Raw genomic sequence first — 144,179 nt, forward strand, 5'->3', positions numbered from 1 at the left:
ATAGCAGGGCTCGCTCTTCATCAAAGCATACAAAATGCTGAATTTGTGCAGCAATGGCATGAACAATCTCACTGGTTATGGCTTCAACAATGAAACATTGATTCTCAACTTGCTGAAAGATTGGACAACATGGAGCAAGCATTGACATGGCTTGGAGATCAGCTCACTGTCCTCAGTACTCGGATAACATTACAATGTGATTGGAACTCCACTCAATTTTGTGTAACGCTTGTGCCTTTTAATATCTCTCAGAATTGGACTGAAATCCGGAAAATATTAGTAGGCCATAAAAATATTAGCTTGGACATCCAAGAGCTCACTCAGAACATTTCCGAAGCATTTCGACAACAATTACATGTGTTGTCCGGAACCGCAACCCTGCAGGAGCTGGGTCAATGCCTTGCTGCCTTTAACCCACGGACCCAGATGAAAACATGGATTTCTACAATCTCTTGAAGTATATTGCTTTGGGCACTCAGATTAGGTCTACTTCTCTTGGTGATTCGATGCTCCCTCCGTCGCCTCCAAAAACAAAAGAAAACACAGGAACAAATATGGGCTACCTTTTTAGGATTGAGGCAAAACAAAAAGGGAGAAATGCAGGGGCCTTTGAAAACAGTATGCTGAGAATAGGTAGGGCTCAAGGACAGTATCTCCAATTGAACTTTTAATGAACTCCCGTAGGCGCCAAGAAGGCGGGCAGATAAGGAAGAGCATAGAGACAAGGAACTGAGTAGAAGGTTACATCTGGGTAAAGAAAGTTTGTTTTGCATTGTGTTCTTTCTGCTGACGTGGGGTTTACGGAGTATAAATGAAGTGAGGCGGAGGCTTTGAGTGCAGCCGCCATGTTCTCTGTTTGTCTTTGTCTTTTGTGTCTGTTCATTCTCCACCACCCCCGGCACGGACCCCAATAAATGATTATGAAATATTTGATGCAATTTTGCCATTTTTATATGTATCTCTGTACATAAGTGTTTATACCCTATGTACATTCACATATATATGTTCACATGACTGAGCTTATTAATGGGTTTATACATGTTTAATGGATAGGGTTTGATTATCTAATTGAGATTATATAGTAATAAGATTTTGTACCTTTTTAAATTTCAAAAAGTATAAAATTTCCTATTGTATTAAGATATTTGAAAACCTCATTATTATCATCTATATAATAGTCTACAGTTAACCACGAGGCATTTCATTCCAGTTTCATAATTATTAAATCAATTTCTTAGTTTTCGACACCTTTTCACACTTTCTCTACAATAAATGTTTCTGCAATAAATATTTATTACATAACATTAAACATGTTTTTATTTCTTTTCATTTTTAAAATTTGTAAAAAGCAATTGCTCAATAAAAAGGCATAAACATTTTTAAGCCTTTTTTAATGATATTCTTGATATCAGAAATCAAGCTGCTTTTAAGAGTTCAATGTTCAAGCTGCTTTTAAGAGTTGATACATTATTTACTCTAGAGTGCTTAAAATCTCAGGCTTTTTCCTCCAGAGAGATAAAGAAGAAATGTTTGTTCCACACATCATTGTGAACCAGAATGTCACTTATAAAAGTTTCCGCTGTGTCACTTCAAGTTTTTCAGTTATTCAATATCCATTAGATTTATTTCTTTATAGAATCTCATACAATTGGATGACTGACAGTCACATGAAATCAATAGAGAATTTTAATATTAAACATTCACATTAGTTATCATAAATGATTTTTGTTACTGCTATAACTAAATCCTTCTTCATAGGTTTTTTTATTTTTCTAGTTTCCCTTTTTGACTTACATACTTTTTTCTTAACTTTTGAGACAGGGTCTGGCTCTGTCTCTGTGGCTGGAGTGCAGTGGTGCAATTTCAGCAACGTACATAGTTTTTTAAAAATAACTTCACATTCTTTAAATGCAGAGATTTGAAAAACACATTTTGTATTTAAATACACGATTGATTTTTTTATTTTCACAAATGCAAGTTATTCATTAAATTACCCCACCATATTTGAAATAAAACAATTGCACATACTTGTGTATCTTATTATCCCCATAATGCATGGATTTTGTTGATATGTTCTGATATTTATACTTAATTTATTAATAATAAAGTATGATTTCGTTTTACATATATATGTGTATATTATATATATATATACACACACACATGTATATATGTAGAGAGAGAGAGAGAGAGAGGGAGATTTTTTGAGGCAGAGTCTCGCTCTGTCACCCAGGCTGGAGTGCAGTGGCATGATCTCCACTCACTGCCGGGTTCAATGGATTCTCATGCCTCAGCCTCCCAAATAGCGGGCATTACAGGCAGGTGCCACAATGCCTGGCTTTTTTTTATTTTTTATTTTTTATTTTTAGTAGAGACAGGGTTTCACTACCAGGCTGGTCTTGAACTTCCAACCTCAAGTGATCCGCCCACCTTGGCCTCCCAAATTGCTGTGATTGCAGGCATGAGCCACCGTGCCCAGCCAAGAAATATATTTTTAATAATTATTTTTATATTTACCATATTTTATAACTATGATTAGTGATCTGAAATATACATTATATTTATGATTTCATTTCTTATACACTTTTAAAAATCTCTGCCCACCCCACAGGTGTTTAGACCAGATGTTTTTGTGCAGATAAGGGAACCTGCATAGGGTCTTGCCTGGGCATGCCTGCAACAGACTGGAGGCCCTCCTGCACTGGAGGAATGGGATGGAGGCACCAGGAATCTGGAACTTAGGCAGGGAAGGAACCTGGTCTCTTCAGCTCATGTATGGTGGCCTGTTATTCCATTTGTGAGGGGGAAGCCTGCTGGCAAGACCCCTCTCTTTTCTAAAAGATCCCCTTTAGTTTAATAAATTCCACCCTCCTCACCCTTCAATGTTTCTTCATGCCTAATTCTTTCTAGTCATCAGACAAAAACCCAGATTTAGCTGAGCTAAGGAGCAAAAAGTCGTCCATCAATTTTATCTTTGAATTTTCAACCTACAGAAAAGTTGTAAGAATAGTACAACTATAAGTGAATTGCAGAACTCACTAATCGTTAACATTTTTTCACATGTGCATTCTCTCTCTGTGTGGGAGTGTCTTGAACTATTTGAAGGTAATATATTTCTTCTCCTTTAAATGCTTTGGCATATATTTCCTAAAAAGATTATCTGATGTAACCATAATTGAATCATCATACTCAGTTAATTTAACTATGTTAAATACTAATATATAATAGTCAATATTTAAATTTCTCTGATTGCTCCAATAATGTTACTTACAGCTGTTTGATGTTTTTCTTGTTTGTTGTTTAATCCAGGAATCAATCAAGAATTATGTATGCACTGGATTTAGTGATTAGAAGAGTTTACAAATTCTCATTTATTTTAATTTAATTATTTATTCTATCTTTTATGCCATTAATATTTTCATATATCCAGGCCAACTGTTTTAGAGAATATTCTTCAATTTGTCTTTGTCCATTGTATCTTCATAATTAGATACAGTTGAAGAGTTTTGGAGGAACTGTTGCATAGGTGATCTATCTGTTCATTATATCTCATCATGGTTTATACTGATGTCAATTATGAAAATACTGAGTTTGACCACTTTGGTTAAGGCCAAATCACAAAATTTATCTATTATTGGACACTTTTTCCACTTTATTATAAATAAGTAATTTATAGTTTATTCATTTGAATTCCTAAGAATATCCCATTCCCCAGTAAACTTTCATATAATATTTTAGTCTCCATTTATATGTCTTCCCTTAATCATTTATTACCAGGGTGAATACATATAATTATTTTCTAATTATTGTATTTATTTTATGTTTCTTAGTTGCTATTTTCTGTAAATAAAAGCTTTTACCACAAGCTGATCAACACATTTTATTTTCATGATTTTTATTGCCAATTTTGACTCACAGACATTTTTATGCTTCTATAAATTATTGATTGTGTTATTTAAATTATCCCTGTATGAGCCACTGAGATACCCTTTAGCTGGATACTGGCATCTTTTGACAAGTTCACATAAGTGCATATTTACTTCTTCCATCCTTAGAATAAAAGATAGTTCAGGTTCTTCTCACACTTTTCTGCACCAGACATAAAATCAGACATTTCTCTAAGGAACCCAGAACTTTTTTGAGTCATTAATGCCACCTATATTTTTAATTTTTACTCTTTTCTTAGGGCACAGCTATAGTTATATATATGTATATGCATATTTTTATAATAATTTAATTTTGATAACTCAAATCCCAACCCAATGGAATTTTTTCTCTTTTTATACAAATCCATATTTTTATCTTCTCTATCATGGTGAAATATGTGGTTCCCCCAAAATATTAATATACTTAATATTTCACTTAGGCTTACAATATGCATAAAATAGATTCACAGTTACAGTGCTAATGCCTATGCCAAAAAATCAATTTACTAGATAAAGTTCAAGATCACTTTGTAGTTTGTTTCTTCTTCCCCTTCGTGTGTCTTAACTGTTTACAATCAGTGTTCAAATTTTTCTTGGAATATTTTTTTCCTCCTATGAGACTATACTCTCAACTTGATATGTTTCATTTGTTTCCTTTTATTTTCAGCTTTAAGCATTTTTCTCTATGTTTTTTGAGTTAGTTTTAAAAATCAAATGTGTTGCAGTAAAACTTACTTCTGATATTATAACCATTTAAGGATACAGTTGGACAAGTTTTGTTTTTATGTGTGACTATTTTTTGGATCTCTGGTTATGCATTACTTTTTTAAAAACTTAAAAAATAAAAATTATATATATTTACTGTGTACAACATAATGTATTGAAATATATATACATTGTGGAAAGGCTCAATTATGCTAATTAACAGGAATGGTACTTATCTTCTTTGATGGTGAAACACTTAAAATCTATACCCTTAGTCATGTTCAAAACACAATATATTGTTATTAACTATAATTACAGACATTTTTATGCCAAGTAGCTGGGATTACAGGCACGTGCCACCATGCCCAACTTTTTTTTTTTTTTTTTTTTTGTATTTTTAGTAGAGATGGGGTTTCACTATGTTAGCCAGGCTGGTCTTAAACTCCTGACCTCAAATGATCCACCTGCCTTGGCCTCCCAAATTGCTTAAAACACTTGAAATCTACAACCCTAGCAGTGTTCAAAATAAAATATATTGTTGTTAACTATAATCACCATGTCATATAATAGATATCTTGAGGAAAATTTCTATTTAAATGAAATTTTATATCCTTTGACCAACATCTCCCCAACCCAAACCGCCACTCACTTAATCTCCTAGTAACCACTATCCTACTGTCTTCTATGAGTTCAAAATTTTTAGATTCCACATGTAAGTGAGATCATGTGGTATTTACCTTTCTGGGCCTGGATTGCTTCATTTACCACAATGTCCATCAAGTCCATCTATGTTTTCACAAATCACAGGAATTCCTTCTTTATTAGGAATGAATAGTGTTCCACATGCATGCCTACAACATTTTATTTATTTATTTATTTATTTATTTATTTATTTATTTATTTTTGAGATAAGAGTCTCGCTCTGTTGCCCAGGGTGGAGTGCAGTGAAGTGATCTCGGCTCACTGCAAGCTCCGCCTCCCGGGTTCATGCCATTCTCTTGTCTCAGCCTCCTGCCATCACGCCCGGCTAATTTTTGGTATTTTTCGTAGGGACGGGGTTTCACCGTGTTAGCCAGGACGGTCTCGAACCCCTGACATTGTGATCTGCTCGCCTCGACCTCCCAAAGTGCTGAGATTACAGGTGTGAGCCACCACGCTAGGCCTGCCTACATTTTCTTTATCCATTCATCCACTGATGGACACTCAGGTTGATTCCATATCTTAGCTATTGTGAATAGTGCTGTAATTAACATGGAAGAGCAGATATCTCTTCGACAGACTGATTTCATTACCTTTGGATATATGCTAAATAGTGGGATTGCTCCATAAGTTTGATGAGATTTGACAAATACATATACCCGTGGAACCATCAATACAATAAATACAGGATATTGATGTCCACCCAGAAGTTTCCTTCTCTTTTCTTGTTAATTTGCCCACCTCTAAATTCCTGGCCCAGGGCTATACCTGATCATCTTTCTGTCTCTATAAATTAGTTTTACTTTTAGAATTTTAGAATTTAGATTAATAAATTGATGTAGTATGTACACACTTGTGACTAGCTTTTCTTCTCTCATATTTTAGTTTTAGTATCTTAGTTTTTGTTTTTGTTTTCATGTTACACGGATCAGTAATTTGTTTTTATTTTTACATAGTTTCATTATAGGGCCATGACAAAATTTTCTTATTTGAGTTTTAAGCCATGATGTATATGACTAGTATGTATAAATATATCTATGAGAATTTATAAACAAGTAATTTCTGGACATACATTTTTATTTCCATTTGGTAATGAACTAGAAGCAGAAAAGTTATATCATACGGTGAGTGTATGCTTACATTTATAGGAAACTCACAGTTGTTTACTAAAATGGTTTTCAGAACTATGTAATTTGTGGGGACCAGAACACAATGATATTTGGAATTACTTGTCAAAAAGTTATCAAAAATTTCAAGATGGTGACAACAGAGTTTTAAGCCAAACACAAGACTCTTCTAATCCCTATGTAACTGCATAGGTTGCATGCACATGAACCAGCCCCGGTGTTCATACCATGTTTCATTACAACCAGCAATGTATGTGAGGCCCGGTTGCTCCACATGCTTGCCAGGATTTGGTAATGTTGTTCTCTAATTTTGATTATTTCGGGGTTAATTAGTAATACCTAGTTGTGATAATTATTTATATTTCTCTGAAGAAAAAGGACACTATTAATAATCCTTTTAATAGCCATTTGCATAAGTACTCTGAAGTAACTATTCTCATCTGTTCCATATTTTTACTGAGTTTTGTCTTTTTATTCATTTGTAATAGTTATTTTATTATCTGAATACACGTGTGAAATGTCTATTGAAGATATTTTTTCATAATGTGTGGATTTTCTAATTGTAATTAGTATTTTATTTTTTAACTTTTATTTTAGAATCAGGGGTATAGGTACAGATTTGTTGCAGAGGTATATTGTGTGATGCTAAGGCTTAAAGTATGAATGAACCTGTCACCTAGGTAGTGAGCATACTACCCAACAGTCAGGTTTCTTCAACCCTTATTCCTTTCACTTCCTCCCCTTTCTTGTAGTCCCCAGTGTCTATTGTTCCCATTTTTATGACCATGTGTACCCAATGTTTAGCTCCCACTTATAAGTGAGAACATGCAGTATTTGATTTTCTGCCCCTATGTTAGTTCGTTTAAGATAATGGTTTCCAGCTTCATCCATGTTGCTGCAAAGAATATGATTTCATTCCTTTTTATGACTGCGTAGTATGCCACAGTATATGTGTATCACATTTTCTTCATCCAATCCACCATTGATGGGTACCTGCGTTGACTCTAGTCTTTGCTGTTGTGAATTGCACTCCAATGAACATGCAATTGAGTGTGTCTTTTTGGTAGAAAAATTTATTTTCCTTTGGCTATATACACAGTAATGACATTACTGGGTCAAAAGGTAGGTCAACTCTCAGATCTTTGAGAAATCTCCAAACTGCTCTTTACAGTGGCTGCACTAATTTGCATTCCCACCAACAGCGTATAAGTGTTCCCTTTTCTCTTTAGCCTTGCCAACATCTAATTGTTTACTTTTTAACAAAAGCCATTCTGACTGGTATGAGATGACATCTCATTGTGGTTTTGATTTACATTTTTTAATGATGAGTAATGATGACCATTTTTTACACATTTGTTGGCTACATGCATGTCTTCTTTTGAGAAGTGTCTATTCATGTCCTTTGCCCACTTTTTAATGGAGTTATTTAATTTTTCTTGTTGACTTGTTTAAGTTTCTTACAGATTCTTATTTTCTTTATGGTTTCTTTAGAAAAACAAAAGTTTATTTTGTTTTTGTTTTAATAATGAAATTCAACATTTTTCAATTTTTTTTTTTTTTGGTTGGGGGGGTAACATTGTGCTAAGACTGCTAAGACATTTTTACTTGCCTCAAAATCATGGACAAGTTCTTTTATGTATTCTTCTAAATTTGTTTTTTTGCTTCAACATTAGTGTCTATAATTTGTTTTGCATTCATTTTTGTACATTGTGAAGTAAAGGATAAGATTTATTTTTTTATGTTCTATATGGATATCAGATTTTTGTAGAAATATGTTGAAGAGCTTATTTTTTCCATGAATTATCTTGACACCATTTTCAAAACAACTGGCTATGTGGAGGGTCTATATCTGCAATATGTACTACTTTTTTTTTTTTCGTTTTCTATTTTATTTTATTTTATTTATTTATTTATTTTTTTATATATATATTTTTTTGAGACGGAGTCTCGCTCTGTCGCCCAGGCTGGAGTGCAGTGGCCGGATCTCAGCTCACTGCAAGCTCCGCCTCCTGGGTTTACGCCATTCTCCTGCCTCAGCCTCCCGAGTAGCTGGGACTACAGGCGCCCGCCACCTCACCCGGCTAGTTTTTTGTATTTTTTAGTAGAGACGGGGTTTCACCATGTTAGCCAGGATGGTCTCGATCTCCTGACCTCACGATCCGCCCGTCTCGGCCTCCCAAAGTGCTGGGATTACAGGCTTGAGCCACCGTCCCTGGCCTTTTTTTCGTTTTCTAATTTATCCCTATGAAATACCACACTGTTTAGACTATATTTTTTTAAATTTCAGAATTATCAACTCATACTTTACTAAGTCCTCAAACTTCCTTCATTTTCAAAATTGTATTGTCAGTTGTAGGCAATTTGGTTTTGCAAATAGTTTTACAATAAGCTCACCAATTTTTATTTATTTATTTATTTATTATTATTATACTTTAAGTTGTAGGGTACATGTGCATAACGTGCAGGTTTGTTACATATGTATACTTGTGCCTTGTTGGTGTGCTGCACCCATCAACTCGTCATTTACATCAGGTATAACTCCCAATGCAATCCCTCCCCCCTACCCCCTCCCCCCTCCCCATGATAGGCCCCGGTGTGTGATGTTCCCCTTCCTGAGTCCAAGTGATCTCATTGTTCAGTTCCCACCTATGAGTGAGAACATGCGGTGTTTGGTTTTCTGTTCTTGTGATAGTTTGCTAAGAATGATGGTTTCCAGCTGCATCCATGTCCCTACAAAGGACACAAACTCATCCTTTTTTATGGCTGCATAGTATTCCATGGTGTATATGTGCCACATTTTCTTAATCCAATCTGTCACTGATGGACATTTGGGTTGATTCCAAGTCTTTGCTATCGTGAATAGTGCCTCAATAAACATACGTGTGCATGTGTCTTTATAGCAGCATAATTTATAATCCTTTGGGTATATACCCAGTAATGGGATGGCTGGGTCATATGGTACATCTAGTTCTAGATCCTTGAGGAATCGCCATACTGTTTTCCATAATGGTTGAACTAGTTTACAATCCCACCAACAGTGTAAAAGTGTTCCTATTTCTCCACATCCTCTCCAGCACCTGTTGTTTCCTGACTTTTTAATGATCGCCATTCTAACTGGTGTGAGATGGTATCTCATTGTGGTTTTGATTTGCATTTCTCTGATGGCCAGTGATGATGAGCATTTTTTCATGTGTCTGTTGGCTGTATGAATGTCTTCTTTTGAGAAATGTCTGTTCATATCCTTTGCCCACTTTTTGATGGGGTTGTTTGTTTTTTTCTTGTAAATTTGTTTGAGTTCTTTGTAGGTTCTGGATATTAGCCCTTTGTCAGATGAGTAGATTGCAAAAATTTTCTCCCATTCTGTAGGTTGCCTGTTCACTCTTTAATAAACGGTGCTGGGAAAATTGGCTAGCCGTAAGTAGAAAGCTGAAACTGGATCCTTTCCTTACTCCTTATATGAAAATTAATTCAAGATGGATTAGAGACTTAAATGTTAGACCTAATACCATAAAAATCCTAGAGGAAAACCTAGGTAGTACCATTCAGGACATAGGCATGGGCAAGGACTTCATGTATAAAACACCAAAAGCAACAGCAGCAAAAGCCAAGATTGACAAATGGGATCTAATTAAACTAAAGAGCTTCTGCACAGCAAAAGAAACTACCATCAGAGTGAGCTCACCAATTTTTATCAAAAGCTTAATGAAATTTTGAATGTGACTTATTGTTAAATCTGTAGACCAATTAACCCTGTAAATCATTGAATTTTCCAATTAAACATTGTATATTGTTTTATTTGAGTTTATTTTAAAAATTTCTCTCATCAGGCCGGGCTAGGTGGCTCACGCCTATAATCCCAGCACCTTGGGAGGCCGAAGCGGGCAAATCACGAAGTCAGGAGATAGAGACCATCCTGGCTAACAGTGAAATTCCGTCTCTACTGAAAATCATACAAAAAATTTAGCCAGGCGTGGTGGCAGGAGCCTGTAGTTCCAGCTACTCGGGAGGCTGAGGTAGGAGAATGGAGTGAACCTGGAAGGAAGAGCTTGCAGTGAGCCGAGATCGCGCCACTGCTCTCTAGCCTGGGTGATAGAGTGAGATTCCATCTCAAAAAACAAAAATAAAAAAATTATCTCAGCAATGTTTTAGAGTTTTCAGTGTGCAAGTATTGCAGATATTTTGTTGCATTTATCCTTAATTGTTCATGTTTATAAAACTTGTATAAATCAATTTTTATTTTTATTTTTTTATTTTTTATTTTATTTTATTTTTTTTTTTTTTTTGAGACGGAGTCTCGGTCTGTAGCCCAGGCTGGAGTGCAGTGGCCGGATCTCAGCTCACTGCAAGCTCCGCCTCCCGGGTTCACGCCATTCTCCAGCCTCAGCCTCCCGAGTAGCTGGGACTACAGGCGCTGCCACCTCGCCCGGCTATTTTTTGTATTTCTTAGTAGAGACAGGGTTTCACCGTGTTAGCCAGGATGGTCTCGATCTCCTGACCTCGTGATCCGCCCATCTCGGCCTCCCAAAGTGCTGGGATTACAGGCTTGAGCCACCACGCCCGGCCATAAATCAATTTTTAAAATTCAATGTTATAATTTTTTAATTGTAATTTAGAAATGTAATTATTTAGGGAAATTGATTTTGTATTATGCGATCACATTAAATGTATTTATTAGGTTTAATAGTTCTTTTTAATTATTCAGAATTTTCTATGATCACACAGTGTATCTGCAAATATTCAAAATTAACTTCTTTTAATCTACATGTTTTTAAATCACTTTCTTGTCTTATTGCACTTTCTAGTACTTAAAATTAATTGAAATAGTAAGACTGATTGACTAGCCATATCTTGTTCCCTCTTTCACATTAAAGTATAATGCTATTGTTATATTTTTTTCCTTTTGGTAAAATGCCCTTTATTAGGTTGAAGATATTCCTGCCTATTCCTAGTTTGCTTATAGGTTGCAATTGAAAGTTGTCACTGGTGGTGAACTGCAATGTAAAACTGGAAGAGATAAATTTAAAAGCTGGTGTATATACTAACTAAGAAAGTAACATGGGAAATTTTAATTATATTGACAATGAAACTAGATGGCCATTGCTTGAGTAAGTGATGCTGCAGAGCAGAGGTCAATAAACATTTTCTGTAAAGGGCCATATAGTATATATATGTAGGCTTTGAGGGTTACCTAAAATCTCTGAACATATTTTTCTTTTTTTTCATTGCTTTATTATTTTTGTTTGGTCATAATTTTTTGTTTCTTTCTCAATCCTTTAAAAATATAAAACTATTCTTGACTCTCAGACCTTCTAACATGAAAGCCAGGACAAATGTGCCCCTGGGGCTTTAGTTTGGTATACTCTGTCCTGGAGATAGATAATGAAAAATTCCTCAAAACTATAAATCATCAACTAAATGTTAAGTGTGAAAGCCAGAGGGTTTCCGTGGCAGCATATGTTCCAGTTACTTTTGTAGCATAAAAAATTTTCCAAAAACTTAAGAGTATAAAACAATCATTTTATTATGCTCCCAACTTCTATGGTCTGAAATTCAGAAAGGGCACATTAGGGAGTTGTTTTTCTCCTCCACAATATTTGGGAACACTGAACAGCTGGGAGTAATGCTAGGATTGAATTCTGGAATTATCTATGGGTGTCTTCACTAATATGTCTGGCACTTGATCCTGGTTGGCATAAATATTTGGATCAGCTCAAAATATTGACTATCCATGTGGACATGGTCTATCGATGTTGACTGGCTTTCCTCACAGCATAATGGTCTCAGAGTAAACAGACTTGTAAAATTGTTGCTTAGGATGCCAAAAGTTACTATCTCAGTATCTGAGGAAGCAGATGCATTGTTCATCTTAGCCTCAGAAGTAGCCGAGTCACTTCTGTTGTACTATATTGGTTGATGCAGGCACAAACCCTGTCAGATTCAAAGGAATTTGATGTCGATCTCACCTTTCCATGTCAGTGTCCAATAATTTTGCAGTCTTTTTAAAAAATTGCCACAATTGACCCTCGTGCGACAAATTGTTTATATTCCTTACATTAGCGAAGTATACTCACTGCCTTCTAAAATCTCCCATAATTCATTTCATTTTGAATTCAGGTTCAGGCTGAAGTTCCAGGATAGTATAAACTAAATAGGCCTATATGCAGAGGATACTCCTTTGGTGTAATGTTTAGGGTGTCCATCATGCATATCTGAAAACCTGTGCATTGAAGAGACAAGATATCCACCCCGTATACTCGAACATACTATGGTAAGACAGACAAGGATGATTGCAATCAGGTTACCTATTCAAATGATGGAGAGATGGGAAGCAGACAGCAATGACTAATTCACACCAATTCTGAAATTAAACAGGGCACATGTTGACATCTCCTTTGTTAGGAATCATTTATGTTCTCTGGAAGTGATTCTTCGGAGCTCTTGGTTCTATCTTTTGAGCTCTTGGTTACACTATTATAGACATCTTTAGATTTTCTTTACAGTTACCTGTAATTGAGGCAAAATGCCATGTAATTTGGGGATCTAAACGTCTATTTTTTATTTTATTTTATGTGATCTCTATGTCTTTTTGTCCAAACAGTTATAATTCCTTTAAAATCTTTTTTGGTTTCTAGTAATCAATTTATAATCCACTCCATTAGACAAAAACCACATGAATTAATCTCCTTAACTTGAACTTGTGTGTATTTTTGGCTCAATGTAATGACACTGAGTGACAATGTCCCTAATATTCTCAGAAGCTCTATTTTCTAATGGGGGTTAAGTAGGCATGCCATTTAAGTTATTCGAAGTCCCTTCTTTTATTTTTCTATCTAACAAAAAGCTTCTATGAGACACCACCTTATAATTTTCTAAGGATCTTGCAGTTGCATTCTATGTTTTATCTTTTCCACAAAACCATTTCTTAATTGGATATTCTTTTGCTAACTAGAGGAAATAGCAATTAATATCTTCTATGAAATTTGTTTCAAAATGGAACAGCTCTTTTTTAGCTTGGGTTGTTCTATCTGTATCTTATCATATAAAGGTAAAATAACCAGTTGGCTTTCCTAACATTTTGTTTGGAAATCTCCTTAACTGAATCCATGTGTTTACTATCGCATTTTTTTTTCTACATTAATGCAGATAAGAGTTGGGCTAATCTTCTCCCCATAACATAGCAAGAGTTTCCTTTCCTCCAGCTTTTAATCACACTCTTCACTCTAAGCCCTCAACAACAGTTTCTTCCAGGCTATCAGTCACCTCATAACTTCCAGCATCCCACCAGCATTTGGTCCCAAATATAAAGTCATATATTTCAGTTGCCAAATTATGTTGTAGTAACTACTCCAGTGTAACTAATTACACCAAAATTTAGTTGCATAAAACAATCATTTTATTAAACACTAGCTCATGGATTTTGTTGGCCAGGAACCGTCAAATAGAGGAGCGCTGTCTTATCAATGCTACGATTCTTGGAAGATTTGGCTGGGAGTGACTCAAGAAGTGGAGGAGGCTGTAATCATCAAGAGTTATTTCACCCATATTTCTAGTGCCTGTGTTGAGATGAATAAAAAATGTTTCCAACTGCGACTGGTATTCAGAGTTCCTTTACATAGTTCATCCATGTAACCTTACAGTATGGTGGCTTCAGGGCAATCAGACATCTTAAATGATGACTCAATTCTCCAAAATGAGTGTCCCAGCAGAGAAAACAGTAGTCATGTAGCATCACTTCTGTTGAGTCTATTGGACAAAATAATCACAAGCCCAGTCAGAATAAAAGAGAAGTGCATAATTGTGACATCCAATAAGAATGGTGTCAAACTATTGTGGTCTTTTTTTGAGATAAGGTCTTGCTCTGCTGCATAGGCTACAGTGCAGTTGCACAATCATAGCTCACTGCAGGATGACCTCCCAGAGTCAAGTGATCGTCCCACCTCAGTGTCCCAAGTAGCTGGGACTACAGGCATGTGCCACTATGCCAAGCTAATTTTTTTGTTTTTTTGTAGACATTAGCTTTTGCTATGTTGCCCTGACTGGTCTCAAACTCCTGAGCTCAAGTGACCCTCTGCCTTTGCCTCCCAGCATGCTGGGATTACAGGCATGAGCTAACTTGCCCAAGTAACATCAATTTTTTATAACTGCCAGACCATATAAATCCTTTAGATGGAAAACAGAGAAAACTGAAAAAAAAAAAATCCAAGATTTTGTCGTAATGGTACAGTGGTTTGGGTCACTTAAAAACCTTGAGTACTCCAAATTTCCCAAATCCTCTGAGCCTAGAGAAATGGTTCAGCTCACCCTGTTATAGAATAGTGCTCACTGCTTCTCGCCTGCAAAACAACCCATGCCTATCATCCCAGGATCTACCCATCTTCCTAATAACTGGGGTTAAACCAAACATAAATTAAGCAGAGACATGCTAAGCTTTTTAAGGAAATAAAGATCCTATACATGAAAGGGACAAGGGAAACTGACCAACATTTATTAGCAAGAGATGGAAAATTACATATGGGACTAGATTCTGAGAGTGCTGAATAAACAGAGGTAGACTATAAAGAAAAGTGTATTGCTATGGGAGCACTCACCCCAGATATAGCACTTAACAACCTGACAAGGATGTTGGGAGACAGAGAAAACATGCTTCAAGGATAGTTCTTTGGAAGAAAACAAAAGCTAGGGCATATTCTATGTGAATTCAGAAGTTTTAGAATTGCTGGAGCAGAGAATAGAAGAGATCAAAAGGCATAGAGAAGTGGTTTTGCAGAGCAGATATATTATATAAGTTCAAATATCAGAGGACTGTGGTCAGTAGGTAGTCCCAGAAGATGCACTATTGATTACAGTAAAAATCAATACACTGAAGAGAAGGGCACCAGCATGATGAAGAAGTTCAACAATGCTTTCATTCTATAGGTTAAAACTGACACAAGGCAGTTTAAGACATAAGACAGGGTAAGGTGAGAAGGGAAAGAGACTATTTGATCATTGGAATCAAGGTGGACACAATCATTGTGCTTCATGCAAAGTAAAAGTGGCAGCCTGTGAGGCCTGACATGCAGAAAGGTATTGAGATGGTCAATAGAATATGGCATCCCTAGAGGCAAATAGATAGACATCCAGGAATGATATGACTCATTCTATTCAACAAAAACTAAATCAAGGATGACGATCAGGAGGTTACAGCCATCAGTTCCAATCAAAGACACTATTCATTTCCCTATTTCTGAACCTAAGCCAGCTTTTGATCCAGAACCCATTGCTCATGGTGAGATCATGACTCCGGTATTGAAGTCTTTCAGCATTATGAGAATTGTGTGTATTAATAAGTCTCTATTTCTTCCCGATAGAGATCTGTAACAATTTACTTGTGTAACTACATGTTGGGGAAAGAAACACACAAAAATATTTCTAGGTGTTTTTTGGTCAAAGGGTCTGAGTTAATGTTGGTATCCAAAGACTCAAGCACCATTAGCCTCCAATTTAGAGTGGGGGAGCACGTGAGTCAGGTATCTAATGAACTACTGACCAGTGTAGTTTATAGCATCCCAGCATGCCCAGGAACTAGCATTTCCTCCATCTCTGATTGTATGGATGGAAAATACATATATTTGGTAGGCGAGACCATGCTTTCATTGGTTTTGTGATCTATAGTTAAGAAACTATAGTAGTGGAGAAGGCCCAGTAGAGCTGATTCTGCTCCCACCTCTGGCCAAGAACGAAAAGTAGTGTTTACATCATATTCTGAAAGGATGGTAGAGATAAATGCTGCCCTTAAGGACCTGAAGGATGCAGAGGTAGAGTCTCCACTAATTATCTGTTTCATTCACAGTTTTGTTCCTACACAAACCAGGAACATCCTGAATGAAAAAGTACAATATTTCATACTCAACTACATAATTGAAACTATCAGCCAGAAGTAGCATCTTTGCTAGTACAGATTAACACATTCTGAAGTACTAAGTATGCATTCATTAATCTAATGAGTGCATCTCTACCTACTCCAAACAAACAGGACAATCAGAAGCAGTTTGCATTCACCTGAATTGGCCCACAGTCTATATTTTTAGTTTTTCCCCAAACCTATAACTTTGCCATCTAATCATATAGTTTAAATATGGACCAACTGTACTTCTTGTGAAGCATCACATGGTCTGCAAGATTGATGAAGTCATTCTATTAGGGCTAGTTGGTCAAGAAGGGACTATTACATTGAATGTCTTGGTAAGACACATGGACTTCAGAGGATAGGAGTTAAACCTTATGAGCTTTACAAAGATTCACTAACGTTATCAGATGTCCATTGGTCTGGGATATGCTATACCTCTCCCTCCTCCCTTCCCCAAGTAAATGATGACATTTGACTCATCTCATCAGAAAACATAATGCCTGCTAGACCTCTTTGGTTTTTGTAGACAATATATTCTGTGCTAAGACATTGTTCTAGTTTTATGTGAGCTGGCATAAACGGCTGTCAGCTTTGATTAGAGCCCAGAGCAGAAGAAGACTCTTCTGTAGGTCCAGGGTATAGTATCCTATCACTTGGGCCATGCAACCTAGCAAACCTTAGGGCATTAAATCCATATGTGGTAGAAAATGATGCTACATAGAGTTGATGTAGGTGTCAGTAGTAAAACTATGACAGACACATAGTTTTCTAGAGCCATACAATGCCATACACAGGATACAAATCATATTTTCTGAAAAAATAGATAATTCTGACTTGTTTTTATTTTATTGCTTGCTGGACCTTAGCCAGCATCACTATCCAAGGATTTCAGTGTAATTTTCAGTAACATGAGATCCCACATAAAATCATACCACAAACTTCAGAAAGGGAGGTGAGGGAGTAAGCATTTGACCATATAATATACTAGCTCTATCTTCATATAAGCCTACCTAGAAACTGTTGGCCTGACAGAGTAGTAAAACAGATTTTCAAGGGCACAAGTTGGAGACTATACCCTGTGAAAATGGGGGCATCATCCTCTTAGAGACAGTGTAACCTCAAAATGAGCAAACGCTGTATGGTACAATGTCCCTTGTAGTAGAATACTTGAGTTCAGGATCAAGGAGTACAAGTACAGTTGTTTGCATTTAATATCACTCCAAAGGGACCCATTTGTGGAATTGTACTTGCTTTCTGGGCTTTGCAGGTTTAGAGTCTTCATTCTTTAAGGGATAATTCTTCAGCTGGGGGACATAGAATGAAAGACAACTGGGGACTTCAAGCTGATGATTATATTGTGTTATCTTTCTTAAATTATCACAGTCTTGATCAGTTGATATGCAGGCACTGATCTCCCAAAGGCATTTAACGGAAAATGAGTTGGCATTCACTTTAAGTGGACAAGAATAAATGTTGAAAGTATTGCATCAGGAATATGTTATCTTTCTTACCCTCTGTCGTATTATACTTATACAGGCCTCAATCAGTTGGACCCACTATAGAACATAACTCTAGTGAATGCTAGCAATAAATTAATATTTAATGGATTGATTGAAGAAGAATTCATGCAGGAAGACTTGGTAGTATACGTATGCTCTAGAAAGTGGGAAATAATCCTTAAAAATGTACAGAAGCTTATTACATCAGTAAGTATTTTTCTAGTCATCTGGGACATGCTAGAACATCCCCTCCATTTTAAAAGACAATTTTCATCTTGCACCTCCAAGCAGAAAGAAGAAATCACAACCCTGGATGGATGGGATTCTTCAGACAGGATATTCCACACCTATGAATTTTGCTGTGATTTATATATGAGTTGCCAATGTTGATTGGGCACAGACATAGAAAATGAACTGGTAGCAGATTCAGACTGCACTACAAGTAGCACATGTGACTGGGCAGACGCACTGCCATTAGAAGTATAGATGGCACTAAAGCTTACCTGATAGAGGTTATGGCAAGTCTCAGTGGAATACTAACAATGAAGAAACCGAGAATTCCTGAGAAAGACTCTGCTATCTACAGTGGACAATTTTTAAACACACTGCTGGCAAATATGTATGATATACCCATGAGTTCATTTCATTATGATACAACAAAAAACCCATCAGTCTTATTAGAATTTGTCAGTGATAGGCTCATTACTCTGAAAATTAATGAAGGAAAAAATTATTTATCCTGCATTCCCTAATAAAATTTGATTGCAAGAAATAGTTAATAAGACAGCTTTAATGTACTTTTAATAGAAGAACTCCAGCTAATAAATAAAAAAGAAGTAATCAAAATAGAAATATACTAATAAGCACTACATTATAGAATAATAGAAACAATGACTGTAGGCAAAAATCATCAATGGATGCTAAAACTATTACATAAAATATTAAAGAAATGTATAAAGATAATATCTGATTAAAAATATATTAAGATCATTGGATGTAGGAAATTAGGGTTTACATGCATCATGGTGTGATCTAATGGGGTAAAAAGCAGTACCTATGAAAGTTCTTGCTCAAATAAAATGAAACAAAAATATCCTGAATCAAATCAAGCATCTAGGCCGGGCGAGGTGGCTCACACCTGTAATCCCAGCACTTTGGTAGGCCAAGGCAAGAGGATCACTTGAGGTCAGGAGTTCGAGACTAGCCTGACCAACATGGAGAAATCCCATCTCTACTAAAAATACAAAATTAGCCAGGGATGGTGGCGCATGCCTGTAATCCCAACTACTTGGAAGGCTGAGGCAGGAGAATCCCTTGAGTCCAGGAGGCAGAGTTTGCAGTGACCCGAGATTGCACCATTGCACTCCAGCCTGCATAACAAGATTGACACTGAAACTAGTCTCAATAATAATAATAATAATAATAATAATAATAATAATAATAATTTTAAAAATCAAGTGTCTAGTTTAAAGGGAACATGGAGTTAGAGAAATAGGTTAACACCATGCTAAAGGAACCAATAAAATCCAGAATGAAGGATATCCTACAGTATGGATGACTTGGCTTCTCAATTAAATTGTATATGTACATATACACACACATGCAAGTACACACACACACACATGCACAGAACTTATTCTAGAGCACAAAAGAGACTGGTGGAATAACCAAATGTGGGGTGGTCATGCATTGACTTTATATAATTTGTGTGGTTTGAGAAAACCAACTGTAAAAATTATCTTTGAGACATTTGGACAATTTTTATGATAGATTGCATATTAGATAATATGAATTACTTGTTATTCCTTTATTTTGTATGGTAATGATAAATTTTTATTTTAAAATAGCTATCGTTCAGATATAAATATGAAGAATTATTGATGACATGACTTATTTTAACATATTTCCAAGAAAACAGGTGTATCTAACAGATAAGAGGAAGTTTGCAGAAGGTAAGGAATTGTTGAAGCTCTGAGAATGGCATATTGGCATTCAGCATATCTTTTTTGCTTTTCATGCATGTTTAACAGTTTCTTAAAAAAAGCAAAGAAGAAAAAAACACTTGTCAATTTGGCAGACCAACATGTAAAGACAAGTATTAAGTTTTCAATAAAAATTTAACAATATAAAAATAGGTTATGTGCTCTCTAACATTTATTAGTAGAGTGAAAATTTACTGTTCGTTAACAAGAAGCAGTGGTGTTTCAAACTCACCAAAGAGTATAGGAACACACCAATATATTTGCTTTAAAAATATGAATGCATTTTCTTATAGCGTGCCTTCTACAGACAAGGAATTTACTAATGTTACTATGTGGTTAAATGGAAGATCCTCTTCTGTACACCACTCAGAGACTTACGGTTTTGAAATTACATGAGTCTTCACATCTCCTATCTTATACATCCATTAATTCAATCTTTCATTTAACTTTAAAGTTTGGGTTTTTACTGAAATTAACTAGATAGTGTATCAGCCTTGTTATCCACTCTTCTCACTCCCACCCATGGGTTTTCACATCCTCACATCTCCTTATCTAGAATCAGCAAATCCTATAAATAAGTGTCAGCAGGAACTGTAGGAGTGATTTCTCAACATCCCTGCTGATTAGGCAGAAATCAGCCTGATTCTTAAATTGTTCTTATCAAAATGAGAAAGGTCATGCAAAACCCATGCTGCTTAAAAGTCTTGAGTCAGAAACTGGAAATGTAGGCCACACTTTCAGAAATGTGTGGTTTCCAAATAGCTCTGTAGATTTAAACTATGTTGAATCTAATTCTGACACACTACTTAATGATATTAAAAAAAAAAATTGTTCTCCTCCTGAATGGCCCTAAGGCTTCCCACCACACATTCTGCGGCAGTCTTTTATTTGTGCATACAGAAGATGCCCCTCTGTTTCTACTTAGCCAATGAATTTAAGGGTATTTGAGCTCAATGCCCCTTTTTAAAGATTTTTTTTTTTCTGTTTTATGCTTGTGAGTCCTTTGCCTGCTTCTACTACATTCACTTTTGCCAAGAAACAATATTTTAATATATAAGCTAGAGTTCTGTTTGAGCTTGGGACCTGCTTCATTATCATTTCAATGTCTTTGTCACTTCAATATCCCAGCACAGGCATAGAAAAATGCACAGATCTAGACTAATGCAAAGATAGGATGGTGTTGGCCATGTTTGCTTAGGATGTGGCAATTATTTTAATACATGACTGGTTTTTGTCTTCTTTGGATTAACATGACTACTTTAAATTCTGGTAGAAAGTGTTGTTTGATTGAAGAAGACTTTTCTTTTCATGGCTATAGAATACTTGATAAAAAGCAAAATACATGTAGGGACTTTAGTTAATGAAAAGAGTTCTGAAAAATAATCAGTACATGAATTTGTGAGAAGCAACAGCTCTTTATATCTTATTCTAGTCTTTAAATATCAATAACCTAGGACAAGAAAGTAGCAGGGAGAAGAAAGGCAACACATTGCCAGAAAGACAAAGCATATTTTAGACCTTTGTGAATGCTACTGTGTGTGTCTCTCATATGTTCAAGTATTACTATTTCTTGTTTGTACTGTCAGGCTAATTCTCCTTAAGCGAATCTCAAGTTGAAAACATATAATTGAATCAGAAAAGAACAATTGCCAAGTAACACTGAGTATTATGTGATAATACACACAGCAAAATGCTTAGGTTAAATTTGTAATCCCTCAAAATGCCTATGGATTAAACAGTGAATAGGCTGTCATGGGTGGTATGTGGAATTATATAAATATGAATATAATTGTGATGATACAAGAACAATACCTGGAGAAAAGAGCAGAGAAAAGAGAAGTGCCAAAATGCAATAGTAATTTATTCACATGCAAGAGAGAATTTGTCTGAGCTATTAAGTACCAATAGCAGTAAATTCCAAGAACAGTGAATCTTCAATTAATTTCCCTTATAAAGCCTTTGAAGGGCCTCCGGGCTTATTCAGATCATTAAAATTGCTTTACAGGTCCTAAACAAGAAACCCCATTTGTTGTTAATCTAAGAGAAAGTTTGCAGCTGGAAAACTGGAAATATAATTGGATATATTCCTGAAAAGATTCAGAAGAATTGATTATTTTGGTCTAAATTAGTAAATATCTTAAAATCTTAAACATTAAAGAAAATAGTTTCCCATACACAAATACTTTTGACAATTTTTCCACAAACAAGTCAACAGAATCCAACCAACTTAATTTAAAAATGTCATGCTTTTTGTTTCTGTTTATTTTTTATTCAGCAAGGTGGCCTGGAAAATGCCATATATGATTGAAGCAGATATATTATTTTGTAAAAGACAAGTGTTTACAATTTTTCAAAAAGCTAGCATCGAAAATCCTCAAAATTGATAGTGGATAGAATTGCCCTCACATCCATTCTTTTGCCCACAGTGATTCCACAACACACACTTCCTTTCTCTTTCTTTTCTTTTTGTTTCTGAGTACAGTTTCTTTTTCAAGCCTCGACAACCCCTCTGAACTTTTGACTTATTCTTGCTATACTTCCCTTTGTTCCTTTGAGACTTTATCAATTTTTTTCTTAGTTTAAAAACATTTCTCTGTGCCAGATGTCTCCATTCTTCTTAAGAATATGCTTAAGTCTCACTTCCAGAAAGTGCCCTTCCTGTATTTCTACAAAGACCTTGATTTATTCATCTTGCCTCCATCCTTCCATTTCACTGACCAAGAGAAAGCTCTAGGTCTGACTCCTCTAATTCAACATTTTATTTCACTTATTCCTCAACTTTTTGAAATCTGGTTTGATTCCCCTTCATATAATCTGCAGCTTTTCTCATCCTATTGAAGCATGCATACCGATTTCTATTGGAGTTATGTTAAGCCACTGATAAATAAGACACAAGTGACAAATTTTCTCAGAGCACTGATTTTGTGTGAAGATGTTTTTCTCAGTGAAATTTATTTTAACTGGATAGTGGTACTGGGTTAAAAAGTAATTCTCAAAAAGCCATGTCCTTCTACATTTTGATTTTTCTTGTTATGGCTTTTTTTCTAATTTTGTCTTGAGGTCCCGTCAAGAGTAGCCATAAACCAAGAGAGCCGCTCCTTAGGGGAGCCCTGTCTTCTGAGAAAAGACCTTATGTAGTGAGAAAGAAATCAATTATCCAAGAAGATTTAACAACTCTAAACATGTCTGTACCCAAAAGCAGATCATCAAAATGAGGAAAAAGTTGTTAGATAAAATCTCCAATGCAGGAGAAGCTTAAAAATTTTCTTAGAGTCTCTTGTCTCAAGAGGTAGTGCAAAACTCTCCAGAACTTAACTATGGCTACTAATTGCAACTTCCTTTCAAAGAGTACAGTGTGAGAAAAAGAAAAAAAGAAAAAGGTTTTTTTTTTTTTTTTTTTTTTTTTTGGTGTGTGTAGAAACTTACAGTTCTACCTCAGCCAGGTTGTCAGAGTTGGCATAAACAGTGATAAGCATGCCGGTAGCAGCATGTACTATGATGTTGATAATATTACATGATAAAAATGGACCTTACCTCTGTAGTCTTCCTTCCAAAACACCTAACCCAATATAATAAGGAGCAAAATAGCAGACTAATTTCAACTGAGGTAAATACGACAGAATACCTGAACAGGAATTTTCAAAACTGTCAAGGTTATCAAAAACAAAGAGTCTGAGAAACTTACAGCTAAGAAGAGAGTAAAAATATGTGATGACTAAATACATTGTGGTATTCTGAATGGTACTCTGGCACAGTAAAAACATTAGGCAAAAAAAAGAAATTTAAAAATTATTTTTATTCGCTATTCTTTAATAATATACTAATATTACTTCATTAATTTTAATAAGTATAATACATTCATGTAATATTTTAATAATGGGGCATCAGTGGGAGATTAGATTGGAATTCTCTGTAGAATCTTTATAATTTATTTAAATCTAAAATTTATATAAATTATTGGGTATATGAAAATGTTTTCCAGTAAAATATATACAGACTGCTTCATCTTTGTTTATAGAAATACAATACCACACAATTTTTTATAGAAATATATAAAGTTTTCAGTCCTACATTTTGGAAACTCTAAAATAACAGTCCTCAACCCTCTAAACCTAACATATTTTTTCCGTAAGTGAAAACATTTCACAACATTTATTACATTTTAAAATTATGATTGATGCCTCATAATCCCATTGAAATTTGAAGATCTATAATGACTTTCCAAACTATCTTTCTACCATTCTTTACCATTGCCCATTTACTTTCAACTACATTCTTTAGTAATTGAGTACATTCCTGAGGAATTCTATTCTGTTTCACCAATCCATGTTTTAAATTCCAATGAGCCCCCATGGCTCAATGTGTATTTTTTTTGAGTTATTAAGAAGTAAGCTCTGCTTTCTCTGAAATGCCATGACCTATTGTTTATATTTTTTCATTCACATGTATTCATGCTTTAATTTTCAATAATAGTTTTAGTTTATTTCTTTGCACTTGGTTACTTGATTCTTTGCTTCCATTTCAAATGTCACCATGAAATGAACTTTAGAAACCTCTCTAGGAGTTCACCATCTTTGTACCTCCTGGAGGACATATAATAGTATCTTAGAAATGATTGTCATTAAGTATGGTTCAATTTAAGTAATTCAATTAATGATGAATGCAAACTTGGAGATATATTACCTATAATTTCCTTTAATATGTGAAAATATACAACATAAGTGCACTATTAATATACCTATATACATGCAGACACACAGGTTAACTTTATCACAGTGATAAAATAATTATATATAATTATAAAAGTTAATATATGTAATTTATATATTTTGTCCTGAATAATAATAAGAAAAATCTGAATCTTGGTTTCAAGCAGGGGTAATGTTGAATTGCTACTATCCCAGGTAAATATGCTGCTCATGGTTTTCCAGGTTAAACTAATTTTCAGCTTGAACTCGTAAGTAGGTATCTCTTCTAGAAAAAAAGCAAATATAACTTCTTTTCATTTGATTCAGAGTCATAATAAATAGAACTTCACTCTTTCTAATGAAGATGGAAGAGTTACAGCATATATGTTTTCTTAGGTAGTAGCCAAAGCAGACCATTTTACATAGGGTTCTATGTACTTAAGTTTTCCTTAAGAAACAGCTGAAAACATTCTATATGAAATTGCATCAAACCTAAAACTAGATGTTGAATATTGAAAGGTATTACGCCTTTCTACTTTTTAAATGTTACTATCTATATAGTCTTGAAAAAGAAGTGCATGGGACAAAATGCAAAAAGGTAAAAAACAAGCCAGGTGTTATGGCGCGTGCCTGTAGTCCCGGCTACTTTGGAGGCTGAGGCAGGAGACTCCCTTGAACGCTGAAAGAGTAAGTTGCAATAAGCCAACATCGCACTATTGCACTCCAGCCTGGGCAACAGAGCGAGACTGTGACTTGGGGCGGGGATGGGGGGAAGATGATGGGAAACATATACATAGATAATCTGTCTTTTTGAAAAACTGCTCTCTACTTCACCATTTTGCTTAGTCTTACTTCACTCAGTATGTTTATTTTCACAAATACATAAAAAAAGTAAAAAACACAAGTTAAAGGGTTTAATGGCTCATTGTTTCTGCAATAAAATTTAGTAGCTGAAGTCAGGAGGCACCATGGATTTACAAGGGCAGGAGGCTGACTAAGGGATGAATTCAATCACTATTTATCTTTTGAATTAAGAACTTTTATTTCTCTGTTCATCATGTCCGTGAAATAGATCAGAAGGCAATATTGCAAACAGTATTTGTGAGGATTTGGAGTGAGATTGTTAAGGAGAGATGAAGTACAAAAATAGACTTGTAGAGATACTATTCATTACAATGTTGCCATTCTACCAAATAGCTAATTATATCAAATTTCATTTCAGATAAATGTTTTCTGGCTTAAGATTTAACCAGCTTTTATAACTGTGAAGATACGTTGTGAATATAAGCCACTTTAAAGTATTTGAACTTGTATATTATGATTGACTAGTTACTATTTTCTTGTAGAAACAAATCCATAACTTTAAGAAAACTTTTTTGTTTTAATGGCCATTTAAAGTAAGTTGTTCAATTAGTTTAGTATTAGACAATAAGTGCATTTGGAACATCACCCATACATTATGGAATTGTAATAAAATATAAATAAAGGACACTTTGGAATGACAACCAATTTTAAATGTTACAGGAAGTAAAATGAAAACATTTAAACTTTTCAATCTATAAAAAGGATATTGTTCAAAAATTGTAAAACTGATTAAAACAATGTATAATATCTTCCTAGAAAAAAGAAGCAGAGGTATATTCAATAGAAGCACAGTTGATTATGCTAGAGGTTTAGAAATATGCTTTTTTCCATACCTTCATAAATGATTTCCAGATGGTCTAAAATGTGCTCATAGTACTTTTGTAAAATCTTACTTTTTAAATTAATTATAAGTATTTTGGTGAGATATAAATACTTACATTTCTCCACAAAATTCATGTTGATATTTAAAATAAATAACTCCTCATATACTTATGTCTATAATAAACACAGCTATAAATATGGTATTCCATGCGCTTTGCTATTATTTGCTATGGAAGTTGAATGGAATACAGTTTCCAAAATCCTCTTGGATTATGAAGAAATTGGACTTAGCATTTGTTATCAGAATCCAGTGTTTAGAGTTGTGTCAAAAAATTGACTTCATAGTTATTGCGGTTAGGGCATAGGAAAGAAATAATCTTTTTGATTGCCCATTTTGTCTGAATGGCAGATTTTGATGTTTTAAACCTGACTTGAAATGGAAAGACCAAACGCGATTATACAAGAGTCTTTTAATAAGTGTATCAACAGGCAAATGTAGAAGAGAGAAAAATGATTAAGTGTTTTTCTTTGGATCGAATATTTGAATCTTGTGTTTAACACAAATAAGTGGATTTTAGTTTTTTCTGTGCCCTGACATTTTGTATGTTAATTAGTTATCCCCCATGTTATGAGATTTGTCGGTATGTAGATAGTTTCACAGAGATTGAGTTGTACACTTCTAATGCAGGAGCTTGTTTATGTTTCATACTTTTATACTTAGAGAGAAAAAAGTCAAAGAAAAAGAGTATGACTTGAGGCAAAAAAAAGTGACCAAATAAAAGATAAATTCAAAAAATAAAAAGAATTTTACAAAATGAAAATAAATGAAAACTTTTGACTTTGATCTACATCCTTATACTTCTTTAAAGATTTATTATTAACTAATTATAGTCTTCAAAGAAAAGCCCATTTAATTTATAATGTGTTTCTAGCTGCTTAGGTCTGAGATAATATACTGACGTAGTAAGTATCAAGGAGACACAAAAATTCCTAAAGGATGAGTTGCAGTAAAAGATAGGTCCAAAGTCTCAATTAAGTAACCACATTTGCCCAAAGTCCAAAATATTATCACTTTTATGTATTAGAAATATGAATGAAATTAAGGTGAGATTAATATGACTTATATTCATAGTAATATAAATATACTTTCTACTGTATTATAAATATCAATGAAGAAGCACCATATTTAATAGAAAATCTATAAGAAATATGATTGGAAGGCACATTAACATCTTATTAATTACATCTTTTAGGTCAAGCCAAGAATAAGTTGTCAAATACTGACTATGTAAGTATAGATTTTAGATGATAGAAGAGAAATGTAAGAAATAATTTAGGAAAACAAACTATTAACAGAAATGTCATTTAGAGAAAAATACAGTTAGTAAACATATGGAGGGGCAATGATTGTTTTTGTAATTCTGAAGACAAAAATATTTCTAAATTTTCTTCATTTGTAAAACTTATGTTCTAGAGAGACGTTAGTGTTGAGAGATATTTTAAATAATTAAATCAGTGAGACTTGGTAATTAATTGAAAATTGGGTTGAGGAGGAAGAATTCAAGTAAGACTCCCAAGTTTCAAACTTGGGCTACCACAGTGATGCTGATGTTTTCGTCTGAGATGGGAAATACTGAAAAAAAAAATTAGTAAAGGGAGTGATGTTTGATTATGAGATTGATCTTGAACACAATGAATGTGAGATGTCTTTGAAATATCCACATTGAGATCCACATCAAGACAGTAGTTTATTTACACAAGAAATGCAGGCTTGTCCAGCTATCTGGTGAATCAAGATGAGAAAGTTTCCAGAGTGGTACCCTTTACTTTCTTTGGAAGGCAAGAGAATTCACCTTCAAAGAGTAAGACAGAGCGAAAGGGGAATTGGAGCTTAGAAGAGAGCTCAAGCAGTTTGAAGTTTATATTCTTCAAAAGAGTGGGAAAAAAAAGTTCACCAGAAAACAAAAAGATTGACAGATTTCAAAGCATATTTGAGGTTGCTGATAGTGAATTTGCAGTGGTCTAGATCAGCAATCTAGATCTAGACCTTTTGCAAAACTTTTTTTCAGCAATAATTGGCAGTTCAAAAGCAAGAACAGAGGAAACAGCAGGGTTTTTGCAAATAAGTGTATATTAGTCTGTTCTCATGCTGCTAATAAAGACATACCGGAGACTGGGTAATTTATAAAGGAAAGAGGTTTAATTGATTCACAGTTCTACGTGGCTGGGAAGCCTCACAATCATGGCAGAAGGTGAATGAAGAACAAAGTAACATCTTGCATGGTGGCAGGGAAGAGAAACATGTGTGGGGAACTCCCATTTTTATAAAACCATCAGATCTCAAGAGACTAACTCACTACCATGAGAACAGTGTAGGGGAAATCATCCCTATGATTCAATTATCTCCACCTGGCACCACCCATGACACATGGCGATTATTACAATTCAAGATGAGATTTGGGTGGAGACTCAGCCAAGTCATATCAAGATGTATAAAGTGAAGGAACATTAAAGTATTAAAAAGAATATTGTTGATGCAGTGGACAGTAAAATCTGTACTGCATAAAGGGGAGAAAATACAGAGAGAATTGTTTTACTGTGACACAATAGAGGTATTATTGGAGAACATATCTTTTTAAATATACTAATGATCATGGTACAGTGATTGAACAGCGTGTTGGAAGAAGAGTAGACTGTGGTAAAACGTTTGGATGCCTGAATTGGTAATTTGGAAACAAGAAAGAATTAGGCAAATCTCCAGGGGCAGACAGACCTACTAGGTCTGCAGAGGAATCTGATGTCTTGGTCTGAATTAAAAGGATGGAGACTTGTTAGAATTGCGGGAGGTAAGGTAGATAAATAAAATCAATAGAGTGTATTTATGATCCAAGAAGCAAGTAGTATCTTGTATTACTTAAACGTTTAGTTTCTTATGCATACATATGGCTCAAACTCATTTAAAAAGATATTTGTAAAAAAACCAATTACAAATCTAACAGTAACAGCATTTATCTTGGTACTCACAATTGAGGATGACAATGAAGTAGTATTTCAAAATAAATGAAATAACATGTAATAAAGAAAGGTAAGTAAACCTTAACAACAAAGAAACAGAAAACATTAGAATCACTCCCTAAATGTGGTAGAGATGATAAAATTGTTAAATTGTACACATAACAATTTGAAATAAATGTTTGTGTGAATTAACCTGGATACCAATGATAAAATGCACAAATAGGTTAACTCTGTAAGTTCTTTCCAGCATTGCCTCCTTGGTAGATTACTACCTCAGATCCATGTCTGAGTTTAACAACCTCACAAAAGAAAAATAAATAAATAAACAAACAAACAAACAGGTCTCAGATAATGGTGAATTTTTGGCAAAGGGAGAAAGGACTGTAATAGTTTTGGCTAAATGAATGTGAACCTAAAAGTTAAAAGACATAAAATGCAAAGAACATGAAAGTAAATGATTGGGATGAAAAGATGTCATGAATTGTTAATGAGATTTGCTTTGAGGTTCTGACTCACACATGCAAAGCTTTCTTTGAAAGCTTGAAATATTAATAAAATAGACCATATTTTTACTTATGAAAAGTCTATTTTTCTTTCTAATGCCATTTGGATAATTATGAAAAGGACAGAGTAATTTTTATATTCTCCTTTGAATTGTAAGACTTTGATATTAGAACAAAAATTTGGTTTTGGAAACAAATCATACATTTTAAATTTTCCTCTTTTATAGTGAAGGTAAAGGCAATGGATTAAGGAGAAACTCAGATAGAAAAGGAAGAGAAATTGATTTATAATCTCCTACATATATATTGAGAAGTGAGCTCTCATTTTCATTAAATAAAAATATTTCATTCAAAGCAGCCTTATTCTTTATTCTATAAAAGCTCAGATGAATCAACTTTAATAGATTCCCAAGCCATCAAAAAGAATCCTTAATCACAGAAAGTGGAGACTTTTTCTTTTCATATTACTCCACTCCAATTCTCCAAATCCTTTACGTATACACATATACACACCTGGGGAGGCATGTGTATGCACAGGTAAATGCAGATACCCACTCATGAGAGAGAGGCTCAGAAAAAGGTATTAGGAAACTAAAACATTCCTAATTTTTTTGAACATAAAATGAACTATAAGTTAAACGCCCACCTTGTCATTTGATGGAATTGCTTTCATTAGTAAAATCCTTGCTTAAGGGATCTGCCATCTCAAAATATTAACTTTTAAGTGTATATTACGTGCAAAAATTTATTTAAAACCACTTACCAGTCACCCTAATCAGAAAACACATTTTTCTAGTGAAATTTCAACTGTTTTACACTTGGTATCTAAATGCACCTGTCATGGGTTAGGATGTTTGCTGTAGAGAAAATATGATGTCTTTGTACTCTTCTGAATGATTGTTACTGGGACTTATAAAGGAGATACTATGTGAATAGAGACATTAAATTTCTAAGAACAAAACATGCCATAAATATTGCAGAATATTTTTTCCTGATGTTCCTGAGGGAGCTAACATTTTTAGAAAATTGTTTTTAGAGGCTGGGCACAGTGGCTCACGCCTGTAATCCCAGCACTTTGGGAGGCCAAGGCGGGTGGATCACAAGGTCAGGAGATCGAGGCCATCCTGGCTAACATGGTGAAACCCCGTCTCTACTAAAAATACAAAAAATTAGCCTGGCGTGGTGGCAGGCTCCTGTAGTCCCAGCTACCCAGGAGGCTGAGGCAGGAGAATGGCATGAACTCAGGCGGCGGAGCTTGCAGTGAGCAGAGATCGCAACACTGCACTCCAGCCTGGGTGACAGAGCGAGACTCCATCTCAAGAAAAAAAAAAAAAAAAGAAAATTGTTTTTACAAAAAAACACTTTAACAAATTTTCTGCTAACTGAATTGTTGCAATGTTGCTACTCAACTTCTCTTACATCCTCAGAATCCTCCCTGTCTATGCCAATCTTCATTTCCTTCTCTTCCTTCAAATGTGTAATATGTTAAGAACGTAGAATCTAAAACTTTTTGTTAAAATCTGAGCATTTTGTGAAAGGCATTAGAATTTATTCTGTGTCTTCATTTGGATCCTCTTCATGACATCCTGGCAAATGGTTTCCTTGCTTCTGCTTGATTCAATTCCTACTAATAATCTTCTTTCAACAACTCTAATAATTAGGAAACAAAGTATCACCTATACCAAAATCTGCCTTTTAATAACATCCATTATTTGGTGCCAGCTTTGTATTCTAAAGCCATGCAGAGTAGATTCAGCTCCTCATCCTCAAAACCAATCTGTCTCATCCTTTGTAAGTGTATTAGCCTGTTCTTATGCTGCTATGAAGAAATACTTAAGACTGGGTAATTTGTGAAAAAGAAAAAAAAAAAAGAAGTTTAATTGACTCACAGTTCCTCATGACTGGGGAGGCCTCAGGAAAATTACAATCATGGTGGAAGGGGCCTTTTCACAGGGTCTCAGGAGAGAGAATGAGTGCCAGCATGGAAAATCCACATGCCTATAAAACCATCAGATCTCATGAGAGAGACTCACTCATTATTATGAAAACAGCATGGGGGAAACTGCCCCCATTATCCAATTACTTTCACCTGGTTTCAATTTGATCCATGGGGATTATTACAATTTAAGGTAAGATATGGGTGAGGACAGAGCCAAATCTTATCATTCTGTCCTGGTCCCTCTCAAATCTTACATCCTCACATTTCAAAACAATCACGCCCTTCTAACAGTCCCTCAAATTCTTAACTCATTCTAGCATTAACCCAAACTCTAAGTCCAAAGTCTCATCTGAGACAAGGCAAGTCCCTTGCACCTATAAGCCTGTAAAATCAAAAGCAAGTTAGTTACTTCCTAGATACAATAGGGGTGTAGGTGTTGGGTAAATACACCTTTATCAAATGGGAAAAATTGGCCAAAACAAAGGGGCTGCAGTGCTGCAGCTATAAAACAGGCTCTAGTCTTTTCTTCTGTCAATTGATCATAGGGAACTCCCAATGTGGCCATCAGTGCAGACTTGGGAAAAGAAGGCAGATTGGCAGGAGTGGAAACCATGGGCATTTGAGCCACTTCCTCATGTAACTTACTTGTGCCTTCAGGATCTCCTAAAACCCAGTCACATACATATCACTTCCACCTGATGATGAAATGCTGCTTTGCATGTCCGACTTTATGGTGAGCTGGGTCAGAAAGCACCCAGTTTATGATAGGCAGTTCAGGTTGCATGGTGGCTTAATGACCCACAGTCAAACATTCAGTTTCTACCAAAGCCCAGTAACAGGGCAAGAGCTGCCTCTGAAAAGGAGAGAAGTTATCTGCAGAAGATGGCAGGGCCTTGCTCCAAAATCTTAGAGGCCTCCACTGTGATTCACCTACAGGGACCTGCCAAAGGCTCCAAACAACATCCGTATTTGACATTGACACCTCAAGCACCATTGAATCTGCTGAGTCATGTGACCCAAGTGGCATAGCAGCTTGCACAACAGCCTGAACCTGTTGCAGAACCTTCTCCTGTTCCAAAACCCGCTCAAAACTGGCAACCAATAAATGGGCCAGAGTAACAAACGCAAATGAGGAATGTGCTGCCTCCAAAATCCAAATAGGCCCACTAGGCATTATAACTCTTTCTTGGTTGTAGAAGGGGCAAAATGCAGCAATTTAATCTTCACCTTAGAATGACTATCTCAACAGTCCCCACACCACTGGACCCTTGGAAATTTCACTGGGGTAGAAGTTCTCTGAATTTTAGTCAAATTTATTTCCCATTCACTAGCATGCAAATGTCTCATTTGCTGTTATTTATGGCTGAGAGAACAGAAGATGGTTCACATCACAGGACTGTGCAACGCCCTCCAGTATCAGCACAGAGCCTGATAGCTCTGCTGGGTGGCTACATTCAGATGATAAATAACCATCACTACAGTCTGGCTCTCAGGAAGCCACATCACTAGGAAGAAGGGGAGAGCGCTACATAAAGGGAACACCCTGTGGGACAAAAGAATCTGAAAGGCAGCCCTTGAGCCACAGATCTTTTCTCTAACATAGTCTACCCAAATGGTAATATGATAAAACAAGTTTCTTTAATGCCTACCAAAGTAGACATTTTGCAGAGTTAAAGAATCTTGTTTTATCATATTGCTCACCAGCAATGGATCCAAAAAGAGAAATCCCTGAATTGCCAGAAAAAAGAATTCAGAAGGTTGATTGTTAAGCTAATCAAGGAGGCACCCCGGGAAATAGCATAAAAATAAACAATCACAACTTCTGGAAATAATGGACAAATTGAGGGAAATGCAAAATGCACTGGCATGTCTCAGCAGTAAAATCAAACAAGCAGAAGAAATAACTTCAGAGCTCAAAGACAAGGTTTTAGAATTAACCCAATCAAACAAAAATAAAGAAAAAAGAGTAAAAACAAAACAAAGCAAAACAGAAAACAAAGCCTCCAGGAAGTTTGGGATTATGTTAAATGACCAAACCTAAGAAAAATCGGTGTTCCTGAGGAATAATGGGTAAAAAATCCACCAACTGTCATGCGGAGACTTACCTAACACATAAGGACTCATATAGACTTAAGGTAAAGGGGTGGAAAAAGATATTCTATGCAAATAGACACCAAAAGCAAGCAGGAGTAGCTATCCTTGTATCAGAAAAAACACACTTTAAAGCAACAGCAGTTAAAAAAGACAAAAAGGGACATTGTATAATGATAAAAAGAGTAGTCCAAAAGGAAAATATCACAATTTAAATATATGTGCACCTAACACTGGAGCTCCCAAATTTATAAAACAATAACTATGAGACCTAAGAAATGAGATAGACAGCAGCACAATAATAATAAGGGACTTTAATACTCCACTGACAGCACTAGACAGGTCATCAAGACATAAAATCAACAAATAAACAATGAGTTTAAGTTTTACCCTGGAAAAAATGGACTTCACAAATATGTGCAGAACATTCTTTCCAGTAACTGTAGAATATACATTCCATTAATTAGCACATGGAACATTCTCCAAGATAGATGATATGATAGGCCACAAAATGAGTCTCAATAAATTTAGAAAATTGAAATTTTATCAAGTACTCTCTCAGACCACAGTGGAATAAAATTGGAAATCAACTGTAAAATAAACCTTCAAAATCATGCAACTATATAGAAATTAAATCACCTGCTCCTGAATGATCGTTAAGTCAACAATTAAATCAAGATGGAAAGAAAAAAAAATTCTTTGAACTGAATGATAATAGTGACACAACCTATCAAAACCTCTGGAATACAGCAAAGGTGGTGTTAAGAGGAAAGTTCACGGCATTAAATGCCTACAACAAAAAGTCTGAAAGAGCACAAACAGACGATCTAAGGTCACACCTCAAGGAACTAGAGAAACAAGAACAAACCAAACCCAAACTCTGCAGAAGAAAAGAAGTAACAAAGATCAGAGAAGAACTAAATGAAATTGAAACAAAAAATAAAAAGATAAATCCAACAAAAACCTGGATATTCGGAAAGATAAACAAAATTGATGGACCATTAGTGAGATTAACAAAGAAAAGAAGAGACACAATCCAAATAAAGGCAGTTAGAAACAAAACAGGAGATATTGCAACCTATACCACAGAAATACAAAAGATCATTCAAGGCTAATATGAACATCTTTGCACACGTAAACTAAAAAACCTACAAAAGTTGGATAAATTCCTGGAAATATACTATCTTCCTAGATTAAACCAGGAAGAAATAGAAACTCTGAACATACCAATAAGAAGCAGTGTGATTGAAATGGTGATATGATTTGGCTGTGTCCCCACCCAAATCTCAGATTGAATTGTATCTCCCAGAATTCCCACGTGTTGTGAGAGGGACCCAGGGGGTGGCTAATTGAATCATGGGGGCCAGTCTTTCCCGTGCTATTCTCATGATAGTGAATAAGTCTCATGAGATCTGATGGGTTTACCAGGAGTTTCCGCTTTTGCTTCTTCCTCATTTTTCTCTTGCCATCACCATGTAAGAAGTGCCTTTTGCCACCCACCATGATTGTGAGGCCTCCTTAGAAGTGTGGAACTGTAAGTCCACTTAAACATCTTTTTCTTCCCAGTTTCAGGTATGTCTTTATCAGCAACCTGAAAACAAACTAATACAGTAAACTGGTACTAGTAGAGTGGGGCGTTGCTGAAAAGATACCCGAAAACATGGAAGCGGCTTTGGAACTGGGCAACAGGAAGAGTTTGGAACAGTTTGGAGGGCTGGGGAGACAGGAAATGTGGGAAAGTTTGGAACTCCCTAGAGACATGTTCAATGGCTTTGACAAAAATGTTGATAGTGATATGAACAATAAGGTTCAGGCTGAGATGGTCTCAGACAGAGATGAATAACTTAGTGGGAACTGGAGAAAAGGTGACTCCTGTTATGTTTTAGCAAAGAGACTGGTGGCATTTTGCCTCTATTCTAGAGATTTGTGGAACTTTGAACTTGAGAGAGATGATTTAGGTTATCTGGCAGAAGAAATTTCTAAGCAGAAAAGTATTCAAGAGGTGACTTGAGTACTGTTAAAAACATTCCATTTTCAAAGGAAAACAGCATAAAAGTTTGGAAAAATTGCAGCCTGATGATGCAGTAGAAAAGAAAAATCAATTTTGGGGGGAGAAATTCAAGCCACTTGCAGAAATGTGCATAAGTAACAAGGACCCTAATGTTAATCACCAAGACCGCGAGGAAAATGTCTCCAGGCCATGTCAGAGACCTTCATGGCAGCCCATCACAAGCCCATGGCAGACCATCACAGGCCCAGAGGGCTAGGAGGAAAAAGTGGTTTTGTGGGCCAGGCCCAGGTTCCCTGTGTTGTGTGGAACTTGGTGCCCGGTGTCCTAAGAACTTGGTGCCCGGTGTCCCAGCTGCTCCAGCCATGGCTGAAAGGGGCCAATGTAGAGCTCAGGCTGTGGCTTCAGAGGATGGAAGCCTCAAGCTTTGGCAGCTTCCAGGTCGCATTGAGCCTGTGGATGCACAGAAGTCAAGAACTGAGATTTGGAAACCTCTGCCTGGATTTCAGAAGCTGTCTGGAAACAGCTGGATGCCCAGATAAAAGTTTGCTCCAGGGGTGGGGCCCTCATGGAGAACCTTTGCTAGGGCAGTGTGGAAGGGAAACATGGGGTCAGAGCCCCCACACAGAGTCCCTATTGGGGCACTGCCTAGTGGAGCTGTGAGAAAAGGCCCACCATCCTCTAGACCCCAGAATGGTGGATCTACTGACAGCTTGCACCATGTGCCTGGAAAAGCCACAGACACTCAATGCCAGCCTATGAAAGCAGCTAGGAGGAAGCCTGTATTCTGCAATTCCACAGGGGCAGAGCTGCTCAAGGCCATGGGAACCCACCTCTTGCATCAGCATAACCTGGATGTGTGACTGGGGTTAAAGATCATTTTGGAGTTTTAAAATTTGACTGCCCTGCTGGATTTTGGACTTCTATGGGCTCTGTAGCCCCTTTGTTTTGGCCAATTTCCCTCATTTGGAATGGCTGTATTTACCCAATATCTGTTGTATCTAGGAAGTAACTAGCTTGCTTTCTATTTTATAGGCTCATAGAAGGAAGGGACTTGCATTGTCTCGGATGAGACTTTGGACTGTGAACTTTTGAGTTAATGCTGAAATGAGTTAAGACTTTGGGGGACTGTTGGGAAGTCAGGATTGTGTTTTGAAACGGGAGGACATGAGGTTTGGAGGGGTGAGTGTCAGAATGATATGGTTTGGCTGTGTCCCCACCCAAATTTCAACTTGAATTGTATCTCCTATGTGTTGTGGGAGGAAGCCAGGGGGAGGTAATTAAATCATGGGGGCTGATTTTTCCCATGCTATTCTCCTGATAGTGAATAATTTCATGAGATCTGACGGGTTTCAGCGGTTTCTGCTTTTCTTCTTCCTCATTTTTCTATTGCTGTTATCACATAAGTAGTGCATTTTGCCTCCCATCATGATTCTGAGGCCTCCTTAGTCATGTGGAACTGTATGTCCAATTAAACCTCTTTTTGTTCACGGTTTCAGGTATGTCTTTATCAGCAGCATGAAAACGAAATAATATAAAGAGTAATAAAAACTTTGCCAGCCTCCCCCCCTCAAAAAAGTCTAGGATCAGACAAATTCACAACTGAATTCTATTACACATTCGAAAAATAATTTGTACCAATCCTATTGACACTATTCCACAAGAAAGAGAAAAAGGAGATCCTCTCTAAATAATTCTATGAAGCTAGTATCACTCAAATACCAAAACCAGGAAAGAACATAACAAAAAAGAAAAGTACAGACCAACGTCTTTGGTGAATATAAATGCAAAAATCCTTAACAAAACACTGGCTAACCAAAATGAATAGCATATCAAAAAGATAATCCACCAAGATCAAATGGGTTTCATGCCAGGGACGCAAGGATAGTTTAACATCCACAAGTCAATAAATGTGATATACCACATAAAAAGAATTAAAAACAAAAATTACATAATCATTTCAAGAGATGAAGAAAAAGCATTTGCCAAAATCCAGCATCTTTCATTGATTAGAACCCTAGCAAAATTGTCATTGAAGGGATAAAACTTAATGTAATAAAAGCCATCTATGACAGACCCACAGCCAACATAATACTGAATGGGGAAAAATTAAAAACATTCCCCCTGAGAACTATAACAAGACAAAGTTGCCCAGTTTTACCACTTCTATTCAATATAGTACTGGAAATCCTATGCAGAGCAATCAGACAAGATAAAGAAACAAAGAGTATCCAAACTGGTAAAGATGACGTCAAACTGTTACTGTTTGCTGATGATATGATTGTATATGTAGAAAACCTGAAGACTTATTGAAAAAGCTCCTAGAACTGGTAAATGAATTCACCAAAGTTTCAGGATACAAAATTAATGTACACAAATAAGTGGCTCTGCTATACACCAACAGCAACCAAGCTGAGAATCAAATCAACCCCCTTCACAGTAGCAGCAAAAAATTAAGAATAGTAAAGTCCTTAGGAATATACCTAACCAAGGACATGAAAGATCTCTAAAAGGAAAACTAAAAACACTGCTGAAAGAAATCATAGATGATACAAATAACTGGACACATATCCCATGCTCATGGATAGGTAGAATCAATATTGTGAAGATGACCATATGGCCAAAAGCAATCTACAAATTCAATGCAATTCCCATGAAAATACTGCCATTATTCTTCACAGAACTAGAAAAAACAATCCTAAAACTCATGTAAAACCAAAAAACGAGCCCAAACAGCCAAAGCAATACTAAGCAAAAAACAAAAACAAAAACAAAAAAAAACAAAAACAAATCTGGAGGCATCTCATAACCCAACTGCAAACTATAATATATATGAGACCATACTGACCAAAACAGCATGGTACTGGTATAAAAACAGGCACATAGACCAATAGAACAGAACATAGAACACAGAAATGAAGCCAGATACTTACAGCCAACTCTTTGGTTGCTCTTTGACAAAGCAAACAAAAATACAAAGTGGGGAAAGGACACCCTATTCAACAAATGGTGCTTGGATAATTGGCTAGCCACATGCAGAAGAATGAAACTGGATCCTCATCTCTCACCTTATACAAAAATCAACTTGAAATGGGTCAGAGGCTTAAATCTAAGACCTGAAACCATAAAAAACTATAACATTGAAAAAACCCTTCTAGACATTGGCTTAGGTAATGACTTCATGACCAAGAACCCAAAAGCAAACACAACAAAACGAAGATAAAAAGATGGAACTTAATTAAACCAAAAAGCCTCTGCACATCAAAAGAAACAATCAGCAGAGTAAACAGGCAACCCACAGAATGGGAAAAAATATTTGTAATCTACATATCTGACAAAGAATTAATATCCAGAATCTACAAGAAACTCAAACAGATTAGCAACAATAAATAAAAAAATAATAAAAGCAAACAAGCTCATCAAAAAGTAGGCTAAAGACTTGAACAGGCAATTCTCAAAAGAAGATATACAAACGGCTAACAAGCATATGGACAAATGCTCAACCTCACTGATTATCAGGGAAATGCAAATCAAAACCACAATGCAATACCACCTCATTCCTGCAAGAATGGCCATAATCAAAAAATAAAAAAATAATAGATGTTGGCACGGATGTGGTGAAAAGGTAACACTTTTACACTACTGGTGGGAATGTAAACTAGTACAACCACTGTGGAAAAGAGTGTGGAGATTCCTTAAAGAACTAAAAGTAGATCTACCATTTGGTCCAGCATCCCAATACTTGCACAACCATTTTTATAGCGGCACCATTTGCAATTGCAAAAATATGGAACCACCAGCTAAGGTTGCGGAGGCAAAGGTTGCAGGGAGCTGAGATCTCGCCACTGCACTCCAGCCAGGGCAACAGAGCGAGATTCTATCTCCAAAAAAAAAAAAAAAAAAAAAAAAAGGAACCAGCCCAAATGCTTATCAATCAATGGGTGGATAAGGTATATATATACCATGGAATAATACTTTGTCATGAAAAGAAACAAAATAATGGCATTCACAGCAGCCTGGATGGAACTGGAGATTATTGTTCTAAGTGAAGTAACTCAGGAATGTAAAACTAAACATTGTATGTTCTCACTCATGTGGGAGCTAAGCTATGAGGATGTAAAGGCATAAGAATAATACATTGGACTGTGGGGTCTTGGGGGAAAGGTTGGGGGATGGCGAGGGATAAAATATGGCAAACTGGATACAGTGTATGCTGCTCAGGTGATGGGTGCACCAAAATCTCAGAATCACCAATAAAGAACTTATTCCTGTAACCAAACACCACCTGTTCCCCCAAAACCCATGGAAATAAAAATAAAAATAAATATAAAAGAGGATATATGATAATTTCTTTCGGAATCCTTAAGTTTAAAAAAGTGATAGTAAAATTTAAAACAAAAAGATGACTTGAATACATAAATACATTTCCATGAGTTGGGAAAAATTTTTATTTAGAATTTCTAATACCCCAAAAAAGGACAGAGAAATGCAAGTGCCATTTTTGGTATGGAGTTAAACTCTACAATTATTCTTGTCTGAGTAATTTATTGATCTCTCTTCTCTGTCATGTGTCTCTGCAGCTCTCTGTTTCTCACTCCCTCTCTCTCACCTTATATAAGTACACATGCATATTCATGTATATATAATACTTCGGATTTTAGATTTCATATCTATATATATGTTATAGAGATAAAATCTACTTTTTGACTACAGTAATCCTTCATAAAATCTACTTTTTAAAAACTTTATTTCAGCTGAGATATAGTATTTATTATATATTATTGTGTCAGATCCTTAGATATCTGACTAAAGTTTACACATACACACATTTGTAATGTTCTCAAAGCACTTTTATTTGGTGTATCAGAATTAACCTATGAGATTTGCCTAACATATTTCAATTGAGAGTAGATAATAAAGTATTACAAATGTCATGAGCTATCGGTTTTCATTCTGAAACTTCTAGCACAATAAACTACTGAACATCTACTTTACCTTTAAAAAAGATTTCCCTTTCATTTTTAGCTGACATGTAATAATTGTAAAATTATATCTTTTTAACAAGCTTGATCAGCTAAGAGTACCAATATTTTAAATGATTTCAGAAAAATTTATCTTATTCCAGATTACTAGTCCAAAGAGAACCAAACATTTGTTTTCTACTGTTTCTTGTGGAAAATTTTACAACCAAGCATTACTTTGAATCATAATTTCAACTTTTATATTTATTTGTGACTATAGGGAATAATTGTCTGTATACAAACCATCTAAAACAAAATTGTCAATAAATGGCTGACAACTACTTTAAATTCAAAGCAGTAGAGACTTTCCAATAAAATATTATATAATGAAAATTGCTTTGCATAATACATTGAACAGGTAGATACCCTAAAGTACTCATTTACTTTCAAAATATAATATTTTAAGTTAGTAAGGTGAAGTGGAAAATAATATATTTAAGTATGGAAATTTTGCTTCTAAATGCTGAATTTCCAACAAATGTGACAAGCATGAGAAACTACCAAAGCTTTTTGCTAGTCAAGAGTTAGTGATAGATGCCTAAAACAGGTATTTGCTGAAAACAAAACTGCCTTACAATGGAGTCTTTTTGCTCAGTTGCATTTAGTTTATGTGCCTGCTACCTAATGTTACCTGTTTAGCACAAAGACTCTGTAGGCCTACATTTTAAGAAGCAATTTTAAAATATTTTGAAATTTATATCTATACCACCATGATGATTTTTATTTGTAAACTTTTTTTCTGTTATAATTAATGACTTTTCTGTAACGTATTTGGCACAGCATGTTACTCTTAGAAATATGTATTTATGATGCAATTACATCTCATTAAGTCCTTGAGTTCCAAACCTTTGGAGTCTTATTTCGTATCTTTCCTCATTCTAGGCATACATTTGTTTATGTGGTATTTATGTTTCTTTAAATTGAAAGTTAATAAAATGGGTGCTAAATTAAAGAAAGGAAATGTCACTTAACACTATCTTTGAAAGCAGAATATAATGTATTCCATTGAACAGCTGGGGAATTTTCATACTTTATGCAAATTTGTTCAAAAGTAACAAAAGTAGAGAAAATGTGAGTGTATAAGACTATTTCAAAGTGCAAATAAATGCAAATTGTCTACACATTAAAAATGTGTGCATACACTTATTTTTAAGCATTCATTGCACAATTGTTAACAGAAAACAGGATTTTTATGTTTTTGCTGCATAGCTAAGGGAGATCCAACTATGATATGTAGTATGCTCATTTGCAAACAGAATAATGACATGAAATCCATAATTTGATTACACAAAATACAGAGCAATATGTGATAAGAAGAAAGACCCATCAGAGTTAGATGTTCCATATAATGTTTTAATCTTTCAGGAAACAGAAACAGCATTTTATTTTCCATCTTAGTACTTAATACTTTTACCAGCAAGAGTATCTCTTTCCAAATGGAAATAATTTTGAGAGTCCCATTAAGCACTATAAGTTTAATTCGTGAAATACATATTAAATTTATATATTCTTCATGTCTTATATATCATCTTTTTTATTTTATAGATATGAAAATAATGCAATGAAAATTCATTTTAAATGACTTTTTAAACTGAAATTGCTAAATGATATTCAGCATTGATATCCTAGATTACCTGTTTTTGAATTATGTGGTATATACATATCACAACTGGGCAGCTTACATATACTAATCTATATCATTGTAACTGGAATATGCATTTTTATTGATGTGGGTCTTAAAGTTCTCTATATTGAGTTTTCTTGGGGTAGATGTTTATAAAAAGCTAAAATATTCCCTTGGAAATATTAAAAAGTCATAATTTTTCTTCAATATATAGCATTTCTATCATTACACATTGGAATTCCAAATATTAATATTAATGTGAGATCAGGTGAACTAATCGGAGAGTAGATAAAATTAATATCGTGTACATTTTTCTTTTACCCAACAACAGACACTATCATCCCATATATCAATTTCTGTTTTACTTAATTTGAAATAATAATTGCATTTAAAAAAAAATGGTAAAAAACCTGTATGTATTTGCTCTTTCTTTTCATTTTTTATTATACAATGGTGTAAATTTTATTTTGTTATCAAATATATAACCCTTGAGTCTAGTTACTTAACTATTTGAAACATAGTTTAAATATTTAGGAAGTAGGGTACCATACCAACTAAACAATAAAAAGGAAACGGTTAAATAACACACCAAAACTCAACTCCTGTCACCCATGAACTGTTCCTGTGATTTGATACAAAATTTCTATTTCATTGGCACACAAATAAAAGAATAGCTCACCAAATAAATACACATATCCTAGATTAAATGTTATTTTGTCTGTGATGCTTTCCCCAAACTGAGTTTGCCAATCCAAACTTTTTTTCTAAAAAGTTTAACTGTGGCCTGGTGTTGTAATTTGTTTGTTTACAGATTTGTCTGTGTCACTGGATTGTGAGCTCTTTCAGTACAGGGGCCAGAAACAAAGTACCAGAGACCAGGGATCATGGTTAATTTGCTTGTATTAATTCAATATTCCCTGCCAAAACGATCTTTCCAAAACACAAAGCTAATGATTTTATCCTTCTGCTTCAAATACATTAGTGATTTTCCATATAACTACAGGGACTTTAGCATGAAGACTTAATTATCTGGTTCATTTTAATTTTTATTCTATCTGACATTTGTCTTTTGACTAAGTATTTATATTTAATGAAGCTACTTATAGATTGAATATAAACCTACAATCGTATTTGTTTTGTATTTATCCATTTTGTTGTAATTTTTTCTCCTTTCTGGTCTTATTTTGAAGTAAGATTTTTTTATTATTTCCTTTCTCCTTCTATTAGCTGGTTAACCTCATCTCCACACCTTTGCCCGCAGTAATCATTAACTTTATAGAACTAGCATTAGCAACATCAAACTCTCATGCTGTTTCACACTTTCACACACTATGCCTGAGATTCAATCTTCAAAATACCCTCAATCTTCATATGATACAAGAAGTTCTTCACTGCCCAAGGTTTGGTCAATATGAAGGAAACACTACAGTCTCTTTCACATCTACCCTTCATATTTGCTCCGTTCTTTAAAGGTCGTAGCTGTCTGAGAGTTTAATATTACTTCATGTTTTTTCTATATATTGTAAATTTAAAAAATTAAAATCTGGGAGGTATTTATGTATTTTGTTATGGAATTTACCTGTTAAATCTCTGGCAAATATTGTCTATCAATTCATTTTTGTATTTAACTTTTCTTTAATGAATATTTTATAGTACAAAAGTGTTTTTAAATTATAATTTTTTTTCTTTGTTGCTACTAAGAATACCCTAGCAATTTAGGTAGGCCCACTTTACCCTACATTTTCTTCTAATGGTTGACTATATATTCTTCTACTATCTTCATATGTAGTATTGTTTCACATTCACAATTTTAATCTGTTGAAGTTTTGTTGTAAATAGGAATTTGATAATTTTTCATAGGTATCTAATTTTATCCAAACCATTTATGGATAGCTTATACTTCCTTCCACTGGTATAAAATGTAAATCTTTTTCATTAACTACATTCTCACATTATATTAGTTTCTTTCTGTAATTATACAATTTCATTTGTAAAATTTATATTAACATAAAATATCACTTCTTTCTCTGTTAGATATGTCCCTCTTCACTATTATTTAGTTTTAAAATCTTTATTGGTTGCTAATGGCCTTCCTGTCTTCCATAGAACTTTATAATTAATGTGTGAAGTTTTGTATTAAGAAACTCCTTTTGGAGTTTTGATTAGTATTGTAATGAATTCATAAATTTACTTGATAACACTTGTTATTTTTATAATATTAGGTTTTCCTTCAAGAAACATGATTTAAGTGCTTAAGAGTTTTTAAACAAGACAAATATGCTATACAGAAATAAAAAGATTGATAATTCTGATTACGTCGATAAAAGTCAAAAAGTACAGAAATTGGATCTACTTATCTTTTTAGATAAATTGTATATTTAATAGCATACAAACAGATATATACAGATATCTATCTATAAATGTAAGTGAACACATAAATATATTATATATAACTTTATACATTTATAAATTTAAATTGATGTAAATATATTCATCATATATATGTATATGTGTGCACATAAATTTATATATATATAAATGCATTGTTGATGGGAATAGATTCTAAGAAATGTGTCCTTAGGTGACTTTGTAATTGTGCAAACATCATAGCATATATTTATGCAAACCTAAATGATACAGCCTATTGCACACCAAAGCTGTATGAAATAGCTTACTGCTCCTGGACTTAAACTTGTACCGTAGGTTATTTTATTGAATGCCCTAGGAAATTATAACACAATGGTAAGTTTTTGTGGATCTAAACATATCTAAACATAAAATAGGTAACAGTGAAAATATGGTATAAAAGATAAAACATGGTACACCTATATAGGGAAACTCCATTATAATCTTATAGGACCACTGCTTTATGTACAGTCCATAGTTGACCAGAACATTGTTATGTAGTGTGCTATTGTTGTTTATTTTCAAGATTATAGTCATCCTACATAAAAAAAGATGAGAAATATTTTCTTTTTCTCTATTCTTCAGAAGATTTTGTATAAGACTGTGGTGAATTATCATTTGAAAGTTTGTAGAAAATTCTCTTACGCACCATCTAGGCTGGATATCTTCTTTATACCAAGATTTGTAACCACTGCTTCAAGTTCTTAAATAAATATACAACTATTCAGAATGTGTATTTCTTCTTCAGTCAATTTCAACATTTTTTTCCTTTCATTTAGTCTGTTGTGTCTAAGCATTAACTTGTTTGCATAAATTTTTTGTAATACTTGTTTTATTTGTAGTTATGTTCACATTTTTGTTCATATTTATTTCTATTTGTTTTATTTGGTCAATCTTGGGAAATTTATGGTTTGTATGTCTTTTTAAATTTTCATATGGCTTTGTTTATCTCTAATCTATTTTTCTTGCCTCTATCATTGATCCCAGCTGTAATTTTTTAATCTTCTGTATATCTTATTAGGTCTATTGTAATTTTTGTTTTTTTCTAATTTTTTATATATCAAGCTGGTTAATTTTCAGCTTTTTTTCTATATAAGCTTACAGATTTAGATTTCACTTGAAACATTCTTATTTACATTTTAAATTTTTGATTTTTTTTATCATTCTGTTCTAAGATTTTCATATTTCTGTTATTATTTGCTTCTTGATCCAAAAGTGTTTTAAAATATTTTTAATGTTTAAAAATATAGGATTTTATAATTTAGCTTTTTTAAAACTAATATTGTGGTCAGCACATGTGGTCTGTGTAATATATTTCATATGATATTTGTCCAACTATTTGTTATAGTTTGGTGTACTAATGGTTTTTGTGAATATTTCTTATGTGCATGGGAATAATGTTGAATGTAGACATCTGCATATAGCCATTAAGAAAAGCATGTAAACTCTATTCAAATCTTTTTCTTGATATTTTGTCTCCTAGATTGATCAATAATTGAGAAAGATATGTATATTTTTTCCTAAAAGTCTATGGCTTTTTTCAAACCTATTTTGAATCTATTTTATTAGGCATTTTATAATTTTAGGTTCACAGCAAAACTAAGAAGGTACAGAGATTTTCCACACATCCCTGCTCACACACATGCATAACCTCCCTCATGATTAGCATTCCTCATTAGAGTGGTAGAGTAGTTACAATTGATAAATCCATGTAAACACATCATAATCATCTAAAATCCATGGTTTATATTGGGGTTCACATTTCTTGTTGTACATTTTATGAGTTTGATGAAGAGACATGTATCAATCATTACAGTATCATACAGGGTATTTTCACTGCCTCTGTGTTCTGCCTATTAATCTCCTGCTGCCAACCCGCTACAACAACTGATATTTTTATTAACTGTACAGTTTTTCCTTGTCCTGGATGTCATCGAGTTGGAAGCATACAGTATGCAGCCTTTTCAGGTTCACTTATTTCACTCAGTAATAAACATTTAAGATTTCATCATGTCTTTTCATAGCTTGATAGCTCATTTCTTTTTAGTGCTGACAAAGACTCTTTGCTTCACCATACATTGGTCGGACTCGTGAACCTTCTTCTAGTTCCATGTATGCACTTTCTTGTAAAATCCAGTTTTAGCAAGAACTCCCTAATCTGAATATTTGATCACTCTAGATATATGATCAGGTTTGTCATTGTCCACCATCCCGCAAAGTCATATCTAATCACTCTGGCCTGTCTTCATCAAGAATCCAATTTGATCAATGCAGCCAGAATTCCCCTTAGCCCTCATGTTTCCTCTTAGTAATTTTCCATCCACTGAGCCTCACTCTGCTCCTTGGCTATAAATTCCCAATTTCCATGCTATATTTGGAGTTGATCCCAATCTTTTCCCTTACCACTGCAAAATCTATTTCAAGCAGTCCCCATAAAATCTTCCTTGCTGTGCTGTAACAACAATTATTGTATAAATTTTGCTTTAACAGTGCTAAATAATATTCCACTCTTTGAATGTTCCATAGTGTATTTATCTATTCATCTACTGAAGGACAATTTAGTTGTTTCCTACTTTTGAAAATTATGAAGAATGCTTCTATAGGCCGGGCGCTGTGGCTCAAGCCTGTAATCCCAGCACTTTGGGAGGCCGAGACGGGCGGATCACAAGGTCAGGAGATCGAGACCATCCTGGCTAACACGGTGAAACCCTGTCTCTACTAAAAAATGCAAAAACAACTAGCCGGGCGAGGTGGCAGGCACCTGTATTCCCAGCTACTCGGGAGGCTGAGGCAGGAGAATGGCGTAAACCCGGGAGGCAGAGCTTGCAGTGAGCTGAGATCTGGCCACTGCACTCCAGCCTGGGTGACAGAGCGAGACTCCGTCTCAAAAAAAAAAAAAAAAAAAAAAAAGAATGCTGCTATAAACATACGTGTTCAGGTTTTCATGGACGCAAAATTTCTACTCATTTGGGGAAATTGCAAGAAGTGAAATTTCTGATTCATATGTTAAGAGAATGTTTAGTTTTACATAAAACTGTCAAACTGCATTGGAAAGTGACTGTACCATTTTTCATTCCACCAGCAATGAATAAGAGTTTTTGTTGCTCCACATCTGCAACAACATTTGGTATTATCAGTGTTCAATATGTTTGCCATTGAAGTCGTATCTAATTGTTTGTTTGCACTTCCCTCATGAAATATGATGTGGAACAATGTTTCACATGCTTATTTGCATTGTGTATGTATGCACACACACACACATACACACACACACACAGAGGTAGAGTGTCTATTAAAGTCTTAGGTTCATTTTAAATAATTTTTTATTATTGACTTTTAAATGTTCATTTTATATTTCAGATAAGAGGACTTTATAAGATGTGTCTTATGAAAATATTTTCTTCTCATTTGGGATTTATCTTTTTATTTTCTTGACATTGTCCTTTGGATAGCAGAAAATTTTAATTTTAATAAGTCCAGCTTATCAATCATTTTTTTCATGGATTGTGTTTTTGATGTTGTATCTAAAAGGTCATCACTGTACCCAATATCATCTAGCTTTTCTCTTATATTATCTTCTACGAGTTTTACAGTTTTTTGTTTTACATTTAATTTTATGATTCCTTTTGAGTTAACCTTTGTGAACAGTATAAGGTCTGTGTTTAGGGTTTTTTTTTTTTTTTTTTTTTTTTTTTTTTTGCATGTGGCTGTCCAGTTGCTTCCACATCATTTGTAGAAAAGACTATCTTTGCTTGATTGTATTGCCTTTGCTTTTTTTGTCAAACATCAGTTGAGTACAAATGTGAATCTATTTTTGAATCTATGTGCTACATTAATCTATTTGTCTATTCTTTCACCAATATTATACTTTCATGATTACTGTAACTTTAGAGTGTCTTAAAGTCCAGTAGTGTCGTTCCTTCAGCTTTGTTATTCTCTTTCAATGTTGTATTAGCCATTTTGAATCTCTTTTTTTCTCCAAAAGAACTTCAGAATCACTTTGCTGATATACCTAAAATAACTTGCTGACATTTTAATTGGGATTGCATTGAATTTATAGATTAAGTTTGGAAAGACTGACATCTTGATGATATTAAGTCTTTCTATCCATGAACATAGGATATCTCTCCATTTATTTAATTAATATTTGATTTTGTTCATCAGACTGTATAATTTTCCTCATATAGATTTTGTACTTATTTTGTTCAATTTAGACCTAAGCATTGTATTTTTGTGGTGCTAATGGAAATGGCATTGTTTTTAATTTCAAATTTCATCTCTATTTTTTCATGTGAATATGACTATGTGTAATGATAGGTCCAGTACTTCAAAATGTGACTATATGATGATAGGGTATTATAGAGGTGAAAAATTAAAATCAGGTCATTATGGCGAACTCCAATCTAATCTGACTTGCGTCTTTATAAGAAGATATTAGAACACACAGGAAAACACCAGAGGTATGTATACACAGGGTTTTTTCTTTTTTTATCACATGTCAGATAGTTAAAAATTTATATCATTCACATATTAAATTTTTATCACTGCTTACTTTTACTTATTTGTAATAATTATTGTTCATTTTATTACTAATTTTTTAGAATATTATAGTATTTTTCTTTAATTTGAAGATTTCAAAATTTTATTACAATGAGTTTTTCATATACTCTCTTCAATACTTCATTTATCCTTTTTATCTGAAAAAAAAATGTATTTTTATTTACGTTAGCATATTTCTTCCACACTTTTCTAGATTACTCCTTTCCTTTCATTCATTTCTGTGCCATTTTTCAAGAACTACTGTTAACTTATTATTAAAACTTCTAAATCTATCTGTCTGTTTCCTAAATTGCTTTCTGTAGATTTTAGCTTTCATTTCTACATTCTAAGATAATATGCTTTCAACAAAATCAAGTGCCCCGTTTAACTATCTTATAAGGATTTTGTGAGATAATTTTTCTTTAAATGTTCTCAAAGTTTTATTATATGAAGAGTTTTACACTCACATTATTAAAAGTTTACAAGTTAAAAGCAGAGTAAAGTGTGAAAACTCTCCTAGATCTAATCTCCATACACCTAGGTTCCTGACCCTGAGTCAAATAAGCCTGCCAGTTAACTTTGCATTCCCTAGTAATACTTTATACACAGACACACATTGTATACACTCTTTAAAAATACTCTTATGGTAGCATCCTACAACCATGATCAATAGAAAAGTATATTTTTATTTAATATATTTAGAAAATTTCCTGTTTTAGTATTTAGGAAATTTTTTTCCTGTATTCTTTTTTTTTTTTTTTTTTTTTTTTTTTTTTTTTTTGTGGTGACATGTTATTCCATCATATAAGTAATTAATTTCCTGAGTCTTGAAGGATCTCAGAATATTTTTAACCTTTTTGTATCACATGCAAAGCTGCAATAAATAAGCTTGGACTTACATTATTTTTAATCTTGATGAAGAAATCTATAATACTTTTCTTAGAAGTGCTATTGCTCTGTCAAAGGACGTGTTCACATTTAATTATGCAAGGTATCAGAAACTCTTGAGAAGACAATTTTGAAAGTTTATGTTTTCCTACAATTAAACCATACTGTTAAGATGTAAAAAGTTATAAGTAACATTAGATCCAATACAATATAAACTCTGAAAGTGCATATGTCTTGTGATTTTCTACCTATGTATCACTGACAATAAAGTACCTGATGTGTAACAATTGCTTAATCAGTACAATGGAATAAATAAGTACATGATGCAATGTGCATTTGTGAGTTTTTCTACTTTGCATTCATTTTCATTTCTACCATTGACTATCAATACCATCCTGATTTTGCAGTGAGGAAATCACTGTTTCTTCAAACTCAGTCAGTGGGGTTAGGGTTTCTTCCAAATCCAGTTCCAGGAGTGACAAGTGGAGTAAAAATATAAACAATAAAGCTTGCATTACACAAAGTTCCATGATTGATTCAGTGATAAATACTTGATGCAATCACATCCAATGATAAATTTGAGAGTTGTTCTTAGATATCAATAATTAAGATATGCTTTATTGAGGGCCATATTAATATCCTTGTAAACATTCCTGGAAGGTGTTCTCTTAGCATTTCTGTTTATTCATAAAAACAGATTCCTGGCTGGGTGTGGTGACTCACTCCTGTCATCTCAGGACATTGGTATATCAAGGTGAGAGAAGAGCTTGAGATCAGGAGTTTGAGACCAGCATGAGCAATATAGTGAGACCCCAACTAATTATGGTTTGACTCTGTATACCCAACAAAAATCTCTTATTGAATTGTGATCCTGAGTGTTGGAGGTGGGGATTGGTGGGAGGTAATTAGATCATGGAGTGGGTTTCTAAAGATTTAGTACCATTCCCTTAGTTCTGTCTCATGATAGAGTTTTCATGAGATCTGGTTGTTTAAAAGTGTATAGCACTTCTCCCTTCTCTGTCTCTCTGTGAGACGTGTTTGCTTGACCTTTGCCTTCTACTATGATTGTAAGTTTCCTGAGGCCTCCACAGCTATGACTCCTGTACATTCTGCAGAACTGTGAGTCAATTAAACCTCCTTTCTTTATAAACTACTCAGTCTCAGATAGTTCTTTATAGCAATGTGAGAATGGACTAATACACCAACTTTACAAAAACAAAAAAATGTAAAAGCAGTGAGGCATTATGGCATGGGCCTGTAGTTCCACATACTGAGGAGTTTGAGTTGGGAGGATAACTTAAGCTGAGGAGTTAGAGGTTACAATGAGCTAGGATTGCTCCATTGCACTCCAGCCTGCACAACAGAGTGAGACCATCTCTTAAAACAAAAAAGAAAACACAAATAAACAGGAAAACAGATTTCAAGCTGAAAAGAAGATTACAGATTACAGAATAAGAAAAATGGGTCTTATTGAAAATCCCTGGGTGAGGGAGTATCTACTTAAATAGGGTAGTAGAGAACATGTTTTGAAGTAAAAACTTCAGAGCCTGTTGTCTCAAAGTAGTTGAACAGAAAGACAATTACTCAAGTCCATAGTTGCAAAATAATTGGTTAGTTACTGACATGGTTTGGCTGTGTCCGCACCCAAATCTCATCTTGATGGTAACTCCCACAGTTCCTACATGTCATGGGAGGAGCCAGGCTGGAAGTGATTGAATTATGGGAATGGGTCTTTCATGTGCTGTTCTCATGATAGTGAATGAGTTTCACGAGATCTGATGGTTTTTAAAAGGGCAGTTTCCCTGCACAAGCTCTCTTCTCTTGTCAGCAACTGTGTGAGATGTGCCTTTCACCTTTCACCATGATTGTGAGGCCTCCCCAGCCACATGAAACTGTAAGTCCAATAAAACTCTTTTGTAAATTGCCCAGTCTCAGGTATGTCTTTATCAGCAGCATGAAAACAGACTAATACATTAAATTGGTAGCAGTAGAGTGGGGCACAGCTGAAAAGATACTTGAAAATGTGAAAGCGACTTTTGAACTGGGTAACAGGCAGAGGTAGGAACAGTTTGGAGGGCTCATAAGACAAGAAAATGTGGGAAAGTTTGGAACTTCCTAGAGATTTATTTAATGTCTTTGACAAACATGCTGATATTGGTATGAACAACAAGTTCCAGGCTGAGATGATCTCAGATGGAGATGAGGAACTTGTTGGCAACTGGAGCAAAGGTAACTCTTGTTATGTTTCATCAGAGACTGGTGGAATTTTGCCCTTGACCTAGAGATTTGTGGAACTTCAAACCTGAGAGAGAGATGATTTAGGGTATCTGGTGGAAGAAATTTATAAGCAGCAAAGCATTCAAGAGGTAACTTAGATGCTGTTAAAGACATTCCGTTTTATAAGGGAAGCAGAACATAAAAGTTTGGAAAATTTGCAGCCAGACAATGCGATAGAAAAGATAATCCCATTTTCTGAGGAGAAATTCAAGCCAGATGCAGAAATTTGTGTAAGTAACAAGGATCCAAATGTTAATACCAAGACAATTGGGAAAATGTTTCTAGAACATATCAGAGGTCTTCATTGCATTCCCTACCACCACAGGCCTGGAGGTCTGACTTGGTGTCCCACATCCCAGCTGTGACTAAAAGGGGTCAATGTATAGCTCCAGCAATGGCTTCAGATGGTACAAGCCCCAAGCCTTGGCAGCTTTCACATGGTGTTGAGCCTGCAGGTGCAAAGACATGAAGAATTGAGGTTTGAGAACCTCCACCTAAATTTCAGATAATATAGCCTGGCTGTCCAGGCAGAAGTTTGCTGTGGGCGTGGGGTGATCATGGAGAACCTCTGCTAGGGCAGTGAGAAGCAAAATGTGATGTTTGAGCACTCACAAAGAGTCCCTACTGGGGAACCACCTGGCGACTCTGTGAGAAGAGGGCCACCGTCCTCCAGACCCCAGAATGGTAGATCCACCAACAGGTGGCACCATGTTGCTTGAAAAGCCACAGACACTCAACACCAGCCCCTGAAAAGAGCTTGGAGGGAGGCTTTACTCTGCAAAGCCACAGGGGCAGAGCTGCTCAAGACTATGGGAACCCACCTCTTGCAGCATCATGACCTGGATATGAGACTTGAAGTCAAAGAAGATCATTTCAGAGCTTTAGAATTTGACTGCCCTGCTAGATTTCAGATTTGCACAGTGCCTGTAGCCCCTTTGTTTTGGCCAATTTCTCCCATTTGGAATGGCTGTATCTACCCAGCGTCTGTACTCTCATTGAATCTAGGAAGTAACTAACTTGCTTTTGATTTTACAGGCTCATAGGTGGAAGGGACTCACCTTGTCTCAGATGAGACATTGGGCTGTGAACTTTTGAGTTAATGCTGAAATAAGTTAAAATTTTGGGGGGACTGTTGGGAAGGCATGATTGGTTTTGAAATGTGAATGTACGATATTTGGGAGGGACCAGGGTGGAATGATACGACTTGGCTGTGTCAGTACCCAAATCTCATCTTGAATTATAACTCCCACAATTCCCCCATGTCATGGGAGAAAGCCAGTGGGAGGTGACTGAATATGAGGGAAGATCTTTCCTGTGCTGTTCTCATGATAGTGAATGTGTCTCATGAGATCTGATGGTTTTAAAAAGGGGAGTTTCCCTGTACAAGCTGTCTTCTCTTGTCTGCCACCATGTGAGAAGTACCTTTCACTTTCTACCATGATTGTGAGGCCTCCTCAGCCACCTGTAACTGTAAGTCCAATAAAACTATTTTTTTTTTGTAAATTGCCCAGTCTCAGGCATATCTTTGTTAGCAGTGTGATAACAGACTAATACAATTACTATTGCTAAAAATTATCTTTGTTTCAAATAGTATTTTAACAAGAATTTGCAGAAAGAATATAATAAAATAAAATAGTAACTTTTATACATGTGCAATAATCTTTCTACCAGCAAACCTTTCCTGTGAAGTTGTAGTGTATCACAGTATTTTTACTGATATCTGCATTTAAAAATCTAGAGTTCTGTAATAAAATACATGAGTTATATAAATTGTGAGCAACATTAATTGAGATTAGTTAGGAAGAAAAGGAATAATGTGTAGCCTCTAAAAATGGAAATCACAAATCACAGCAAAAGGCAGAGTAGAAACAAGTTTGAATCTTATAATATTATAATTATGATCTGAGAGTGTTTACATGTAAATTTTACCAAAATATTAACTGTATAACTAATAACAATATGAAGACAAACTGTTACTTAAGCACTTATGTGGCAGGCACTGTGATGTATAATTTGCGTAGACTACTGTGTTCGATTTGTAGAGCATCAGGATGCAACTAGGGAGAGCCACAGGGTCCAGGCAGAGAACCACTGAGGAGTCGTCCTGCTGAACAGTGGGTTAACTTTGTCCCCTTAGTGTAGCTGGAAGGCAGAGCAAAGAGGAAAGAGGATTATTCTTGAGGCTTAAGGAGTAATGTTGTTTGCCCCATTAGGTTTTGGACTTGCCTGGGACCTCTCATTCCTTTCTTTTTTCCCATTTCTCCCCATTGAAAAGGGAATATCTGTCCCTATGCCTGTTCCACTATTATATTTTGGAAACACACAACATGGTTGGTTTCCACAGCTGAAGGAGAATTTGTGTCAGGATGAAACATACCTTGGGTCTCACCCATATCTAATTTAGATAACATATAGATGAGACTTTGGGTTTTAGACTTTTGAGCTGTTGCTGGAATGAGTTTAGACGTTTGAGGCTGCTGGGAGGGGATAAATGCATTTTACATATGAGAAAGATATGAATTTTTGGCAAGCAGGGGCAGGATAGTATAAACTGAATGTTTGTGTCCTCCCCAAATTCATATGTTGAAATTCTAACCCCCAATTTGATGGTATTAGGGGGTGAATTATTTCTCAGGTGGCTGAGTTATGAGGATGGAGCCCTCATGGATGGAGTTAATACCCTTAAAAAAGAGATTCCAGAGACCTCCTTCGTCCATTCTGCTGTGTGAGGACACAGCAAAAAGATGATTGTCTGTTATCCAGCATACAGGTACCCATTAGACACTGAGTCTGTCTGTGCCTTGATCTTGGACTCCTCAGCCTTCTGAACTATGAGAAATAAATGTCTGTTGTTTAAGTCACCTAGTTTGTGGTATTTTGTTATAACAGCCTGAACAGGCTGAAGTAGCCTCCTATGAGTTTTTTTACTCTCTTCAATATCATGGATGATGACAATAAACTGAGGTACAGGGTCATTCACCAAAAGTCTATTAGCTTGTAAGTGATGAGTCCCCATCTGACTTAGAACCCAAACTCTTAAACAGTACATTAACCTAAGGAGGTAGGACGATAAAGTGCTTAAGGAAGGACTAAATACATAAAGCTCTTTAGATGTGTGTTAGCAGAAAAATAATGCCTAACAAACAATAAAATCCAAAAATGTTTCAGCCAAGTACAGAATGGAAAAACAGAATTTAAATTGTATATAATGAGAAAAAAATATTTTACAATAATTTTATTGAAATTCTGGAGGTGCAAGAGACCTGTTGACTATCTACTTAATATCAGTTTACCCCATTTTTCTTAGGAAAACAATCTTATAATTTTACTCATGTTAACTCTACCTCTCCTAAGTTTAGGTAGAAATCTTGAACAGTTTAAACCTCATTTTCCTAACAAGCAGGTGGCTTAGGATTGGTTATACCAACCCATCGTCTGCAAATGAGATATGACAAAGTTTGCTAGGCGATTCTGGAAAATATTTTCTTTCCCTCATAAAGAGAAACAGAGAAAGATGAATTAACTTCATCCTCTGGGCAGCATAATGCCTGCATGAATCCCTGGAACTGCAGAACCCATCCTGTGAGAATGAATCGAAAGTTCAAGTACAGGTGCCAGAGGGAGAAATGGAAAGAACCCGAATCTTGCATGATATCGTTGAGCTTCTGAATTAACAACCACAGAGCCAAGTCTGCCTCCAGATTTCTTCTTAAATATCATAAATCCTTATTGATTGAGCCACTGGAGTTTTTTTTTTTTTTTTTTTTTACAATTTGTAAGCAAAAATATTCTAACTGAAATAGATACTGAAAAGTCCCTGAAGGATAAAAATAGAAATTAGTATGTATGTTAAAGAAAACCAGTTATTAAACATTTTCACATTCCCCTTAGTGTTCTATCTTCACACTTTTATTGTAACAAATATAAATTAGGAAAAAATGCTTTCAGTATCAATGGCAAACTAAATTTTCCTCAGCATCATTATTTTCCTTGAGAATTTTATATTTCATAATGATAAATTCCCTATAAATAGTGTTTTCCATAAATATTACTTCAGTAGTTTATAATAAAATACAAATCAAATAAAATCTTATACGGTAACATTGTTTTCAGAAAAAAATATATGGAACATATCCTTGGTCTCTTACTTGAAATTTGATGGGTAAACCTACTTTTTACAAGAATAGATTTAATAGAAAATTTAAATTTTTTCTATGTTAATTTTATTTAGCTGATATAGAATGGTTATAAAGTACAAACATGTACTTTAACATAGGATTACTCTTTATCTCTGTATAAATAATACTTTCTGAGATTTTTATTAATTGATAAAATTACTTGTAAAATCTGTACATATATAGACATTTCTAGATGTCAAACATGGCAGTTATACAAGTACTCAAAGACTGTAATTTTGAAAACTGTCTCATTCCAGGTGGCTTATGTAGCTTAGCTTTCATCTTAGTCAATACTATAATGTATCGAGAGACCAACAATGATAAAGGCAAAGAAAATGGAGTGAGCACAATGGCTGGAATGGATACACAATGATAGTATTGATAGAGAAAATGAGTCAGATTTTTTCAACAATTACAGTAGACAACGTAACAGTTGTAATTGAATGAACATCACACAGTAAATGAAAAGGAGCTATGGACTATTCCAGTTTTGATTCTAGGAAGAATGAGTAATAACGTTCTCAGGAGTGAATGGGGCATTCACTGACTCATGAAAGTTTAGCAAGTAGAAATGAACCATTCATTTAGCAATGAAACCAATCTGAAGTGGTACTTTTGGATAAATAGAATAATCTATCCATGGGGCTCAAATAACTTTTAATATTGACTTTAGTATATACTATCAAAAACCATCCAGGTGAATCATGGCCTATTACTTCTCATAAGAAGGAAAACTCGAAAAATCTTAACAGAAGGAATTGGCAAAGCAAACGTCTGAATTGTATCTCACACACTTGAAGACTTTCAGATACGTAAGCATATAAAATTTTTTTAAAAAGTGTAACCATGCACTTACGCTATTTGCTTGGGGAGTTGAGCTTATCAACACTCTGCTTAGCTCCCCAGTTCTTATGTTAGATGTGTATGTGAAATCATCCTGTCTTCCTTCTTCCATTCATGCACTTCTAGAAAGTATTACCTTTCTATGATTATAAATGAATATATTTTTATAAAAAATAATCTGTAATAAATAGAAAATTAGAAGTTTGAAAACTACTTATAATACCATCTACAGGTAACATTCACAAATTTTTCTTTATTTCATTGACATACATATACACATTCCTTTAAAACTAATGATGTTTCTTAAAGAGCTTCTGCACAGCAAAAACAAACAAACAAACTCTCACAAGAGTGAACAGACAACCTATAGAATGGGAGAAAATTTTTGCAATCTATTCATCTGACAAAGGTCTAATATCCAGAGTTTATAAGGAACTTAACCAAATGTACAAGAAAAAACGCAATCTCATTAAAAAGTGGGCAAAAGGCAGGAACAGACACCTCTCTAAAGAAGACATGTATGCATCCAATAAACATGAGAAAAAGTTCAACATCGCTAATCATTAGAGAAATGTGAATCAAAACCACAATATGATACCGTCTCATGCCAGGCAGAATGGCTATTATTAAAAAGTCAAAAAACAACAGATGCTGATGAAGTTGTGGAGAAAAAGGAACGCTTTTGCATGCTTGGTTGGAGTTAAATTAGTTCAGCTGTTGTGGAAGACAGTGTGGTGATTCCTCAGAGACCTAGGGACAGAAATACTATTTTACCTAGCAGTCTCATTACTGGGCATATACCTGAAGGAACATAAATCCTTTTATTATAAAATTACATGCATGCATATGTTCATTGCAGCACTGTTTACAATAGCAAAGACACAGAATCAACCTAAATGCCCATCAATGATAGACTGGATAAAGAAAATGTGGTACATGTACATCATGGAATATTATGCAGCCATACAGCCATAAAAAGGACTGAGATCATGTCCTTTGCAGGGACATGGATGGATTTGGAAGACATTATCCTCAGCAAACTAATGCAGGACGAGAAAATTAAACACCACATATTCTCACTTATAAGTGGTAGCTGAATGATAAGAACACATGGACACATGGAGGGGAACAACATACTCTGGGTTCTGTTGAGAGGGCTGTAGGGGAAGGGAGAGTGTCAGGAAGAGTGGCTAATGGACACTGGGCTTAATACCTAGGAGATGAGATGACTTGTGCAGCAAATCACTATGACACACATTTTCCTATGTTACAAACCTTTGGATCCTGCACATGTACCCCTGAACTTAAAATAAAAGTTGAAGAAAAAAAATAAAATTAAAACAAAATAGTGATGTTCTTTCTATATATTTTAAATAAAAAACATACTCACTGCATTAATCTTTCTCTAATGACTTTTTCTAAGAACAAATTTATCACCACACCTTGAAATCTTGTAATGTCCACAGACAATAAGAGCGATTTTTATGTAGTGATAAAGAACAAGTTCTTACATAGCTAACAACTACACAAATTGAGTTTCAATTACCAAAGAAACTCTACCAAATCTTCACTCATTTTCCTTACCAAAATTTTAACTTTAAAATTACAAATAATTTAGAAGATATTTTAATTTTTGCCACAAATGAGAACAATCCCGTGTGTGTGTGTGTGTGTGTGTGTATGCACACGTGTGTTTACATCTTAGCATAGGGTTCTGTTAATCAGTATTTCCTCACCAAGAAAAATGATCAGAGTTCAGAGTTAATTTCTCCCAGCAGCTGAATTGGAATGCCTTTTTTCTGAAAGGGGACTCATTTACTCTTCTTGTACTGCTTTCTGGTTCACTGCACAATTTCATGTCTCAATCTGCATAAGAATGCCACCATGGCTGCATGCCTGAAATATCAGTGGAAGAAAGCTCTGACATCAGCTACTCTCCCTACTCAAAGTGTAATTTTGAGTTGGAAAAACTGCCTCCTGTTGAGGGCTGGCTCCTTACAGTCCATGTGTATATTTCTCCACCAGCCAACAATAGCCTTTGAATGTCCTTGCTGGTCACAGCTACATTGAAACCTACAAATCCCAAGATTCCATTTATCAAAATGTTTTTTCCTGGCTAGAAATGTGCTTCCATTTCCTCCTGTGGTTCTCTGTAATTCAATGATCACCAAAGCCAGAAACCTTAGAGCCATTGTCCATAACTCTTACCTTTTCTTGCCCATGTCTAAAGATTCTGTTTCCAAAATGACTTTCTAATCTCGTATGTTGTCTCTTTATTTCTTTAAACAAACAAATAGTAAATAAAAATGAGCTACTATATGCTTAGTTTCTATGTAAAAAAGGATTTGAAAAAAGATTACCTATTCAATAAATTGTATTTCAAGTATAACTCCAATTAATTAAAAAATTAGGATTTTTTTTCCTCCTGTCTTATGCAGCTGATCTGAAATGAAATCTATAATACTTACTGAGGGAGTTGGAGAAAAGAAACAATTTGAAGAAATTTACAATATATTCAGAGAGATAAAAATAAAAGCAAGCAACACAAGAACATAACAGAATACAGTTATGATTCTGTCAGCTGTGGAGGATGTGCAGATAAATATGCACTACAGGAGTCAGGAAAAACAGCATAGAGGAGGACTTTTCTGAGTCATGGAAGGTAAATGAAGACAGACTATGAAACATCAAGTGAGGAAGATAGTATGAACAAAGAAATATGTGTGTATTTGTGTGTGTGTGTGTGTGTGTGTGTGTATTCTTCCAACATCTGTGTGCTTGGCATCATGGAAACCATAATGAATAGAGGGAAAAATCTATATCAAAGCTTCATTTTTATATAGTTAGAAGGAGACCACAATATGACCGGACTTTAAAACTATTGCAATATAAATTAGGAACTGATACAAGTTATTTGACAAAGCATGGTTTAGGTAAGTAGAATTTAAGGAATATAGCAAAGAGTACTTAGTTTCCAGCAGAACAAGTATCACACATGATGGGGGCTTCTATTGAAGTGATTTCATTTTAAAATGATGTAGGTCTAGGTGAAGTGATGGGATGGGTAGATGAAAGAGCTAAAGCTAACTTATGGTCTGCAAAAAAAAAAAAAAAAAAAGACATTTGGAAGAGGTTGGTTTTGGAGAAAACAGACTGGAGAAGAATGTAGTTATTTGCTAAACACATTCTCTATTATTAGGCAACAAATGGGAAAAAGAATACAGAACCATATAACTATCATCAGTAGAAAGTAGACTTCACACTTGGGTTTGAAATGGAGGTATTTATCCAACATTTATCTTGGATCCGTTTGATTAAAATGACCATTAAAATAACTCCAACATCTCATTTTAAAATGGTAACAGCTGTTAAAATTTACTGAATGCTTACCATGGTCGAGACATTATGATAGGCATATTACATTCAATGTATTACAGTAAGCTGATAAAGTAGGACTATTATTTATTACAATGTTATTTATGACAATGTAACAAATGAGAAAGATATGTATCTTATTATTCATATGAGTCTTTTTTCATGCTATTCTAGTATTGGAAATATCTTTTCCTTGGTCTGGAAATAGCCAACTATTACTTGTCTTTAAACTCATAAGATCCAGTTCATATCATACCTTCTCCAGAGTTCTTTCTGCTTCCCAAACTAAAAGTAATTACTTCCCTTAACATATTTTCACTTATACTCTCTTTTAACAGTAAGCATGATTACCCTTACATTATTCTTTTTATTAATATATATTACTGCCTAACAAATTATCCCAAACCCCATGGCTTCAGACAATAATAATAAAATTATTCTCTCTTAGTTTCTGTGCCGCAGGAATTCAGGAGCTGTTTCTCTGACTTATTCTGGCTCAGGACTTTTCATGAGGTTGGAATCAAGATGTCATCTGTGACTGTCATCATCTAAAGGCTTGACTGGGACTACAAAATCCACTCCTGGGATGACTCACCTGCATGGCTGTTGCCAAAGGGCTCAGTTCCTTACCACATGAGATTCTAAACGGGTATGTCTGAGTTTCCTCAAGATGTGACACGTCCTCGTGATAGGGTCCCTGAGAGCAAGTGATCTGAGAGAGAGAGAGGCATCCACAAGGTCTTTCATGTCCTAGTTGCAGAGTCACACACAGTCCCTTTACCTTATTCTATTGAATAGAAGTGACCCACTAAGTACAGCCTACACTTAAGGAAGGAAGAATTAGGCTCCATCTTTTAAAGGAAATGACAAAGAATTTGTGGATAAATTTTAAAAGTCAACACATTTTTTAATGTGTCCTTTTCCACACTATTGACCTCAGAGGAGGAGTCCTCCTTGCTGCCTTTGTATCCCCCAGGATATCTTGGTACAGTGTGTTTGCCTTGTATCTATTGGTGCTCATGCACATGATTTGATTTATGTGTACATATTTTTTAAATTTAGAAGTCCAAAATATTTCAGTAAAGTAGTTTTAGTACAAAAAATATTTGAAGTAGTGTATATTAATTCAGCTTTTGCTTGGTATATTTAATATTTTAATACAAGGCTTCCAAATATAATAGCTTAATAAATATTTTAATACAAGCCTTCCATATACTGTAGTGCATTATTGAAGAAAGTGACAACTTTTTACCTAAATGAAAAAGACCACTGGATCACTTCTTTTTCTAAACTAAGGAAACTAAATGCATAAAAAATTTGACAGTGAAATTGTGTCAGGGCCAAACTGCTCACTTTCATTTTGAATGAACAGCCTTGGTCGTTTCTGGTGATTATTTTGCTCTTGGTGTTAATAAAATATGTTTTAGTTAAATATCTTTTAAAATGTCTCCTTTTTTGAAGGACAAACGTTCACAGTTCAAGAGAATTAAAAATGACTCTAGAAACCATGTCTCATAAGTAGTTTTCAATTGACAAATTATAGAGATGAAAATTATAAACTTCTAAATGACTATTTGTATATTCCCTAAAGAGTTAGTTTTGCATGGACCATTCTAAATATGATATAAAGGTATGATAATAATAGTAACTTTGTAAGTAAAAATAATGTAAGAAATAATGGATATTTTGAGTAATTAATTATAGTTTTAACATTATTTGAATATAGAATTTTTTTTTATTTTTATTCTTCTCAAATAATTGACTTAAAAAACTGTTTTTCTTTCAAATAATTTTGAATTCTTCTAAAAATTATCGATTTAAGATAAAATGTTATTTACCAAAGCAAAGGTTTCACTTTCCAAACATTAAGTTTGAAGCCAGTATTGTTGGGAGAAAACCTGAGTGTTGGGAGAGAAGCTGAGGCAGGGCTTGGAATATGCCTCACCACTTGTTTCTTTGTCTCATCACCCCAACAAGTGTAATGCGTAATTTCTAAACTCCAATTTAAGCCACGGTTTAAAATCAATCAAAAACTAATATACTCAGAAATATTTTTTCAACAGGGAACAATGGCTCATGACTGTAATCCCAGTAATCCCAGCACTTTGGGAGGTCAAAGAAAGAGGATTATTTGAAGCCAGGATATGGAGACCAATCTGGGCAACAAAACAAGACCTCATCTCTAAAAAACATAAAAATTAAACATTAAAAAATTGTGTATATACATATATAATTTATATGTATTATATGAATTGTGATATAATATATATGTGTGTGTGTGTGTGTCTCTCTGTGTGTGTGTCTCTCTGTGTGTGTGTATATATATATACATATATATATATTTTTTTTTTCCCCAATGCCCTGTGTTTTAAACTAGGTATATTATACCATCTTGGTTATGTGGCTATCTGGAAATGACAGATAATCCATTTAAAATGTAACCAGAGTGGTATGATTATCTGGGGAGACTCTGATTTGAATATCTATATATCACCCTTTAGTTTGAAGTCTTGAATACAGCAAAATTCACAGCAAAAGCAACAGTTATAGAGTAGACATTTTCATGATTACTAAAGGTAGTAAAAAAGAAAGAGGTGAGACAAACTCACGGAAACCACGGGAGAAAACAAAGGATCCAGAAGTGAACCCATCAACAAACATATACTTCTCTGGCAGAGGAGCACACCTGGAAGAAAGAAGACAATGGGATTCATTGGACAAATAAATCCAGGAGCCTGGATACTGTCTAAGAAAACATGTAATATTAGAAGACACGTAAAAGTAGCATGAACTGAGGGCTGGTGTTTTAGGAGTCCAAAATGTTGCTTGGCTGAGGAAAATGTTGAAGAGGAAAATTCAACATTATTTCATCACTTCATTTATCCTTGGTTGTTGTTTGTCATTTTCCTAATACTTTTAATCAAAGTATTTAGTATAAGCTTGTAACTCCAATGGGTGATAAAGCTGACCCATAATCATTTTCCCCATTCCCCTAAAATGCAACAATATTTAAAATTTATTTTTTACCTTGCCTTAAAACACTACAGTGATAGTAATTTCCAAAAGGGAAAAAAAAAGCAAAAGATACCACATGTTTTCTCACTTATTTCTACACTTATGCTAGAATCTATAGAAGGAAAAATATTTGTCTTTCTTTGTTTTTCAATGATTTGTATGAGACTTTTTTCATATGTTGCCAATCTAGAAGTTTTTAATACAATTACATTTTGGGGCATGTGCCATTAAAATGGCTCATTTCAGATCTTTATTTCACCTTGAATTAAAAGAAAAATGTTTTCTCCCTAAAGACCAATTGCTTTTGTATGCCAAGAAATGTGCGTGCATTAGATGAAATGTGTGTGCATTAGACGCTGGTTGGCTCTCCCAAAGCTAATTTTCCAGAAGGAAGAGAAGAACTGACTCAGCCTATTAATGTCTCCACATTGTTGCCATGCGCACAAGGAAGACAGTCTGAAACAGGCTCAGGCTGTTTGGCTGGCTGTGAAATTCATCATGAGGAAGTCCTCTGGCTCTTCGTGATGTCTCACAGCTCCAAGTCCATTCACATTCACCAGGATCTATGTGGAAATTTATTTGAGAACATAGAAGAATGTCTCAATTTGAGCTCCATTACTGACCTTGTGTGCAAGGGGAAAGCAGGCTTTGTGTGTTTCCATTTGAATATCCAGTAACTCAGCCCTTGACTAAGTCCCTTTGGTTACTTGCCAAGCAGCATGAAAATTAGCACACTCTCTACTTTAGAAAATCTTCAGGAATATTTACTTTTCTAAAATGAACTTTTGCTTATAAACCCATTTGATGAAATAAACCAAATGTATATACATCAGCAACTATTTAATAGGTATTTCTTCATGGAATAAGGAATCACTGTGTCAATTTGCCCATGTTGAGCATATCTATATTTTGACAATGGAGTCATTTCTGTAGAAGCAACAATGGTGCCACATTTAAAGAGTTAGGAAGGTGATAGATGAAAAGGCAATGAAAGCAGTAAGCTATGGAATAAAGATACTATTTTATTACAATCTAAGTAATAATTAAAATAAAACCAGCCAAAAGAAATGCAGAACAAACTATTAAATACAAGACTCTATCTTGTAGAGAAAATAATTTTACAGCAAAGTTTTGCTTATACTACTTTTCCAACAATTGTACTACTTTTGCAATAATTTTATTTATTGATAGATAAGAAAATGAAAAAATCTTTTTCTAAAAAGGAATTCATTTCCAGTTATTTCATTCTTTTTTTCTTTTAAATTAGTAGTGAATCTTTAAAATTCAAGGTTATGAAGAAATCAGTTGCCTTCAAATAAAAAATATATCAATCAACTGGTACTTTATAACTTTGATATAGCAAGCTTATTGCCAATAAAAATAAGGACTACAAAAAGGTATACAAAATAGAAAGGAGTATGAAAAGACAAGAACTTCTGATAAGGCTAATCGGAGAAATTCCAGTCCTCACTTGAATAGTACTTTGAATACTCACACACATGAGATTATTGCCGTAACTACTGACAGAAATAAATATCTTCAAATGAAAACATATTAAATAATACTTGATATTGTTTTGTGAGTGACACTAATTTTGTCAAATATTTTGCTTTTTTGCCGCATTCAAGCAGTAGGGTTCATTTTAAATGGCTAGCATCTTGTGGGTGTTTTTTGTTTTTACTATTTTTTTATTGTGAATTTTAGAAGTCAAACTCTTTTTCAGGCCAACAAAAGCAAACTAATCTCATTAAAAATATCATTCCTCTTGTTCCTTCCTTTTATTATTCCTGTCCTGTTGGAATTTAGGAAAATTCATCCAAATACTACAAACTTTGTTGTCAATTTCTTATATTTATTTCCTTGCTATGTCTCTAGAGTTTTCTAATGCCAAATATAAGGTTTAATCAGTCTGTATTGTTTAAATAATAGAGTTTAAAAACTATTCATTGGAAAGTATTTTAAATCTCATGTAAATGGAATTCTACTGGAAGGCTTCTTTTTAAAATCATATTTAATACTTGGTTACACTTTATTTAAACACTTTGGTTTCAGATTATCTTTTGAATACAGCTAACCTATCATGAAGTTTTTTGTTATGCTGGTCCAAAGTCTGATGTTTTGTGATTTCAAAATTACTATAACTCTTTTCCTTGCTTCTTTCCTCAGTAAATTTCAAATTCCCCCTTTCTGGTAATTTGTGACTTCTTTTCTTCATTATGTAAACATTCTTGACTTCTTAAAGCAAAACAAAAGGAAAGAAAAAAACAAATAACAATAACAAAACCCACTTCCCTTAATTCTGCATCTCTCTCTCCTTACAGGCAAATTTCATAAAGGTTCAACCATCACTTCCACTTCTACACAGTACCATAACACTCATGAATATTACACTGTGTGTGTTCTCACAAGGACCTGATACAAGCCGCAACACTGCTCATTGTCTCTCTCTTTTTCTCAAAATGTGCAGTCATTAATAATTTTTCTCAGGATTTTTATCATTAACTTTTTCATATTGTTCCTAAATCAAAGTTTGTAATTCCAAATCCTTTTTAAAAATGTCAGAATGCAATGAGATATTCAGAAGATTAAAAATGATGGTGTAATAACCAGAATCCACATAATCAAAAAGATTTCTGGTTCAATGTTTTCTTTCTAAGGTACCAAATGAAAGAGTATCATGTAGATTTTTATCATGGCAATTTTTTAAAATATATAAAATAAATTGAAATATTTGAATTACTTGGTAAGTGCAAACTTGACCTTGTCCTGAACACTTTTGCAGTATAACATGGCTTCAAACATTTAAAGAAAATAAAAATTAAATGCCATAAAGTTGTTTTTTTCTCTTCTTCTTCCTCTTTCTCCTCCTTTCTTTTTCTGTTTCTACTATGGTTTTATTTTTTTCTTTTCTGAATTTAATAGATTGATGTTTTTCATTTACTAGGTTTTGGAGGGACAGCTTTTGTCAATTGGCTTCAAATCTACCACTTTTGCCCCAAATGCCTAAGTTTCATAATGTTACTTAATAAAACATTTGAATATATTATGCTCACTAGTGGAAAGAAATGGAATTAGAAATTGCTAAAGTGAAATCAGTAATTCCCCACTGAACAAACAATTAGGTACTTTAGATATTGAAAAGATTTTTGAATCATAAATTTGTTGGCTTTTCTCTGTTAAGTACATTCTACTTTCGATAATCAACTTTTTATGTTAAGAAAATGTCTAGAAGCAGAAATATATGATTGAAGAAACTAATTACAATGTTATACTGGTCCTTGAATAGAATTTATCTTCTATGAAAACGGAGGTAGATTTCACATCCCCTTCTTTCACTTTTCATATTTCCCAACTGCAAGCAGACAATTCATATCTGTAATGTAATTATTTCCTTTGTAGGCTTCTTTCTGTAACAGCTTGGAAATGACTACTTATTTATATTTTGGGTTATCCAACATATGATGCTGTCAAGATGTGAGTTGAATTATTTAGTTACTGGAAGTGTGTGTGTGTGTGTGTCTTTGAGGTAGCGGGGAGGTGGGGGTAAGGGGGTTGTTTGTCTAGCCTTGCATTTGTTTTATGAAACAGACAACCAGACATAACTATTTTTTAAACCACAGCTTGTAGTGAGCTTAAATTATGTAAAAAGGTACTACATATTATAACATAAATTATACATGCAATATACTATAATTATTATTGTTTAGCGTTATTTGATTAGGAATTGGACAGCTCTTATGCACACTGTCAGGTTCTATTTAAGTGCAATACTAATATACTTTAAAAAGCAACTGTATTTGATGGCTTGTGTGTGTATATGTGAATGCCCTTTTGTGATATTTCAAAATGGCCTCTAAAGCTTTGCCCTTGTCAATTTACTTTAACATTCTTTCAGAAGGTTCTGTCAAATTCTTGCTAAGCTTTATTTCTCAGAAACCCAACTGGTATTATTTGGTTCCTAAGATATACAGAAGTTTGGCTATGGAAGCAATTTTAAGTTTTATCCTGGGATTGCAGTCAGAATTTCTGCTAAAATTCTCTGTTTCCCCTCTATTAACCTCTTTCAATAGTAAGCAAACACATAGCAAAGCTTTAATAGTTTTCGTTGGCTTTCATCTTGTGTTCTATAATTGTTAGCCTTTAAAATGTTTCAATCAATATTGAATTTTTTAAAAAATGTAAGCCATTTGTTGTTATTACTGAGAAAATTCACTGGAGCCCCTCCACTAGTACTCCTGACCTAAAGGTAGGTAAAGAGATGGAGGGGGCTGAATACTGTCGTGGAAGGAGATGCAACTCATTAAAATAAAATATCATTAGGGACAAGGATTAGCATGAAATAAAAAGAAGATGGATTCACTGGGTTATACAGTCATAATACTTTCTCTCGAATAGTAAGCATCTTATCATGGGTTTTAGACAAAGGTTAACACATGAAACTTATATATTATATTTTTAAAATAGTCTCATCTTCATAAATAATGCTTTAATACATTGTTAAATAATTGAGATAACAGGATATCATATGCTTTTTGGTGTGCATTTGAAGTTTTCTTCTTCATCTCATTGAGGAAGTTCCCCATTTGTCTTCTATTTCTTCAAACAGGATATTTTCCATTATCAGATAAGTAGTAAAAATCAGAATATATCACAAAATGTAGACATTGAACAAAATATTAGGATGATAAAATACTCATGTAACAATTGGAATTATACTTTAAAAACACTTTATAATGGCAGAGGGTAGCAGAGTAATTGAACCCACTCTCACAGTGAGAACAACTAGAAAATCTAGACAAAATATTAAAAATAAAATCTGCACAAAGGAATCAGAGAGATACCAAAGAAGTTTAATTATGATTAAGAAATACTTGTTTGTGAAAACACATCATAAAGTGAGCGAAAAATATTTGAAAAAGTTGAAGATATCTGCAACCACATATATGTAAAAACAGAATTTCTACAAATCAACTGGAAGATGATAATAAAACAATGGGCAGTAGACTTGAATAGAAACTTTAAAAATAGCAAAGTTGTGCTCAATATGTTTGGTTTCAAAGTAATACAGAATAACATACACAGATACTACTACAATTAACAAAAATAGTTTATTTTCAGGAGTCTGCTAATACCAAGTGTAGGTGAAGATATGTTCTTTCACAGATAGTGTATGAACTGATACTGCCCCTTGGAAAAGCTGTTTGGTATTTTCTACTAAATTTAAATAAATGTATATCTTACCACCCAATATTTTCATGTCTGTCTCTCTCTCTCTATATATATATATATACACACACAAACACACACACACACACACAGAGACACAAAGCAGAAACACATGCACATGTCCACCAAAAAGTGCATAATGTACGTAGAAAAATATAAATAGCAACACAAGAAACAAGCTAAACATACATCAACAGTAGAATAATTGGAAATTAATTAATAAATTATAAATTAATAAATTCATTTATATATTTATAACACAGAATTGTCTAAACAATGAAATAACAAACTACAGTTATTTTAATAAAATGAAAAACTCATAAACATAATGCTGAGTGAATGATGGTAGACAATACATACTGCATGATAATACATATGAATATTAAAAATCTACTAAAGTTAGTTTGCTAGAGATTTGAGTAGACATTTTATTGCTGTTGGACATTTAAAGTTATTGCTAACCTTGAATATTATTTTAAATGATGTTATGAAAAAATATATGAACCTAATATTTTGTTATAATATTTGTTAATTTCAAGTGGAAATATTGGAATAAAAGAATTACGGTTTTGATAGATAAATTTTGTCAAAATACTTGATTTCTAGAGAAAGCATTTTTGAGTTCCTAAAACCTATTACCAGGATGGATGATTTTAAGTTTATTAATATTTCCTACTTTGGAATTTAAAAGTGGAATATAACTACGACTATTATTTGCTTTTGATAATTAACATGAAAATGTTTATATCACATTTTAATGAAAAATTAAACATTTTAAATAGTACTTAAGGGGTTGCAATAAGTTTATCTCCCTCCCGCTTCAAGCCCTTCATTGTCTATGGTCAGTTGAATAATGTTAAAATCATGATTGTCTCATTTTTTTTAAATAGAATTCTACATAGGCATTTAGGCTAGTGCTTTTAAAACTAACTCTGTAACAAAATCTTCAATTTCTTCCAAGATAATTTCTCTGTTTGAAGAATCCCCTGGTTGGGCACAGTGGCTCACATCTGTAATCCTAGCACTTTGGCAGGATGAGGCAGGAAGAGCTCTTGAGGCCAGAGGTTTGAGACCAGCCTGGGCAACATAAACAGACAATGTCTCTAAAATTTAAAAATTATATAAAATTGTGTGTGTGTGTGTGTGTGTGTGTGTGTGTGTGTGTATATATATATATATATATATATATATATATATATATATATATATATAAGCCTGGTGGCATGTACCTGTAGTCCCAGCTACTTGGGAAGCTGAGGTGAGAGGACCACTTGACCCTGGGAGGTCAAAGCTGCAGTGAGCCATGGTTGCTCCACTGCACTCCAACCTGGGTGACAAAACAAGACCCTGCATTAAAAACAAAAGAAAAAGGAAAAGAAAAAAAAAAAAAAAAAACCTCTGTTTTTAAGGGTCATATTATCTCCCGTTTTAAAAGTCATATTACGTAATTTATATTTTTGTGGAAAATTTATGTTTTAGAAGAATTTGCATAAAGTTGGATAGATTCTTCTCTTAAAATTATTTTGATATCATATACCTGTGTTATTTCCCCACTTAAATTAGTAATTTTATAGCCAGTTTTATGTTTTTCCTTAATAAAGTAATATATTCCTCTGCTTTACATTTATTTTTTGAAAAATCAATTTGAATTGTAATTATTTTGCCTCATGTATATGACTTAGCTTTCATCTATTTTGTTTATTTTAATAATTTGTATCTTCTTTATTAATACAGTTTTTGCTTTCTCAATATGTTTTCAAACTTCAATTGTTAAAATATAAGTTTCACTGTTTTGCTGCATCATCTCCAGAGGAAAATGTGCATTGCTATTGGTTTGCTAGTATTTTGAATAATGGTAAAGAACTTCTCAACAGCTGGACTAAAAAAAGGATTCTTGTAAAAAGGAATAATTAACTCACCATATACTTGCTACATATTTCTCCACATAAGGTTTACAGGTTTAAAAATGACACAGACAATTTTAAGAGTGGGCAGAAAATTGTAAACCAAAATGAGCAGTCATTTCCAGAAATGAAAATGTATTTTTATATATTTTTTTGTTTGTTTTTGAACTTGAAGAAAATTCTGCAGGATCTACCATGTCAGAAGTCACTTAGAAAAGCTTTTCAACTAAAAATATGACTTCTTAAAACCATTAATTGCAATGAATGTCCAAAATAATTTTCAAATATTTAAATGTGGTTGCATAAATAATCAGAGAAAAAATATTGTCGGCCAGATGAGTCCTAATATATTAAATGAGTGAATATATATTATATTTCCATATCAAAACATTATAGAAAAGAAGACAAGTTTCAATATAAGCAAAATATAAAATTATATTTACATGTTTTTCATCTGCTGCTTTTATCTACTCAGCTATCAACATGTAGATTTTTAGTACAAAAAACTTTTAATTTTTCATATTTTCACTGTTTCTGTAACACTCTTCAACATTGATGTCTGAGTCATTCTTATTTTTTTGATACTTTAACTACAGAAAGAAATAAAAGCATTAGAGTTATTTTTCATTAGCCAGAATTTTCAGAACTAAAATGGAGCATTTTAAAAGATAAGCTTAAGAGAAAAAGCAGGATTTTTACTCAGGTAGAAGCTGTCTAAAGACTCGGGATTTATTCCATGTTTATCAGGATTCCAACATTCTTTTCTAGATGAGTTGACTTTTATAAAATACTCATTTGGATTCAGGCCATAAACTTCTGAGGTTATTTGTATTAAATATTTGAAAATCATATTTCTTATTACATTTCTATTTTTTAAAGATGAGAGAGTATTTTTTGGCAGTATGAGCAAGCTCTCAGAATGAACTTTCTAGAAATTCTGCCAAATTTATGTTAGAGCTGTATCCAAGTAGAGCAGTAAAGACAACTAGTGATTTTTATTATCATTATTATTGTTATTATTATGAGGAAGAGGGAAATAATTTGTTTTCATTTCATTTCTTGTCTCTATAATTTAAGAAATTTGATATTAATAACAACAAATAGTATTATTGTCAAAGAAATTAAATGTCTCACAAGTTAGAAATTTCCAAGTCATGTTTCCAACAAAAAAAAAAATTGATTTGGCAAAGTTGTGTAATGAAAGGATTGAATTGTAATCACTTGCTATGAAATAGTAATATTTGAATGTATATATTTTATAATAGAATTACTGGTAAAATATATCTCTGCTGTGTAACTCAGGAAACACTAACATTATTTGTAAAACTTGATTTGATTTCTGATTATGTTCTTAAATTTAATATTTTACTTTACTATCTGACTACATAATTTGTGATCTGCTTTCATTGCTTCACAGATTTTGTTAGAAAAATATGATAATGTCCATCTGATTCAAAATATTTTAAACAGGAATATTTGTAAAATGATGTAACATTAAATTCTTCTGAGAATTATAGTCTAACAATCAAATATAAATCACCAATGTATTAGTTGTGAATTTATCTAAATATATTTAAGTATTATTAATTATAAATATGTAGTTATAATGAGCAGGCACATTGGGATCACTGTACCAAGTACAATGAATGGGTGATAAAAATACAAAGAAATCACTGCCTTCAGTGTTTCTAAACTCAGAGTTAGATTGGATTATAAAGAAATGTAAACGCATAATAGATTGTTAATATTTGAAAGTGGCACATTCATAAATCAATTCAAATATTAGGTGTTATGGATTCAAAAATAACAGACAGTACTATAGACAATAAAGAGAGAAATGGAACTTATAGTTATTGATTGCATGTTCTTTGAGATTATGGGAATAATGAGGTAAATTGTGCAGTAATAAAAGAAATAATAAAGTATTATGGGAAGCCTGGCTCCATGAAAAATTGAGCAGTGTTCTGAGGTTTACAAAAATTTGAGTAGGTGGTGCCCTTATGAATGGAGGTAAAAAAGTTTACTGTGAGCTCAATAAATAAATAAATTGGCCTTAATTGAATGTGTGCTTATGGGAGATAATGTGTGCAAAACTCTTGGAATGTTAAGTAATTGTGGTTTTGTAATTATTATTATTATTATTATTATTATTATTATTATTATTGGAAACGAAGTTTCACTCTTGTTGCGCAGGCTGGAGTGAAATGGTGCCATCTCAGCTCATGGCAACCTCTGTCTCCCAGGTTCAAGCGATGCTCCTGCCTCAGCCTCCCGAGAAGCTGGGATAACAGACATGCGCCACTGGGCACAGCTAATTTTGTATTTTTAGTAGAGACGGGATTTCTCCATGTTGGTCAGGCTGGTCTCGACTTCCTCAACCTCAGGTGATGTGCTCGCTTCGGCTTCCCAAAGTGCAGGGATTACAGGCGTAAGCCTCCGTGCCAGCCTGTAATTAATTTTAATTGCAAAAACCGCAATTACTTTTGCACCAACCTAATATGCCAGGCCTTCTGAGGGAGACAGTAGAGCCTAATTGTGGTCTTTGAGCTACAGTTATCAGGGTAACGGGTTCCAGTACCCAGTCCTGTTACTTACGTTTGTTACTGAAATCTCTGTAAACTATAAGATCTATGATTTATTGGAAACTTACTACATACCAGGCACAAATCCAAGCTATTGCATATACGAATTTACTTAGTTCTTATAAAAACTTCATTAAATTGGTGTAATTATTATCCACTGTATTATAAAGATAAAACCGGGCAAAGGGGAATTATGGCACTAGAATCTAGGCCATTAAACATTGCATTCTGTTCATCTAGTTTTCTATTTCCTTAGCCATGAATTGCAAATATTGTGTTTCTGTGACAATATAAATATCTTTGGCATATTTATATTGGCATACATTGGCACATTAAATTGGCATATTTATAAATATGTATATGGACATATACATTTTTGCATTTATACATATGTAAATAATAATCACAAATGTTAGTAGTCACACTAAAATAATAATTTATTTATTTTTTGAGACAGGGTCTCACTCCGTCCTCCAGGCTAGAGTGCAGTGGCATGATAGTTGTCTACAGTCCTGGAAGTTTAGGGGATTAAAAAGTTGAGTTGATAGAGATTTAGTCTGAGGGGTCATTTAGAGTTAAAGTCATATTAGTTTAGGAATATAATATGTGGAGTTCACACTTTTCAGAGAGGAATGCTCGAAGTATTATGTAAGTACTAAGACAGACATTAGCTGACGTAAAAAATAGGAAGATCCTATTTGGTCAGAGAACGTTAGAATTTTTAGAAAATAATGTTAATTGAGGAGTTGAGTTGAGGTTTTTCAAAATTAAAATATGATTGTTTAGGGCGCTGACTAGATTGTGTTTTAGTCTCTTGTTTTTGGAGTTTGGCAAGAGTACGTTTTACCCAAGTTAATAATAAATTCAGAGATCAGGAGACGGGAGTTTTGCGGATTTAATCAGAAGTGGTTCTTGAAATAGTGTGCGTAAACGTGCAGGCGTAAATGTATATTGATTAATTTGGTATGTCCTTCAAGCACGAATTAATTTAGCACCTTATCATGGTATGGATGATTCAGAATGTTCATTGGTATGTTGGTATGTTGATTCTGAATGTTCAAGGTAAGTTCAGCTACAGCTGATTTGGCAGTTATCAGGTTCCTGCCATGCTGAGTCACAGCACTCCCAAAGTTAAAAAAATACCAAATGCATGACAGTGCTCCCATGACTGGTTAATAGGGTAGTAGTCACGAATCCATTGAGATGTCTTATTTAAGGGTAACGTGAGGATTGTCTTGATGTTATAGCCCTGAAGTAAGAACCAGATGCCAGGTATAGTTTCAGTATAGTCACCCCCGAGTGTTAGGAGCCTGGAGCGAGGAGGGAAGAACTTCCCAAAAGGGATGATGATTTCTCCATGCTTGGTGGTTGAGAAACCAGGGTTGGTAGGGAATATCCGTGTTGATGAGAAATATCTTGACCTAAATGTGCTATGTCTGTTAAGTGAATGTATGTACTATGTAATTTTAAGGATATTGAGTACTGGTCAATATCCATGTGGGTTGAATTGTATTGTACAGTTGATAATAGTGAGAGGTGAAGCTGGCTGGGCTTCTGGGTGGGGTGGGGACTTGGAGAAGTTTTCTGTCTAGCTAAAGGATGGTAAATGCACCAATCAGTGCTCTGTGTCTAGCTAATGGTTTGTAAATACACCAATTAGCAGTCTGTGTCTAGCTAAAGGTTTGTAAATGCACCAATCAGCACTCAGTAAAAACGGACCAATCAGCACTCTGTAAAAAGGACCAATCAGCACTCTGTAAGACTGACCAACAAGCTCTCTGTAAAATGAACCAATCAGCAGGATGTGGTTGGAGCCAAATAAGGGAATAAAAGCAGGCCACAGCAGCCAGCAGTGACACCCGCTCAGGTCCATTTCCATGCTGTGGGATATTTGCTCTTTCACTCTTTGCAATGAATCTTGCTGTGGCACACTCTTTGGGTGTGCGCTCCCTTTAGAAGCTGTAACACTCACTGCAGAAGGTCTGCAGCTTCACTTCCGAAGTCAGCAAGATCACAAACCCACCATAAGGAAGAAACTCTAGACACATCTGAACATCTGAAGGAACAAACTCCAGACACATCATCTTTAAGAACTGTAACACTGTGAGGGTCTGCGACTTCATTCTTTAAGTAAATGAGACCAAGAACCCACTGGAAGGAATCAATTTGAGACACAATAGGAATGCATGGTAGTTGCTTAGGGAATTGGTAATACTTGCTTAATATGCATGTGTAAAGAATCTTTCCACACTATAGCCTCGGTACAGCCTCAACTTCCCAGGCTCAAAAGATCCTCCCATCTCAGCCTCCTGAGTAGCTGGGACTACAGGCATGTGCCACCACAAATGCCTGGCTAATTTCCTTTATATTTTAAGAAGAGATGGAATTTTGCCATGTTGCCCAGGCTGGTCTCAAACTCATGTAGTCAAGCCATCCACCCATCTTGGCTTCCCAAAGTGCTGAGAGTACAGACATGAGCCACCATGCCCAGCCTAAAACAATTATTAATAATTAATTCCCCAATTAGTTAATTCCCCAATGGGTTATTTTGTTTATTGAATACTAAGAAAGGCAGTGTAAACGCTAGCCTTAAGTCATCGGGAATAGATTGAATAATACTTTAAAAACACATATTTACAGTTTGTGAAGACTCACATATCTCTGGTTTACCAGATAAAGGGAAGGAAATAAAAGAATCCAAAACAGTTAAAAAAAATTATTGTCCTTTCCCAAAACAGAATATTAAGGACTAACAAGAATGCTAACAGAGAAAGTACAGTTGATGTAAAATGTAGATGTAACTCACAAGAAGGATGAGAAGATGTGGGAGGTAAAAGAAGAAAAAAAGTTCTTGATCTAAGTCATAAAAATAAAACATTAGTACCTGCAAATCATCTAGTAGCAAAAATCTTGTATTTTGGATGGAAACTGTGGTACAGTTTTAAGTAGGTTCAGTTTAAAATGGACAAATATCATTTTCTAGGAAACGTATGGTAAATAATTTAAGTCAATGAGTGATGAAGAGAGTTATTACAGAGGATGATTAGTAATGGAGTTATGAAAATGGTAGCTATTCATAAAGTTTGTAAGATGTAAATAATAAACCTCTAATAATGCATGCATGCATATTATGTGCCAAGCACTATCCAAATGATTTTGTATAAATTATGCTGCTGCATTCTCAAGATCCTATTAATAGTAATTAATTTATCCCCAGTTTATAGATGAGTAAATAATTTAAGCACAAAGTTTTTTAAAAATCTGCACAAGATGTTGAGTACCTAATACAGTGACTGGGTCATAACAGACAATAATGAAGTAAAAAGTCCAATTACATTTATATATAAATTGTTATCTTCATTAACACTAATAAATATTTTATAAGTAGAGAAAATAGAATATCTGCTGGGAGCTAAAAAGAAAGCCTTCTCTACAAAATTGACTATACAAAGCTGAGAGGATAAGCATAAGCCAGCCAACGATAATTTATGAGTTTGCTATGAGTTTGAATAAACACTAAATGTGACAAGAGAGGCAGAGGGAGAATTTTTTGGCAAATTCTAAATTATTTTTTCTTGTGCCTGGATCTATTTAAAATGTTTTAAACAGATATTCTCAAACTATGGGATACATATGAATACTTTTTATTTATTACAAAAGAGTGTCTAATATTACAGTTTCACCAACATAAAAATGCACCAATATAATGAAGATAAACTGGGCACTGGTTACAAGTGTATTGCAGTTATTATCAAATAATAAGCAGCAGGGTGAAAAATATTTTAATAAATAATAATGGAGTGTTGACTTCCGTTGGGCCTCACAGAGAAAATGGGTTCAGAGTTACCTTACTGCCATAACAACTATGAAGTTGGAAACATACTATTTTCAGGTATTTAATAAAACTCAGCACAGGACTCTCATATGGGAGAGAAAGGAAATACACAAGATGAGGCCTGAACTCTCTCCAGGTGTTTGCCTAGTGACATAATCTTATTGCTAGAAGGAGGAGAACTAAGTACACCTCTGAGTGAAGGAAGAAGTTATTGTAGTTCCAGCCTGAACATATGGCCAGAATTTCTGGAGTAGTGTTCTGGAAAAAGGAGAACTACACAAAGGGGGTTTCAGAAGTCTGTGTGGGAATTTACCTTGGTCTTTGGCCAAGGGCTGAGCTACTCATGCAGAAGGAAAGAAGACTAGGTATTAACAGAAATGGCCTCTGTGTGGGTGTGAGTTGAACAGAGATACTACAGGAAGTGCAATTCTGGGAGACATTAGAATGCTGGAATAGCCAAATAGTAGCAACCTCCCTGAGCACCAAAGATAAAAAGCTGAGACCCAAGGAAACCTCACCTTAGGAGTAAGAGTCATTTCCATGCCCTAGTGTAAAGGTCACATGTAAAATCCAAGGGTAAAACAGAAATTGATGTGTCCAAACAAAGAATAAACACAAGCTCAATGAATGAAAAGTATCTGTCAGTATTTGTAACAGTTTGTTAGAATAAATCTCAGCCCATAAAAGGAAGTGATATAATCCTGAGTCTCTAAAATATATAATCCAAAAATAAAAGATTTCTAAACATGCCATGTAGCAGGGGAATGTGACTACAAAGAGGAAGTGGGTGAAAGGCAATAGAAATAGATGCCCCAACTTCTAGAATTATCAGACAATAACTTTTAAACAGGCATTATAAAGAAGTTCAATGATTTAAAGCTAAAGAAAGCGAAAGTGAGTGAATATTTGAGAAATCGCCACAGAGAAAGGAAAACGACAAAAAAGAACCACAAGGAAACTCTAGAATTTAAAACTACAATCAATGTATTAAGACAAAATATTCATTGGATATCTATAGGGTGTTTTTATTCAAATATTAGTCATTTGTATCTTCAGTTTTAAAAAAAATCAGTCTGTCTAGAGATGTATTAATTTTATTGATCCTAAAAAAAGAAATGTTGGCATTATTGATTTTATTTATGATTTGTTTCGATTTTATTTTATTGACTTCCTCTCTTATTTTAATATGGTTTGAATCTGCGTCATTGTCTAAATCTCAAGTCAAATTTTAATCCCCAGTGTTGGAGGTGGGGCATGGTGGGAGGTGATTGGATAATGGGGGCGGATTTCCTCATTGGTTCTGTTCTCATGATAGTGAGTTCTGGTGATATCTAGTCGTTTAAAAATGTGTTGCATTTCCCTTCCGTCTTGGTCCTGGTCCTGCGTGTGAGACGCCTGGTCCTGCTTTGCCTTTTGGTAGGAGTAAAAGATCCTTGAGGCCTACCCAGAAGCAGATACTGCCATGCTTCCTGTACAGCCTGTGGAACCATGAGACAATTAAAACTCTTTCTTTAAAAACTATCCAGTCTCAGGTTATGTCTTCATAGCAGTGGGAGAACAGACTAACACACATTTATTTGTTACATCCTTTTGCTTAATTTTTTATTTTCTTTCTGGTTTCTTAAGGTGGAACCTTGTGTCACTGATTTAGGACCTTTCTGTGTATTCCATTATGAGCATTAAATGCTATAAATCTCCACATAAAAACCGTTAACCTTTATGCATCACATACAATGTTGATATGTTTTCTTTTCATTTATATTTGTTTGGTTCAGAATTTTCTCTAATTTCACTTATAATTTTAGTTTTGAGCCATGGGTAATTTAGAAATATATCATTTAATGTTTGTTATGCCTGTAAAACATACTTTGATTGACATAAGTCCTATGAAATGTATTGTGATATGTTTTATGGCCTTAAATAGAGTCTATTTTGGGGTATGGGCCATAAAACCTTGAAAACGCTGTATTTTGTGTAGTGTTCTATAAATGTTAATTGTATTAACTTTCTTAATAGAATTGTTTATCTTCTATATTTTTATTGATTTTCTGGATTGATTAACATAGTAGATGACTAGGGAGACAGAGTAAGTAATCTCAAAAATATATATATATAAATTTTTCAACCTAAAGAAAAGAAAAAATACACTATAAGCATAAAAAGAGCCTCACTGTGTTGTGAGAAAAGAATCAAGTGCTAGTAAGCACTGGACCATCCATAAAATGTGAGTCTCAAAGTGAAAATTGAAATATAATGTGATAGAAAAATTATATAGACAATAATTGAAATTTCTTAGTTTGGTGAAAATACTTTAAATAACAGATCAAAATGTCTCAGTGAAACCCAAACAGGACAAATAAAAGGAGAACTGTATGTATGAATATTATAGTATGATGCTAATGAAGATAAAGGGAAAATCTTTAAACAGTCAGAGAAAAAAAACACATCAGGGAAGATCAATGATAGGAATGATGGCTGACCTCCTTTCAGAAACACTGACAGAGAGCAAAAATAATTTTGAATAATATCTTAGAGTGCAGAAAGAAAAAAAAAATAGTCAATTTCAAATTCTACAACTATCACAAATATCCTATAAAAACTAAGGTAAAAAAAACTATATATACATTTTTAAGAGATGGGTCTTGTTTTGTCACCTGGCCTGGAGTACAGTGGAGTGATCATAGCTGACAGTAGCCCTAACACCTAGGTTCAAGAGATCCTCTGGCTTGAACCCAAGGTATATGGTAGATAAACAAACATTGAAAGCAATCATTCTGAATAAACATGTATTACTAAAAATTTTCAAACTTTTTTTGGGCTGAAGAGAAATAACCTGAATTGGAAACTAGCATCATGTGGCTTCATTAAAAACAATATTTTTATAATAGATTTTATTGCATATAAATGTGAAAAATATGTGTCATCAATAGCAAAAAAAAAAAAGTGAGTTCAATTGGGATGTATTGTTGCAAGTTTCTTACTTTTTACAGAAATTGGCACCTTGTTTGGGATAAGTTCATATTTAAAAATGAATTGGCCAGGCGTGGTGGCTCCCATAATCCCAAAACTATAAGGGGCCAATGTGGAAGACTGCTTGAGCCTAGGAGTTCAAGACTAGCCTGGGAAACATAATGAGACCTTGTCTCTACAAAAAATTAAAACTAAAAAATTAGTTAGCTATGGTAGTACACACCTGTAGTCCCAGCTTCTCAGGAGGCTAAGGTGAGAGGATTGCTTGCATTTAGGATGCCAAGGCTGCAGTGAGCTCTGATTGCACCACTGCATTCTAGCCTGAGTGACAGAGCAAGGCACTGTCACAAAAGAAAAAAGACAAAAAAAACATAAAACAAAAACAAAAACAAAAACCCACAAGTACTAAAAGGGCACCAAAAGTATAGCCAAAAAAGCAATTGAGGAAGTAAAATGAAGTACTAGAAAATGTTTAACTAATCCAAAATAAGACAGAAAAAGAGAAACAGAGGAAGAAGAAACCAATGGGAAAATTTGTATAGATTATAGAATTAAAAACAATCACATTATTAGTTATATTACATTCAAATAGGATAAATATCTCAATTAAAAAGGCAGAGATTGTAAAGCAGGATAATAAAAAAGGAATACACAACTGTATGCTGACTACAAGAAATATAGTTTAATAGTAAGCACAAAGACATTGAAAGCAATAAGATAGAAAAAGCTATAGCATGAAAGCATTAGGCACAAAGAAGTCATTGTAGCTATATAATTTTCTGACAAATAGGCTTTGAGACTGGGACTATTACCAGAGAAAAATGGGGACATTTGATAATGATGAAAGGGTCAATTCATCAGTAAGATATAACAATATTTTTGTACTTAATGACAGAGTGTCAAAATACATGAAGCGAAAACTGGCAGAAATAAAAGGAGACAGAGACAAATCAACATACAAAGCTGAATATTTTCACAACCCTTACTTTGTAAACGACAGAGCAACCAGATAAAATTTATTAAAGATAAAGAAAATTTGAAAACATCTCAATACTAGTGTATTTCAAGCTCACATGGAAAATGATCAAGGTGAATCATATACTGGACAATAAAATATGTCAAAATGTATTTTTTAATGTAGTATTACACGTAATATTTTCTACCAAAGTAGAATTTAATTAGAATATCTGGATATTTGAAACATCACTGCCAGATTACTAAATAACTTATGGATTAAAGATATATCAAATTAAAGGGAAATTTGAAAGTAACTTAAAGGGAATGATGATGAAAATAAAACATATCAAAATTTGCTGATTGCTGCTAAAGTGTTGCATGTATGGAAATGTACAGTTTAAGTACTCATATTAAAAAAGAATAAGTGCTTAATAATCAATTATTCATTTTTTCCTGTAAGACTCAAAATATATGAAAAAATTAAACCTAAAGTATATAGAAGGAAAAAAATAATAAAGAACCAAAATTAATTAAAATAAAAAGAATAAACATGGGATAAAGTCATTAGCGCTAAATGTTCATTTTTGAAAGCATTATTGATGTGAGAAATCCTCAGGAGACTGTTGTAGAGAAGAAAAAATTAAAAAAGAGACAGAAATCACCAAATATAATATTAGGAGTATATGAGGAATATTATAGCAAGTCCAAAGGACCTTAAAAGAAAACAAAAGACTGTTAAGAACAACTTTATGCCAATATATATTATAATTTAGATTAAATGGACAGATTCTTTGAATAACATAGTACCAAACTGACCAACGAAAAAAGTAGAAAATCCCAGTAGCTCTTTATCTATGGAATTAAATTCTTAATTAAGAACTGTCCCACAAAAAGAACTTTAGATACATGTTGTTACACTGATGAATTCTACAAATGTTTCAGGAAGAAGTGACACAAATATTATACAGTCTTTTAGAAAATAGAGGAGGAAATAAAATCTATAAACCATTTTTTGAGCCCATCATGAACTACATATTAAAACCTGAAAAATACTTTTTAAGAAAATTATAGACCACTTCCTAACAAATATTGACACAAAATACATTAAGAAGATATTAACAAATCATGTACATTGATATGTAAGAGAGGTAATATCTCATGAAAAATTGGTGTTTACTCTAATAATGCAATGTGATTTCCACATTTAAAAATGAATTGATATAATTCACCACATTAGCAGAATAATAGAAAAAAAACCCTGTTATTATCTCACTAGATTCAGCAAATGCATTTGACAAAATCAATATGTTGATTAAAAAAAAAATTCTGCAAAGATTAAAGGATAGTTTCCTTAAAATGATACAAAGAAGATACTGCTAACTTCAGCTAATTTTACACTTAATGATGTAATGGGATATGGAGAAAGGCAAGGATATCTGTCTCTTCACATCTTTTCAACATCCCTGTGGAAGTCCTAACCGTGCATGCTGTAAGAAAAGAAAAACTAACGGAGGCTTAGAAATAAGAAAATAAGAAGTAGATGTTTATTCCCAATCAACCTGAATATTTTTGTAGAAAGCCCCAAAACAACTTATTAGACGTAAAAAATGAAGTTAGCAAGTTCAAAAGATACAAAGCCAAGTTTTAAAAAATCAATTAACTTTCTATATACTTGCAGCAAAAAAAAAAAAAAGAAAGAAATTGGAATTAAAATATAATCACAATTATATTTAGAACTGGATTACAAATGTAGTTTAAAAAATTAGAAAACTGTGTGCAACACGTCTTCACTGTAAGCTAAAAACATTGCTGAGAGAAATAGAGACTTAAATAAATTGAATTATATGTCATCTTCATGAATCGGAAAACTCAATTTTGATAAAGTATCAATTATCCACATATTTATTACCAATTTAAAAGCATAGTAATTAAAATTCCTACAGAATTTTATGTAGAAATTAAAGGAGATAATTATAAGATGTATGTGAACACTGAATAACTTAGAATAGTTCAATTTTGGAAAAAGGAATAACGTTGGGAACTCAGACTTTTACCCTAAGGCAACAGTAATGAAGATAGTGTAGTACTGGTACATTACATAGATTAATCCTTAGAAAGGAGTAGGAATTCTAGAAATATGATGTATACATATACAGTCAATTAATATTCAACAAAAGTGCCAAGGTAATGACATAGGAAAAAGAAAGTATATTTAAGAAATGTTTTGGAAAAACTGAATTAACATACAGCAAAACCTAAATGTCAACCCCTGACTCAGGTCATACACAATTAATTCAAGGTAGATTATAGGTTTATGCATAAAAGCTAAAACACTGAAGGTTGTGTAGGAAAACCTGGAGATGCTGTTTTCAATCCTGGGATAGATAAAAGCACAAATCTTAAGAGGAAAATCTTAAAAGGATAAATTCTACTACCATAACTATAAAATTTTCATCCAAAAACAAAAGAAAAGACAAGTATCTGGGCACAGTGGCTAATGCCTGTAATCCCAGCACTTTGGGAGGCTAAGACAGTCAGATAAACTGAGTTCAGGAGTTTGAGACAAGACTGGTCCAATATGGTGAAACCCCGTCTCCACTAAAAATACAAAAATTAGCTAGGCATGGTGGTGGGCGCCTGTCATCCCAGCTACTGGGGAGACTGAGGCAGGAGAATTGCTTGAAACCGGAAGAGCAGGTTGCAGTGAGCCAAGATCATGCCACTGCACTTCAGATGCTGAGCAACAGAGTGAGACTCCATCTAAAAACAAAAACAAAAACAAAAGAAAGGAAGAAAGAAAAGGATAAAAAAAGAAAGGAAAAGAAAAGAAAAAAGAAAAGAAAGGAAAAGACAAGACAAGACAAGACACCAGGAGATGCATTGGCTCATTCCTGTAATCCCAACAAATTGGGAGGTTGAGATGGGAAGATCATTTGAGGCCAGGAGTTAAAGACCAACCTGGGCGAGATAGTGAGACCCCATCTAAATATACAAAAGAAAAGAAAAACCAAGCTCAAAAGAAGAAATTATTTGCAGCACACTTGTCCGACAAGAGATTTGCATATGAATTATATAAAAATCTTCAAATCAATAATTAAAGAGCAAACAAATTTAGAAAAAAGTTGCAAAAAGTTATACATTTTATAAAGGAAAACTATAAATAATGATTAAGTACATAGAAAGATGCCTATCATCATTAATGGTCGGGCATGCAAATCAACCTTTTTCCCACATACAAACAAACAAACAACAACAAAAAAAAACCCAGCTCTTTGCCAGCGCTCATTTAATTTTACATAAACATGCTCTTTGAGGCTGAAGCAATATGAAAATAAAATATAAAAACTAATCTTGGAGTTATTTCTAAACAGAACTAACAGCAGAATCATCTGAATCATCAAAATTGTCTATTTTGGAAAAATCATATATATCAAACGAATCCTTGGCCAACTGTTTGAGAACAATGTTAACATAATGTGTAGGAATGCTACCTTTTTTAGGATTTGACATTTTCAGTGACGGAGAATTATTATTCTTTGCAAATGAAAATGCCACTACTAAAAACAGAAAGCTATAAATAGAATGATGTATTTTGTTTCTGAAGTCAATATATTAGAGTGATGCAAAAATAATAATAAAAGTGAAATATTGCATGGTAAAGTTATCTCAGGGTAATGCTGGAGCGGTAAGTGTTGCCAGCGTCTATTCTGGGGCAAAAGGAAAAGGGGTTAATACAACAATTACAAACACACTGGAATGGCTAAAATGAAAGAGAGAAAGAGAGAGATTGAGATATTAACACCAAAGTTGTCAATGATATGGAGTATCTTGAACTCTCATAAATTCCTGGTGAGAATGTAAAATTGTGCAACTGCTTTGGAAAACAGTTTGACATTAAAAAAAAATCAAGTATGCATCTACCCCATTATCCAGTAATTCCACTTTTAGGTATTTAATCAAGAAAACTAAAAATGTGTCAAGAGAAAGATGGTTTTATTGATAATAAGCAAAACAAAATTATAACTAATGCTCATCAAAAGGAAAGTAAATGACCAAATTATGACTATTGTATACTACTACTACTCAAAAATGAAAGGGAATAAACCACTTATACATGAAACAAAGTAAATGAAAATTAACAAAAATCACATTGATGGATAAAATCTAGATTATGAGTGTATATATGATATGATTCCATTTATATGAAGTAACAGAATTTATTCAACATTTAAAAAATCATAATAGTGGTTGCTACTGCTATATTGGCAGTAGTGGGAAGGAAAGGCACGAGCAAAGTTTCTGGCACGATGTACATGCTTTATAAAAGGTATATATGTGTTAACATTGATTGAATTTTGCGCTTAACGTCTGTGCATAACCTAAAGAAAATAAATAAATTGGACTTACATCTCTAATATGGTGGTTTCAGGCTTTTAGTGTTATGGAGATAACATTTTAAAGGCAATAGGATTATTATAAAATAGATTGCCAAATTATTGTTCTGCCAAAAATAGAGTTTTAAAAAATGCACGAGTGCACAAACATACACAGGCTCATACACTCACACACATTCTGATAAATCTTTGCTCTTTCTAGGAAAGTTTTTGAGAGGTTTTTTTTATCCTTTTACATGTAAAAATGTATAATAGAGCACTGTCATATAATTTAGAGAGCAACATTCCTTAAATGCAGTTGACTTTTGAACAATGCAAGTTTGAAATGCGCGAGTCACTTATACACGGACTTTCGTCCACCACTGCCAACCCTGAGACAGCAAGAACAGCCCTTCCTTTTCCTCCTCCTTCTCCTCACTCTACTCAACTTGAAGATAACAAGGATGAGGACCTTTTATGATAACACACTTCCACTTAATGAATAGTAAATATATTTTCTTTTCCATATGATTTCCTTTTCTCTGGCTTAACATGTAAAGTACTACTTTTGTTAAATTAATTGTTTATGTTTCTGGTCAGCAGTAGGCTCTTACTAGTTGAGTTTTGGGGGAATCAAAAGTTCCACACTAACTTTCAGCTGCACAAGGGTAAGTTACCGAAATCTCTGTTTAAAGGTCAACTGTATTATGTGCAAATACTATATTTATTCATGTTCTGCTACTATTTTATATATAACAGCTTGGTTTCTTTCTGCATTGTCCATAAATGATATTTATCTCTTATCAGTAATGATATAAAAGATTGTATTTCTTGGCTTCATTGTCTTTTGAAAGCCTGGTAGGATGCTACCAATGTGCCTTCCAAGATCTGACTGAAATCATAAGTCCAATTTTAAGTGACAGAAACTACTCTCAGTTGAATTGAGCTTCATACTTCCTTCCCCAGGAGTTCATCTCATTTCAGGAAGCTTACATGCCATGTTTCACTAATGCAGACTATGTAGGGGAGTAATGGTGACAAATGACAGTCTGATGTGGTTAAGGTCATTTTTATCGAAGCTGACATGTGCAAAGACACCCATCCTTTCATCCAGCTTTTGGACAATGACAATAGGACACACAGGTCACTGCTGTGATCTCCTCACCACGACCACTCCCAGGGCTTGACTTCTTTAGTTCAACTTGCTTTCTTTGCTACATTGTCACATCTGTCACTATTTCATCCCTGACATTCTTTTTCCCACCACACCACACATTATATAAGGGAGCTCTTCCTAGTTTAAGGAACTTGAACATCTTCTTGAAACTAGCATTTAATCCCTGAATTTTTGGAATTTACTCTCATTTTGAAATTCAAAGGCCAAAGATTTACTTGACTTCTTTTCTTCTCTGAATTTTGGTATGTCTCCCATTCTTTGAGGCACTGAGCATGAAGTATCCTATCTTACTGAGCTGAGGAGGGAGACAGAGTACAATTGATTAATGTCAAAATGACGGCATAAAATTTTAAAAGAAATCTCAATTAATATGTTGAAATACTATTGTATCACAAGATACATCATATATAAACTTGACATAAAGCTTTAACTCTTAATCAGAGGATATAAATGTCTGCTTGGAGGGACCTTTATACTCCTCCAACTACATATTCTCTTCAAATACTCAATTTCAGCCCCGTGAGTCTTTTTCAGTCTGCAAATACACCAGGTGATTTACTGCTTTCAGACTCTTGGCACATCCATTCCCTTGCAAGGAATGCTCTCCCCTTCTCAGGCATCTTAGCAAATTCCACATTCCTCCTCGATTTGGAAAGAAACGAAATATTACTGAACCACTTGTACCCATTATCTTTTCCTTCCACTATGAAGGTGTTAATAGAGATATTAATAATAAACTTGTATTCAAACAGAAGTAACAGAAGTTAATACGAATCTAATCTGAAAATATTTAAGGTCATGAAAGGGACTTCTTTTTGGTGCAGGAAGGGTCCCATTTAAAATAGCGACGATACTTGACTGCCTGTTAGTTCATTGGGCACTTAGGTGTCTTCAGTTGGAATATAGAGAAACAAATTCCCTCTTCCATTAACTTACTACATTAAAAATCTGCCAACATTTTCATCTAGGCAGTCAATCTTTGATATCTGCCCACGAACGATGGCTCTTTTTTTTTTTTGAGACGGAGTCTCGCTCTGTCGCCCAGGCTGGAGTGCAGTGGCCGGATCTCAGCTCACTGCAAGCTCCGCCTCCCAGGTTCACGCCATTCTCCTGCTCAGCCTCCCGAGTAGCTGGGACTACAGGCGCCCACCACCACGCCCAGCTAGTTTTTTTGTTTTGTATTTTTTAGTAGAGACGGGGTTTCACCGTGTTAGCCAGGATGGTCTTGATCTCCTTACCTCGTGATCCACCCGTCTTCGGCCTCCCAAAGTGCTGGGATTACAGGCTTGAGCCACCGCGCCCGGCCGATGGTTCTTTTTCTTAGAAATTTTCTCACATTGCATGATGTGTCTGCGCCTTGGCCTCTGGCTAAATCAGCCTCCTCCGCGTGGTGAAGGAGAAAGCCTTACCTGAACCTAAGCAGACCTTTTGTCTCTTGGGCCCAGAAGTGAATTCTTTCAAGTCACTGATAAAATACTATTTATATAAAATGGTTTTCCATGGAAATTTACTCAAATATATGACTTCTGTATATATACTGTAGACAAAATGGACATAAACTTACAACATTAAAACACTGGATATGATTTAGCATCATCACTTGATTTTAAAGAAAATTACACATCTATAATATTATATCAAAAAGTGTTACTATCAGGTCAATTTTTCAGTTGCAAACGTGGCAAGGAGTATATATTTGTAAACAGGTGTATCTCATCCATGCTAAACTGTGTATTAAAACGTGTAAATGTCTTTTATTGGAATGAGGTATCTGATGAAAATACTCTGATTCTCAATTAAGAATGTAGAGTATGTTTCAGATCGTCTTTTCTAGGATCAGAGGTTTGTTCATCTTTGGAGGAAAAGACTGAGGACCAGTTTTTTGATTTACAGTGAAATAGGTAGAGCAGTAACAGATATTTTGGGGGCTTTGAAATTTTCTGCTCAATGACACAATTCCATAAAGACAGAGCCTCATACATTATTGGGATAATTTCATTCAGAGTTTAGGTTTATTACACAGAGGACAACATACTGGAATAATCCTCAGGAAAACAATAGCAATCTGGCCTGTCTTATGAATAGATGGGAAAGTGGGTCAGGAGCAATTTACTAATTCACTCAGCAGTAAAGATAATTACTGTTTTTAATGATAATGTACTACAGGCAGATCTAATAGGTTCATGCCTCATGTTTAAACTGTTCTAGCTTAATAAGTGCAAGAACATTATATTTACTTTGCTAGGTCTAACAGCACTCGATACTGAAAACTGACCTTTAAGTGATCCCTTGTGCTGTTCTGTACTATTTATTTTGGATTATTGAAAGTCTTAAATATCTTTAGCTAAAATGTGTACTTGTATTACATATTTTCACAGGCTTTCATTTTCTTTCTGTTCTGCCCATTAGGACATACAGAATATATTAAGAAAATCATGGTCTCAAAAAGCACACACTGTAAAATTAAAAGTAAAGGATTGTTTAATTTATGTGAGTCAGAAATAGGTTCAGAAAGAATTTGAAGTCTCAGTATGATCTCTTTCTGCAGAATTCCATTTTTTTGTCAATCATTTCAAATGAGTACTGTTTGGCATAAACTATTGTATTTATGGAATCAAAAATGTCATGTTTGGAGCATGTTTATACTCATTTAAAAATAGGTAATCTTTTGAGTTTCTTCATTATCCTGCTAGACAAATGATTTATCCTTTACAGTAATATTCGTGTGCTTTCATCTCATTTAATGCTAGAGTGTTAGAGGGTACTTAGAGAAACCCCAAGATTCTACCCCAGTGTCATCAATCTAGTTGCAGAGTGGAACCTAGTTGGCAAATGGGATTCCCTAGCTGCTGGGCCTATTGGCAGGAAAACTTTACATGTCAGACTTCTTCATGTAGATTGTTCCCAGATGAAGGAAACTGTTCCACCCAAGGTCATGTAATCTTCCTGAAGCAGCATATGTCCTGTAACTGATCAATATGCATGATATTGAATGCACAATTTAGGCCAGTTCTGCAGGTCCATCTTAACTTCATCCTGCTATGATATTCAGAGGTCTTTTTGTCTTGTTTCTTTATGGCTATACGGCGGCCCATGTTCTCCCTTCTCTCAACCCTTCCACTCTTACTCTTAGAGAGGTATTGGCAGTGAGAACACTCCTCAGTTAATTGCCTGAATGAACATTTTTTCCATGTAAATATTTCAGAGGCCAGAGACCGGGCGTGGTGGCTCACGCCTGTAATCCCAGCACTTTAGGAGGCCAAGGCGAGTGGATCACCTGAGGTGAGGAGTTCAAGACCAGCCTGCTCAACATAGTGAAACCCATCTCTAGTAAAAACACAAAAAATTAGCTGGGCATGGTGACAGGCACCTGTAATCCCAGCTACTTGGGAGGCTGAGGCAGGAGAATTACTTGAACCCGGTAGGCAGAGGTTGCAGTAAGCCAAGATCACACCATTACACTCCAGCCTGGGTGACAGAGCAAGGCTCTTTCTCAAAAAGAAAAAAAGACATATATTTCAGAGACTGCTTCCAGATACCTAACCTGTGAAGCTACCCGGGTTGGCTGACTGCTTTTAACAAAGCTATTGTCCTCAATACGTATATCTTATTCATCACTTATAGCAGTAGTTTGGTCAAAGCTTGTGGAAAAACTCTGTAGCAAAATGTGAAACATTAAAATTAAATTTCATAGATTTGAATGTATGTGTATCTTTCATTTATGATAGCCATACCACATAATGCTATATAGGAAAATGTCTAGTTTAATTTATATTTCCAAGAAACTGTGATCCATGATTTATCTATATCTAGAATGTTAATTTAGGTTTTTCCTTGAAAGTTGAACTCAAGCCTAAAGTTAAGTTGAATTACTAACATATAAATCAGAAACAAAACTTACACACACATTGCACACATCTTTTACATTAAGGCCTAAGGAAACTAGGCCATAGTGGTCTTATTTTTGACTTAGTATGTATTATTCAACAAAGTTCTTAATTATCTATGAAATCAAGGGTATTATTACATGTCACTTGCATGAATTTTAACAAAAAGTGAGGAGACTGGGCTTTTGAGTAGAAACCCACATTGGATTTGAGATTTAGCCAATAGAGTGATGCTAGATGATAAAAAATTGTAATAATAATGGTTGTGAGTTTACACACATTTTGGGGGAAGGAACATGGAAGCACTGTAATTTCTGGAAGAATTCCTAGAATTCCTGAATCATTCTTCAAAATATAGCAAATAAAGTACTTAGCTGAGAGGAAACTTGCTAGTCTCTCTTGTTTCAACTATTTACCTTTAGTCAATTTTCTATAATTTATAAAATGAAATGTGATTTCTAAGGTTAACTTTGCTTTAAATTTACATGATTCTAAATTTGACTAGATTAAACAGGGAGAACAGAGAAATAAGAAATCTATTTTGGATATTTCTAATATCTAAATATTTATAATATTATAAATATTATAAATAATATAATATTTCACATTATATTCACTAATGTGAATGTAATGTGAATGGAGAATATTGGCAGAGCTTGTAAATAAATGAAGGGTTTATTTTTGAGCCATTGGATTAATTCAATAAATACTTTTTAATTACCATATGCTAAGTTCTGAAAATGGAAGATGAGTGAATGAATGTAATCTTTGTTCATGCAGAGTTCACTATAATGGTCAAAGTAAATAAATTAATTATGGGAAATAAAGGAAATAATAAAGCTCTTACTAAAATTTTTAGCTTTGGATATAGTGTTGGCGATTTTTCTGATGGTACTAAGTACATTATTATTATCATTTGATATTTATGCTTACTCCATATGGAAAAATATGATAGTGTCCCTAAATTTAACAAAAACCCTTACTGTATCTATTCTCCAAAAGAATCTCAATATTTGTTTTCTGGTTTCACACTCTAACGTTTATTTTCAGGAGAAATATTCCCCAATTTAGTTGACAGAATTCTGGTAGAATTCTCTTCACCTCCTTTAGAGGTAGAGCCTGTGGCTGAAGTTTACTTCTAGCTGATTAAAGCACTCTATTCCTTAATTGCAGTGACAGTGTAGGGATAAGCATGTGATTCAAACCAAATATAACCAACCTGAATATTGCTTCAGCGACTGGGAAGAGCTAGTCTCTGTGTTTTTTATTTAACCTCAGGGCATTCAAAACTTACTGACTCCAAGTAACCTTGCCATTACAAGTGAAAAGTATTCTGAGAGTGAGGCCCTAAATCATGAAATGGAGAGGACAAAGTTGAACCAAGTTTTGGAGAAAACAGTTCTTATATTACTATCAGATTTAATTATTAAAATAATGTAAGGCGAACATTAATGAAAATTTAGGGAAAACTACATATATTTAAGAAGAAAAGTCATTAAGTAAAATATGTCCATTAAGTAATGGACATAATACATGAACACATGATTTATAAAAAAAAAGATTATCAAATTGTTATTAATTTTTTAATTTATATTTTATTAGCACAAGTTTTGACTATTTTCTGTCATTAGAATTAAAATTCCAAAATAGAGCAGAATCCTGGCTTGAATAGCTTATCACCATGTCTCCAGGTCTTAGAATCATGTTAGTTTGAACACAGTAGATTTTCAATTAAAAAAATATGTTGGATGAATAAAAAAAATCATTCAGGAAATATGAATAAACTAATGAGATAACCTAATTTTTAAAAGTTGAATATAAATCTTGTCATAAAAAAATGTAGGAACTAAGAAACCCTCATACAATTTTGGTGATATTGTAAATTTATGGTGCCTTTCTGAAAAGCGAATGGGCAGTATTTATCAAATCCAAACCTTTCACTCCATTAAACCTAGAAAATCAAGGAAGTCAATTCTATTATATTCTATATTTTTCAAGCAAAAAAAAAACCCAAAAAACTATTTTTAAAAACAAACCAAAAAAATCTCACTTTCCTGATAGAATAGTTATGTAACATGTAACTATTATTTTTAAATAATAGAAAAACATTTAGGTAAATTTGGTCATCCATATCATGACATTCTATATAGTTGTTAAAAATAATATGGTAGATATATTGACATGAAAAGATCACCAAATGTATTGTTAAGATGAAAAGACAATGATTAAAAAAACCAAAAAAAAAAAAAAAAAAGAAAACTATACAGTATAAACCAATTCATGTGAAAAAAAATTCATTACATATTTGATCTATGTCAACGTGTTTTTCTATTTTTCTATTTATTCGTGTATATATCTATGTCTATAAGCATATGTTTATATTTATCTATCCTGTAAATTATATATTCATAATGCACAGGAAAAACAAAAACAAACAAACAAACCCTAAAATGGCACACATTGATTGCATATGTTTAGATTGGAGGAGGAAAATATTGGAGTACAGATAAAGGAGATAATACGTTTTACCACATGTATATTGATATGGTTTGGATTTGTGTCCCTGCCCAAATTGTAATTCTCAAGGTTGGAGGTGGGGCGTGGTGGGAGGTGATTGGATCATGGGGTGGTTTCTCATGAATGGTTTAACACCATCCCCCTTTGTGCTGTTCTAGTCTTAGTGAGTGAGTTCTGGTGAGATTTGGTTGTTTAAAAGTGTGTAGCACCTCCCCACTCTCTCTATTCCTCCTGCTTTGGCCATATGAAGTGCGGCGCCTGCTTTGCCTTCCGCCACGATTGAAATCTCCCTGAGGTCTCCACAGCAGCAGAAGCTGTAAGGCTTCCTGTACAGCCTGCGACACTGTGAGCCAATTAAATCTCTTTTCTTTATAAATTATCCAATTTTAGATATTTCTTTATAGCACTGTGAGAATAGGCATATATATATATAATATATATTTTAATGACAAACATTGACTTTGAAGTAGTTCATACTAAAATGAAAAATAGTCACATTTCAACTTTTCTTTTTTTTTCTCAATTAAAAAATTTTAATTTAAAAGTAAACTTTACTGTCAAAAATGCAAACTTTGGGAGGGCAGAAAGATCATACACAAGCCTGCCACTTCACATCTGGACTGATGCACCGCAGCCGGGCAGAGGCGCTCCTCACTTTCAACTTTTCTTTTTACTTATTTGACTATGAAAAAGGTTGAACCTCTTAAAGTCTATTTGCTTATAACAGTTCCTTGCCACTTATTTCTTATTTTTAAGATTTTTCGAGTTCTTTTTAAAAATCATTTTTTGTTAATATTTCTTTTTATTTATTTATTCTTATAAGTTTGCTTGTTTCTCTTAGTAGGAGAACAAATATCATTTAAACATGTTTGCTAGCCAAAGTCGTACCTGTTCATTTTCACCTAATACAATTTCTAGTGTCTTTGGGGCTAGTTCTGGGTTCGTAGCTTAGATCTGCCACATAGTAATTAGGGGCATAAAGAAATGTACTTAATTTCACTCAATTTCACTTTCCTGATAGAATACTTAGGTAACACATATTGTAGGAGGATCAGCTAAAATGGCATATGGAGAGTGCTTAGGCTGGTTTCTATCACATGAAATTACAACGAAATTGTTTTAATTCTCAATTGTTTTTGGTAATAATTGTAGATTTCTTTGTTTATGCATTTATACAGTATAAAATGTTACCAAATTTCATCAACCTGTCTAGTAAAAATATAAATATCCTGGGACCAGATACTGTCATTCATTATTTTATTCCCTAAAGCGTTAGTGCAGACCCTTCCATGTGGTAGGTACTTAAGGTAAACTTATTGAATTTAATTGAAAGCCTATATAACTTGAGTAAATCAGCACCGTTGTAAAGAAAAAATTAAATCAATTACAAGTATATAAATAAATTAAATTTACTGTTTTCTTGAAAATTTTTTTAAGAGTTTACTACCTACAAGTTCATAGAGTTACCACTCCTGAAATAGTTATGTGTAAGTGCCCCTTTTAAAAGCTGCACTCACTCTAGTTTGAGTTACAAGAATATGATTATTCTAGCTTTCAAAAGAAAGTTTTTAAGCTTCGAGACTAATAGACTCTTCTAATTGGAAAAGAAAAAAATCAACTGGCCTCCTACTTGTCAACAGTTTCTGAGACGTCCCTTTTTAGTACAAGCCAAATGGTAAGATTTCTTAACAAATTATTTCTATTCTGCTGTTTAAAAAATTATAGTTTTCTCCAAAATGCCATCAGAGTACTTGTTAATAGAATACTGTCCTTAATCTTTGACTATGAAAACTTTTTTATTTTTTAAATTTTTAATATTTGGATAGTCAGCACTCAAAATGTCTGTACAGGCTAATGTTCTTGAATGAAAGAGAAAGAATGAAAAGGGAGGAATACTAAATATAATAGAGGAACACATTAAATTACCAAGCTTTTTTTAAAAAACCTATATAAACTATACACTATATTAAACATTACGAGAGCTACTATTTTTCTTTTAATTTAGCTTGAAACCACTTCCTGTTTTTGCATGTATAAGAAAAACAACAGAGTTTGTTTTTTGGCAGACATAGGAAGAATTGTTATTTTCCTCTACTATTTGTGGAAAACAGAAAAGAAACCAACTGTTGCAATTTTTTCTACACACGGTTAAAATTTCTGAATATAAGTTGAGGCTTCAGAAATTATATCCAGAAATGACTAAAAAGACTTCAGCTTATCAGTAATTATCAATAAGTGTTGAACTATTTTAATTTTATTTAAATACATAGGGATGATATAGACACGAGTTACATACGTGTGTGCACACACACACCCACACACACACCCACACACACAGAGATTTTTCGATGTGGACATTCCCATTACCCAAATTGTTGTTACATTTTAATTGCGTTACTTCAAACAAGCCTGCAATTGCAAATATGACTGCCTCCACAGCTCTTCACAGCGTTTATTATTATTTACAATAGAAAAGCTGATATGCTGTCATTTGTGTAATCAATGGTTAACTCTAGGGCAGGAAAGTAGACATAAAACTTTGAGACTCAAATTAGGTGTTTTAAAACCTAATTTAATGTAGCTGCAAAAGTGAAGACAAATTTAACTGGAACTCAGATTAAATCTCTTTATTTTTGTTTGTCAGTATATAGAGCATTGGCTGATAAATGAAAGTCTTTGATATCCTCCCAACTTGATTCAATGCTATCTACTGATATTTATTTAAAATTCTGGAATTAAGTATTTTCTCTTCTTCCATATTATTGATCTTCCATACTACAAAGGTTCCACCTTTATTCCCCCTAAAATGTACCCTACAGTTATATCTGATGAGTGAACCTGATTCTAGAACCTGATTCTATTCTGCCAGGAATGTCAATAATAAATGATGGGCTGAGGTGGATGGCCTCCTAAGAGAAGAAAAAACAACAACAACAACAACAACAACAAAATAGAAAAGGCCAATGAGATTTGAATTGACTCCATTAACAATAGTCATGATTGCTTATACAAGGGAAAAATATTGTTATAAAAGAGCCTATTAAAATGCCAGGAAATGTCTCAGCAGTTTAAATACTCTTAAATTTTTAAATGGTATACTAGCTAGCAGAGCTGTAGTAGATTGAATTAAACTTCATTATTGATTCCCCTAGACTTTGTTGGTGAGTTGCCCATTTAAACACATTATCAGATACTTAATGAGTAATTTATAATGCTTTGAAGAACATTTACTTCATTTAAAACGGCTAACAACATCATTCAAATGAGAGAAGGTGTCAGGACTCAGTAAATGAAAATGCTAGATGCAGACATAATGTCCGTTAGAACAGAAGCCAAACAAGTTTTTTAAACAACATTTTGAATAAAATATTTCACATCTACAAGTCTTTTAATAATTGAACTGCATCCTAAACTATAATTATAAAGAGTCAATTAAATAATTATCATTAAGAACATCCATGATATGGAGATATACTACAAAATCCTGTAAAGGGTTCAACTCTTCCATAACTATAGAGTGACTTTCTGTTTGAAAGGACATTTTGTTCATTGTGATTTTGTATTTGAATAGTAATATTTCATTTAAATTTCCAAACTTCTCTAAAAATATCTCACAAGCAACTATTTCCATTCAGTGTTTTACAGAATACAATGTCTGGTCAGAATTTCGATGCATGTTTTTAAAGAAAGGAAATATTTATTGAAGTTAATACGCATGGTAATATATTATTCTCATATTAGCATTAATGTGAGGCTTTAGCACCTTCTCCTTACTGCTTTTGCTAATAGGTTAAATTTGTATTATGTGAAAATAAATAAAGACTGGGGCAAAATTTATTTAGAAAGCTTTATTCTGTACTAACAGTTTATTGGCCAAGTAGTCTGAATGGATCATTAAAATGCTTGACTCATTCAATCTAAATTTCAACGAGTCTGTTATTGAAAGGCAGTGTAACCAACTCAAGTTCATCTGCTCACTGCTCAGAAGTTAAAGCATAAGAAACAAGGTGTTGTAACCCAGAACTTAAAGTATAATAAAAAATAAATAAATTTAAAAAAGCAAGGTGTGGTAAAAAAGAAAGTAGCTTTTATTCAAATGCTAGCAGAAGGGGGAATGGCCAGGCTCAAGCCTCACCTGAGCCATCTACAGTGTTAGACTGAGGGAAGGGGTTTAAAAAGGAGAGACTTGGTAGGGGAAACATGCAGGAGTAATATAGGATGCAGGTCTGTATGTCTTGTTGCAAGGGCTGTCTTGAACTATTGTCCACCTGGAATACCAGCTGAAGCCATTTCAGCTGCATCCAGGTTGTAGATTATCCATTTCAAGTTAGGTAATCTCCAAATTGAGGAGAATTCCACAGCGGGGACTCCTTGACTGGCTTGTTGTAAAATTAGCCCATGGAATTTCTTAACAAGCATGAAGTTAGATGCAACCAAGCATCTGGTGGGAAAGTGTGCATGATTCAACCACGTGTCTGATGGGAAAGAGAGAGAACAGAGTTTCAAAGTACATTTCGAAGCTATGTTTTAAGACTAAGGAAAAAAATGCTTCTACATTTTACTTCAAAGTTACATGTCAAGACTAGGGGAAAAGGAGAAAAAAGAAAAAAAAAGATTTTAAATGCATTTTGAAGCTTAACTACTTCAAAATGTATTTTAAAGTTACAGGAGGAGTGACTTCTAAATATTAAACATTTACATTAACGTTTTGCCATTTAGTACACAATGTTAATCATTTGCTTCTATAAACCAGAAAAACATGTTTGAAGACATTTTGTCCAAGTGTCCCATAGAATAGTCCGTACATGAGAACTTATTAGGTGTTGTATGAAAGAGGTTTTGTTGGTTAGGAAAAAGTTGAGAAATGCTAGGTTAATTATATTTTTAAAGATATTTTCAGAGCTTTTATTATCCTAAAGTGCTCTGACACCTATAAGATGGAAATACTGAAAACAGTATTGAACAAACAAAAGTAGTATTTTTGGTTTTGCTTATATAGTTGACCCTTGAACAATACAGAGTTGAGCTGTATGAGTTTCCTTATAATGAGGATTTATAAAAATAAATATATTAACTAGTTGTGTGGAGATGTGCAACAATTTGAAAAAACTCACAAATCAGGTAGCCCAGAAATATTAAAAAATTAAGGAAAATGTCTGTCATGCATGCATAAAATATATGTAGGTACTAATCTATTTTATTATTTACTACCATAAAATATACATTAATTTATTATAAAATGCTGAAATTTATCAATACTGGCACATATAAATACACCATACATGTTGCTATTCTCAGTAGAGGTAAATATAAACAAATGTAAAGACAGTATTAAATTATAACTGTATAAAATTAATTGTAATATATACTGTGATACTGTAATAATTTTTTAGCCACCTACTACTGCTGTGAGCTCAAGTGTTGCAAGTATCCACCTAAAAATTCCTGGTGGGGCAAGAAAAAAAATAATAAAGGGCATCCAAATTGGAAAATAGGTAGTCAAATTGTCACTGTTCACTGATGATATGACTGTATTCCTAGAAAACCCTGAAGTCTAATCCAAAAGACTTCTACAATTGATAAGCAATTTTAGTAAAGTCTCAGGTTACAAAATCAATGTACAGAAATCAGTAGCACTGCTATACACCACCAACAACAAGGCTGAGAATCAAATCAAGAACTCAATTCCTTTTACAACAGCTGCAAAAGAATAATAAAATACTAAGGAATATACTTAAGGAGGTGAAAGATCGCTACAAAGAAAACTACAAAATACTGCTGAAATAAGTCATAGATGACGCAAACAAATCAAAACACATTCCATGCTCATGGATGGGAAGAATCAGTATTGTAAAAATGACCATACTGCTAAAAGCAATCACAGATTCAATGCAATTCCCATGAAAATGTCATCATTTTTCACAGAACTATAGAAAATAAATCTAAAATTCTTATGAAACCAAAGGAGAGCCCACATAACCAGAGCAATAATAAGCAAAAGAACAAATCTAAAGGCATCACATTATCAGACTTCAAATTACTGTATAAGGCTGTAGTTCCCAAAACAGCACAGTACTGATATAAAAATAGGCACTTAGACCAATGGAACAGAATAGAGAACTCAAAAATAAAGCCAAATGCTTGCAGTCAATTGATCTTCTGCAAAGCATACAAAAACATGAATTGAGGAAAGGACACCCTATTCAATAGATAGTACTGGCTCTATGCACACGCCGCATGCAGAAAAATGAAACTGTAAACCCATCTCTCACCTTATATAAAAATCAACTCAAGATGGATCAAAGACTTAAATCTAAGACCTGAAACCATATACATTATAGAATATAACATCAGAAAAACTCTTTTTGACATTGATTTAGGCAAAGACCCCAAAAGCAAATACAACTGAAACAGAAAAAATAAATAAATGGGACCTCATTAAACTAAAATTGCTTTTGCACTGCAAAAGAAATAATCAGTGGAGTATAAAGACAACCAATGGAGTAGGAGAAAATATTCAAAAACTATGCATCTGACAAAGGACTAGTATCCACAATCTACAAAGAACTCAAATAATCAAGAAAAAGAAAATTGCCATCAAAAAGTGGGCAAATGACATGAATAGATGTTTCTCAAAAGAAGATATACAAACAGCCAACAAACAAATTAAAAAAATGCTCAACATCACTAATCATCAAGGAAATGCAGATGAAAACCACAATAAGATACCACCTTACTCCTGCTAGAATGAACATAATTAAAGAGTTGTTGTTTTTTGTTTTGTTTTGTTTTGTTTTTAAAAAAAAGAGTGTTGGAGTGGATAAGCTTAAAAGGAAACACTTTTACACTGCTGGTGGAAATGTAAATTAGTACAACCACTATGGAAACCAGTATGGAGATTCCTTAAAGAACTAAAAGGAGATATACCATTCAATCAAGAAATCCCACTATTGGATATCTACCCAAACAAAAAAAAGTCATTGTACGAAAAAGATATTTGCACATTCATTTTATAGCAGCACAGTTCACAATTACAAAGAACCAACCTAAGTGCACATCTACCGATGAGTGGATAAAGAAAATGTGATATATATGTGTATATGTGTGTGTGTGTGTGTGTATGTGTATATATATATATATACACACACATACATATATACACACATACACACCATGGAATACTACTCAGCCATAAAATGGAATGAAATAATGTATTTTGCAGCAACTTGGATGGAGCTGGAGACCATTATTCTGAATAATAACGACCATTATTCATAGAATAATTAGTAATTATTCTAATTACCAATTCTGAAGTGATTAGAATAATTAATTATTCTAATTGAAGTAATTCAGGAATGGAAAACTAAATACTGTATGTTCTCAGTTATAAGTGGAGCTAAGCTATGAGGATGCATAGACATACAGAATGATAGAATGGACTTTGGGGACTTGGAGTGAAGAAGATTGGGAGACAGTGAGGGATAAAAGATTACATAATGTACAGTGTACACTTCTTGGATGATGGGTGCACTAAAATTTCAAAATTCACCACTAAATAACTTATCAATTTAACCAATAACCACCTATACCCAAACTGTTGAAATAGAAATAAATAAATAAATGAAAAATTTTAAAAAGTGCTCTGTGACACTAATTATCACTGCTTGAGCGATTCCTCTCTCCAGTAAATTGCAGATTGCAGTAAAAATTGATCTCTCATAGTTATTTTGTAAGAACCATGTGTGCTTCATTGTGTTTAATGCAATACTGTAAACCTTAAATAACACCACTGTACCCATACAAAGGGCCACTAGTGATGCTGAAAGCATTCCCAAGAAACAGCGAAAAGTTACGACATTACAAGAAAGAGTTGAATGCTTGATATGTACCGTCATAGATTGAAGTTGTTTACTGTGGCTGCCTGTTATTTTAAGATAAATGAATCCAGCATAAGAGCCATTATTAAAAAAAGCAAAGAAAATTTGTGAAGTCATCACTGCAGCTACACCAGCAGGCATAAAAACCTTGCACTTTTTGTGAAATACCTTTGTATCTTATATTGAAAATACAGCTTTTATGTGGATGCAAAATTGCTATAAGAAAGGCATGTCTATAAACTCTAATATGATTTGATAAAAACAAAGTCATTATATGACCACTTTAAGCAAAAGGATGATAAAGGATCTAAAACTGGAGAATGTAATGCCAGGAAAGGATGGTTTAATTAATATAAAAAGAGATTTGGGTTAAAAACCCTCAGCAGAAGGACCATCTTCTACTCACCAAAAGTTGGCAGACTAGTTCTGAGATGCCATTAACAAAATCATTGAGGAGAAAGGATACCTGCCTGAACGGGTTTTTAATGCAGATAACAGTATCCTATTCTGGAAAAACAACAACAATAAAAAGTCACAAAGGACACCTATTATTAAGGAAGAGAAGTAAGTATCAGGATTTAAGGCAGAAAAGTATAGGCTAACTACATTTTTGTGCAAATGCAGTTGGGTTTATAAGGACTGCCTTTATCCATAAAGCTGCTGTCCATTTGAAGAGAAAAGATAAATACCAGCTTCCAGCCTTTTGGTTAGATTATGAGACCTTTTTTTCTACATTAGTTCCATTCATGTTCCAAGAAAGTACCTTGCCCATACGGACTGTCTTTTGAAGTTCTTTTGATATTGGACAATGTCCTTAGTCTTCTAGAATTCCATCAGTGCAACACTGAAGGCATTAAAGTAGTCTGCTTGCCCCCAAACTCAATGTCTCTAATTCAGCCTCTATATGAGAGAGTCATGAGGACTTTTAAGGTTCATTACACATGGTACTCTGTGAAAGTAATTGTCAATGCTATGGAACATTATGAAACTTGTAAAGGATTACACCATTAAAGATGGCATCATTGTTATAGAAAAGGCTATCAACCCAGACACAATGTATTTGTGCTGGAGAAAATAGTGTCTAGATGTTGCACATGAATTCTCAGTATGTACAATGGAGCCAATCAAGAAAACCATGAAATAGATTGTGTACACAGAAAAAAAAAAGGGGGGGGGTGTGGGTTCTAAGATATGGATCTTGGAAAAATTCAAGAACTAATAAAAACCACTTGATGGAGACGCCTGCTTCTGAATCAGTAACAGACAATGGGGAAGAAGACGTAGAGGAAGCAGTGTCAGAAAACAAATTGATATTAGACAATCAGGCAAAAGAGTTTTAATTATTCCAGACTGCTTTGATTTCTTTCACAGGGTGCACCTTTTTATGATATGGGCACCAAACTAGAGCAAATAGTGAAAAGATTGATATTGCATAGAAACATTTTTTAGATAAATGAAAAGGTTAAAAAGTCAGACAGAAATTACCATGTATTTCTGTAAAGTTATGCCCAGTATCCCTGCCTTTCCTGCCTCCCTTTCCACTTTCTCCACCTCACTCATCTCTGTCCCCCCGAGACAGCAAGGCCATCTCTCCTTTTCTCCTGTGCGTCCTACTCAATTTGAAGATGATAAGGATGAAGACCTTAATGATGTACTACTTCCACTTAATGAATAGTAAATATATTTTTTCTTATGACTCTTAATAACATTTTCTTTTCTCTATCTTTCTTTATTATATGACGAAATTGTTTGGGCGCAATGGCTCACGCCTGTAATCTCAGCACTTTGGGAGGCTAAGATTGCTTGAGGTCAGGGGTTTGAGACCAGCCTGGCCAATGTGGTGAAACCCCGTCTCTACTAAAATACAAAAATTATCAGGGTGTGGTGGTGGGCACCTGTAATCTCAGCTACTAGGGAGACTGAGACAGGAGAATTTCTTGAACCCAAAAGATGGAGGGTGCAGTGAGCCAAGATCGCACCACTGCACTCCATCCTGGGTGACAGAGTGAGACTCTGTGTCAAAAAATAATAATAATAATATATAATAATAAAATACTAATACATAAAAATAATAAATAAATACATTATATCATACATATAACATATAAAATATGTGTTAATCAGTTATGTTATCATTAAGGCTTCCTGTCAGCAGTAGCCTATTGGTATTTAAGTTTTTGGAGAATCAAAAAAGTTATATGTGGATTTTTGACTGTACAGGGGATCAGTGTCCCTAACTCTCATGTTGTTCAAGCTTACACTATATAAGTAATTTATCTTTATGTGTATCTTAAAAAATGGAGATGTAGTATTTTCTTTATCTCTCAGTTCTCAGGAAATTTTCGTTTCCATTTGACTCTTTGTTTGACCTTCTCTGTGGCCTGAACTTAATCAACTTTTGTAAACACTTCTTGTGGATACTGGAAAAGGGTATATTATCTAATTATTATTCACCATACTTTATTAACACTTGTAAAGTCAGTTTTTAAACATGTTAATGAGATTTCTTTCTCATATTTAGCTTTATCTATATGAGTCCCTTGTTATCCAGAGAACTGTATTAATATTTCACAGTTTCATTGGAAGTTTCACTGCACAATCTGTATTCCTTTAAATTATCGAGGACTTGGTATCAGGCACATGTTTTGGAGCAGTAGTTTTCAGAGTGTCATTGGAATTTTAACTTCATAATCTGTATCCCTTTAAGTTCCTAAGGACTTGATATCAGGTACATGTTTTGTAACAGTAATACATTTCTAGTGAATCGTTGCTTTTATCATTAAACATTAATGTGTTTATCTAAAATATTTTGGGGGCTCTATTTTTTCTGTTATTAAATTTCTATTTTCTTACTTTTAGTCAACTTTTTTATTTAGAATTAATCTTAGATTTGCCAAAAAGTTGCAAAGATGATATAGAGTGTTCCTTTATTTCTATCTTCTAATGTTAACATCTTACATAACCGTGGTATGCTTGTTAAAATTCAGAACCAACAGTGGTGGTACATTACTTAAGTAAACTCCAAGTACTATTTTGATTTTTCCAATTTTCCACTAATGTCCTTTCTCTGTACTAGGAGCCAATACTGAATACCATATTCCATTTAGTTATCACGTGTCTTTCACCTCCTCTGTTTTGTTACTGTGTCTCACACTTTCATGTTTTTATGAAGATAAGAGAGCTAATGTGTATTGTTCAAATATCTATGGAATGTTCCTCAATGTATGTTTGTCTAACGTGTTTTGTATTTGGATTAGATATAGGTTTTGGGGAAGAAGACTCCCTCAGTTACAAGCCACTCTCATTATATTCTCTCAGGGAGTACATGATGTCAACTTAATTTATCACTGATGATACAACCTTGATCATTTAGTTAATAATGGTGTTTGCCAGTTTTCTACGAAAGAATTGCTTTTTTTCCCTTTCTGTAGTCTATTCTTCAGAGACTTGTTAAATCCAGTCCATACTCAAGGTGAAGGGATTAAGGTCCAACTCTTGGAAGGCAGAATATATAGAGAGAAAATATAATATAGATAATATATGTATATATTATTCTCTAAGGATTATTTGTCTCTTTTTATTTACTCAGTTATGTATTTATATAACTATGAACTTATGTATATTTATGTTATAATTTGGATTATAAATTATCTACCTTGTTTTCATTGTTATTTATCTGATATATTTGCCAGTATGTTTTGTAAACAGCATAACTGAACATTCTAAAAATATTCTCACAATTTGTCTTTTAAATTGTGAGATAGCCTCTTCAAAATGTTTGTGGCAAATTGGGATTTACGTCAACATATTTTCTGTTTCCTCTCATTACCCTCCATCATTACCTTAATAAATAAGCTAAACATTCTGTTCTTTATTCTTTAAGTGGATGCATAAAATAATAACATGTATACTTGATGCCTCCCAAATTAGTCATTATTTACTGTATTGTTTTGTTTGTAATTATTTTATTATATTTACCACAAATTTGTAACATAGTTTTCCTGGACATAGAACTCTAGGATAGCATTTCACAACATTGCATCATTTATAAAATGTGTAACATTATATTATTTGCTTTTGAGACATTTTTTTGAGTAAAAAGAAATAAAACAGGTACTTAATAATTGTAATGCAGGCAAATCTAAGGCCACAAGTGAAATACCATTGCAATGAGGGATCTTGAAGAGGATGAGGGATTTTCATTTTCCTATTTAGCTTTCTTTTTTCTTTCCATTATCCCGCAACTGAGATTTTCTACATGTTTAATGTGTTGTCTCTATCATTTTCCCACTCATTAGCCTTTAGTCCTGCTTTCTAGTAGGATTTAACAGCTCAAAATGATTTGGCTCTGATGAGTGGAGAAACACCAGGGTTCTTGGTCCTCATGCCGGTTTAGATAAAACAACATGGACACATGTACCTGGACTGGTTTTAAGGAGTGGAGAATTTAATAGGCAAGAAGGAAGGGAGAAGACAGAAGGCAGAAGCTACCCCAATACAGAGACAGAGGGAAGGGGGCTCCAAAGCCAAAAGAGGAGGTCCTCAAGTGCAGTGGACACCAGCCAGGTATAGATGCAGAGGCTGGAGGAGGTAATATATGATTTGCATAGGGTTTGACCAGGCATGTCATTCACGTAGCCTGCAAAAAAGCTTGTCCTCCCACCCTCGCCTTTTCATAAGCAAATGCAGAGCATGATGGATGTTCTATACACATGGGGATATGTGGGGGTGGTCATGTTGCCAGGAGCATGTGGGGAAAGGGCAAGAAGGCTGCGGGAATTGCCATGTTGGGTGGATCCAGTTTATAATGGCTGGCACGTGCAGATCAAAGGTTGCTGGTCTGGCTCTAAGAGCCAGGGCTTTACAAGAAACTTTTCTGGAGATGCTTTAAAAAATGAAAACTTCCCAAGGACCCCTTTTCCTCTGTATCTGCCTAAAATAATTTCTTAATAACTTTTACAACATTCCCCCCTGTGGAGATGCCTCACTAACTGCTGCTAGGGGGTTTTGGGTGATGACTCTTTCTGGCTACTTCCTGCTGCAGAGGGGCATTGAATGGGGAACAACAGCTAGGGTTCCTCCCGGGGTCGATATAAGGGTCTTTGAAAGAATGGCATGTCCATGTGTGATTCAGTTGACAGCAGTATTTGGAGTTTGATTGCTTCTAGGAGAGAAGAAACAATTTGAATTATAGTATTGAGCAGTGTAACATTGTTTATGTAATGCTCAATAGTATTGAGCATAGACAATTAAAATGTTAATACAAGATGTATAAGCCAAAGAAGGCTTCATAAAGGGGCTAATCAATTTCATAAAGAAGACTGGAATTCACTAAAGAGGGATTGTAGCCACGTGGGGCTGAAGCCAGCATTTTCCATGAGCCTGTCAATAATTTTGATTTGATCTTTAAGTATCTGTAGATTTTCTTCTACTTTACTAGAGGTGTTAATCTAAAAGCAGCATGTTTCATTTAAAAGTGCATCGCTAAACCCAACAAAAAGCCCTAGCAGACTCAGTGGTGGTAAAACTTTCATCCTTCCTTTTTGTCAACTATTATTCCTGCTCTAAGGCTAATAATTAAGCAGAATACTTCTGCAATGGAAACTCTCTCTCCAATATTTCAGTTAGAAGGTGCTACCATGTATAATCCTATTGCAAACAGTAGAGCAAGCATAGCAATTCCCACAAGTGTTATGTAGTAGATAATTTCCATCTAAAATTTTACTTGCCAAGATATAGAATTCCCCTTTGGGGGTCTATGAAGTTCCTTGGTTTTATTTTCCCAAACAAAGAAACCTCTGGGTTATGGGTACCTTACTCACTTTCATTACCTGGCAGAATTTGCAAGATAATTGTCCAGAACTAGCATATTGGTTCGCATTTTTACATTACCCATCCTTTATTTTCAAGCTGCAGAAGATCCCCACTTGATTCACATGAATAAACAGGGTTAGTCTAAAGTGTAGGCAGAAAGCTTAAAAACAATTAACGAGACTAGGATTTAATGACAATGTGTATGATAAGTTTTGGAGCAAAACTTTTCTGTCCAGTCCTCATTTTTGGTAAAAACTAATTATGAATAAACTTTAGTCTTATACTAGGCTTGATTATTTGCATAAAGTGCAGCAAGAATGGTTATTTTTTACATAGGCCTTTTGGGTTGGCTTTGATGAAACTCTATTCCACAAGGAATTTCAGATAAGACTTTTGAAGCCGAGCCTAGTCATAAGTTTGTATCCCCTAATACCTGTAAGTTGGGTGATCCTCTCCTCTTGAGGTCCCAAGATAAACTCAGAGCTTCCAGACCTGTTAGAAACTGACGTTCTTTACTGACCTGACCACAGGTTAGGAAACTTGTGTACACAAAGTATGAGACCGGTTCTCCCAAAGGGACTTTTATTGGCTCTGCATGTCAAGCTTGATTCCTTAAAGGGAAGCTCACCCTTTCAGCCAAAGCTTGGCAAAGTAACCAGTTTTTCCAAATGTGTCCTGTTGACAAAGAAAAATGGATTCTTACTGCACTGATGCAAACAACTATATTGCCATAAGTTGAGTACTCCCCGATAGTCTCCAAATTTTAGAGGAACCAAGCAGAGAAAAACAAGCATGCTCCAAATTTTGTTCATAGGAGTATACCTTACTCAATTATTAAAGGCCATAAATAGTTTAAATAAGTTTCCTTGACTCTGAAAACCAAAACAAGGATTAACAATATTCCAAGCCAAAGTAAAAAAGTTTGCTTTAACTTTCTGAGTGCAATCCATTTAGCTAACTCTTGTTTTGCTTGATATTTGTGAACCTGTTAGTTCTTTGAGTCCTGTGTCAGGCCTCTGAGCCCAAGCCAAGCCATCGCATCCCCTGTGACTCACAGGTATATGCCTAGATGGCCTAAAGTAACTAAAGAATCACAAAAGAAGTGAAAATGCCCTGCCCCACCTTAACTGATGACATTCCACCACAAAAGAAGTGAAAATGGCTGGTCCTTGCCTTAAGAGATGACATTACTTGTGAAATTCCTTTTCCTGGCTCATCCTGGCTCAAAAATCTCCCCCACTGAGCACCTTGTGACCCCCACTCCTGCCCGCCAGAGAACAACCCCCCTGTGACTGGAATTTTCCTTTACCCAAATCCTATAAAACGGCCCCACACTTATCTCTCTTCGCTGACTCTCTTTTCGGACTCAGCCCGCCTGCACCCAGGTGATTAAAAAGCTTTATTACTCACACAAAGCCTGTTTGGTGGTCTCTTCACACGGATGCGCATGACATTCTGTATATTCCTTCTCTAGTCCAATGTTACAATCTTCAAAGCTATTAAAAGCCTGGGCAAGAAGGTCAGGGGAATCACCATGTTGGGTGGACTCAGTTTCTCATGGCCTGCATTTGCATATCAAAGATTGCCATCCTGGCTCTAAGAGCCAGTGTTTTATAAGAAGCTTTTCTGGAGATGCTTTAAAAAATGCAGACTTCCCAAGGACACATTTTTCTATCTTCATAAAATAACTTATGAATAACTCCTACAACAATAATATTTATATGTGACTTTATATAGATGTAAACATTCAGAGTAAATAAATTGCATGGAATCCAAACAACTAAAAGTAGACCAAACACATTAATTATAATTGGGATAAACTCTGACTTCAGATGCTCTACTCTCTCTCTAGCTAACAGACTCTCACATAGTGTAAAATTCTTTTAATAAAAAGCTGTTTATGTTTTATACAGGTTGGCATGCAAAATAACAGGTGTAAAATATATATGTGAGTTTCTGGGGATCAAGATTAATTATGGTCTCATTCACTTGTTGATTCCAGTAACTCTTGAGAAATGTATATAAGAAATAAGTAATAACTGACACTGAATAGACAGTCTGTGTCACATAAATAAGTTATCACACTAGTAGGGATATACTTAGAAACTACTGAATTCCCAACTGGTGAATCTATATTTTGCACATTGCTAGTATTGCAGGGATGCTGGGAGCTTATCACGGCCTCAGTGCCCAGGGAATTTTTTGTAATGTTGATAGTCTATGTCAGCAATTTCTAAATGGAGGTTGTATTACTCAGGGTTTTCTGGAGGGACAGAATTAATAGGATATATGTTTGGGAATACATATCTTATTTATTATATATATATATACTCCTTTTCGTATGTATGTATGAAAGGGGTGTTATTAGAAAGAATTATCTCACACAATCAAAAGGTGAAGTCCCAAGATAGGCCATCTGCAAGTTGAGAGAGAAAGAAACCAGCAGTGGCTCAGTCAGAGTCCAAAAGCCTCAAAAACAGGGAAGCCAACAGTACAAACTTCAATCTGTGGCCAAAGGCCCAACAGCCTCCGGCAAACACCTACACTGGTCCAAAAGTTCATGTGACCTACACCGGTCCAAGAGTTCAAAGGCAAAAGACCCTAGAGTATGATGTCTAAGGGCAGGAGGAACAGAAGGAAGCATCCAGCACAGGAGAAAGATGAAAGCCAGGAGACTTAACAAGCCAGCTTATCCCACCTTCTTCTGCCTGCTTTGTTCTAGTAGCACTGGCAATCGAGTGGATGCTGCCCATCCACATTGAGGGTGGGGTCTTCCTCTCTCAGTCCACTGACTCAAATGTCAGTCTCCTCTGACAACACCCTCTCAGACACACCCAGAAACAACACTTTAGCAGCTATCTAGGCATCCTTCAATCCTATCAAATTGACACCTAATATTAATCATAATAGAAATCTCTTATAATAATGTGGGATATTGAGTGTCCCTAGAATATTATTATTTCTATAATATTTAATTTTTGTATTGCTTGAGTCTGATAGCGTGAACTATTTTGGGGGCAGAGAGGTATCAACCAAAGGCATTAATTGAAATAAGCACCAAAAATACTGTACTAGTATTGCTTTCATTTTCTTTTACCATAAAGATCTTAAAAATGTCACAGAAATTAAAAGAACCTCTCCCTCTCTGAAGGTTTGAGCGTTCCAAAATAGCCTAACAATAGATTAACAGGACAAAAGGCATACAAATTTATTGACATGCACGTATCCATAAGAGCCATACAAAATATGTGACTCAAAGAAGAGCTAGATGGTGAAAGTATAAATATACCATTTATAGGGAGAGGGTAGTGGCGGCCTATAGATAATTTTAGAGGAGTAGTAAATAATTTTAGGAGAGATAAATGGGCCTGGGAGGGAGACATTATCCTGTAAATGATTCTCTTAGGAATTTCAATGAGTCCAGAGACAAACAGTATCTTGTGACAGAGTCCATCCAGATGTGGTTACATTCCTGTCTTCTGGTAATAAAATTTCAGGGAAGGAGTCGAAGGCAGAAGGCAGTTGTGTTTTCCTTGGCAGATGTGATCTCAAAGCATAAGGGAATATTAAAGTAAAGCCTCTCCTTGTGCTTAGGGAAAGACAGAGGGTTTGAGACAGGGCTGCAGGAAAGAGGAAGGTTAGGGAGATCTTGAGGCTGCTTCTTTATTTCACCACATCAATGGATCATATTCTGGGATATTATTTTCTGATCCTCAAGATTGCAAACACTTAGTACTAACATTTCTTCTCCCTACTGTTGCTTATTTTTCTCTTCAATACTTTTCACTATTGACATGCTCTGGCCTTTACTGGTGAAATGTTTGTTATTGTGATTTTTATGATATAATAATAGTTATATGTTTGCTCTTTGTCCCTGGTTCCTGGCACAGAACTTCTAAAATTGTTGTAACTTTCTGAGTGGTAGGGGTAATTGAAATGTCTTTGTTATTATATGCCCCCACAACCACCCCAGTTCCTGAAATAGCTCAGAAGCATAAAGATGAAAGGAGTATCTTTTGTTATTCATAACGAGCCCCTTTCAACCCCACCTGAGTTTATGTTAATGAGGTGACTTTTGGAAAGTACCTAAGAATACAGGCCTTGTTGCCAAGGGAACCAATCATGTAATTAGAGGTTAGAACATTCAACCCCATCCCCCAATCTTCAGAAAAAGGAGTGGGGTTAGAGATTGACTTAATCACTAAGGGCCAATGATTAAATCAATCATACCTTAATAATAAAACCTCCATAGAAACCCTAAAAATGAGGTTTGGAGAGCATCTGGGTTGGTGAACAAGAAGGTACGCACATGCGAGGAGGGTGGCACACTGGAATGGAAATTCCTGTGCTTGGGACCCTTCTGGATCTCACCCCATGTATCTTTTCTTCTGGCTGTTCATTTGCATCCTTTAAAATAGCATTTGTACGCTGGCCGTGGTGGCTCACACCTGTAATCCTAGCACCTTGGGAGGCAGGTGGATCACTTGAGGTCAGGAGTTCAAGACGAGCCTGACCAATATAATGAAACCCCCTCTCTACTAAAAATAAAAAAAAAAAATAGCTGGCTGTGGTGGCCTGCGCCTGTAATCCCAGCTACTCAGGAGGCTGAGACAGGAGAATTACTTGAACCCGGAAGGCAGAAGTTGCAGTGAGCCAAGATCGTACCATTGCACTACAGCCTGGACAACAAGAGCAAAACTCCGTCTCAAAAAAAAAAAAAAAAAAAAAAAAAAAAAAAGAAGCAATTCTAATTGCTAAATAGTAAGTAAACTGTTTTCTTGGATTCTGTGGATTGTCCCAGCAAATTATTGAACACAAGAAGGGCGTCCCATGAAACTCTGACTTGTAGCCAAGTTGGAAAGGTGTTGTAACTTAGGGATCCTCTACTTGCAACTGGCATCTGAAGTAAGGAACATTTTGTGAGACTGAATCCTTAATCTGTATGGCCTGTTCTAATTCCAGTTAGTCAGGGTCAGAATTGAGTTAAATTGTAGGACACCCAGTCAGTGTTTGCCGATAATTAAATAATTGGTTGGTGTGAAAAAAACACATACACTGTTGTTTAGAACTAGAATGAAAACTCCGTGAGGACAGGAGTTTTGTCTGTTTTGGTCACTGTTTTGTGCATATAAGAAACTACAAAACCCACCATTATTTGATTACTATCTTTTGTGTCCCAATTCCCTTTCACCAAGAGAGTGAGCAAGTCTGATTATTGCACCTGGAATCTGATAATTCCACACCTGTGGCATTAGGGACAGGATTGAATGGAATACAGGGTTCCTAAAAAAGAATGGCTAGAACCACTCCATAGTGGATGGTCTCCTACCAGGAAGAGATGCTGATGGGTTGTTTTGTTGGAGCTACAAAAAGAAGGAGCAGCAGTCAGGCAGTTGGTATACCAATGTTGGAGTCTTCTGAAAGGGCTAGTTTCTGATTAGCCCTTATCTAAGAAAACCTAATGGTGGTTATCAATGGAGAGGCTATAACAAAGTGTATCTGACTTCCCATGTTGTCATGGCTGAGAACTCAGTTTTCAAGGTTGCTTGGCCAAGAAAGGGTCCATTCAGTAGGTTGTGGGGCTTAGAATTTTGTTTTTATTTCTCAGATAGAAAATGAACATAACCCCAAGATTTCAGTTTCAGTGATTGTTTTTTTTTTTTCACAACTGCAACAACAGACTAGACAGAAGTTTTCTAAAGAACATTTCACTTCGTTTGAGATCATGCATGCTGCCATACATGGCCCAGGAATAAACTACACTATTCACTGAGGACAGGTCCAAGGGAAATGACTAGAATTTTTATTATAAATTCTAGACTGGGAGGAGAGGCAATATCATGTGACTCAGGCTTCTTGTACAAGTGAAAAGATTCAATTTATAAAGAAAGTAGCAGTAAATTAGACTAAAATAAATGCATTGGGTATTTTGTATTCAAGAGATGTTTTTCAAATTTAAATTTTGGAAATCTAGAGAAAGGACCAGGTGCAAGTGGCTCATGCCTGCAATCCCAGTTCTTTGTGGGATCAGGCAGGTAGATTTTTGAGGTCAAGAGTTCAAGACCAGCCTTACCAACATGGTGAAATCATGTCCCTACTAAAACTACAAAAAAAAAAAAAAAAAAAAAAAATTAGCTGGGTATGGTGGTGCATGCCTATAAGTCCAACTACTTGGGAGGCTGAGACAGGAGAATCACTTGAACCTAAGAGACGGAGATTGTAGTGAGCCAAAATTGCACAACTGCACTCCAGCTTGGGCAACAGAGCAAGAAAAAAAAAAAAAAGAAATCTAGTAAAAGGTCTCTCTCTCTCTCTCTGTCTCATCCTCACATTTCTCTCTCATGCACGAGAGAGGCAAGGCATGGTCTAAAAATATATAAATATATGCACTATATATATAGTGTAGTTGTTGTTGTTGTTGTTGTTTTGGGACTGTGTCTTGCCCTGTCACCCAGGTCAGGTTGGAGTGCAGTGATCCAATCATGGCTCACTGCAGCCTTGACCTCTCAGGCTCAAGAGATCCTTCTGACTCAGCCTCCTGAGAAGCTGGGACTACAGCTACATGCCACCATGCCTGACTAATTTTTTAATTTTTTTGCAGATATAAGGTCTCACTATGTCGCCCAGGCTGGTCTTGAACTCCTGAGCTCAAGCAATTCACCTGCCTTGAACTTCCCCAAATGTTGGGATTACAGGTGTGAGCCACTGCACCCAGTCTATTTCAATATTTTCAATACATTTCAGAATTATTTATTTAAATTTACATACACATGCATTATTCAGGGTTCTCTAGAGAAATAGAACTAATGCTATATACAATATAATATCATTATTGTTTGGGTGAGGGAGAAGTGACAAAATGGAGGAAGGTGATTGCTTCCAGGTTCTTCATCACCAACTTTCCCGCCCCCAGGAAAGTGCAGGACAACCGAGCATGCGCCAGGTGACGTCAATCCAAAGAGATCGAAACTTACCCGGCCACGCCTCTGGAGACGCCCCTATCATGCCCTTATCCCGCCCACTGCCCTCCCCCTTCCAGTACCAATGCATAAAAGTCCGCCACCAGCAGGAGCCGGCATGACTTCTTCGGCCCCTCCTACTTGTGGACCAGAGAACCTCACCCGAGAGCGCCTGTGTGACTTCCCTGGCCACATACCTGAGGACTGGAGAACCTCGCCCAAGAGTGTGTGCATATTTGCAATAAAAGGCTGCCACTTTCTTATGTACTTTGGCTTCATGTTTAATTATTTAGCTCTCCTAAATTAAATTAAACAAAACAATTATGTATATTATATATTGTAATATATATAAGAGAAGACTTATAGGAATTGACTCACACAATTGTGGAGGCTCAGAAGCCATAATCTGCTGTCTGTTTGCTGGAGAACTAGGAAAGCCAGTGGCTTAATTCAGTCTGAATCCTAAGGCCTGATGACCAGAGATCCCAATGGTGTAAGTCCCAGTCCAAATCAGAAACCCTGAGAATGACTGAGGTTGGAGGGATAATGGCGTAAATCCAGGAACAAGCCTGAAATTACCCAAACCAGAAGTACCAATGTCTGAGGGCAGAAGATACATATCCACACTCAAAAATATAAAGCAAATTTTGCCTTTTCTCTGCTTTTATCTTCTATTCAGTCTCTCAGCATGTTGGATAATGCTCACCCACATTGGTGAGGAACATCTTCACTCAGCCTACAGATTCAAATGCTATTTTCTTCTGGAAACATCCTCACAGACATACTAAAAAATAATGTTTTACCAGGTTTATGGCATCCCTTAACCTTGTAAGTTGACACATAAAATTAACGATCTTAACATATTATGAGAGGACATAAATCAATTTTAAAAATAATGCTAAAAAAATGAGATAATATGTGCAAAACTTATTAGACCTGGATTATTTCACTACAAAACAAACAAAAATATTAAATATGTATTATATAATGTGAATCTTTTGGAAAATATTTAATGTTTTTAATGATCACATCACTGACATTTAGCATTTACGGCATCACTCTTATTTTGTCCTGTTTAACCTGTTGGATATTATTTTGAACCATCTACGGTTCTGACCACATGCATTAAAACTTTGTCAGAGGCTGTTAATAATCATTCATCTTTGATGAACAGTTGATGAGATGAAATAAACAAAAATTAGGGAGAGCTGCATTTAGTTGGACAGAGAAAAAAAGTCACTTAAAAAATCTGAATTAAGCAGTTTTATCTTTTGCTTGCTGGTATAATCCTACATCCTCTCCATTTGAGGTAATAGTCTGGTTGATGAGTGAAGGTCCTTGCCTCTTGAAATAATGAGTATCTGAAACATTCAAGTCATTATGAGTTGTCCTGAAGGCTCTCTGCCCCCGTGGTCCTAGGACCACTCATTTATAACCTGCCAAAAAGTGGATGCATTTTGAGGATTTTAATCTAAGATTCAGAATATATAATAGGAAGGCAGCCTTCTCCACCGTCAGTTTGTACACCCTGTTCCTATACATTAATTTTTTTCTATATAATTTAAGATTTCCAGGGTTTCAGTAGACAGTGTTAAAGGTGTGTTGCTTCATTAGTGAAAAGATTCAAGGATCTCAAGTGCAAAAAGATATTTAATAATGGATATCACTAAATATCTACTTACATGCAAAAATATACTCCCTAATTGAATAGGATTGTTATGCCCAGACCCTCTGTTCCCCAAAGAAGACCACCAGAGTCCAGAGTCAAAGCCAAGCGGCAAGGATCTTTACGACAAGTTCGAAATTGGTCCCTCCATTACACAGCATACAAGAGGGCCCCGAACAATGCGAGTGCTTGCTTTTTATAGCCCGAAAGTTACAGGGGAACAAAGGAATTCTTTTGGTTCCCGCGCTTTCAGTAAAACTTTGAACGGCTGCCTCCTTATCGGAGACTTTTCCAGGTGGTGTTTGTACTGGGCTCAGGAAGTTTGAGAGATATATGGCGATATGTGGTGGGATGGGAGGATGGGATGTGTTTGTATTGGGCTTGTTTGTTTTGAGCCCGGGGCTGAGGAATGTGCCCGGCTCCTCTCATTCCCCCCTTCTTTTCAGGTATCTCTAGAGCCAATCTTGGGTCTTACAAGTCTGATTCTGTTTCAGCGTCTACAGGTTGGTATTGGGCTCTGAGGACCATAAGTTATACAGTGTCAAATCTTTCTCTAACGAACTGCAAAATTCTGTTAACAACACAAGGTCCTACGGTAAGCAGAAATAGAAGACTCAGCAGGGGTCCAAGGAAGGGGGCTGACAGAGAAAACATAGATGAGTTCCACCATTGGTCTGCAGCTGAAGCAAACTGCTGTGTTCTTACTTCTGTGCTTAACTTGCGTAACTGTTGGACCCGGTCCTCCACAAGTCCTGATTCATTTATGTAGAAACAACAGTCTTCCTTTAGGAACATACACGTACCCCCTTTTTCAGCAGTGAGTAGGTCTAAGGCCCTCCGGTTCTGCAAGGTTACCTGTGCTAGGGACGTGAGCTGCCGCTGGAGGGAGGCAAGGGACTCAGCTGACTCCTCCATAGCAATGGCAAATTGTTGGTACAGCTTGTTACTTTCTATGAGGGTGTGACCTAAGGCTCCCCCCACCAGTCCGGCTGCCATGAAGGATGTGGTGAGGGAGATTCCTGCAATGAGGGGGAGAAATATGGCTCATGCAGGTCTCGGTCTAGGGACTGGGTGAATAACAGCACTAGTCCAGTTACCGGTATACCCTAGGAACTCTCCGGCAGTAAGTAGAGTCAACCGGAGAACTAATGTGACAGGAAGACACAGTAGGTTGGTAACAGAGGGGCTTGATAGGTTTTTAGATAATGTTCCATTACACCAGAAGAATATGCCTGATGGAGCCCTTACGGTGATATTAGGGGGCGTTGCAGTGATGCTGCAGAGGCTGGAATTAGTTCCTGAGAAACAGTAGGGAAACTTTTCTTGACTGGGGTTTAGGTATAGTGGCACGTTAGGGATAGGGGCATATGAGAGGTTTCGGTGGTTGTTAGCTTGGGCAGAGGTAGAGGATCCTCACGGCAGGGGGACAGCGGTTAGCGGTGGACGCCCTAGAGTGGCATACAGAAAGCAGCCAGACAGGCTGTGAAGTCCTGTAAGGTTAGCAAGTTCTAATCCTTCTTGCAATAATTTTAACCAGGAAAAAGGATGTAAATCTTGTGTCAGGCGGTTTTCTTGTCGCTGGATATTTCCATGGACCAGGGGCCATACCTGCACTAGACCCCGCCACAGATAGAGGTGACTGCTAGGCCATGTGGAGGCGGAGGAGTAGTATACAGCCCCGTGTTGAGGCGTGGTCCAGCGGGAGTTCCAGGGGTCTCTAACTATCCATGTATATGAAAGGTCTCCATCTCGTCTACGATGGAAGGGCCATCTGGGATCTATCTGTTCTTTTCCACCCCACCATTGGTATTTATGGATGATACAATAGTTATAAGGGCAGCCGGCACTTTGGTGCCACCAATAGTGCTTACAATTGTATTGAGTCTGATCATACTCGAAGCATATCATTGGTGCCACTGGTTTGGCTATTGGGAAATTGGTAAAATTTAGTAAAATTGGGCTATTGCACCCTGAGGAGGGGCAATCTGCACTGGCCACTAATTTCCCAGGCTTATGAGGTTGCCCAGGGTGGGTTTGGTTTTCATAAAGCCAGAATCTCCAGACAAAGGGATTAGGAGCTGGCTTTATGTTTTCCCCAGCGGCCACTAGGGCGACCAACGTTAGATCAGACTACCTAACTGCATGTTTGCAGTGAGCTATGCTGTCGGCGCAGGGTGAGTTTTAAGGGGTTGTTCTTAGCTCTGTCCACAGTCCACGTGTCCGGTGCTTCAGCCGCCGCCGTGATTGGTCCCAGGAGGTCGGAGGTTGGGTCCACCGGCTTGACGTGGGTGTAGTGGATCCACGACGCGATGCCTTCTACCTTTAGGGTGGTGGGTGTGGTTAGGAGTACCTGGAGTGGTCCTTTCCACCTGGGTTCTAGGGTTTCTTGTCGGTGTCGCTTGACCAGGACCTAGTCTCCTGGCTGGTACGGATGGGGTGTCAGCTGGGGACCCGTCTCATATAGTTCCTTCAGCTTGGGCCAGATTTCTTGATGAATTTTCTGTAAGGCTTGTAGGGAAAATAAGAGTTCAGAGACATTTTCTGTTTCAGACTTGAGCAGATCATCTTTTAGGCTGGGAACTAGGGGTGGGGGTCTACTATACATGATTTCATAAGGGGTAAGGCCCAGTCTGTAAGGGGTATTATGGGCCCAGAACAGAGCGTAGGGGAGAAGGACTACCTAATTAGCGCCAGTCTCCATAGTCAATTTAGTTAAGGTGTCTTTTAAGGTCCGATTCATCCTTTCTACCTGTCCTGAACTCTGGGGCCTGTAAGCGCAATGGAGTTTCCAATTTGCCCCAAGGATGGAAGCCAAATCCTGACTTACCTTAGCGACGAAAGTGGGCCTATTATCTGACCCTATCTGGATGGGGAAGCCATACCTGGGAAGGATATCTTCCAGAATTTTCTTTGCTACGACCTGAGCAGTTTCTCTTTTGGTTGGGAATGCTTCAGTCCACCCTGAAAAAGTATCTACAAAGACAAGTAAGTACCGGTACCCGTACTTTCCTGGCTTTATTTCAGTAAAATCTACTTCCCAGTAGATACCGGGCCTGGTTACCCTGAGCCTTGTTCCTGTTGCATCTTGAGATTGGGGGTATGCATTGTTAAGCTGGCATACTTTGCAACTTGTCACGATACTGCTGGCCGTCTCAGCTATATGTCTGATTTTGATCTTGGAGCTTCTGATCAGGTCTATCATCCGCTGGGCCCCCAGGTGGGTGGTTCGGTGGATGTGTTCTAACACCTGTTGTCCTAATTTTTCTGGTAGGATGGTTTGGTCATTAGTATCAGTCCACCACCTATTCTGGACTCGTTTCAGGGGAAGTTTGTCAACCCACTGGAGATCTTGTTCTGAATATTCAGGGAAATTTGGCAAGTCCCGGGGGCCCGGGTCAGGGAGCTGGAGTGTAAGGAGTTGGCTGGGAGCCTTTGCCACATTCCTTGCAGTTTGGTCTGCCAGAAAGTTGCCTTGAGCAGTTGGAGTAGTTGGTTTCTGATGCCCTGGGCAATGCACAATGGCTAACTTTTCTGGCCTCCATAGGGCTGTTAGCAGGGCTAGGATCTCTTGCTTGTTTTTTATCTCTTTTCCTTCAGCCGTCAGTAACCCTCGCTCCCTGTAAATGGCCCCATGTATATGCGCCGTTGCAAAAGCATATCGGCTGTCTGTATATACTGTAAGCTTCTTCCCCGCCCCTAAGGTAAGAGCTTGGGTGAGCGCAATCAGTTCGGCCTTCTGGGCCGATATCCCCGGGGGCAGGGGTTCCGCCCAGATTACCTCAGTCTCTGAAGTCACTGCCACTTCAGCATACCTCTGGCCTTGATGCATGAAGCTGCTCCTATCAGTGAACCAGACGAGGTCGGCGTCAGGAAGTGGGCGGTCCTGCAGGTCTTCTCGAACTCCGTGCACCTGAGCTAGTATCTCAGTGCAGTCATGGAGTGGGGCGTCCAGGTCCGGGTTGGGCAGCAGCGAGGCAGGGTTTAAGGTCGTTGGGGGCAGGAAAGTTATCCTGAGAGGATTTAGTAGTAGTCCTTGGTAGTGGGTGAGCCGGGCATTACTCATCCATCAATTAGGTGGCTGTTTGAGTACACCTTCGATGGCATGTGGAGTAACGACCCGCAATTCTTGTCCCATGACAAGTTTATTAGCATCTTGCACCATCAGAGCCATGGCCGCAATCATTCAGAGACAAGGGGGCCACCCGGCAGCCACTGGGTCTAACTTCTTCGACAGGTAGGCAACTGGCCTCCACCAGGGGCCTAAGTTCTGAGTTATTACCGCCTTGGCGACACCTGTATTCTCGTCCACATATAGGTGGAAGGGCTTGGTAACATCAGGTAGCCCCAGTGCAGGCGCAGAGAGTAAGGCAGTTTTAATCTGTTGGAAAGCCGACTTGGCTTCATCTGTCCAATTAAATGGCTGCTGCCCCCGGGTTGCCTGATACAAGGGTTTAGCCACTTCTGCGAACCCAGGTATCCATAGTCTGCAAAATCCCGCTGACCCCAGGAATTCCCTCACTTGTCGGGTGGATTGTGGCCTGGGGATCTGCAGAACAGTTTGTTTCCGGGCGTCTGTTAACCAGTGCTGCCCTTCTTTAAACAGGTACCCTAGATATGTTACCTCTGGCTTACAGATTTGAGCTTTTTTTTGCCGAGGCTCGGTAGCCCAGATTCCCCAGAGCTTGTAAGAGACCCTTGGTCCCTTGGATGCAAGCTTCTTGGGTCTCAGCAGCAATTAGGAGGTCATCAACATACTGTAGTAAAGTTATTTCAGGGTGTTTGTGTCGGTAGTCACCCAGGTCTTCATGGAGGGCCTCATCGAACAGGGTAGGAGAGTTTTTAAATCCCTGCGGCAGCCTGGTCCATGTCAATTGGCCACTTATGCCCCTATCAGGGTCATTCCACTTGAAGGCAAAGAGCTTTTGGCTCTGAGGGGCTAAAGGCAAACTGAAGAAAGCATCTTTCAAATCTAAAACAGTGTACCATTGATGTTTAGGGTTTAAGGTACTCAGGAGGGTATACGGGTTAGGCACAGTTGGATGTATGTCCACAACCCTCTTATTGATTTCTCTTAAGTCTTGTACAGGTCTGTATTCTCCACTATTAAGTTTTCGTACCGGCAACAATGGAGTATTCCAGGGTGAGTGACATGGGCGAAGGACCCCTTGGTCAAGGAGCCGGCGGATATGCGGGGCAATTCCTTTCTTGGCCTCTAGGGGCATCGGGTATTGGCGTACCCGCACGGGGTCTGTCCTAGGCTTAAGTTCAACAAACAAGGCAGGACGGTGTTTTGCTAGTCCTAAGCCCCCCGTTTCCGCCTAAGCTTCTGGATATTGCTGGAGCCAGGTTGCTATGTCCTGGTCAGGGGCCGCTCGCTCCTGGTGGAGCCGGTACTCATCTTCTAGGGTTATAGTCAGGACGGACACAGGCCGATTGTGGGAGTTGGTCATGACCGGCCCTTCAGGGAGGAAATGGATCTGTGCTCCCATTTTAGTTAGCAGGTCTCTCCTTAATAGGGGACAGGGGCTCTCAGGGATGACCAGGAAAGAATGGGTTACATTCTTGGCTCCGAGGTTTACTGTCCTTTGTGTTGTCCATGGGTATTTTTTAACTCCTGTGGCCTCTTGTACCTACGAGGACTTGGAGGACAATTTCCCATTAGTTTTAACTAAGACTGAGTGCTGTGCTCCTGTATCGACCAAGAACTGGACTGGGGACCCCTCCACTTGCAAAGTTACCCTAGGTTCGGGGAGGGGATCCGAACCCCATCTTCCCTAGTCTTCATCTTGAGTGACTAGTACGGGTGTAGACCTAGGGGGTCCCTGTCCTCGTTGTTTCTTTTTGGGGCAGTCTCTTACCCAGTGGCCAGCCTCCTTGCAGTAGGCACATTGGTCTTTTCTCAGGTTATCATGCCTGGGGGGCCGCCTAGGTTGGGTGTACTCTGGCTGTAGATGCTCTTTCTGTATCAATGCTGCCAGGACCTTGGTCATTTTTTCAGTGGCCTTAAATTGCCTTTCCTCTGGAGTATCTCTGTTATTGTAAACCCGCTGGGCTATCTGAAGGAGGTCTTGAATCCGCTTTCCTTCCAAGTCTTCTAATTTCTGGAGTTTTTTTTTTTAATATCTGGGGCTGCCTGATTTACGAAAGACATTACAACAGCTGCCTGACTTCCTGGAGCCTCTGGATCTATGGGGGTGTACTGTCTAAAAGCTTCCATTAATCTTTCTAAGTAGGTGGCTGGGCTCTCTGTCTTTCCCTGCAGAATAGAATATACTTTAGCCAAATTAGTGGGCTTGCGAGCAGCTGCCCGGAGACCTGCCATTAGAGTCTGGCAATAAAGGTGTAGCCGTCCCCTACCTTCTGCCGTGTTGTAGTTCCACGCTGGCCTGGTCAGAGGAAAGGTAGCGTTTATGAGGTCGGGGTTGGCAGTCGGTTGACCGTCGTCCCCCGGGACCAGCTTTCTAGCTTCTACCTGTATTCTCTCTCGCTCTTCCGTGGTAAACAATATTTGGAGGAGCTGCTGGCAATCGTCCCAAGTGGGCTGGTGGGTGAACATGACACTATCCAGTAAAGCCAGTAAATCTTTGGGGTTGTCTGAAAACCGAGCACTCTGAGTCTTCCAGTTATACAGATCACTGGTGGAGAATGGCCAGTACTGGAGCCTGGGGATTCCTGTGTCATCTGGGGGTCTTATTTCTTGAAGGGTTAAAGCCACCGTGGAGTCAGGCGGCTAGGGGGGGCTAGCCCGCGAAGTGCACCCTCGCCTCCGCCCCGCTGGCCCTTCAAAGTTACCTTCCCTGTCAGCGGCCCGTGTGTGCCGGCCGCCTCCCCTCAGCCTGCTCCCTCCCGCGACTCAGCCCAGGGGGTCGGGACCTGGGGCCTGGAGGGGTACGGAGGGGGATCTGTGAACAGTGGGTCCCCGCTATCAGGTAGAACAGGATGCGGGGGGGCAGTTGGTTGCTTGGATTTTAGTGGTCGAGCAACCAGTGTCTTACAGGGTTCAGAGGCTAATTGGAAAGGGGACAGCCAAGGAGGCGGGTTGTCAACAAGGTCCTGCCATATGAGAATATATGGGATTTGATCTAAGTGGCCCGCACACCCAGGTAGGAAAATCTTGGACTTTACCCTAGTGATGACCGCAAGTCGGAAGGTCCTTTCGGGTGGCCACCCTACATCAAAGGCAGGCCACTCAGAGCGACACAGAGTAATTAGCTTTCCTTTCCTGATTTCCATACCAAGATCATGGCCCCTTGCTCTTACTACTTTGAAATTATTTGTAAAGAGAGATAGAGGAGTGCTCTGGGTATTATCCATCCTGTAATAATTTGTAGTCCCTTCCTGTAAAGGAATGTGGGTTTGAATCCCTGCAAAGGAAATCTGATCTGACTTATTAATGATATTTAGTCGCGATCGTGCTCCAACAGCCCAGATCAGAGACAGTTACTGCCCAAACCACAGACCGGCGCTCGGGGCAGTTCAGGTCAGAGACAGCTACTGCCCAAACCCCAAACCTGCGCTCGGGGCAGTGCAGATCGGAGACAGCTACTGCCCAAACCCCAAACCGGCGCTCAGGGCAGTTCAGATCGGAGACAGCTACTGCCCAAACCCCAAACCGGTGCTCGGGGCAGTTCAGATCGGAGACAGCTACTGCCCAAACCCCAAATCGGGGCTCAGGGCAGTTCAGATCAGAAACAGCTACTGCCCAAACCCCAAACCGGCGGTCGGGGCAGTTCAGATCAGAAACAGCTACTGCCCAAACCCCAAACCCACGCTGGGGGCAGTTCAGATCAGAAACAGCTACTGCCCAAACCCCAAACCGGCGGTCGGGGCAGTGCAGATCAGAGACAGTTACTGCCCAAACTGCAAACGCACTCGGGGCAGTTCAGATCAGAAACAGCTACTGCCCAAACCCCAAACCGGCGCTCGGGGCAGTTCAGATCAGAAACAGCTACTGCCCAAACCCCAAACCGGTGGTCGGGGCAGTTCAGATCAGAGACAGCTACTGCCCAAACCCCAAACCGGGGGTCGGGGCAGTTCAGATCAGAGACAGCTACTGCCCAAACCCCAAACCGGGGGTCGGGGCAGTGCAGATCAGAGACAGTTACTGCCCAAACCGCAAACGCGCTCGGGGCAGTTCAGATCAGAAACAGCTACTGCTCAAACCCCAAACCGGCGCTCGGGGCAGTTCAGATCGTAAGCTAGATCAGACGAGCGCCAGGGGACGTCTCCCACTGGTCTCCGCTGGCTGTCCTATAGCGCATCCGCCAGGACTGTGCCAGCTCCAGTTTCAGACCTCGCGAGTCACAGATTCAGATTCAGAACAGACACAGACAGACAAACGGAGACAAGCCGGCTCACCTATCAGTAGATCGATCCTAGTAGATCCGTTGACCAGGGGTCTGGTGGGCTTGGGGGAATCCCGGACGAGCCCCCAGATGTTATGCCCAGACCCTCTGTTCCCCAAAGAAGACCACCAGAGTCCAGAGTCAAAGCCAAGCGGCAAGGATCTTTACGACAAGTTCGAACTTGGTCCCTCCATTACACAGCATACAAGAGGGCCCCCAGCAATGCGAGTGTTTGCTTTTTATAGCCCGAAAGTTACAGGGGAACAAAGGAATTCTTTTGGTTCCCACGCTTTCAGTAAAACTTTGAACGGCTGCTTCCTTATCGGAGACTTTTCCAGGTGGTGTTTGTACTGGGCTCAGGAAGTTTGAGAGATATATGGCGATATGTGGTGGGATGGGAGGATGGGATGTGTTTGTATTGGGCTTGTTTGTTTTGAGCCCCGGGCTGAGGAATGTGCCCGGCTCCTCTCAGGATTACAGGGGATTATTAAGCCATCTTTTATATGTCACTATTGGTGAACTATGCTTTTTATGTAAAAAGTTGTTCCATGTACTCCATTATTTATAAGCCATGAGTATTGAAATAGTCCTTAAATTACATCAGATGAACAAAATTTACAAATGTATCTCATGATTTATTTTGGAGAGTCTCTCAACATTAATTAAAGTTAAAGAAATCTGCCTACTTTTGAGAATCAAAAAATCCTGAGTGTCTCTCAATACACATTTTATATAATCACTTAAAACTGAAAAACAACAACAACAAATAACAACCAAGACTGAGCCACTGTTAGCTTTAGCTAGTGTTTAGATTCCCATCTTGTCTATTTGTTTCTATCTAGAATTGAAAAACTCTTCTATCATCATAACTTTGAACTAAATCACTTGCAGGCAATTTACAAGGTAACCTCAGTGTCTGAGGCAGCAGTAAAGTTCCAGCTTACTGAATTTTGCCTCTAGTAAAGTGAAGATAGAACAGACTTGTTTTCTGTTCTAAATATAAACACAGCAGTTTTCCCTGTCAGCATTTGCTATTCAGATGCATGTATGCTCTTCCACTTAAAATTCAGAGCCATTTTTCTTGCTATTATTGGGGCTTAGAAAATGATACCCCAAAGTAAAGGCCTCAGAAGCAAAGTATTTCTCTGAGGATGGAATGCTGCACAGAGAAGCCAAGAAAAATCCTGTTATTCAAAAATAAAATTTTAAGCACCTCAGTAAAATGAGTGGACAGCCTCTTTGCCAAGGGGACTGCAGAAAAACCTGAAAAATCTAATTGCCAGCTGTGACAGGTAGGGTGGTCAACACACCTCATTATACCCCCCATCCCTTTTGGAGTTTACATATAACTGACCAGCATTGACATGCTGATCATAAGATGAAGAAAACAGACTCTATGTGGCAATAAGATTCCACTTTTGACCTGAAGCTGGTATAGCATCACATGAGAACATACCCAGAAGGAAATCAAAATATTTTATTCAAAAATATATTTTTCTGACATATTTAAAAATGGCCCTGCAAACCCTTCTTTCATGGGGGAAATCTGCATCCATTGAGAATCTCCATTAATGCATCCAGGCCTTGTCTTTTCAGGTGTTTCCAGAATCTAGGAAAGATTGAATGAGAATCTGACACATTTAAGGTTTGAAAAGAGACATTTACCATCTATTCTCACTGAAGACTGCTAGCTATAAGGCTTTGTCTACATAATAAGAACTATGGCTTCAGCAACCCCCTTATCTTAAGCAATTCTTTCTAATGACTCCAAGTCTTTAAATAAAGCTTGACTTTTTCAACCAATTGCCTGTTAGAAAAATCTATGAATCTACCTAATTGCCCCTGCAGCCCCTATCCCCTAGCACCTGCTTCAAGATATTCCACCCCATTAGGCTGAAGCAACGTACAGCTTCCATGTATTGATTTATAATTATACGTACAATTTCTGTCTTCTTAAAATGTATGGAACCAAACTGTAATCCAACTGTCTCAGACACATTTTTTCAGGACCTCTTGAGACTGCTCTCTGGGCTGTGGTCACTCATATTGTCTCAGAATAAACTTCTTTAAATATTTTATGGAGTTTGTTTTTTCCATCAACAATCTGAACTGATAGGCCTTTCTGGATTCTCTCCTCAGTCTGTTCTCATTAGGTCATACTCTTTTTGTCCAATCACAGTTTTACACAGTTGTCCATTGTTCATCAACTCTAGGGATAAAAATAGTTTTCCTAGGGTCTTTGGTCTTCATTCTGAAAGCTTCCATAGTATGTAAATCTGTTATGCTTTTCTTTTATTAATCCATGTTTTGTTATAGGCATGTTGGCCATGACCCTTATAATGGGGAGGAAAGATCACGCACCCCCTTTCCATCTTTATCCTTAATCATTTTAATGCATTAATATTCAGAATATTAACGAGGTTAAAGTAGAAATTAATATTGAATTTTGTGACTGTTAGTATTCTTTAAACTAATCTGTGCCTTTGAAAATCAGAATAGTAGTTATCTGGAAGGCATAGCCAGAATGTGGGAGGTGCCAAAGAGGGATTCTGTTTTCTGATATTAATTCATTCTTTGATCTGGGTCTGGATATACAGATGTAAATCATTAATCTGTGTGATCATCTGCTGTTCACTTTTCTGTGTGTACATATTACTTTACTAGTAAGTTTATATATAAAAAGACCCATGTTCCTTTGCAGCTACTTTTCTAAACAGAAGTTAAAATGGTAGAGAAAATCAGATTTCTTATTCAAGTTAGAATATTCTAGGATATTTTAATAAAATAAAGATAATAAGCTCCATGAAAGATAAAGTAATATGGACAATACAGTATTAAATGTCAACTGAACTGCTGCATTATTCTCTCTTTAATTTTTAAAAAGGATCAAGCTGGCATGAAAAAAACCAGTGTTTGAGAATAACTTTATAATTTATGACCTTGTGCAAGATTATTGCCTGATAAGTCTTTCTTAAAATTGATGCAAATATATGAAACAATTTTAAGAAAGATTTTTTAGTCAGTAATGTTCTTTATTAAGTGTAATTATATAATCATATTACTCTAAATAATTAAATATATTATTTCATAATTTACAATGTTTTATAAATAATATAATTAGAAATATAATATACTTAGATATAATGTTGTTAATAATTAGGATAACCTATCATTATTACTACTTGTTGACAAAACTCAATTTTGGAGTCTTTCTACTTTCAATACTGACAGAATGTCTCATATTAAATTTTGAAAATGATTTATTCATTAATTTTGAAGACTATTTACACAACTACGTTAAGCCCTCTTAATCAAAATATTTAAAAAATGTTAAGTTATTTTTTTTGAGATGCAGTCTCACTCTGTTGCCCAAACTAGAGTGCAATAGTACAATCATAGCTCACTGAAGCCTCAAGCGCCTGTGCTTAAGCCATCCTAGTAACTTAGCCTCCTAAGTACGTAGAATTACAGGCATGCACCACCACACCTGGCTAATTTTGAAAAATTTTTTGTAGAGATTGGGGTCTCACTACATTGCCCAAGCTGGGCTTGAACTCCTGGTATTAAAAAATCCTCCTACTTTGGCCTTTCAAAATGCTGGAATTAAAAGCATGAGTCGCTACACCTGGTCAAAGCTGATGATAAAATATTGAACCATTAATAACTTGATGGCAAATATCTTTCTCTATATGTTTATGACATGAAAAAATTTAATGAAGAAAATGTAATTTGTTTGAGGTAACCATGATAAAAGAACAATTCAAATGCCCCACATTCTATTATGATTTCTTTTTTTAATCTCGGCTTTATTGAGGCATAATTGTCATATAAAAATTTTATATATTTATGGCCGGGCGCGGTAGTTCACACCTGTAATCCTAGCACTTTGGGAGGCCGAGGCAGGCAGATCATGAGGTCAGGAGATCGAAACCATCCTGGCCAACATGGTGAAACCCCGTCTTTACTAAAAATACAAAAATTAGCTGGGCATAGTGGCACACACCCGTGGTCCCAGCTACTCAGGAGGCTGAGGCAGGAGAATTGCCTGAACCTGGGAGATACAGGTTGCAGTGAGCTGAGATTGTGCCATTGCACTCCAGCCTGGCGACAGAGCGAGACTCCATCTCAAAAAAAAAAAAAGTATATGTTTAAGACGTACAACATGATGTTTTGATATATATATACATTGTGAATTTATTGCCACTATCAAGTAAATTAACATATTCATCATCTAACATAGTTACTGTAGGGGCCAAGGCCCTTGGTCCCTATGGGCTCACTGAAAATGTCTGATGTGGTAGATTGATTAACAGGAGAAAAGGCATCCAAATTTATTTAACATGTATATTAAAGCATTCAGAATAAAGACCTAACTTCCTAATGAGGTACAGAAAAGTATATGTCATCTCGAGGTTACAGAAAGAATGAGGACTTGGATCCTGGTAAAACAGGTTATGAGAGATGGGAGAGGAGAAATTCTATTGAGGGGCATAAATGATTACTAAAAAGAATGATTGGATCTGGAACAGAAATTAACATGCAAATAGTTCTCTCTGGAATTTAAACGATCCTTGGAGACAGTAATTTTCTTGAAAAAGGGTCTGTTCAGGTATGGTTACAATTTTGGTCTTCTTTCCTGTCCTGGATAATGAAATAACAGGAGGAACATGAATAAAAACAAGGACAATATTCTTGTTCCCTTTAGTGGGTCATCCTATCTTTATGTAGATAAGGGGAAAGCCTCTTCCAGAGCCTGTTGATCTCCAAGAATTTTTAATCTAAAATAGTCATTCCAGAGAGCCATATTTTGGGGTAAAATGTTATAATTTCCTTCATTACCATTTTTGAGTGTGTGTGGTAAGAACATGTAAGATCTATTCTCTTGGCAAATTTCAACTATACAATACAGGGTTATTAACCATACCCACCATGCTGCATGAGAGCTTCAGAATTATTCATCCTGCATAACCAAAAGTTTATACTCTTTGACTGTCATCTTCACATTTCCCTCTCCTCCAGCTCAATATCCGCTCCCCTAGTCTATTCTCTCCCCCACCAGACCCCAACATTCTTCTCTCTGCCTCTGTGTGTTTGATTTCTTTAGGTTCCGCATATAAGTGAGATCATGTAGCATTTGTCTTTTTGTGCCTGGCTTATTTCACTTACTATAATATCTTACTGAAATGGCCCCTATAAACTTTATGAAATTAATCAGGGAAGAGAAAGGGAGAAATAAAAGTAAATCATTTTTGCAACACATTCAGTATTAGTCATTAAGTCAGTTTACTCTCTGACCTGCTTGGTTTGGTGCCTATTGGCCTAGAATCATGTAGACTGTGTTGCAAGATTGTAATTCTCCTTAACTGCTCTATAGAGAATAACTTGAACACTTCAAAATGTTAAATTTTCTTTTTGAGTTATTCCTTCAGGTCCTGCATACTGATGAAAGTACTGACATCAGCTGGTCAAAAGGATCCTGCAAGAAGCCAGCTCACCAAAGAATGCAGTTTCTGTATTCTGATGATTTCACCCTCCTTACACTGACTAATCAATGACTTCAATTTTCCAGCCCCTGACATTCCATGATCTCCTTAACAACCCCAACCTAGAACTTTTTGGGGAGATGGATTTGAGGAGCTCCTCCTATCTCCTCATTCAGTGCCCTGCAATCATTAAACTCTTTCTCTGCTGCAAACCTTGCTGTCTCAGCTTAATGGATATGTTATTGCACAGCAGGCATATGAACCTGTTGTTCCCATAAACTATGATTCCTATCCATTAATCAATCATATTTATATTTTAAAAATAGAACCAACTCTTACTTGAGGGACTTCAAGACAGAAATATCAGGAAGTTCCATATGTTAAAAAAAAATGCATGCATTCCTTGTTCTAGCCATTCATTATTTTCTCACCTAAAATACAGATTGAACATTTTTTTTCCAAACTAAATTCCTAAAATTGTCTATCAACATCAAAGAAACTCCCTAAGATAGGGTTTTGCAAAGCAAATCACTTTGCAGAGAAACATCAGAACATGTGTGGCCTATCACTGTGATAACAAATACTTACAGAAGAGCCAATGAAAAGCTATAGTAATTCATGTGAAGGGGAGATTTGGAGTAAATGTCTAGATTGGTCATTCACACCTCTGGGCTGAGTAGAGTTATCAGCCAATAACAACTTGTTGCCTGGTTTCTTTGAGTGTCATTCCATGCACCTACAGCAGTGTTAAGCTTCCCCTCTGTGTTGGACAAGCAGGTTTCACTGTAGTAGTCACTGCAGTGCATGCCTGCAAAGCCCATCTAGGGCTTATACACCAAACTGCTAGCAAAACCGGGCTGGAATGGAATTAGAAGCTTGATATTCTCTTTCTCTCTTTCTCTCTGTCTCTCTGTCTCTCTCTCTGTCTCTCTCTCTGTCTCTCTCTCTCTCTCTGTGTGTCTCTCTCTCTCTTTCTCTCTTTCTTTCTTTTTTCTTTTTTCTTTCTTTTGTCCAGGGAAGTAAACAGTACATAGCCTAGAAGTTTTTTCATCTCCATTAAAAAATACACATAAAATTTAGTTGCTAGAGCATTGCTCAATTCCCCACCATCTCAATGAACTCATACTGTGTAAATATTGTGATCTTAATAAATAAATACTGAAGCACAGCTGGCGCCTGTAAGATATCGCTGTTGGGTTGCTGTGGCCCTGTTATCACCAGAGGGTATTGCTAATTATTCTCGGAACTGAGGCCCTGGCATTCTAGGGGAAAGGAAAGCAGAGGAAAGTCAACAGAGGTTGAAACAAAAATAAAACATTGTTTGTTTCAGTCCATTGCAAGGGCATTTCACCCTTGTGAAAATCAGAAACATATATAGTATAGGTATGCAACTGTCTTTTCTCTGTAAAAATGATTCAACAGCACTATTTATTTCAACCCCGATTGCATTCCAGCTGATTAAAATTCACACCACTTGTTTGTAAGGGCAAGAGGAGATAATTGGGGTGTTCAAAGGACAGCACAGGAAAAACTGGATGTTTTAAATGAATGAGTTTACCAAGAGAAAGAATGTTTTTTTCCTTCCCCCTTGCTTTCCTGGCAGGTGTGTTAATGACCTAGCTTTGCACATTGCACACAAAAGAGGTTCATTGCATGTATCTGTCCTGACTTGAGAAAGCAGATGCTGTTTAGACATATGTCAAGTGGAAAAGAAGCTGCATATGAATTGCTACATTCTTCTTTTGAAAATGCCATGGTTAATTTTTAATTGCTGATAGCAAGGTAGACCTGAAGACCACAGCATTCCACTCAGGTAGAGTTTGTGCTGGCTCATCAGATTATTGCTGCCTCTCAACTAACTTATTTGACTTTGAGCCCAATAGTAAGCAGAGAGTACTGTTAAAGAGCTTCTGGCACTGTGATGTTGTGTTAAAGAACCTATTCTCATTTACTGCTCTCAGCATTTCATTGCACAACAGGGAGGTCTGACTTCAGAAAATACAAATTACCGTAAGCAGAAAACAGGTTTTTTATTTTAGTTCTTCCCACATCTCTTTTCTAGTCTTCCTCTTGGCAACTCTCTTCCATCATTATTAAAAAGATTTCGAGTCTAAGACAAGATGGTTTGGAGCCAGTTGCTCCTGTGATTCTCAATGGGGCATCTCTGTCCCCTACAATCTATTACAAGGCCTGAGACTATTGGCAATCCCCTGCTGCTTGATTCAAGAATGCCTCAACTGGTGGCATTCTGGAGCATTTCTAGCCCAGGGAAGAAAAATGTTCAATCCTTACTGAAACTGTTGGAAGATTTTTGTCCAGCAGTGTATGCTTAAAAGACACTTGAATTGTTCATAGTTCTTATTCTTGCCCAGATTGTTTAACCAAAATTATTCTCCATGTGATTCTGTATTCCACATAAATTCATAAACCATATAATAAAGCTATTAATGCCTGAAACAGATTGCATTTGTTTTGACTAATTCTATCTAAATGTTGTTTCTATAGTTGCCTGCTTGAGTCACTATATTAGTAAAGCGTTATTCCTTTCCATTAAACAGGGAAAGAAGCACTCTCAGAAATAGCAAGTTGCATGATGTTCAGGAACACTGATGAAAAGGGGACAATTCAAAAAAAGGCAGCTAACATCATTAACTTAATGAAATTATGATCACAATATGTGATATTTTGGCAAGGCCAAAAGTATTTCTACATCAGATCTCAAATGTACCAAACTATTGTCGCTAAAATTTAAATCATAAACCTTCCACCTCACTTCTTTCAACTCCCACTTTGATCTTGACTTACTCTTCTTTCAGGTTCTCTTCCTTGACTCTATTACCCCGACTTTAATCCCAATCTTTGGTTCCTCTGAACTGTGCTCTTCCTAATTCTCAATAGCTTTTGTTTGTTCATTTCTTATTTCAGTTGTTGTTGTCTTAAATTGATTCTGTGGACTCTAATTCCTCTCTCAGAACTCTCTGAGTCCATCTGAGCCATAGGGAATCCAATATTTGATCATATTTCTAATTTTGTTATTAGTAGCCAGTACAACCTTGACTGTGGGAAGTGGTAATTTTGGAAATCTGTATGTATTCTAGTTCAAATGTTTTCCAACACAGGCATCACATCTAAAATTGACCCACTAATTACTCCAATAAGTCTCTGTGTTAAATGCCTATAAAGATAGAAATGCCATTACTTTCCAAATGCAACTCATATCATTTTTGAAAACTCTCATTATAGCAAATCCATATTTATCTTGAGCCACTATCTCTCTCCCTGATAGTCCTCTACTCCAGCAACATGAAATCAATGTGAGGTTTCTTTGAATTAATCATCCTTCAAATATTAGAAAAGTATTTTGTTTCCATAAAACTATTTTCTTTCTAGGAAAACATCTTTACATTTTCAATAATTCTTCACATAATTTAATATTAAATTTCCTCTCCTCATCACTCTACAAATATTTCAGTTCATTAGCTTCCTTCTTAAAATTCAATTCTCAAAGTAAACACAATTAGAAGGAACTGAGTATCCTTTTTAGAATTCTTAGTGTCAGGTATGCTTGGCATATAAAAGAAAAATAGTTCTGGAAATAGGTGTTGGGATGCCGAAAGAAGACATGGCAATCTATTTGTTCTGACAGACCATCTACTTGTTCCATAATCCTGATTTCATTAGGTAAAATCTTCAACAACATCATTCATATCTATGTAAGTGGATTGCTGTAAGAATTAGAAATTACATGTACTAGTAATTAGTTTTATATTAGGTACGTAGTAATGATGAAGATGTTGATAGCACAATTATCTCCTTTTGTTTTGAATCAAATATTTTTGACATTGATGTCTAATATCCAGTTAGAGATTTTTGTTCCTTTGTTGTTTTGTTATATTTTTTAGCACTCATGTTGTATGAGATCAGAGAAGAGATTTTGTAACTTTCTGGATTCACAGAACCTCAGTCTCTCAATATTTTTTTCACAGTGATTATAGGACCAAAAACAAAACCAAAAACCTAACAGTTACGTTTAGTAAATAGAAAGGTCCAAACAACAATTATTTTTGTTCTAAGAATACAGTATCCATTTGAAAAAATAATACACATAAATTGAAAAAATACATACTTATTTTATTTTTAAATAACCAAAATTACTTACTAGTGGGATGAGTGCACGAGTTGGGCACTGCACAACTTTTCATACGTTAGAGAGTACCACCCTCATTTCCTGTAGTACTTGCTGTAGATCACAGCAAAATTCTAAATCCCACCTTTGTAAATATGACATTTTCAAAATGAATGTAGAAAATCTAGTGTCTAGTGGTTTGTATGACATATCTGTGGTTTCCCCTGAACATTTAAACTATTCCATGGCATCTCCATGAATTTCTTTGTTAGAAGGGTCACAGACAGGTACAGATTTACAGGGATTATATTGTGAGTTTTTGTTTTGGTGACAGGAAGGAGAGCTTAAGAATCATAGGCTTGAAGTTTACTAACATAGCCAGTTTTTTTTTTTTTAATGTATTAGCATTGATGAACACCAATAATTCCTTCAGAGATTTTTAATATGAACATAAGAATTTCATCACCCCACTATCATTAAATTTTGTTTTTTAAAATAGAAGTAAACTTCTGTCAGTTGATACATGTTTGGATCTTAATTTGCCACCAAATCTAGTAGGTCATTGTCTACCTTCACACTTTCTATAGATTAAATCAGTCTTATTGAAACCATATGTAATCATTGTATCCCATGGTTACCTGTTAATTATGGTTGAACAGCAATGGACTTAGACACAGCATTCCATGAAGTGGTTTGAGGCAATGTTACCCTTCATGAGATATGATGCTTTACACATTATTTCTCATTATTATCCAAAAGAGATAAAACAACATATTTTGACAATTTCAAGACTGGCATTTCATATTCCTAACTATTTTTATGGAATCGGGATTTATAACATAATGTAGTTTTCTTTATGTTCTGTTTGCTTTTCTGAGATTGTGAACAATAATGCAGAAATGTATCTCCTGGGATATCTCTGGGGAATTCCTTGCATCCTTGTTAACAGACAGGACTGCAGGCTGGGATCATCTTACAGTTGTTATGAGTGAAGTGTGTGAGCTATCAAGCACTACACTTCTGAGACATGGAGAAGACTCCCTCAGGCCACTAATGTGTTTGGAATAGTTCATTAGTAGACACTATTCTCAGGTAGATTCACAAAGAAGCTTCTTTTTCCCCAAGTTGTTCATCCCTAGCTGTATAACTGCCAGCACTGTGACTGTTTTTTGGTAATTTCTGTAGAATGTTTTATTTACCTCCATGTGGCCCCTTCAGCAAGGTAACAGTCTAGTGGGAGAGCTTCCAAACTAACAATGTTACTTTGTAGCATTAGTGGGCTTTTAACATTTAAAATTTAATTTTTTAACTGAAATACTAAAAAGTCAGTCCCAGAGATAAAAGGACAGAAATCTAAAATCAAGTAAAATATACTGCCTTGTGAAACATAAATAACAAGACAAATACATTATTAATAAACTGTGAAGGCCGGGCGCGGTGGCTCAAGCCTGTAATCCCAGCACTTTGGGAGGCCGAGACGGGCGGATCACGAGGTCAGGAGATCGAGACCATCCTGGCTAACACGGTGAAACCCCGTCTCTACTAAAAAATACAAAAAACTAGCCGGGCGAGGTGGCGGGCGCCTGTAGTCCCAGCTACTCGGGAGGCTGAGGCAGGAGAATGGCTTAAACCTGGGAGGCGGAGCTTACAGTGAGCTGAGATTCGGCCACTGCACTCCAGCCCGGTGGACAGAGCAAGACTCCGTTTCAAAAAAAAAAAAAAAAAAAAAAAACTGAAAACATTTGCCCTAATTGATATAAAAATGTCGTGTACTTTTACATGTTAAATTATTTTTCAGTATAGTCTTAAACTAAACATGATAAATATCTCAAAAGATGTTTCAGTTATTTTTAAAGATGTTTTGCTTAGGGTTTCATTCTTAAATCTACATCTTAGAACAATTGTAACACTTGATTTTCTACATGAGGGTCACTATCATCACCAGAGTTTTTGAATGCTCCTAAACGCAGTGCTTTGAACATTGAACATTTTATTTCATACGATATTTTCATTTGATATGAAATACTGTTCTGTAGTATTAATTATATGACTATTCCTATTTTATCTAGATAAAATCTCCACTATCAAGCAATGCGTGTGCCATAGATGCAGCCCTACCTCAGTCACATCGCTTAGATCATAATACATGTCTCTCACATTATAGCTCTCCTTTCTCTCCCCAAACAAAAACTCACAAATAAAATCCCTGTAAATCTGTACCTATCTATGACCTTTCTCAACAAAGTACACTTTCATATTTACAAAGACTTAATATATATTTTGAATAACCCCAGATTATTTTGTCACCCTTTTCACGTACCCTCCTCACATCCACATGACTCTCTACTCTCTTAAAAATTATGTAAAAGTTTCTAGCTGCATAAAGAGAAGCCAAATTCCATCCTAGAGGGAGAAGCAGGATATTGCCCTGAACCCGTCATGGGTGGGAACTGGAGTGCATGCGCGTCGGCAGGGCGAACTCCACTTGTTCACTGCTCCACCCCTTGTGGTAGGGGGAGCACAGGTGAGCGGGTGCAGGAGCCAGGGTGAGTACTGTTGAGCCCCAACAAGAGACTTCATACTGGCCCTGTGGCAATGTCTAGGGGAGGGTGCCTGTGACCACTGAATCCCCAGAGGAAGTGTAACAGTGCTCTCGTAGCTTTGCCATCTGTGGACAGCTTAAATATGAACAGCTCAGTGGAGGATCAGTGTGACAGCCTTTTGCACCCACACTCATGGCACCTGAGTTCTTGTCCAGCATCCAGTGAGAATGAGGCTTCACGACTGAACTGAAGATAGTAAATGTGGGGAGTTTTATTGACAGTGAACGTGACTCTCAGTGGGAAGGGGAGCTGAGAAGGGCATAGCTAGGGAAGGTAATCTTTCCCTGGAGTCTGGTCATCCCCGGTAGGGCTCCTCTCCCAAGCATCACCATCAAGCAGTCCCTCTGAAGTCAAGCTGCTTCTCTCTTACGTTCAACCGTTGTCTCCAATGTCAAGCTACTTCTCCTCTCTGCTGGAGTTTTGATGGGCACAAGATGGGGGGCAGTGTGGGTCATGGGTGGTTTTGGAAAAGACAACATTGAAGTTGGAAAACAGGGATGTAAGTTCTCACTTTGAGCTGCGGTTCCAGGCTTTTCAGCTTGAGGGTGGGGCTCTTGCTGGGGACCCTTCCTCTTCTGTCCAGAATTTCCCTGCTTTCTGTCCCTACCAATGATATACTAGTCTATATAATAGAAAAAGGCAGATACAATATAAAACAACAAAAATTGTATACAGCAAAGCAAACAAACATACAAAAATATATGTGCTATGAAGAAAAAACATTTGGTTACAATGATAAAGTTTCTATTGAACAGTTGTGTCCAGAAAGTTTTCTTGGAAAAACATTGGAAACACAGGGAAAGGCAGAAAATGATAAAGAGGTGAGATGAAGAGAGGAAGGGGAGGAGGGAAAGGGGACATCAGGAATTAACAACAAACTGAGCAAAGCTATGGTGGCATGGAAGCTGCTTTATTTACTTATGAGATCTAAAGCAGTTTAGTATGGCTGATCTCTAAACTCAGCTATGGGAATGTTTATGTGATGGGGTGGGGGTGGGTTAAAATAAGGAGGTTCTTGTTGGAGCAAAGCTGGAGAAGTAAGCTGAGGCCAGCTCACTGAAGACTTTTAATCAAGGAAGGAACCTGAGTATGCTTGGGATTTGGTTAATTATTCTAGTACCTTTGTTCAGGGCTGGGAATTGAGGCAAAAATATCAGATGGAAGATTAGAGATTATTATAACCATAGACTTTCCCATGAGACATATTCCAGCCACTTAAGAATTGCATGGTGTGGGGCAGGTTACTCAATTTTTCTAAGCCTTAAAATTGGGAGAGTAAGGACAACGGACAACTGGCAGGCACTGGGAAAGTTTAAAAGAGATAATGCATAAGCATTTATTAACTCAAGGAATGTCACACAATAAACACCTAGGGAGGGAAAGAAGATGATAAAACCTGTTTAGAGGTAGATTATTTAAGTTATGGTGATTGGTTATATATAGGCAGTGAAAAATAAGAATCTAGAACAGAGGTCAAAAAATTATACACTGTGTGCCAACTCTGCCATCTACCCATTTTTGTGAATAAAAACTTATTGTAAGAACAGAGTCATGGTCATTTATTTACTCATTGTGTGCAGCTAATTTCTCACTACAATGGCAGAATTGAGAAATCATGATGGAGACATTATAGCTCTCAGAGCAGAAAATATTTACTCTCTAGCCTTTGCAGAAAATGTTTGTTAGTCCTGTTCTAGAATTGCCATTTATCATATTGACAAATATTATACAGTTATAAACTCAGTGTTATCAATGATGATCTCTGAAATCAGCACACTCATCTTTCCACAATGCCAATCAGCCTTTATCCACTTTTAACAAGTCTCTATAATCACTTAAAGTCCCCAAAATAACTTTATCTTTTGTCCTTCAATCTGATTTCTTCAAGAAAGAATTGTGACTTAGAGGTTTTTTATTAGGCTGGTGTGACAAAACAAATGAACACCTCAATTGGTCAGTCTTAACACTTTAATTCTGTCCCTGAGGGGTAATAAATAAATTAAGTTGTTAAATTTTCCAGCCCCAAATGAAACAAACTTGAATATGCAAGTGTGAGTAGGCACATTGTGTAGACTTCAGACTTCAGACTTAAAGGTCAGAGGTGGGAAGGAGGGAGAGAAAGAAAGAAGGAACTGGGAGGAGGAGGGGGGAAATCATGGTGAGTGAGAGAGACGTGGGAGTGAGAAAGAAAACCTGGTGACCATTATGAGAAGACTGGAGGAAAAGCAGAGAAACAGGAAAACATAGACACTGGAAAGGGACCTGGGGTAGAAGGCTTACCTACTTCACAGACTTCCCCTTACCTTGGATTGCAATCTTCTCTGTTAAAATGCTCATTTCATGGTCACAAGTACTCCATGGCAGAAAAGATAAACTGACATGTATTCTCAATCATCTGTGAATAAATAGTATTTACTTTTCAAAGAAATTTCTAATGATCCAATTTATGTAATGCTCAATTAGGAAACTTTAGACTCCATGTCAGGAAAATTGGAGTCATCCTAGTTCTCAGAATTCTATCATATCCCGAGGCCAACATTCAGTCTGACTAATACAGTACAGCATTTTCTATCGAAGGGAGATGGTAATGCCAAGGGAGTGTGGCATGATGGTCTTTGGAATCAGAGAAAGTTGAGTTTGTGTCTAGATCCACCACTTACAAGTTGTATTAGCTTAAGTAAATAACTCAAATTCTCTAAGCTGCAGCATATTCACCTATAAGATGATGATAAAAATACCTCCAAAAGTGATTATGAGGAAATAAAAGATGGCATATAGAAAGCAAATACATGGGTGTCTAGAAAGTAGTCTATGTTGAATAAGTTGTAAGTATCACTATCATTGTTGCAATTATTGTTACTAACAATAATGGTTGAATGTCTAATAGAAGAAAGCTTAACAATTCACCTCAAGAGACTTCCATATGCTTTGAGTTTGGGAAACCTCAGTGATCAGCCTTTTTGAACCAAAAGGACATGCATTATTTTATGTTCTGCTGGAATCAACAATGCCCTTTCCATCTACGGTTGATTGCAACATCAGAAACTTTCACTTTTATAAACTTGGCTCAATTTTCTTATAAAAAGCAAAGCTGACTGACAAATAGTCAATTTAGAATATATGGTAGATATATAATCTTGAAAGGTATAGTATATTGATAAGAAATAAAAAGTTATGCTGCACGGGAAGGATAGGAGTTTGAGATGACCAGAAAAGCAGAATTTGCTTCCCTTTCCAGATCTTCTCATTTAAGCAGTCTGCATGACTTCTCAGAAATTTACACCTCAGTAGCGACACACAGCAAATGGAAAAGTGTTAGTTTCCAAATCTGTTCCCCTCTGAGGAACTCTCCTGCTGGGCTGAAGCTGACTGTTCATTTTAGGCCTCATTTACTATTTAGTCTTCAGAGATGTTTTCTTTTTTTTTTTTTTTTTTTTTTTTTTTTTGAGACGGAGTCTCTGCCGCCCGGGCTGGAGTGCAGTGGCCGGATCTCAGCTCACTGCAAGCTCCGCCTCCCGGGTTTACGCCATTCTCCTGCCTCAGCCTCCCGAGTAGCTGGGACTACAGGCGCCCGCCACCTCGCCCGGCTAGTTTTTTGTATTTTTTAGTAGAGACGGGGTTTCACCGTGTTAGCCAGGATGGTCTCGATCTCCTGACCTCGTGATCCGCCCGTCTCGGCCTCCCAAAGTGCTGGGATTACAGGCTTGAGCCACCGCGCCCGGCCAGAGATGTTTTCAATATGAACAAGAGAAATGTTTCTTTAATTTTACGTGTTCTTATCCTATCATTGAATGAATCAAAACTTTGAAATCTGCAGAATTCAGAAACTGAATAAACACATTTACAGAGATTGAGCATTCATGTTCAGGTTTAATAGTTTAGTTCAATAGAATCATAGACCCACTTCCAAATATCCCCATGAAATATTTTATGATTGCAAAGTATTAAAATCCCTTAGTTCCACCTCACCAAATCCTTACTATGTTATTCACCCTACTCTACTTAAGGCAGATTTGATGTCCCCAAAATTAGTAATTATCCCCAAATTTTGGCAAGTTAGTCAAAGAAAGGAAATTAAAAATCAGAGTCCTTGATTCCCAGGTGGTTGATTAGCTCCTAAGGCAGAATTACCTCTGACAGATCACTGTTCAAACCTAGAAACTTATTATTTAAAGAACATAGAAAATCATACAAATAAAATTAACAAGGGAAAATTGAATATGTTTTTAAAAAAATAAGGCATTTCGGGACTATAGGCATTTACTGACTTGAAGGCAGGTTTAACTTTGAGTTTGTTTCGTGAAAAGATGCATTTAGCATTAAGTTAAAGTATAAAAGAAAAGTCATCTTAAGTAGTTTATAACAATTTAATTGATTTGGAAAAAGAAGTACAAATGAAGGTAGCATCCATTTCTTTAAAGATGGGTTCACTAGTGCAATGTGACACTAAGTGATCCAAGATTAAACAGGCCAAGAACAGATCCACTCATGTCTTGGTGGCAGTCATTAGAACCACAAATTCTTTGCTTGCTTTATAAAAATAGTAAACAGCAGCAAAAATGGGACAGACTATAATGAACAGCTGGTGGCAGAAACAGGGAATAAAGAGCTAAAGGCAACTCTCTATGGTATTAATTTGGAGGTCATTTAGTCATGGCCACCTTGACTGGACCTGGCACTCTCCAGAGTTCTACTAGTGACTATTTCCGATTGCTCCTTAGCAATAAAACAAAATAAATACCACTCTTCTAATCTCTCAGTTTTACTCGAAAGTAACTAAACTGCTTAAGAAAATGAAGAACAGAATCTTTTCCTGTAGGCTTGGAAAATTTATTATCTCTTCTTCCATGTCAAGAGTTCAGTTTTCCAGCAGATTTTTCTCCATGTCACTTCTATTTTGGGATGAAAAAATTCAGTATGAAGAATAAATAGCCAAGCAACAGTTACTTAATCTCTCTCCGTGGCTGACTCAGCATTAGACTGATATTTGGAAGAGCAAAACACATCTAAGAAGTATCCCTCGAAGACAACAGCTATTTATGAAACCGTACTATATATTCTCATTACTCCTGCAGAGTGGATGACAGAGAAATGTTATCCTACTATCTTTGATGTGTGCTCACGCAGTGATTCTACCCCCAAGAAAATTAGGCCCAACAATAGTCTTGTATTGTGAGAGTGATATAATGAGATCGGGGGATGGAGAGACTCCTGGGCCTCCTCCCTGGGGCCAATGTTTAAATTCTTTATCTTGTTGTGAACCACATATGTGATTGAGTAAAGGAACATGACACAGGTGTCATGTTCTAAAGACTGCCCCATTACACATGCTTCCTAAATGGCTTTATTTACTTATCAGATTAGTCAAGATTATTGTTATGGATTATAGGTCCTAGAATGTGTGTTCAACTACAGTGAATTTTTAGTGTGCTATGATGAATAGAAAAAATGCAACAGGAAATCAGAGAAAACAGGAATTATACCTGGAGCAACTTCGAAGACAACTAAATGAGATTTATATAACTACAAAATCAAATTGTTGTTCAAGAAAACTTGCCTTTAGAAGTTCCTGTTTTTTGAATCAGGTTGCTAAGATATAGTGTAAGTGAGAGCAGTGAATGTAGAAGATTTTTAATAAATTAAACGAATTTTCTTGGGTCATATTCAGTTTTTAACTTTGAGATAATTGTAGATTCACATGCAGTTGTAAGAAATAAAACAGATCCCTTATACATTTTACACATTTACCACCAGTTATAATATCTTGTGAAACTGTACTATAATATCAGAACCAGGATATTAACATTGATACAATCCACTAATTTTATTAGATTTTCACACTGGTATGTCAATATGCAATAATCTCAAATTACAAAGCTTAATTAAAAAGATAAATATGTCTCAAAAAAGTAGTTTTACTTACAGTCGTGTGTGTGTGTGTGAGTGTGTGTGTATGTATGTATTTAGTTCTACACAATTTTATCACATGTGTAGGCTTGTGGTTCTACCACCATACCAAGATATACATGTATTCCATCACCATAAAGTTTTCTCATATTACCCTTCTATGAGGTTTAAGTTAAAGTGGAAAGAATGCAAAGGTTCCATTTCAAAGATGGATTGAAATTTAGGTCATAATAAACATACATTAAGGGGAAAGTGAGATATTCACAGACATATTTAGTATTAAACATGGAAATTGCAAATATTACTTACTGTCTGTTACTAGATTATACAGAGTGACTACAGATAAGGCATTTTTCAAATCAATGTTATAGATGTATATTTTATGTATGATAAAAGGCACTTGCATGAACTCATACAAAATACTGAGTTCTGACAAATATATTAATATACATAGTAACCATACAATCGAGATGTAGAACATTTTCATCCTCTTAGGCAATTATTGATTTGATTTATTTCACTTTATGTTTGCTTTGTCTGCACTAGAATCTCATAAATATATTCACACAGTATGTGGTCTTTTGTGTCTGGGTTCTTTAGCTTATCATAATCTTGTTGAGATTTATCCATATTGCTTTATTCATACACACACACAAATGTATGTGTATATATATATCAATAATTTATTTCTTTTTATGTTAAGATGTAATCCTTATATTTACATGCCAAAATTTGTTTTCATTTACCTGTTGATGCATATTGAGATTATTTAAAGTTGTTGGCCATTACAAAAAAATGTGGTTATGAGCATTTGTATTCAAGTGTGTGTGTGTGTACATAGATTTTCATAATGGAGAGTAATTATTTAGATATAGGAGTAGTATGGTATATATGTAAAACTTTACAAAAGGCTTTCAGCTGTGAGTTCCAGTCATGAGACTTTCAGCTCCTCGATATCCTTATCAACACTTGCATTTGTCATTTTTTAAAATTTAACCTTGACATATAGAAGTAATCATTTTCACTTTAATTTAAATTGCCCTGTTAATGATTATTAGGATATCCTTATATTCTTATAAGCCACTGGTGTTGTTTACTTTTGTAAAGTAGTTAGTGTAAGTATTTGTTCAAGTCTTTTGTCCATTTTTTAAAATTGAGTTGTATATTTTCTTATTTTGAGTTTTAATAATACTATATATTTGTTTAATGTGACTTGTTTTTTTCATTTAAAAATATTTAAAAGATAATTGATTCTTAAAGACAAAAATGTATAAGTGTAGGCTGAGGGTTATAACAGATTTATAAATGAAATTTATGCTAACAATAGCACAACAGATGATAGGTGAAAATTAAGTCATTTTAAGTCATATTACTGTAAATATTTTACAGTTTATGTAAAGAGATATAATGTTACTTGAAGCTAGACTACATAGTGTGTGATTTCATTTATATCAAGTATCTAGAAAAGATATTCATATAGACAGAATGCAAAATTTTAGTTACTTCTCCTAGGGGAGGTAAGTTGCAAGAAGAAATTGACTGCTAGTGTAATAAAAGGAAGTGTTTGGGACAATGGAAATGTTCCAAAACAAGATTATAGTGATATATGTTAATGATAATATGTTAGATTGGAGTCAGTTGGCAATTATTAGACTGTTCCTATGTATTTCGGTTATTTTCCTTTGGGTCTTATTGTAGGATTGTTCCCTGTCTTTTGATATTAAATGATGACATGTGACTTTCACTGGCCAATGGTATGCTATGTGTCACCTCCAGAGAGAAGTTTTAAGAGCCAGTGTAATTCACCATATTTCTCCCTGTTATAGTGAACTATTACATTACAGATGTGTCAGTGAGTTAAGAGGGATGGGACAAACTGACTCCAGCCAATCCTCTATAGACAGGTAGTGAAACAAGAAATAAGAAATAAGCTTTGTTACAAAAATCTACTATCCAAATCTTTTGCCTATTTTTTGATTAATTATTAGATTTTTTTCCTATAGATTTGTTGCAGCTGCATATATATTCTGGTTATTAATCTTTTTTTT

General features: G+C 35.7%; 1 long non-coding RNA gene across 1 annotated transcript; it reads right to left on the reverse strand.

The window, feature by feature from the left end:
* Positions 1 to 13,823: 13,823 nt before the first annotated feature.
* LOC105465737 (uncharacterized) lies at positions 13,824 to 108,501 on the reverse strand. Its single transcript, XR_977764.2, has 4 exons — positions 108,453 to 108,501; positions 63,518 to 63,594; positions 61,504 to 61,620; positions 13,824 to 14,200 (listed from the first exon to the last, which is right to left on the reverse strand). It is a non-coding gene; the product is annotated as an uncharacterized lncRNA (long non-coding RNA).
* Between the last annotated feature and the right edge of the window lie 35,678 nt (positions 108,502 to 144,179).

Source organism: Macaca nemestrina, chromosome 5 (assembly GCF_043159975.1).
Source record: "Macaca nemestrina isolate mMacNem1 chromosome 5, mMacNem.hap1, whole genome shotgun sequence".
Lineage (NCBI taxonomy): Eukaryota > Metazoa > Chordata > Mammalia > Primates > Cercopithecidae > Macaca > Macaca nemestrina.